Genomic DNA, 144179 nt, shown 5'->3' with positions numbered 1-144179 from the left:
TATAAACTTGGCTTAATGCCATTTAGAATCTAGAACATGTTTGGAGTTCCCGCTGTGGCTCAGGGGAAACTAATTTCACTAGTATCCATGAGGATGCAGGTTTGATCCCTGGCCTCACTCAGTGGGTTAAGGATCTAGCATTGCTGTGAGCTGTGGTATAGGTGGCAGATGTGGCTTGGATCCTGCATTGCTGTGGCTATGGGGTCGGCCAGAGGCTACAGCTCGGATTCTACTCCTAGCCTGTGAACCTCCATGTGATACGGATTTGGCCCTAAAAAGACACACACACACACACACACACACACACACACACACACACACACAAGAATCTAGAACGCATAACCCTTAATCACAATTACCTGAATAAAAAAACATTATATTTTAAAAAGTGATTTAACATAACATGCTTAATCTCAACAAGTTATATTAGCTTATCACTAATATAAGAAAATGGAGAAGTTGCTTCAGCGTAACATTTCTGTAATAGAGCTGAACTGAGAACTAAAATTGAGATAAGCTCTATTTAAAAATTAGAAAATCATTTACGCCTTTGTGTATCTTTGTTATCCTTTCCCACTAGATTCAATATGTAATTGGTGCAATAAAATACTAATGTGTCTAGGGACTTTCCTCTTTAAAGTTAATGCCTTGTCTGTTTCTCTTTCATCATATTCAATATCAGTATAATATGTTAAATCCTCAGATTCCCAGTTGTAAATTGGGGTGAAAAAGTAAAATAAGCATTTAATTTTGTATTATTAAGGCAGATTTATTTCCTTACTTGCTAAATGGAACACATTTATTGAAGTCATATCATGAGGCAGGCCCCTGTGCTAAGTACTGTATATATATAACTTATTCAATCCCTACAACCATCCTGTAAGAAAGACCATTTTACAGGTGGGGAAATTGGGGCATTCATTTAATCCCCCAAACCATGTGAGGTCGATAACATTTTAATCCCATATTATTGATGAGGAAACTGAGGCCTGGAGAGGTTTTGAAAATTACCCAAGTTCATAGAGCTAACTAGGGGGTAAAACTGGGATTTGAACCCAGGCAGTCTAGCTTTGTGCTTATGCTTATCATCACTCTTCAACATCTCCTCTACTTGCTTAATGGTTAGTATATAACCATACAACCTAAAAGTGATGGCAATTAAACTTCATCACAAAATATGTCTGGTCTTAGGATACCCTTGGTCAAATTCTCCTCTGTAGATCAAAAGTTACCATGATACATTTCCCACATTTTTCTCTATTTGGAGAAAAAGGTAGACATAACTAAAATAACTCTAATTTACCTTTCTCAAGTAATATCTCAAAAAGATAAATTTCACAATATTGCAGTAATTAAACATGTACCACTTAAACATGCTACGAAAAAAAAATTTCTCTTCCAACTTGTGCCAGTTCTTTATTTCCTGTTACAAGAAGAGAGAGATCTGCCCAGCAGGTCCTTTGAACCTACTACCTCCAGATGAAGTAGAGTAGAATTATGATGGCTTTTCTATAGCCAATCATTGATGCTCCAAGATAAAGTTCTTACTTCCTCTCCCTTTGAAGCAGATACCTGTTTGTGGGCAAAACCTTTTATGTGGGCCTGAATGCCTTTAACCATTGTGACACTAGAGAATTTGTTCAGAGCCCTTGTGTGACTGATAACACCATCTGGGATGACAATTGGTTTCAGGGAAGCCTCCTTAATGATTGATGAAAGCATTCCTGCCTTTTTGTGTCCTACACATATTTCTGCTAAGGGTGAAGTTTCAAGTTAGGAACGGTGTTGATCTCATATGGGGATGGCCTAAATTCAGAACATGTGAAGTAACAACAGTAACTAATTCATATTTTTTTAAACAAAACTGTAATTTCTTTCTTTTTCTTTTTATGGTCATACTGTGGCATGTGGAAGTTCCTGGACTAGGGGTGGAATCAGAGCTGCAGCTGCCAGCCTATGCCACAGCCACAGCATTGCTGGACCCAAGTTGCATCTGCAACCTATACCACAGCTTGTGGCAATGCTGGATCCTTAATCCACTGAGTGAGGCAACGGATCAAACCCACATTCTCATGGATTCTAGTGAGGTTCTTAACCCCCTGAGACACAATGGGAACTCTGAAACCATAGTGTTTTAAAGTATAAAATTTTTAAGATACATTTGATAAAATGGATAATAAAAATTATACATGATTTATTTTAAAGTTGGTATGCTTTATAAGCACACAAATATATATATATATATTTTTTATAATTTTTTTATTTTCCCACTGTACAGCAAGGGGGTCAGGTCATCCTTACATGCATACATTACAATTACATTTTTTTCCCCCACCATTTGTTCTGTTGTAACATGAGTATCTAAACAAAGTTCTCAATGCTATTCAGCAGGATCTCCTTGTAAATCTATTCTAAGTTGTGTCTGATAAGCCCAAGCTCCCGATCCCTCCCACTCCCTCCCCTTCCCATCAGGCAGCCACAAGTCTCTTCTCCAAGTCCATGATTTTCTTTTCTGAGGAGATGTTCATTTGTGCTGGATATTAGATTCCAGTTATAAGTGACATCATATGCTATTTGTCTTTGTCTTTCTGGCTCATTTCACTCAGTATGAGATTCTCTAGCTCCATCCATGTTGCTGCAAATGGCATTATGTCATTCTTTTTTATGGCTGAGTAGTATTCCATTGTGCATATATACCACATCTTCCGAATCCAGTCATCTGTTGATGGACATTTGGGTTGTTTCCATGTCCTGGCTATTGTGAATAGTGCTGCAATGAACATGCGGGTGCACGTGTCTCTTTTAAGTAGAGTTTTGTCCGGATAAATGCCCAAGAGTGGGATTGCAGGGTCATATGGAAGTTCTATGTATAGATTCTAAGGTATCTCCAAACTGTTCTCCATAGTGGCTGTACCAGTTTACATTCCCACCAACAGTGCAGCACACAAATATATTTTGAATAGCATATAAGCAGACCCAAATGTATAAGTAATATGATATATGCAAGGCATACCGAAAACATATTCCAATTTTAGTCAATCCTCACCTTATTTTAGTTTATAAAATATTTAGCATATTCTCTTTCTTATTAGCAAGAAATGAACTTATATAAGCTTATAATGAAAACTGTTCTTACTAAGTATGTGCAAGGGAGCACAGTTTTCAAAATTCTTATGTAATGTATACAACTACAAGGTCTGAAGCTCACTGCTCTGCAGAATAAAATCCCAGTTCCTTAGTATCGCTTTCAAAACCTCTCACAACCTGATTCCCAGCTGTCCAGTTTCGATCCTTGGCTATATCTTGGTGTAAGTTTTTAAGACCCACAAGTAAGATAATTTTAAAAAATCATAGGTAGACACAATGTGACTACAGAAGAGAAAGAGACGCTCTTAAAAGATGAAGAGAAAAAATATATTATCCTCAAAGGAATGAAAATTAGATTTCATCATAGAAATGGAAGTCCAAAAGTAGTAAAATAGTATCTTTAATGGGTCGAGAGGGAAAAAAAAAAAGCAAACCCTAAAATTGCATAGTCAGTAAAAATTCTCTCTTAAGAATTGAGAGTTTGCCAATTTTTTGAAGGAAATTCTAAAGCATGTACATGAAGCAAAAGTAGCAATTGCCAATGGAAGGTCTAAGATGCAAGAAGAGATGAACAAAAAAGGGGTAAATGTGTGAGTAAACATTAGTCTAAACCACATAAAACACATAATCAACAAGGGCCTCCTGTATAGCACAGGAAACTCTGCTTAATATTTGTAATAACCTATTTGGGAAAAGAATCTGGGAAAAGAATCTGAGAAAAGAATGTGTATATATATATATATATATATATATATATATATACACATTTTTATATATATATATATAAAACAGAATCAATTTGCTGCACACCTGAAACTAACACAACATTGTAAAGCAACTATACTCCAATATAAAATAAAAATTGAATTAAAAAAACTGCATGAAACAATAATAATACCTTGCTAGGTTAAAAATCCATATAGACTAAAAGCACTTAGACAATAGCATATAAGTCCAGGAGTGATTAGAAATAGAAGGTTCAAAGGTTCTTCTGTTACTGAAAGGAAAGTGAAAGGATTGATAAGTGTTAGACTTTGACAAATGAAGCTGTCAAGGACATCAGCTGGCAAGGCCAGCCAGAGAAAGACGCTCCTGGAAAGCCCAAGAGGGGGAGAAAGGCTCCAGTTGCCCAGGCATCTCAGCTGCACTGGGGCCACCTTGGATCTCATCCAGATTGCAGCTGGCCCAGCTGATATGGGAAAGAGTAAGACAACCGTCCCAACTGAGCCCCACCTCCAACCCACAGAATCATGAAAAATAATAAAATGCTTGTCAGTTGAAGCCATTGCGTTTGGGGGTTGTTTGTTATATGGTAATAAACACCTGATATGATACGAACAAAAAAACCTACAGCAATGACTGTATTTAACAGTGAACTACTGAAAACATTCTCTTTAAGATCAGGACAAGACTGGGGATGCCTCTATCAGAGCTCTATTTAACACTGTACAGGAGATTCTGACTAGAATAAGAAGATAGGAAGGAAATTAAAGTATAAAGATTGGAGAGAAGGAAACTAATCAGAGAATATTGCAAAGAATCTGTAGAAAAAATTAATAATTACTTAATAAGAGTGTTTAACAAGGCTGATGGTTAAAACATGGTATTACCATATACCAGCAACAGCTTGAAAATGTAAACTTTTTAAAGTTATCTTTCACAAGTGCATAAAAATAAAGTTCAAAGGAATAAATGTAAGAAAAGAAGTACATATTTAAAAGAAGTGCAAATATTTTAAAATTTATTTTTAAGTTACCGAAGTCATTAAGGATGTATACATGGAGAGATATTCCATTTTATGTTTTGGAAGTCTTAAATTTCACAAGCACGTAAGTTCTATCCAAATTGTTCTATAAATCAATGCAACTTCAATAAAAATTACAACTTCGATTTCTTTTTTTGGAATTTGTAAGCTAATTAAAAATATATATGCAAAACAAGAGTCCGAGAATAACTTGGAGAAAAGCAAGGTTGGAGGTGGGCTAGGGTAACTGCCTTATAAGGTACTGGGACTAAAGCATTGAGCTGTAAAATCAAGAGTATAGTGTTAGTTCAAGAAGAGCCAAAATGACCAATAAAACAGAATGATGAATCTATAATCAGACCCAGGCAGATGTTAAAAGTTGAATTAGGTCTGCATTGCCAGCACAGGACATGGGGAAAGGATCAACAAATGAGGAGTGGCCTTAGAAATGGCAAAAAGACAAAAAATAATAAATAAATAAATACATAAAAGTATAAGTCAAAAATATAAAATGTTTTGATAATAATGCAGGATAATATCTTCATGATCTCAGGGTAGGGAAGGATTTCTTGAATAAGATTTTTAAAACACTAGCCCAAAAGAGAATGGTTAATATATTTATCTGCATTAAAAAACAAACAGACCCTGGTCATCCAAGACAAGCTACAGACTTGGAGAAGGCATTTGAAAATGTAACTGACAAATAATTTATAGCCAGATATAAATGAACTCTCACAAAGCAAATAAGAAACACACAGCTTAATAGAAAAATGAGGAAAACATGTTTTAATGTTCACATCACAGAAGAAACATGGATGCTCAAAAAACATATAAAAAGATGTTCAACCTCATTAGTAATTAGTAATTAGGAAGTAATTGGTAATTAGGAAGATGTAAAATAAGATCGTACTTTGACACCACTGCATAACCAGATTGGCTAAAACTTAAAGATCTGATAATATCAAGTGTTGACAAGTATATTGAGCATTAAGAGAAAACTCTCATATGAAACTGATATGCATGTAAAATTGGTTCGATCATTTTTCAAAACTATTAGTATTACCCAGTAAAACTTAAGAGGCACATAGCCCATAAACAATCCCACTGATAGATAAATGCCTTAGAGGCACTTACATGGGTGCACCTGGAGACTCATACCAAGAATGATCAGTGTAGCATGATTTGCAAAACCCAAACCTGGGAAAAACCTAAATACATATTAATAATAAAGTGGTTAAATATATAGTGGCGTATTTCAAACAACACAATAACATAGTCGTTAAAGTTAATGAATCACAAATACGTTGATAAATCTTAGGAATATAATGTTTAGTAGGAGAGCAAGTGTCAGATTAATACCTACTGTTTGCTTCCACTTACATAAAGATCAAACATACAAAACTAAACAATACAGTGTTTAGGGCTAATGAACACGAGTGATATAACTATAAAGGAAAGCAAAGCAAAGGCATGCTGCTTGCAAAATCACAGCGCTTGCCTTTGAGAAGGAAGGGGAGGGGCTTGCGTAGGGAAGAAATCATAGGTTAATTTGGTTTTTTTTTTTTCTTTTTTTTTCTTTTTTGGCTCTTTTTGCTATTTCTTGGGCCGCTCCCGCGGCATATGGAGGTTCCCAGGCTAGGGGTCGAATCAGAGCTGTAGTCACCAGCCTACGCCAGAGCCACAGCAATGCGGGATCCAAGCCGCTTCTGCAACCTACACCACAGCTCACGGCAACGCCGGATCGTTAACCCACTGAGCAAGGGCAGGGACCGAACCCGCAACCTCATGGTTCCTAGTCGGATTCATTAACCACTGCGCCACGACGGGAACTCCCTAATTTGTTTTCTTAAACTGAAGATTAAGTACTTGACATATATCTATAATTTATTATTCTTTTCAATCTACTCAATACTTAGTAAAGATTTCATCAAGCGTGCAAAAACTCATGTTTCATCAGGGAGGCATGACTGGAATGCACTGTAACTAACAAAGCCTAAACTAACCAACTGTGGTGGACCTTGCAAAAAGAAGGCTTTGGAAAGGGAATGATCTGTTCATTTTCTCTAAAAGGAAGTAGAGAGCAAGAATGTGCCAGCGCCTGCCAAATCCGCCCCTCCTGCCCCCACATACACCTTTTCCTATTCCCTCCCTTTCCCCTCATTCTCTCACTTCTCCGTCACCGCTGTATTCCATACATATCCATTTGCACTCTCAGTATGTTTTACTTCTTCCCCTTTGAGCAGATCGCAGGCCCTTTCATCATTCCTTGTCCTGGGGATTTTTACCAGGCAAAATACATGAGGCAGCATGAAGTCAAAGGCTCCTCCTGGGTTTTGTAAAAATCTCCAATTCCTTGAAGAGAACATTTCAGGTGTCCTGGAGGGAAAGGGCAAGGACACGGTGGACCAGAGAGGAGGAGCCAGGAGGCCCTCAGCACCGTGGATTAGCTTCTGACTGTATATTTCAAAGCTCCTTTCTCACCTCCTCTCCACATAAGGTTCGATGCAGTAGGAGAGGTTTATATTGCAATGTGACTTCGGGCCCAGCACTTTCATGCCTCCTTGCTGGACTGGCTGGCTCAGCAAGCAGTTGAAGCATTCCTAGTAGCTGTTCTGACATTGAAAGCGGCAATGACTTAACAATTTACGGAAGGGATGGCAAGCCCCCAAATCCCAACGAAATGCATCCCCAACGCACCTCCTTTATCAGACCCCCAAAATGCTTGTGATCCCTCCAATGCCACACTACTCAAGGGGAAATGTATCAAGAGATGGAAGTCTAAACCGATTACATTAAAATTACCTACTTTTGCAAAATATACATAAAACTGTATGCACAAGTTAGGAAGGCCCCTCCCGTGGTCTTGAGAGGAGCCCTGGCAAGTGAGGGGCCACGAAACTTAGGCTTTAAGAGCTTCAGTATATCTTCTGGAGGGCTTGAGGAATGTTTGCTGAATGAGTAAATGACCAAATAGGAGAAACTTGCATTCTAGAAATCTCTTGTAGAGTAGGAATTTTCTATCTTATCTTATCTTATCAGGGCCTGGGTATGTTATCTTTTACTAATTCCATGCTCATCCAATCTTCCAATAAAAAATTTTTCCCCAGGAGTTCCCGTCGTGGGCTCAGTGGTTAATGAACCAGACTAGTATCCATGAGGATGCGGGTTCCATCCCTGGCCTTGCTCAGTGAATTAATGATCCGTCATTGCCATGAGCTGTGGTGTAGGTTGCAGATGTGGTTTGGATCTGGTGTGATTGCGGCTGTGGTGTAGGCTCCAATTGGACCCCTAGCCTGGGAACTTCCATTTGCCGCAGGTGTGGCCCTAAAAATAAAACAAAGCAAAACTTTTCCCCAGGTTCTTTGGACAGGGGAGGTGGTGTGTACACAGCAGACCTGAGTGAAAGTACATTTCCCAGGGCAAATAGACATGCTGTCAGTCTGGTTAGAATATCAGTCTCTTGGGAGTTCGATTTGTGTAGCTGGGTCCTGAGAACCTGACACCTCAGAGTGGCCTGAAGAAATACACTTTCAGGTGTTCCTGTCGTGGCACAGTGGAAATGAATCTGATTAGGAATCATGAGATTGTGGGTTCGATCCCTGGTCTTGCTCAGTGGGTTAAGGATCCAGCGTTGCTGTGAGCTGTGGTGTAGGTTGCAGACGAGGCTCAGATCTGGCATTGCTATGGCTGTGGCGTAGGCTGGCAGCTATAGGTCTGATTTGACCCCTAGTCTGGAAACCTCTATATGCCACAGGTATGGCCCTAAACGAGCAAAAAAAAAAAAAAAAAAAAAAAAAGGAATACAGTTTCAAAACATGGAAAGGTGGCACCCAGTGTACCCCCACTCGCCAACCTCACCACCAGGTTGACTTTTCTCAGAGAGAAGCACCTAACTCATCAAGCATACCTCAAAACTGTCACTCTGATGACTTATAATAACATTCAAATTGGGTGAGAAGTACAGATTAACTGGGTGTAACAGGAGAGATATGAAAAGGGGGGGAGGGATTGCCTTTTTCTGCTGCCTTTCCATACTGAAGAAAATCAATGCTATTTTCATAATAACTTAAAATGAGAAAGAAAAATGACTTGCCAGCATGTGGGATTAGGGAAGAATTTTTTTGCAGCTGTGCATCAAGCTGTTCTTAAAACCTATGGGACAAAGGCAGCAATGGGCAGAAACCCCTTAGTAGTTGCTCTAAAACTGTGCAGGGACACCTAAGGTATTGCTTCTAGTTGATGGTCAGATTTGTTTCACTCCTTTCAGTGCCAGGTGTTTTGAGGGGAAGAGGACAAGGACTGAGATGGCATTCACCATTTACCAAGGGATTCCATTCTTAGGGAATTTTTAGGGCTGGAAGCAGAGCTATCATTGTGCCCAGTCCCCTTATTACACGGATAGGAAACTCAGGACTGAGGGTGAATTACTCCTGCAAGGTTACACGGTGAGTGGTAGACCTGGGGACAGTGGCATATTATTTTTAGGCCTAAGAAATTCAGAATCGAGGGTCACCCAGGCTGTAAAGGAAGATATACAAGGAGCCAGCCACTGTCCCAGATGGTTTGCTGAAGGGGAGTCCGAGCCCCACCACTTCAGCCAAATTAACAGCTGGTCACAGTTGGCGGCAACTGTCAGTTCTTAGAATTTTCAGCTCGAAAAGTCTTGCCATGAATGACATTAGGGAAGAGTTGTTCCTCTTGGTGCCATCCATCATCCCTCAGAAGGTGACCGGGACCACCAGCTGTCACACGCACATGTCCTGCTAGCCAGAGCAGAAACTGGAGTTGGAAAGAGGAGGAAACCAACATCCACCCACGGGAAGGGGGCATTTTGAAGAAGGTCCCCAGGAAAGGCTGTCCTTGTCTTCTTTCAGAAGAGACAGGCAAGAAAGAGAGGAAAGCACAGCTGAACAAGAGCAAAAGTCCTAAATAGGTATCTCCAGGGGGGCAATGTGACAATAAAAGAAAATGATAATAGAAAGGCTCTGGAAAGATAAATAAAGACTGGATCATTGTCACAGGGGAGCCAGGTTCTGGGGATTTAGGTGTAGGGGAGACATTGTTTTCCACTGTATAACCTTTGATGTATTTAGCTTTTGGAACTGTGTGAATTTTTAACCTCTTTTTAAAAATATTGGATTTTTAAAAAGAAAATAACCAGGAAATCGTGCTTCAAATGAGATCAGTGTTCCATCAATCCCTGTGAAACAAGGATCTGAGCAGATCCGTAAAACCAGCCCTAATCGGGGCCCTTTGTGGCGCTGCAGAGTGCGCGACCCAGGGTGTGCTACCTCCAGCCTTCGGCAGGAGCAGCTGCCTCTGACGGTGGCATCACTTTCCAACATGAGGCCGATGCACGTTCCTCATGCCTTTCTAGTATTTCTTGCTGTAACTATTAAATACCTCCCTGAAACTAAATATTTCCTTTTTTGGAGAAGGATTAAGTATAGGCAGAATGCTATTTTAACAGTTATCATCAAGTTGTCTCGTTCAGTATAACAAAGATCCTGTCCTGGCCGAAAGCCCATACAAGCACAGTTTTGCTCATATTTGTTGGTATATATGGAGACAGCAGAAAGGATTTTACACACACACACACACACACACACACACACACACACAAGTGTACTATTTTTCTTTAAAACTTCTCTGTATACATAGATATACATATACATACATATATAACTTTTTAAGAAAAATATTTCATAGATGCCAAATTATAGGGCATCAGATTTATAGAGAATGCTGTCAAATAGGATATGAAGTAACCCACGTAGTGTGTAGGATGTAGCAACAGAGTTGGGTGTGCAGCATAAAAGAACAGAGTGTTTGAGAGGCAGCGTAGCATAGCAATTTAAAGCTTGGATTCCAGAGCCAGGCAACCTAGGAATCCAGCTCTACCACCCAATTAACAATGTAACTTTTAGCAAATTATTTTAGCAAAGTATTCACCCTCTTGTGACTCAGTGTTGCCGTCTGTAAAAGGAAACTAATAGCAAAAATCTCAAAGGTTCATTATGGAGATTGAATTAGTTCATAGATAAGATGCCTGGAATAGGATGGACCACGTGGTAAGCCCCGCATATAAGGATTAGTTACTGTGATTCTGCAAAGAACAAATTGGCAATGTGGACCCATGCTGGAGTCCTTCTGGCCCCTTGGTAGATATTGACACCCATGTGTCAGGACATATTTGATAAGGGTTGATCATGACCTGGGTGAAAAAGTCCTTAAGACAATCAACGTCTCTGAATTCCACGCTAAGCCAGCAATTGTCTTGATTCCTAATCCAGCTTTCCAGGTATCTGTCCTGAGGAAAGGGGGTTTGGCATTCTGAAGGAGATGAAGTTCATCTGTTTCCTGCCCCAAAGGGTCATCTCCATTTAAAAGCTGACACACTGGCATTCTGGGTTACACGTCCATCTCATGTAAGTACTTCACTGAGGGTGTATCTCTGGGAATACACTCAGAACGTCTAATTTGTGGACTTTCCCAGCTGAGGTCCAGAACCTGGACCGTTGTGTATTTACCAAGGACATATGACCCCAGAGGCCTCTTGGGGACCCGTCAGCTCTCTTCTCCCCCAGGTGAAACCCTTTGAAACCTCATTGCAGGAGTTCTCCCTGTGGCTCAGCAGAAGCACATCTGACTAGTATCCATGAGGGTGCAGGTTCGATCCCTGGCCTCACTCAGTGGGTTAAGGATCTGGCATTGCCATGAGGTGAGGTGTAGATCACAGGCACAGCTCCGATCTGGGGTTGCTGTGGCTGTGGTGTAGGCCAGTGGCTACAGATCCAATTGGACCCCTAGCCTGGAAACCTCCATATGCCAAGGCTGCAGCCCTAAAAATACAAAAACAAAAAAAATTCATTGCAGGTAGGAAGCAAACATTCCACACGATTGCAAAACACTGTGGTCACAGCAAAGTGTTACTTTTTTACACAGCATTTATGGATGGTAATTGTGTTTAAAAACCGGCAGATTTTTTTTACATACACGCGGCAAAACTAAACTGAGAAAGGAGTTGTTCATTCTATTTTCAAAGCTAAAGCAGAAACAGAAGGTATTGAACCTTTCTGTAGGAAAAGAAAAAAAAACAGGTAGAAAGCATATTCTGAAATAAATTTCTTTCTTTTCTCTTACAAGGTCCTGGGTGTTTATGGTTTATGTTACATTTTGGTAAATTATTTGGGGAAATTGCTAGTTTTTTGGTGAGAATCATTGGAATTGGGATGCTCAGATTCTAATGCCAGTCTCTGGTTGAGTTATAACAACACCACATTCTAATCCAGTCTTGTGAGAGGCCACCTGCATTAGTCAGTCTCCATTGAGAACAATAGGTTTTATTCTAGGATTCTGCTAAGAGGGTCACTGACAAACAGGAGTTTGTCCAAGGGAAGGCAACCATGAGAACGCATCTCACATGTATCAGTCAAGATATTTTTAGTCGCAAGTAACAAAACACTAGAATCAAACTGGCTTAAGCAAAAAAGAGACATTGACTCATGTAACGGAAACCACATAATTCTGGAAGGGATTTGCCTTCAGACAAGGCTTTGCTGGAGGTTCACATGATGCAACCAGGCCTCAGATTTTGTCACCACCTGCTTTTTGGATATTGGCATCATTTTCAAGTAGGCTTTGGGTCTAAGACAGACATCAACGATTCTCAAGGCTCCATGCATTCTCAACCAACCCTACACCTTAGAACCAATGTGCTAAAGTCCTGAGATTTATTCTAATTGAACTGACTTAAGTCAGGTGCCCACGCCTGCTGCCATCACTGTGGCCAGGAGAATGGAATGCTAGTCCTGGCCATGTCTTCCACCCTTGGATCAGGGAAGAAGTCAGCTTCTCTAGAACCACCATGTGGAGCCACACTTGGAAGTCAGGGCTGGTGGGAAAGGAAAGAGGAGATGGATGTTGCAGAAGTAACCAACAATGGTATGGACTTCATCATAGGAGGAACACTGAGAGGCGTAGAGGTCCTTAGCTTGAAGAAGACATAAAAAGAAGACAGTAGTTATCTCTGAAGATCTGAAAATGTTATTTGGAGGAACCATTAGATTTAGTCCATGTAATTCTAAAACTGATGAGTACATTTACAGAGAGGCATATTTTGACTAAATTTAAAGGATGAAATGTAAAAATCTCTCTCCTTTCTCTTCCCTTCTAGGCCACTACTTACCTGCCTCCATTTCTACTCTTCTGAGGCAACTGCTGTGAACTGTTGAATGAAAATCTTTCTTAAGATTAGAGCTACCCATGAAGACTTGACTGTGTCTTAAAGCATTGATGGTTCCATCACTTCGAGCCGGATATCTACTTTAGTGGGACATGGTCTAGCTACCTAGAAGGTAAAGCATTCTGGGTCTGAGGCAGCAGGATTTAAGGGTGATTTGGGGGTATTTATAAAAAGAAGATAAGAATTTAAAACATTCCAGAGTAACTGTTTTTTACTGATGAAACAAAAGAACTGTGAGCCCCCTTTCCATCAAAGGAGAGCAATGATGATGGAGTTAAGGAACGATTTGAGAAAGAGTGATGCAATTTAGATGAGTGGAGGTGAAGGTCAGTCCAATCAAAAAGCACCTTGGACCAGACTGTGGATTCAGGAATGAGCAAAACACACAGGGAGGCAAGAACTTTCACGCGGATGACCAAGGTGCCTCTGACTTGTAAAAGGACTGGTTTGACTGACTGTTCTTTGGGTCTTCCATTCACACATGAATAAACTTAGCCCTGGTCTGTTCTCGTCTACAATAGAAAGAACAGGAAAACACTGTTAACGTTCTTAATTTATTCCATAGCTTGTATCTGTTCTAATTTATTCCCGACCTATTCATGTAATAGTAGCTTTCATTTCACTAATATTTCTGGTGTGTCAGAATCACTAGCAAACAACACACGCTAACTTGGCTCTTTTATAGGATACAAGAGCAGTCAAAATAAGATTGTGTTTTATCCAGCCTCGTATTAACTGAACCTTAAAAATAAATACAGAAATACCACTCACTGAATGCCTCCTGATGAACACTTAACGCATCTCATTTAATACACAGTTCAGAACAACTCTCGGAAGTTATTCGTATTATCTCCATTTCACAGATTAAAAAGTGACGTCTGGAAAAGTTAAATAACTTGCTCAAAGTGACATAGCTAATAAGCAGGAGGATCAGAATGGGGGCCTGGTTCCTTCTCACCAAACCCATGCCCTTTCCCTACGATGATGCATTTATACTTGTCAGCATGCTGATGTGTATGAAGAGAGGGTAAGCTCATGACACCGTTTGGGTAAACGACACCCCTGTGTACAGAGCAATCTCAAAACACAAATTTTAAATCTCTTTACATTTCTGTTACACATAGAAACAAACACATATAGGGAGAGGAGAAATCCCTGTAAAGAAACAAAGGTGCTATCTGGATTTTCAGAGAAGCCTTTAAATTCTCTGGTGCTGAGGTATGTGAACTGCAAAACAGCCTTTTTTTTTTTTTTTTTTTTTCTCCTTTTGTTGTGGATTTGTTTTTGAATGAGTCGTAGAGCAATGACACATTTGATTGTTATTTCTTGGGCTTGTTTTGAACTGCGTATTGAAGCCTTGTGAACTTTGTAGTTCCTAGGGTCACACATTTTTTCTTAATGACTGCTAAATGATGTGTTTTTTCCAAAACTCCCAAGGGAGTATGACCTCCTTGAACCAGCAGTTCTTAATTTTCAAAAAAATTCCTTTATTTTTATCCTAAGCTAGACCTTCCTTTTTCTTTCAATTTAGCCAAGCTTCATGTGCTCAGCCTCTGTGAGAGATTCCTTAAGAGGACCTGGGTTGGGTACTTTTTCTATTATCAGCTCTTCGGACACCCTTCCCCACGCCTCCCCTCCCTACTCTCACATGAGGGCACCCTCTTCATGTCTTCTCACAATGGGTGATTGTGCCATTTATCTCCTTGTTTACTGATAGTCGTGCCCATAGGATATAAGCTCCAGAGGGTAGAGACCTAATTCTCTTTCTCATGGTTGTGACTCCAGCACCTTACAAGCTGCCTGGTTTTGGAATCAACACTTGTTGGCTGATTGAATGAATGAATGACTATTTCCAGAACCTGGCAGTGCCCATCATGTGCTAGGCGCTCCGTGATTCTTTCTTCATCACGAACAATTGAAATCGGTGGTGGTTAAGGAAGATGGCGGAGTTTGGTCTGGTCTTACAGTGGAACATTCAATATTTTGTCTGTTCAGAACAGACATTTTGGGGGGGAAATGCTCCTTAAAATCATGCGGGGGCTGCTAACTGTGATGTACTTCAGAGGAAAGGCATGTGGCCCCAGAGGAGTCAGGCACTGTTCTCCATCCTCCTGGGCACACAGATCTGTCCCTAGAGCTCAAGGTCCCCGCCACGTCAATCAGTGTCTCTTCACCAATATTTTTCAAACTTGAGCCAGAGAAAGATAGTCCTTTTTCTTCGGGTCAGAGAGCTGCAAGGATGTGGATCCAAGGCAGCTCTGGCTTCCACGCCTATGGATGAAGCTGGTCTGAGAGGATGATGCCAAGAGGCAGGGATTCAAAGGCAGGAGATGAGGTGAGAGCTCTGAGGGCCAAGATCCAGCTGACATGTCCTTTCTCAGGCTCAACTGTTCAGTGTCTAATCTGTGAGCCAACTCAGTGTTCTCTCATAAATCACCCCCCCGAAAACCAAAATGCTGGAGCAGCTAGATTGAGTCCAGGAATCCCAACTAACACAGACATGAGTAGGAAGGTGGGAGTAGGGAGGCGTTTCTGGTCAAAAGCAGAGAGATGAGGTTAAATATGATTTTTCAGGAAAGCTCAGAGCTAAACATTTAAAGGATAGAAATTTATGACCTTCGGCCAACGCATATTTCTGCTCTCTGTAGCATGATCCTCACTTATACAGTTAGCTTTGGCCATTAAAGAGGGAAACAAAATGTGATAACATGAGAAAATATCCAGGACATAAAATGAAGTATAAAAAGGCAGTTATAAATAAATACACAACAGAAGTTCAGCTGCAAAGCACAAAGATGGAGTGAAATTGCACAAACTTTCAAGTCCCCCACTTTGATTTGAATCCAGTTTCAGTTTACTAGGAATGTGATGTTGGGCTTAACATTTTTGAGCCTTGGGTTTTCTAAAATCAAATAATCGATTCTTTAGATTTTGATAAATCAGGGACAATAATCTCCTAGGGTTTTGACGGATGAAATTAAAAAATAGTAGCTATTTGCCTTTCTCTTTCTGACTTACTTCACTTAGTATGAGAATCTCTAGTTCCATCCATGTTGCTGCAAATGGCATTATTTTGTTCTTTTTTATGGCTGAGTAGTATTCCATTGTATATATGTACCACATCTTCTTAATCCATTCATCTGTCGATGGACATTTAGGTTTTTTCCATGTCTTGGCTATTGTAAATAGTGCTGCAATGAACATAGGGGTGCATGTGTCTTTTTTTGGGGGGAGTGGCTTTTTAGGGCCAGGCTAGGGGTCAAATCGGAGCTGCAGTTGCTGGCCTACATCATAGCCACAGCCATAGCCACATGGGATCTGGGCCACATCTGGGACCTACACAACAGCTCACAGCAACACTGGATCCTTAACCCACTGAACAAGGCCATGGACTGAACCCGTATCCTCATGGATACTAGTCAGGCTCATTACCACTGAGCCACAATGGGAACTTCCACATGTATCTTTTTCAATGAAAGTTTTGTTCAGATATATGCCCAGGAGTGGGACTGCTGGGTCATATGCTGTGCAGCACAGGGAACTATTGAATCACTTGTGATGGAACACAATGGAGGATAATGTGAGAAAAGGAATGTATATATACGTAAACTGAGTCACTTTGCTCTACAGCAGAAATTGACAGGACATTGTAAATCAACTATAATAAACATTTTTTTTTAAATAGTAAGGTAGACTATTTAGCTGAGTGCCTGGCATTTGATAAATGTTACTTATATTCTTTATGTTAAAAATTACAACACTCACTGCATTAAAAATGTAAAAACACTAGAAGCATCTAAGAGCTCAAAGTATTCGTGTTTGGATTTGTTGGTATTTTAACAAATATTTATTGGATGCTGATAATGCACAGAGACTAGATACAACAATGGGATACAACAGTGAACAAAATGAAAAAAGGACTTGCCTTGTGGAGCTCAAATTCCTGAGGGCTACAGACAACACACAAATAAATGTATCACATACTGGGTCACGTCCTAAAATGCTAGTCAGGGAAGGCTTGGTGCTTATGTGTGTGAAGGTGGTGGTGCAACAATTTTGAACCCAATATCCTGAAAAAACACACTGAGAAAGTAGTATTTGGGCAAAGACTTGGATGTGAAAAAGGATGGCAGGGCTACAGAAATTTTTTCTTTTTTTGCTTGTATTTCCTTTTTTGATTTGTTTGTTTGTTTGGCTCTACCCATGGCATATGGAAGTTGTTGGGCCAGGGATCAAATCTGAGCTACAACTGCGACCTATGCTACAGCTATGGCAAGCCAGATCCTTAACCCACTGTGCTGGGCCAGGGATTGAACCCATGCCACCACAGAGAAAATGCTGGATACTTCACCTTCTGTGCCACAGCAGGAACTCCTCCTTTTGTAATTAAAATGAATATTTGAAAACCGATTTTTTTTTTTCTTTTTAGGGCCACACCCATGGCATATGGAGGTTCCCACGATAGGGGTCTAATTGGAGCTACAGTTGCCAGGCTACATCACAGCCACGGCAACTCCAGATCCAAACCACACCTGCAACCTATACCACAGCTCATTGGCAACACCGGATCCTTAACCCACTGAGGGAGGCCAGGGATCAAACCTGTGTCCTCATGGTTCCTAGTCAGAATCATTTCCCCTGCATCACGACGGGAACTCCTGGGAACCCATTTTTAAACAAACAAAAAATTACATGGAAAGTAAAATCAGGATCTTGCTAAAAGTATTTATTATTATAACTTATCTATGGTGTTTTAGCTTTTAAAAATATTTTCCTTATCACTTATTCTCAAAACAACATGGCACGGCTGGAAGGCAAGTTATATTTTTCTCCCTGTTTTACAATTGAAAATGAACTTCCTCAAGGTCATACAGTTAGTAAGTGTTAGAATAGAGTCTTGAAATTCAGATTTTCATGCTCCAGATCTCGCATTTTCTAATGAATTCCTCTTTCTTTCAGCTCATATACACAGGATCATTTATCTTCTGAAATTTATCTATTTATCTATCTCTTCAGGGCACGGATCAATAAATTTCTAAGAACTCAACAGTTATTTATTACATTCACTGGAGTGGGAACTGCAACAATATAATAGTCCCTACACAGAGGAGAGTATACATACATTTTTGACTGGGTTTGTATTATCGACTAAGCCATATAGCAATGATCTAGGCGTTATTTAGCATGATGCTTTTCAAATAATGCTTATCTATTTTTTTTGCTCAATTGTTTTGCTTAGAAAAAAAATTGTCAATGATATATTGCTAACATCAATCAAGGTTGTACAATTTGCATCTAGCCCTTGTGCTCATTGGAAAAAGTGCCTTGAGCTAGTTAGGAGTAAGGGCAAGTCGAATATTCCCTTCTCCTAAGAGCCTGATTCCCAGTGAGTAGTTCTCATCCTGACCTTCTTTGCAACTTCCCTGCCCACTTCCGTGACAGTTTTAGCTCAACCCTAGCATTTGACTGCAATGCAGAATCAAAACATACAATTAAACTAAATACAGCAGTGACATTCTAATTAAAATGTATAGTTATAATAAAATATAGTTATTAAAATATTGGCTTAGAGTTTGATATAATTAACCTTAGAGTTTGATATAATTAACCTTATAACAAAAGCATACTTTTTCCATTTGATAGAATCCTGAAACATGTGTCTGAGTCTTAGAAGCAGCAGTATTAAAATAAAGAATGGCTTTCATTTCTGGAAGTGAAAAAAGAAAACAAAAAAAGGGAGTGAAGGAGAGAAAAAAATTACTTAGCTGAGAACCAAATTATTGACATTAAGAAGAGAAGCATGCATTCCTAATGTATGCAGATAATGGAGACAGGGGTGTAAGTTAAATGAGATAAAATGTGTAAAAACACTTAAAATAATACAAAGTAGATGAAAACCCGTTTGTTGCTTCTGCATCTGAATCTACGTCTGCACGGATGGCAGAAAATTTGTGAATGATGGGATTTGGTACCCATCGCTTCAGCCTTTGACAAAAATCTCTTTTGTGGCCATTTCCTCAATTATATTACCTCGTTGACTTAGGTATTAATATCAATAGACTATTTTTAAATTGAGCACCCAATGTATATTTCCAAAGCCTTGTATTAACGAGCATCCCTTTGAAGTCTCTCTTTTCCTCCCAAGCCTCAGAGAAGAGTCAGAGTTGGGCTGAAGGCTTTTCTGGGTCAGGACCTTTCCAGAAAAGGCATGGCGCGTTTAAACTGGTGTCACAGTCACAACTTGCACAAAAGTGTTCAAATACTTAAAACGCAAACTAGGTAGTTTGAAGGGCAGAGAGAAAATAGCTTTGATCCTTAATGATTTTACCGGGAGCCGCGTGCATATCCTCCTTTGCAGAGCCTGCACATCTATCTGCAGATCATAGAGCATTTTGTGAACACTAAAGCGGAAAGCTCCCCAGAGCGGATGATGAACACAGGTCCATCTTCCCCATCTAATAGGTCCAATTACAGCTCAGAACTACTCTGAGCTGTAATTCTTGTTTTATGCTTCTTAGACTTCATCCCTGGCAAGAATAGACTCTGCACTGCTGGAGGAAGGGATCTGAGAAGAGACAAGCAAATGCAGTGTGATCCAAGAGAGGCAGTTTCTAAGTCCCCTGTCGCCACAGCACTCAAATATCCAGCTGAAGGTGGCTGACCAGGAATACCGGCAGAAAATGAAAACTGCTATTTGGATTGGAATTCCTGCCTTCCCCTGTGGGAAATAGGGAAAACAAAACTATTTGCTCATTAATTTTAGGGTTCAAGGACCCCGCTCTTTAACTCCAGCGGAGTGATAGCAAGAGCGTACGTGTCAAGAAGAAGCATGGCAGGAAAAGTTGCAACTAAACGGGGGCTGCTCTTCTGCATTCCCACCTCTGCCCCTATGTGCCCCCATCCCAGCCCTCTAATAAAACGGAAAACATCAAACTTAAGTCCAGGGGCTTTGAAACAGATTGATCTTCAGTTGGTTCTTGGAATGAAGAACTGTTCTGGGTTATTTCTTAGTAGAGCAGATCTACTGAGGTAATTTCAAATACAGTTAACCATTGAACGATGTGGGGGTTGGACTACGCGTGGGGGCACTGACCCTCCTTGCAGTTAAAAATCTGCCTATAAGGCCCTCTGTATCCTCGATTCCAACTCCATGCGTTCAGCCAACTGTAGGTCATGTAGTGCTGTATAATATTTACTATAGAAAAAAAAATCCATGTGTAAGTGGACCCCCAGAGTTCAAACCCGAGTTGTTCATGGTCAACTGTACATGAGCAATTCAGGACTGTCCATGTCAGAGACTGTTTTTTTTGTTGTTGTTGTTGTTGTTTCTTTTTTCTTTTTTTTTTTTTTAACTCGTTTGAGTGGTAAAATATACACAGCATAAAATTTACTCTCAACATTACCGCATTTTTTTTTCTTGTCTTTTTTGGTCTTTTTGCCTTTTCTGGGGCCGCTCCCGCGGCACGTGGAGATTCCCAGGCTAGAAGTCTAATCGGAGCTGTAGCCGGCCTGCTCCAGAGCCACAGCAATGCGGGATCCGAGCCGAGTCTGCAACCTACACCACAGCTCACAGGAATGCCAGATCCTTAACCCACTGAGCAAGGCCAGGGACCGAACCTGCAACCTCATGTTTCCTAGTCGGATTCACTAACCACTGCGCCACAACAGGAACTCCAACATTACCACATTAATTATATTCATGAACACCTTCAATCATTCACTCAATAGATTTTAATTGAGTGCATGCTATGAAGCAGGCACTACTATCTGTGAACAAAATAAAGATCACTGCGGGGCAGGGGCGTTTCTTCATTTTAGCACAGAGGGGTAGAAAATGAACAGAAAACATAATAAATAAATAGACTCTGTGGTATGTTGGCCCGTGATAAGGGCTATGGCTAAATTCCAGGTCACAGTGCTCCCAGCATCTGAAGGCTTCTGTGTCCTCCAAACAGCCCAGAGACCTTTGCTCATCCACCTCTTCCCCCAACTAAGCCCCGCCTCCAATGACAGCTGGTGCTTTTGGAGAGTTCACTGGTTACCTGATTGGGTAATTAATAAAGAAGATGTGTTCAGCTGAACCAATCACTTACCAAATATACAACAAACTCAGTGAGGGCTATCCAAAAAAAAAAAAAAAAAAAAAAGAGGTAGAGATCTCTGCTACTTATAAATAATGTGCTTTTCCCAAGAAAACACCCTTCACTTTGGGAATAAGAGTCCAGGTGCAGAATTCAAACAGGAAAACAGTGCATTCCTTACTTGCAAGGTGAGGACTTTTTTTTTAAAGGTTGTATAGAAATATTTGCATTTTGAAAAGTCTTTCTCCTCAAAAACGTACAGTGGCCAAGAAGGGAAGGGGTGAGGAATAAAGTGGTTTCTTGTGACTTGTGCTGACAATGGAAAGGGGACCCCGAAATGCTTGCTTCTCTCAAGTGCAAGGATTCTGTCAGATGTTTCCTATCAAATGTTTAGCTTCTGCTCAGACTCTTTCAGATTGCAGGGTACACTTATATACCTTGTGATAGATGTTTATTTTAAAAATATATGGGGGGGTATAGTCATTAGACATTGTGGTCATCATTTCAAAATATATAGAGATATCTAGAATAGAAAAATATGGAGAACTATACTATGCTGTGTCCCAGGAACTGACATAGTGTGGTAAGCCAATCATGCTTCAAAAACAGACTCACAGAAAAAGTGGTCAGATGTGTGGTTACTAGAGGTGTGGGGCTGGGGATGCAATTGGACGAAGGCAGTCAACAGGTACAAACGTCCTGATGTAAGAGAAACAAGTACTAGCATGTAATGTACAACAGGGTAAAAAATAATTAACACTGATGTATAGGATATATGGAAGTTGTTAAGAGAGTAAATCCTAAGAGTTCTCATCATAAGGAAAGACGACATTTCTGTTTGTTTAATTTTGCATCTGTCTGAGATGAGGGATGTTATTTAAACTTACTGTGGTAATCATTTCATGATGTAGGTAAGTAAAATCCTTATGCTGTGCACCTAAAATGTATACAGTACTGTGTGTCAATTACATCGCAATAAAACTGGAAGGAAAAAAAAGCATATACAGGGAGGAAAGTAGTAAGCAGATGATTGTGAAAGTGGACCACACCTTGACCATGATCAAAACTGACAACTTGGGAGTTCCCGTCGTGGCTCAGTGGTTAACGAATCCGACTAGGAACCATGAGGTTGCGGGTTCGATCCCTGGCCTTCCTCAGTGGGTTAAGGATCTGGTGTTGCTGTGAGCTGTGGTGTAGGTTGTAGACGAGGCTCGGATCCCACTTTGCTGTGGCTCTAGTGTAGGCCAGCAGCTACAGCTCCGATTGGACACCTAGCCTGGGAACCTCCATATGCCGAGGGAGGCAGCCCTAGAAAAAAGGCGGACAAAAACAAAAACAAAAACAAACAAACAAAAAATTGACAACATGAGGCAAAGATACCTGTGTCTCCAACTGAGCTACTCCACAAGAATGCGGCATTGCTAATGAGGTACCCCAGCCGGAAATGCATAAGCTGGGAAAACATCAAGTAAAATCAAAGGAGGGAATATTCTACGAAATAACCGATTTCTTTAAAAAGGGTACTCAAAGACAAAGGCTGAGGAACGGTGACATATCAAAGGTGACTAAAGAGCAGGGCCACCAGTCATCCCTGTGTGCCTGGAAGTCAGCAGTTTCCCAGGATGCAGGCCTTTCAGGGCTAAAATCAGAAAAGTCCAGGCAAATAGGAAGGAATTAGTCACCCTTGCAAGGAGACATACCAATGAAATGCAATGTGTGGGACTTCCCATGGTGGCGCAGGGGTTAATGAATCCGACTAGGAACCATGAGGGTGCGGGTTCGATCCCTGGCCTTGCTCAGTGGGTTAAGGATCTGGCGTTGGCGTGAGCTGTGGTGTAGGTCACAGAGACGTGGCTCGGATCCCGAGTTGCTGTGGCTCTGGTGTAGGCGGGTGGCTACAGCTCCGATTGGACCCTTAGCCTGGGAACCTCCATGTGCTGCGGGAGCAGTCCTGGGAAAGGCAAAAAAAAAAAAAAAAAAAGACACACAAAAATGCAATGTGTGAAATGCATGATTCTGGACTGGAGTGAAAATGCTATAAAAGACATTGGGACAAGTCACAGACTTTGAAATTTTTTAAAAATTGAGGTAAAATGTAACATCAGATTTACCATTTTAACTGCTTTGAGGTGTATAGTTCAGCAGTCCTAAGTTCACAGCATTGAACAACCATCATCACTAACCATCTCTAGGATGTTTTCATCTTTCCAAACAGAAACTCCTGCACCCATTAAACAGCAGCTGCCCATGTTCCCTTCTCCCAGAGTCTGGTAACCACTATTCTACTTTCTGTCTCTGTTACATGCCTATTCTAGGCACCTTGTGTAAGCAGGATCGTACAACACTTGCTCTTTTGTGTCTGGCTTATTTCACAGCATGTCCTCAAAGTTGCAGCAAAAATCAGAATGCCATGCCTTTCTAAGGCTGAAAAATATTCCACAGTAGGCATACACCATATTTTGTCTTCCATTCATCTCTGGATGGACATTTGGTTTGTTTCTACCTTTTGGCCACTGTGAATAGCGCTGCAATGAACACTGGTGTAGAAACTTTTAAAGTATTAAGTCCATGTACAATTTCCCGAGTTCGATGCCTGTATTGCGGTTGCAGAAGAAAATATCTGTGTTCTAAGGCAATGCACCCTGAAGCAGTAAGAAGCAAAGGAAGATGACATATGCATCCTATTCTCAAATGCTGCAGGAAAAAAGACAAAGGAAATGTGGCAAAATGTTAAACATTGATGAATCTGGGTAAAGAGTATGTGGCTATATTATTCTTGCTACTTTTCCGTAACTTAAGAATTTCTTTTCTCTTTTTTTTGGCTTTTGTCTTTTGAGGACTGCACCTGCGGCATATGGAGGTTCCCAGGCTAGGGATCCATTCAGAGCTACACCTGCTGGCCTACGCCACAGCCATAGCAATGCTGGATCCGAGCTGCGCCTGCGACCTACACCACAGCTCAGGGCAGCGCCAGATCTTTAGCCCACTGAGCAAGGCCAGGGATCGAACCTGTGTCCTCATGGATACTAGTTGGGTTCATTAACCACTGAGCCACAATGGGAACTCCAAGGATTTCTTAAATACATAGGAAAGTAAGGAAGAGAGATATTTTATTTATGACAATCAGGCCTCATGAAGCAAGAGGAACCTATGAAAAGCCAGCCATCACAGAGCCTGAAATGTACTAAGAGACGTGATAGGTAACTCAGGATTCATCACAGCTTCACTGGGTATCTGGTCCCTGTGAGTGGAAGCGGGTCACAGAGTCCCTCTTTAGTGCTTCTGTGTTATGGTTTCTCAACTACTCTCTGCTTCTTCAACTGCACCTGTTCCTACCAACCAATTTCTGCATCCTGTCCCGTCCTCTCTTCCTCTTGCCTTCAGCTTGCTCACAGCTTCTGTTTCCTCCTGGTTTCTACTTCCTCTTTCTCTCTTTCTCTCTCTCTCTCTCTCTCTCTCTCTCTCTCTGTGTGTGTGTGTGTGTGTGTTGGTTCCCACTGCCAGCTTCCTCTGGTCCAGGCAGCTGTGATGGGGTCACGTGGTACAGAGCCTGACAATCTGCAGAGAAAAAACTGCAGCCATGACGTGGAAGCACATTGCTTGGCCGGTCCAGACTAGCTTAAGACACTATGCGTATAAGACTTGGTGTGGTTTACAGGGTTGGTATTGGGGACACAGTGAAGAGAAAAAGCAAACCATCATATCTCAACCCAGGCACTAATGATTCATGCTTAAATCATCCTGGAAATGTGTGGAAAATATAAACTAGGTATAGAAGTTCAAGAAAATCAAGGTGACAGGATCTCATCATGATTTTAGAGAAAATTAAAGTGACCAGAAAACCCTTTCTTTCTTTCCTTTCCCTCCCTCCCTTCCTTCCTTCCAAGAAAATTAATGATGCGATAGGTATTATAACAGATGCTTTGGGGAATACAAATTATGTAAGATATGGTCCCTGCCACCAGAAGTGTACCGTCTAGGACAACCTTTTTATTTTGCTTTTTAGGGCCGCACTTGTGGCATATGAAGGTTCCCAGGCTAGGGGTCTAACAGAGTTACAGCTCCCGGCCTACACTACAGCCACAGCAACACCAGATCTGAACCATGTCTGGACCTACACCACAACTGACGGCAACGCCGGATCCTCAACCCACTGAGCAAGGCCAGGGATCGAACACGCAATCTCATGGTTCCCAGTTGGATTTGTTTCCGCTGCGCCACGACAGGAACTCCTAGGACAACATGCTTTAAATTAAACGTTGCATCCTATTAATATACATCTGACCCGCATTTTTAAAAAATGGAATAAAAGGGAAAGTTATTAGAGCCCACCACACTTTGCAATGGTAAATACTGTTAAGTGAATTTTTACATGGGTGTCTATGTGTCCACAGGATTGTGCTATTAAACGTATTTTTGCTGTAGGCTATAGATAAACTGTCTGTAAGCCACTGATCTAGTGGACCTTAGGCCTACAGCTTCAGTAATCACTCCACCTCATTCTTCACACCCAAAGGCCAGGTGGCCTCCTTCCTCTCATCCTCCCTGGTGCTCCTGGGTTTAGGCCCTGTGCAATTTCTCACCTGGTTTCTTGCCATCCCTCGCTAAGTAGTCTTCTTGTCTCCAGTCTTATTTCCTGACTCACAAGTCTGTGTATCACACAGTTTCTCAGGTGAACTTCCAAAAGCGTGAATGTGATATTTGTGTTTCGGGTTGGAAACCCTTCCATGGTTCTCCGTTGCTTTCGGGTGAATAGCTAATCATGAGAGTCTTTCTTGATCTGTCTCTGCTGCTTTTTCAGCCTCAGTTGCTGATCCTCAGCCTCATGTCAGACTCTAGAGGTACCAGCTCACTGTGATTCCCCAACAGCCCAGCTGCTCTCATCTTTTAATGACTTTTACTCCTACCTCGAATCTCTTCCTTTATTTCTTCACCTGTATCTACCTCCTACTGATCTTTCTGGATACAGCTCTAGTGTCACCTGGTTTTGGCACCTGTTCTGACCATACTCCAAGGCTTCCCTAGCATCCCAGGCATGCCGCTGTCCCAGCACTGACCAATCCTTGTGGTCCTTGCTGTTGGGTTGTCTCAATTATGAGCTAGCTATCGGTAAGGATTCTGTTTTGCTTATCTCTGTAAAATAAGCAACAAGCTGAAAGCCTGACATGCCCAGTGCTGATCAGACCTTTGTTGAAAGAGAGAGTGAAGATGAAATCTCTTACTGGCTTACTCCTTGACTGTCATGAGCATACAAGGATAATGCTTGATAATTCTTGCAAATACTATAGTTCTCAAGAGTCATTAGAACTGGAGGATTACTGATTGGCCAGATGTGCTTTGTCTAATTCTGATTCTATCATTTCCTTTTCCATTCCCTCCCCCAACACCCCCCTCCCCTTCCCCATCTGGCTCCTTTAACGTGAGAATCAGAGAACAGGACCGTCTGCTAATGGGAAACCTGCAGGAATTCTCAATGTGGAGCCAGTTCAGTTTATCTTAGACCTTCTTTGTTTTTCTTACTGTCCATCTGTATTGCTTTTTAGGCTTTAGGGAGGCAGGCCAGATCCTTTTGTTGCTTATTTATTTCGTCTTTTTAGAGCTGCACCTGGAAGTTCCCAGTCTAGGGGTCAAATCGGAGTTGCAGCTGCCAGCCTACACCACAGCCACAGCCCCAGCAATGCCAGATCTAAGCCGCGTCTTCGACCTACACCACAGCTCATGGCAATGCCAGATCCTTAACCCAATGAGTGAGGCCAGGGATCGAACCCATATCCTCATGGGTATTAGTCAGGTTCCTTGCTGCTGAGCCACAATCAGAATTCCCTTTTGTTGCTTGTTTTGGATGAGAACCTGCTTAGCAGGGTGTCTGATACAGAGTAACTTCTGGAGAAACTTTCAGTTCAGAGTGCGGATGCAAGCACCCAGAGCTACCATATGAACTATGTCCCCACAGAACTATCCTGCTTTTCTCTCTATTCTAGGCACTGGAGATGTGGTGACAAAGAAGATGTGGCCCCTGTTTGGAGGAGGAGGAAGGGAAATTTTCTTCTTTGTTTCTCTGCATATTCTTGTGTGGTCTTAGTCTTTTGTTTTCTTGGATTTTGCTTGACAGAAGTGATATCTAGCCATTTCTAAGATAGTCAACTCTTCAGCAATTTTGTTTCAAAGGGTTCCACCTTTCTGTGACAAGGGAGAGCTATTCTTTTTCTTTTCTTTTTTCTTTTCCTCTTTTCTTTTCTTTTGGCTGCACCCATGGCATGTGAAAGTTCCCAGACCAGGGATCCAACCAGCATCACAGCATCACAGCAGCAACTTGAGCCACAGGAGTGACAACACAGGATCCTTAACCCACTGTGTTACCAGGGAACTCCAAAGAAAAGTGTTTTTTTTTTTTTTCTTTTTTGGCCATCTCATGGGATCAGATCTGAGCTGCAGCTGTGGCAGCTGTGCAGGGCTGGGGACTGAATCTGTGTCGCAGCACAGCAGAGATGCCACTGATCCCATTGCGCCACAGTTCCAAGGCAGATCTATTCTTTTTTTATTCTTCTCAATATTTTTTTTTAAGGGCTGCAAGTGCAGCATATGGAGGTTCTCAGGTTGGGGGTCGAATCAGAGCTATAGCTGCTGGCCTACACCACAGTCACAGCAACGCCAGATCGGAGCCATGACTGCAACCTACAGGGCAACGTGGGATTTTTAACCCACTGATTGAGGCCAGGGATCAAATCCGAATCCTCATGGATCCTACCACTGAGCCACAAGGGGAACTCTGGGATTTTTTTTTTTTTTTAATGCAATTACAGGCTTGTGAATAAAGTAAATTCTGAAGCATCTTTACAGCCTCACTTTGCTGCTACATAATGTGCTTTTCTCATTTTTGAGGGGAGATCGAAGTCAGGCAACTATATAACACATTTTACCATCTAATTAGTTACTCAATCTGAATAGAAAAATGACTAGGTCCTTTGGGTTTTGCTGTACTTATCTAGGTCGTTTCCAGCTTTTTTCTCACAGTAAATCAATTCTCTACCACTGTTGCACAACATCTGGAAAAAATATGATTTCTCAAAAGGTCAGTGGGTGCATCTTTGGAGCAAAGCCACAACGTATTACTTTGAATCATACCAATGTTTTGAGTTATAGCAAAACCAGGGAAAGATTCACTTGAAATTCTGTTGTGGTCCTTTTTCAGTCATTAAAAACCTGACATTTTCCCAACGATACCCTCAATGTGTTTTCAGAAGGGCCCTCATTCCCATGCCTTCACACAAGATCCAATGGTTCCTGGATTCTATGGCAACATTGAATTGCCCCCTGACCACTGAGTAATGTGAGGTCCTCTTGCCTGCGCCCATTCTCAGATTCTGCTGTGACCTCCAAGTTTCTGAGATGTCCCAGGAGCAAAAGGGCTTCTTGAGATTCTTACTCCAGCTCTAGGGGAAATCTTGCAGAGCCCTGTGTCTTTTCCCAGGGCTCTGCCTGAGCCTTGTACTGGTGGCAGAACTCTCCTTTATTTCGTTTCCCTTACTCCATGATGCTACATTTGTCACTGACCCCTTGCCACCTCCCTGGAAGAAGTCACATTTCCATCAAACAGCTCCTCTGTGACATTGAGCCTTTGCACTGGTCTGACCTCTCATACTTACTCAACCTCAGTCTCTTTTCATGTCCATCATTTGCTCTCTGTCTCTATCAGGTCAGCTTCTTTTCCTTGCCCCACAAATACTGTGGCCATGTCTGGGCTTTACCTGTGCTCTTCCCCACTTGTTATCCCTTTCTTCGTCTTCTCTTTCTCCTCCTCCTCCTTCTTCTTTGTTTTCATTTTTGGCCGCCATATGGCACATGGAGCTCCTGGGCCAGGGATCAGATCCGAGCTGCAGCAGAGACCTAAGCTGCCGCTGCATGAAGCAATGTCAGATCCTTAACCCACTGTACTGGGGCCGGGGGCCCGGGGGATTGAACCTGCTTCCCATCACTCCCAAGATGCTGCTGATCCTGCTGCCCCACAGTGGAAACTCCATGCCCTTTCTTCTTTTTTTTTTTCACCCATCCAAGTCCTTTTAGCCCTTTGAAGCCCAAAGAGAATCTTTTTTTAAGTATTCTAATGACCATTATTCTTCTGGTTTCCCAAACTCCTTTGCTGTTAATAATTGATATTCCTTTACCATCCATTAATTCATTCTTGCAGCAAAGATTTACTGAGACCCACTATGAGTTATCACCATCCTAAGCTCAAGATATCATGGGACAAGTGTTTGCTCTATTGGAACTTTTATTCTAATGTGGAAGACAGACAACAAGCAAGTAAAACAAGTGAGTGTGTAGCTTTAGATTGAGAAAAGTGCCATGAGAAAAAATTAAAAGGCAAGATAAAGGCCAGAATGTGACCGTGGGAGTGAGGCTGTTTTTCATACAGTGGTTAGGGAAGGCTTCTTTGAGAAGACATTTGATATTTCAGCAGAGACTTGAATTACGAGAAGGAATCAGCCATGAACGAACCCAAGAGTAGAGTGCTCCAGGTAAAGGGAACAGGAAGTGAAGTCCTGGAGAGAGGAGTATTCCAGAAAGATGAGGAATGTTCTAGAACAGCAAGAAAGCTAATGTGAGGCACAGTGTAGCAGGAAATGAGGAGAGGAAGGATGCAAAGGTGAGAAATTATAGGGCTTTTAGAGAGAGAAGTATCAAGGGTGACTTTAAAAAATTAGTCTACTTTTTGAATTAAGTTATTTATTTATGGCTGTGCCCACAGTGTGCAGAAGTTCCTGGGCCAGGGATCAAATATGAGCCACAGCAGGGACAACGCAAGATCCTTAATCTGGTGACCCCCAAGGGTGACTTCTTAATGTTAGTCTGAGTACCTGGAATGGAAAGCCCAGGGGAGGAAGTGAACATAGATCTGGTGGACAGGAGAGATGTTGGATTTGGAAACAAGAGTTCTCTTTTAATATTAAGTGTGAGATCCCTTTAGGCATCCAAGTGTAGACGCTGGGCAGACAGTGGGCTACCTACAAGTCTGAAATCCAACGAGAAGTAGGCTAGAGGTACAAAAAGACAGAGTGTAGACCTCACCTAGGAAGATGGTGTAGACTGCGAAGAGGCCAGATCCCTGGGGCCTACCAGCATTTTGAGGTCATGGAGGAGGCCCAAGAAAGGAACCTCCACTTGTGGCCATTGAGGCCTCCCACCTGTTCAAATGCATCTGTGGTGTTGTGCCGCGTGCTTATAGTTTCATGTGTGCCAGACCTGTCATGACAACCAAGACTGCAAACTTCTTGTGATCACTCTCCATAAGAGGGTCAGTAAAGAAAGAGCCAAAGTGTGTTATTGGTGCCTACAGTGTTGGCATGATCTTTGTTTACTATGTATTTCTTACTCTTCCAAACACAGTGCAGAGTGAATGCTGCCAGGCTATTGGGGGAAATGTAGCTACTTCCTTTCTCAAGGACTGGCTCTGTGAGTTAGTGAAGAATTCACAAGCTTATTTTACTGGCAGTAAACTGATGCACAGAGAGATTAACTAATTTATGCACAGCCCACACGGAGTCAATAGCTAGCCTGAGGCCACACGGCAGTGTTCAGTACAGTGTGTGCCGATTGCCAGCGTCACCTGGCCTGCTGGCTTTTTTTTCTTTTTTTTAAATTCTAACACACATGGGTGATCCACTCAGCGCTTTACTGATGGTCACTCTTAATCCTCACAACACCTCCATGCAAGGGCAACATTGTTCCCATTTTACAGATGAGGAGATGGAGACAAGAAGGAATTTCATAGGATAAAGAGGAAGATGAGTCTGACTCTTAAACCATGCTCCTTTTTTTTTTGTCTTTTTGCCTTTTCTAGGGCTGCTCCTGCGGCATATGGAGGTTTCCAGGCTAGGGGTCTAATTGGAGCTGTAGCCACTGGCCTATACCGCAGCCACAGCAACGTGGGATCCGAGCTTCGTCTGCAACCTACACCACAGCTCACAGCAATGCTGGATCGTTAACCTACTGAGCAAGGCCAGGGACCGAACCCGCAACCTCATGGTTCCTAGTTGGATTCGTTAACCACTGAGCCACGACGGGAACTCCCTAAGCCATGCTCTTAACCACAATGCTACATACCTGCTGAAACAGAATCTGAGAATAGGACATAAGAGGAATCTGTATTTGGAAGAATCTCTGGAACATTGTTATATATATAAAGTGTGAGAATCCAAGCTTCATGACATCTCAAGTTTGTTCTTTGAAACGCACAGACATCCTAAAATTTGCTCTGCTAAGCTGTTTATTGTTAATATCTCAGTATCCATATTTAATTTATTAGAGTCTCACAGACTATTCTAATAGCATTTTGTTAAACACAGGTAGCAGCTTGCAGCCTAGTTTATCATTTCCAGAGAGATAGAGCACATGAGTGTACAATGAACGGGCTTGCATTGTCTGATAGATTGACAATCATTACCTAACAATGTAAAGCCTCATGCCAGGGACATTGACGTAGCCTACTCTCAACAAGAATAATGTGGCCTTTCCGTCTGTGCTTATGATTCTGCACATGCACCTGCTCAGACCCATAAACAATAATGAAACAAATCATAGAGTCAGCACAATAGCATGAATGACTCCGTGCTGCTGGCTGAGAGAAGGTGGTCATGGATTACGCTCAGTTCTGCACTCCCCAGGCTCCTAAAGAGAAAGCCTCTTGAGGCAGGGGAGGGCCCGGAGCCCTCAGAAAGTTCCATCCATGGAGTATTCTCTGACCGCCTCTGCCAATGGTCTCAAGAGCTTATGGGATGAGACATTCCCACTGTGGCACAGCAGGATCGGTGGCGTCTCTGGAGCACAGGGACGCAGGTTTAATCCCGGCCTCGCACAGTGGGGTAAGGATCAGCTGTTGCCACAGCTGTGACAACACAGGTTCTGATCCCTTGCCTATGAACTCCATATGCTGTCGGGTGGCCAAAAAAGAAAAAAAGAAAAAAAAGAGAAAAGGTTTAAAAAAAAAAAAAAAAAAAGAGCTTATGGGATAAAAGGGAAATGGAGTTAGAGAACTATTAAAAAAAAAAAAAAAAGTAAATGAATCCAGGTCTCAGTTGCAAAAAAGAAACATGCTGAATATATAAGACCTTTAGATCATAGGTGATAACATCTCGTAAACTCCTTTCTGTTGACAGGCAATTGTGTTTTACTGTCACAGCTCTCCACCCAGACTGACCCTCTGCATCATTTGCACAGTGAGACTGGTTTCACCTGTTTGCAACTGTTAAACTCTTAGTCATCACTTCAGTTGTGTAAGCCAATTTTCCCAGCAGATTGTCCTATACACATTTTTAAATCGACAGCAGGAAAGAAAAAAAAAAAAAAACAACCAAACATAAATCGACAGCAGAAATCAGCCAAGGGTGTACACCTGTTGTATATTGTCAAAAGGGGAAAAATAAAAACAGTTGGGAGTAGAAATGAGGCCATTACACCAGGGAGAACTGCAATCTGAGCTTTTCATCTAAAAGATGCCAAGAAAGAGAAACGTAGGTGGGCTGGAGGAGGAAGAAGAGGGAGGTTAACGGTGGAAGGGGTGGGAATTGAGATGAATGTCTAAGGCTTACATCTTGGGTATAAAGTTGTCAGATTTAGAAAAAAAGAAAAGAGAGAGAGAAGAAAAGAAAAGAAAGAAAGAAGAAAAATGTAAGATGCTAAAATAAATCTGAATTTCCGATCAATAGCATGTAGTTTTTTAGTATAAGTCTGTTTCATGTAATATCTGAAACATACTTATACTAAAAATTATTTGCTGTTTAACCTAAATTCAAATGTAGCTGAGTGTTCTGTATTTGATCTGGCAACCTTACTTGAGTAGCGCCTTTTAATCTCAGTTTGAAAAAAATCCTTTTAGAAAACAGATGTCTTCAGGAAACCGGGTCATGGATTCAACAACAGAAATACTTGCTAATTATGCTGCACAGTGTGATGAGATTATATACTTATTTAATATAAATAAACTAGCAAGTGTAATGACGGAAACTTAGCTACTTCGATTTGAAAAACTATCCTCTTTATTTGGTAGGAGGAGAAATAAACTAAAAATGGACAACTCTGATTTTAAGACTTATGGCAAGAAAACATCCATCCATTTACTCATTCTCTGCCTACTTTTTATCTGTACAAAGTCTTGCTGGTGGAGATGTTTTATTAAATTTTATTTTAGTGATCAAAAGAATTACTACATATGGACTCCCCAATCCAGTTTCTTAAATAATTCTGCGTGGTAATAATAGACGATTGACCCAGCCAAAGACAAAACAAAGCCCCCAATAAAGGGCCAACTTACCACCACCACTTACCACAACCTGTCCCATTCCAGTTTGTCCAGGGTGGCAATACACTAGCATGCAAACACAGAGACTGAAACAGCATAGGCTTAGAGTTGGGTGCTAAGATTGCAGTGGAGGAAAGAGGGGGGAGAAATAGCATGAAAGAAATAAAGTCTAAGAAGTCCAAATGAGCCAGATGCTGAGGTTGAAAGAGGGTAGGGCAAGGATGGGGGCAAGAGAAGAGAAGAAGGTCTGACCAGAGCTTGGTGGGAAAACGGGAGGGTGGCAGAGAGAGGGAGGGTGAGCCGGTGCGAGGCTGAGTGTTTGTAGATGGGCCAATATTGGAGGGGCTGTCAGATGAAAGGGAACTTTATTTTATCTAGCTCCAGAGAACGAAACCAAGGCCAAGAAATAGACACCGCAGGAAAACAGATGTTGACACCATTTAGGCAAGAGCTTTCTAAGCCTGAAGAGCTGATGCGGACAGAATGGCCATCCCTGGAGGGGTATGAAGCCAAGGCTGGCAGACTGGTGGTCAGGACTCCGGGGGAAGACAAATCCTGTCTTGGGTGAGGCGTGTACAAGACAGATGTTCTCCAACCTGCAGTGTGTGTTTCAATCTGGCGGGGGCCTTATGCCTTTTATCAATTGCTCTGGCCTCAGTGCGTAGAACAGTACTTGGTGCACAGGAGAGTCTCAGGACATCTGGAAGGTCACAGGGGAAGTGCTTTGCGGAGAAGGTGGTGCTCTTTGGGGCCTTGGCCTTGAGATGATAGGGAAAAGGAAATGAGCGGGAGTCCAACCCATACGCAGTGAGCATCTGCATTTGGAGGAGGATGGATTACGGCTCTATTTTGTGAGAGCTGCAAGTACGGAATGCATGTTTCCCAGTCCGTACCAGCCTGGTGAGGAAAAAGAGAAAAAAACTCATCTAATAGCAAAAACAACACTTCCTGGGTCCCGCCATTCTCGCCTGCCTATGGAATTTGCGGTCCCTCTCGATTTCTCACCAGCGGGCTCTAGGAGCACTGGGGGCTGGCCCTCATGCCTTCGGAACTCAGGGCCATAAGAGGGTGTTTGCTTTGATTACATTTCTGTCCTCTGACTTGCTTTGTCTCCTGCTTTGCCAGACTATGGTGATGTCGCTACATGCCTATTGGCTCTGATGATGCCACAGCGCCTCTATACCTGGCCAAGGCACCAAAGCTGCCCTGGCACCTGCCAACATGCCCACCACCACCAGTGACACTGCCCTCAAAGCATATGGGCTGGGGAGTGAATGAAGTTTTAAGACAGAAGATGTGGCGTCAGCGAGCAGGAGCAAGAGCAGGTGATAGGGAGTCACTGACCCATCACACAGTGAAGCTCCCCGTGACCTTTTGGGGGAAAACAACCAGGAGAGCAGCCGCCCTGCACAGAGAGAAAGAATATGGAGCCAGAGCAGCTGGGATGTGGTGCTTGACCACTCTCTGCCTCAGTTTCTCCCACGTGAAGCAGGAACAAGGATGGTGCTTCTTCTGAGGCTGTTGTAAAGACGAAACGAGGGAGCACAGACAGAGCCTGGGGCTGCTTGTGGCCCAAGGAAAAGCTGTCAGTCTGTGAGCCCCTTTGTGAACGGTGCTGTCCCAATGTTCTGAAGGCACCCAGTTCCCCTTGGGGCGGGGGGGGGGGGGAGGTGTCCTGTGTTCCTGGTTGTACTATAGCCTTACAATAACCCTAAAACTGAGTGGGTCTCTGCTGCCTGCAACAAAAGGAGCCTGACAACCACTACAGATCTGACTTCTCAGGGGATATATCAACTCCGGTTCTCAAGTTGGAATTTCCACCACTGTCCTCTGAGAAGCAGCAGAAAATCCAGTACCCATACTGGTTAACCATGCCCATACAGAGTTACCTTTCTCTTGAGGAAACAAGGCAAAAAAACACTAAGTGACAATGAAATGTTTGAATATCTGTTTGTGTCTTCAGCAGGAGAGATGATGCTTAGTCCCAAATGTAGAGATTGTGGAAGCAAACTGCTTTCTTGCAGTTATAGGTTGTTCAGCCATTAGTAATCTTTTCTTTTTTCTTTTTCTTTTCTTTTTGGTCTTTCTAGGTCCAAAACCAAGGCATATGGAGGTTTCCAGGCTAGGGGTCAAATTGGGGCTGTAGCCGCCAGCCTACACCACAGTCATAGCCAGAGCAATGACAGATCTGAGCCACATCTGGGATCTACATCACAGCTCACAGCAACGCCAGATCCTTAACCCACTGAGCGAGGCCAGGGATCGAACCTTCATCCTCCCAGATGCTAGTCGGATTCATTTCCACCGAGCCATGATGGGAATCCCCCCTCCCATTTTTTTTTAATTTATGAGAAATTTAAACAAATTTTTCTTTACCTTGCATGGCGTCCCTAGCTTTTTGTTACCTAAGCAGGCCTCAACGAGTGGCCTGTAATTTCAAATGTCTTCGGAGGAAATAACTTTTCATTATTATATTTTGAAACTATTTTGAAAGGATCTGGAGAACATCAAGGGAGAAATGTCTGTTGGCTGATGGAAATTTAACCCTCACATTCAAGAGAAAGGTTGGGGCTACAGATATATGGGCTTGGAAAGCATTAGTATATAGGTCATAATTAAAACTCTAGGATAAAGTAAGCAGGGAAGGGGATTGTATGAAATGACCACAGAAAGGGACGAATGACTGTTTGGTGCCTTTTTCTAAAAATCCACGGTCATCAGCTTCACATGTGGGGCCTGCTGTTCCTGGGCCCTGCCCCGAACCCCTTAAACCTAATGAAGTCTGTGCTTTTTGGTGCCCTTCACCTCCTCTCCTCCACCCCCAACCACCAATCTGTTCTCTGTATCTGTAAGTTCAGGTTTTGTTTTATTTTTTTAGATTGCACATAGAAGTGAGATCATATGCTGTTTTGTCTTTGTCTGTCTGACTTATTTCACTTAGCATAACGCCCTCAAGGTCTGTCCAGTGTCCTCAAGGTCCATCCCATGCAAACAAAAGTCTGAGCCCCGAAGAATCAAAGGGAGGGTATATTTGTATCAGGCACAGAAAAGACGCGGTGGCAGATGCTACGTAAAGTAAAAGGCAGAAGTGGTAAATTGTCACTAAGACTCTGTGCTCAGCCTGGCCTTCATATTACCAGGCGTGCAGTTCCCTGCGTGTCCCACTGGGTGAGGAAGCCTCACTGGCACAGGCCAGAGCCCATGCACTGGGAGAGACTGGGGGCGCCAGCAGCCCACAGGCCTCAGATCCCAACACTGCTTTTTCAGGGGAAAGGGTTTACAATGGCCATCAGGGTCAACTGGAAGCCCCAGAGGGCAGCCCTTGGTGCCTGGTAGGGGCTGGTGAGGCATCCCCGGAGAGTTTAAGTGAAGAGGGAACCTGTGTGCCATCCGACAGAGTCATGCTCAGGCGCAAGAGCTGCAGCCTGCTTTGCACACACATAGAGGCGAGAGTGGACCCAACCCAGTTCTGATGGAGTCGCTTAAACCACTTCCAGGTGATGCTCTGCAGTTAATCATGTAAGATACTTTTTTTTTTTTTTCGGTCTTTTTAGGGCCTCACTTGAGGCCTGTGGAAGTTTCCAGGCTAGGGGTCAAATCAGAGCGGTAGCTGCCCGCCTATACCACAGCCACAGCCACGCCAGACCCGAGCCCCATCTGTGACCTACACCACAGCTCATGGCAACACCAGATGCTTAGCCCACTGAGCGAGGCCAGGGATCAAACCCGAATCCTCATGGATGCTAGTCAGATTCATTTCTGCTGAGCCACACTGGGAACACCGATACTTTGATTTTTAACTCACGACTATTTCGTAAGGCGCTGTTTCTATAATACATAGCATTTTAACCAAAGCAGTTCCATCTTTCCCTAGGGACGAAGCTGAAAGAGTGACCTTTACAGAAGACGTGGCCCAGGAGTGACACATTGCCAACGCACAGGAACAGGGGGACTCCTTGACACAGCGCATGTTTCTGTAGGAAAGTGACTTGTGGGTTGGCTATAAAGGTCCTGGAATTGCTATAAATGTATAGGGGATCATTTTGGAATAAAAATGTTTCTAGCTCGATCCTGGCATGGAACAATTGGGGTTGTGAAATCTAAGCATACATCACTGAAAGAGAATTACGTTAAATAATACAGATGTAGGTCAAATCCAGCCATACATCCCTGGGACAGAATGCGTGCGCTTATCTCTGCTACCTCCCTGAAGGAGCAAACGTAAATCTTGCTTGGAGTACAACTTACATTTTGCCTTTAGGAGAGGGAGGTAGGCCTGGGCAGCTTTAATACAACATTTACGACAGCGATTTTATGTATCGTGGGGGTTAGCTTCTTAAAATTGTTTTGCCTTCACAGAGAAAAGCACCAGAGCAATGATGAAGCAAGAAACAGGGGAGGGTGTGTTTATTAATATGTTAAACACACATGTTTATGTTTATTTGCCCTGGTTCTCTGTACTCAAGGGAAAAATTTCTAAGATCGCAGGAATATAATCTCATCCTCTATAGACAAGCAGGGTTAACCGCTTAAAGAGCCTTGAAATTGTAGATACACCATCACATGGATGATGAAGCCGCCGCTGTCCATAAAAGGAAAGGGAACACACAAATCCTGGGAAAACACATTCCCCGTGAGAGGGATGAGATAAACGCTTGTAACGGGCTGTATTAACCATCCTCAGAGACAAGATGCAAACAGTCTCAAGCAACAAGCGAGCCAGGGCGTGACTGCCGTGGGGAGCTAGACGTCGTCCCTGCATGCAAACCAGAAGCCAAGAGATTTACCGAGCTCCCCGACGCAGGCGCATCTGTCCCTTCCTTAAATCCGATTTTCTTACCATCTGTTCCTTTACTCCATCCTTGGCTGTAAACAAAGTTTATGCACAGGGATGCACTGTGTTGCCAGGCAGCCCTCCTTGCTCTTCTCAAACAACGTCAGTTCTGGCCGGAAAGACTGTGGGTCCCCTTATTATCCATTCTCCCCCAACAATATAAATTGTGAGCACGTCGAGAGTAGTTTTAGAAATGGCATTTTTTAGAACTTCATTGGGTCAATGTGATGTGAGGTGATGTAACTATCCGGTTTTGAAAATTCTGTAAGAAAAACAACATTTAATATGTTGGGATGATTTAGTTTGCAGAAGAGGCTTTCCCCTGCCTGGCAGAACAGTCAGAACATTGTTGGGGCAGTTGCTACCGGACGAGGTAAAGGGATCGAAGAGAAACGAGGCAGCAGCTGCGCGGGAGAAAACTCACCGCCTCCAAGGTTACAGTTTGCCATGGGGGCAGGGGAGGAGAGGTGGGAGGAGGTGAAGAGGACTTAAAAGATGTGTATCTAGGATGTGAGGCTGTGTCTCTGAGAATGTACTAGAAGAGCCAACCATCTGGCAGCTGTGGGGAGGGATCAGTGGACTTTTGGTCTCCAGCTCTAGTTTTTCCCAGCTATATAATATTTATAATACACTCTTCCTGGGAGAAGCTTGGAGCCCTGCGCAGCTTTGAATGGACTGGGTTAATCCTTTTACTGTCCCATGAGTCATGAGAGACAGAGAGAGGTGCAACCAGGAAAAAAAAAAAAAATTCCTCATTGAAAGTGGTCACTGCCATTGCAAAGAAGAAAATAACACTGGCTCTGCTAAGCAACCGCAGGAGTAGTCAACCTTGTGATTCTTCTCCATGGAGTCTCAGAGTCCAGGCAGAGGCAGAAACGGTCAGAATTCACTCAGAGGGAGTTCCTGTCGTGGTGCAGTGGTTAACGAATCCGACTAGGAACCATGAGGTTGTGGGTTTGATCTCTGCCCTTGCTCAGTGGGTTAACGATCTGGCGTTGCCGTGAGCTGTGGTGTAGGTTGCAGACGAGGCTCGGATCCCGTGTTGCTGTGGCTCTGGCGTAGGCCGGTGGCTACAGCTCCGATTCAACCCCTAGCCTGGGAACCTCCATATGCCACGGGAGCGGCCCAAGAAATAGCAACAACAACAACAACAAGAAGACAAAAGACAAAAAAAAAAAGAATTCACTCAGAGAGGGTAAATGCTGATCACGCAAGTCATTGTTGATTAAAAGTTCTTCCAATGCAGAGGAAGGGACTTGCCTGTTTTGGGGGACCCACAGTCAGAGGACGAACTTTTGGCCAGTATCGATGGGTGACTGGTGACGTATAGGGACGACCACACTAGAAAGTAAGTGCGTTCAGAGTTTCTTGCTGTCGGAAGAGAATTACAAATATGGAAAAGAAAGAGCCATGAAGGGAACTCCAGAGCTGATTTTCTGATCTTGATGATTGTACTGTGTAAGAAAATGTCCTTGTTTATAGGAAATACATAGAAACATATTGAAGGATCAAGGAGTAAGGGGTATCATGTTTACAACTTTTTCTGAAAGAGTTCAGGAAAGAGTTTAATTTGTGTGTGTGTATAGAGAATAAGGCAGATGGGATAAATGATAACAGCTGGTAAATTAAGTGAAAGGTATAGCGGAGCTACAAGTACTACTTTAACTATTTTTACAACTTTTCTATAAATTTAAAATTTCAAAATTAAAAATATGACAACAGAAAAAAAGCCTACTATGGGTCTCTATGTACATAGAGTATAGTGAATCAAACTGAGCAGGTCATTGTACAGCAAAGAAATCATAATCAAAATGAAAAGACAAACTAGGGACTGGGAGAAAATATTTGCAAATAATGTGACTGACAAGGACTTAATTCCCAAAATCCACAAACAACTCATGCAAATCAATAACAAAAACAAACAAATAACCCAATCAAAAAACAGGCAGAAGACTTAAATAGGCATTTCTCCAAAAGAGACATACAGATAGCCAATAGGCACATGAAAAGATTCTCAACATTACTAATTATTAGAGAAAAACAAGTCAAAAGTACAATGAGGTACCACTTCACACTGGTCAGAATGGCCATCATTAAAAAGTTTCAAATAGGGAGTTCCTATTGTGGTACTAGTAACCATGAGGTTGTGGGTTTGATCTCTGGCCTTGCTCAGTGGGTTAAGGATCTGGCGTTGCCATGACCTTGGTGTAGGTCTCAGACATGGCTTGGATCTGGTATTGCTGTGGCTGTGGCGGAGCAACACAGCCTGGGAACCTCCATATGCCTCGGGTGTGGCCTTAGAAAGGACAAGAGACAAAAGAAAGACCAAAAAAAAAAAAAAAAAAAAAAGTTTAAAATAGCAAATGCTGGAGAGGGTGTAGAAAAAAAGGTAACCCTCCTACACTGTTGGTGGAAATGGAAATTGGTATAGTCATTAAGAAAAACAATACGGAGAGTCTTTAAAAGGCTAAAAATAGAACTACCATATGACCCAGCCATCTCACTCCTGGGCATATATCCAGACAAAACTATAATTTGAAAAGATACATACACCGCAATATTCGTTGCAATACCATTTACAATAGCCAAGACATTGAAACGACCTAAATATCCATCAACAGATGAGTGGATAAAGATGTGGTACATAAATACAATGGAATACTATTCAGTCATAAAAAAGAATGAAATAATGTCATTTGCAGCAACATGGATGGACCTAGAGATTATCATACTAGCTAAGTAAGTCAGACAGAGAAAGGCAAATACCATATGATGTCACATATGTGTGGAATTGGAATATGACACAAATTGGTGTTCCTGTTGTGGTTCAGTGGGTTAAGAACCTGACTAGCATCCATGAGGTTTGATCCCTGGCCTCACTCAGTGGGTTAAGGATCTGGTGTTGCCACATGCTGTGATATATTCTGCAGATGTAGCTTGGATCTTGTGTTGCTGTGGCTGTGGTGTAGGCTGCAGCTCCAATTCAACCCCTGGCCTGGGAATTTCCATATGCTGCAGGTGTGGCCCTAAAAAGAAAAAAAAAAAAAAGATAATATCTGAGGGCAGAATCCTCATAAAACATAAAGATAAAATAATGACACAAACGAACTTATCTATGAAACAGAAACAAACTCATAGACACAGAGAACAGACTTTGGTCACCAAGGTGGGGTGGTGGGAGAGGGATGGAGTGGGTGTTTGGAATTAGCAGATGCAAACTATTATACATAGGGTAGATAAACAAGTTCCTACTGAATAGCATAGGAAACCACATGCAATATCCTGTGATCAATCATCATGGAAAAGACTATGAAACGAGTGTATATGTGTGTACAATAGAAATTAACACAACATTGTAAAGCAACTATACTTCCACAAAATCAATTTTTAAAAAACCGAGCGGGTCAATTTAAATGGAATAACAGTGAAGCATAAAGCACTGCACTCTCCCACTGAGTCCTTGCCCTCAGGTGGCTCACCAGAGGGGTTTAGGGGTTCATTGAAATGAGTGGGGTAGGAAAGAGGATAGGAGTGAAAGATAAATGACACAAAAGTCAGCAGCGATAGGAATTCAAAGAAGCCCAAAGGCTCCACAGAGGTGCTGTGTGAGGAGGCAGAAGAATTGGGCCAAGAGATTGGTGGTCCTGCTTAGCATGTAGTCACCGAAATTAGGGACTTCTGAGGACCCTGTTTTCTTTGTCATCACCATGCAGGCTGGTCCGCTCCTCACCTCCACTCCCTTGCTCCTACTGCTGCTACTCCCTGAAATGTGGCCCGTTTATGAGCTTAGAGGATCCACTGCATCCATTTATTTTCAACATTTAACTCCCTTCCCTTCCTTCGATTTTTTTTTTTTTTTTTTTTTTTTTTTGCTATTTCTTGGGCCGCTGCCGTGGCATATGGAGGTTCCCAGGCTAGGGGTCGAATCGGAGCTGTAGCTGCCAGCCTATGCCAGAGCCACAGCAACGCAGGATCCGAGCTGTGTCTGCAACCTACACCACAGCTCACGGCAACGCCGGATCGTTAACCCACTGAGCAAGGGCAGGGACCAAACCCGCAACCTCATGGTTCCTAGTCGGATTCGTTAACCACTGCGCCACAACGGGAACTCCCCTTCCTTCGATTTTTTTCTGACTGACTTGCTCCCCTCCAGACCAAAAAGTCCTTTTCTCTCTTGTGCCTCTATTGTTCTTAATCCATGTGACACTGAATCCATGTGTCACTTTCAATCAGCTGTGGCTCTTTATGGCACCTGCCAATCCGTCCGTCCATCCCCCTCAGCCTGAATCTCCGTGATGGCTTCATATCTTTTATCCCCAAGTCCAGCCATAGTGGGGGGCTCAGGAATTGTTCAAATAATCAAATTAACTTGAGACTCCCCCAAACCGTGTTTCTTCCTCTCCTTTCTATTTTCACTCCTGGGCCAACTAAAGACTTTATTCAGTGAAAACACACCCCGGGCTTTTAGACATCATGTAGTGTGAATCCACATTCGAGGGAAAATACTTTCTTTTCTACCCCGAGAACATCAGCGAAGACAGAGGGAGAGAACGACCAGATGTTAGTAAAAGCAACAAGCTCCACCCATCCGTGGCTTCAATTCTTGATGAATGATTCAGGGACTAATCCACATAGAAATATGCGAACTACTCCTTGGGGTTATGTTAGGGGAGGCACCCTAATGACCACAGCTGATTGAAAGGGCCAACCAAAATTATGGTAACCACCGATGCTTGGACGCGTCTCACATCAAAGTATTATATAAGCTGCTCTCTGCTAAAGGCCAACAGACCTTCTTGCCGCAGTGTTATTATAACGATAATTAGTAATCACCAACATTCCTATAAGCACTCTTCATTCAGACACCCCCATAAGCAGCCAACAAATGTCACAAATTCTGTGCACCCAGGCGTCATCCGACCCATCCATCTATGGAATGAGGCAGCGCCGTGGAGCAGAAAACAGCTGTTACCTCTGAGACAGCCATGCTTGAGTTATGTCACCGAGGCGCTTATTGCAAAGTCCACTTCTCCTCCCCTTCTCCATGGTAATTGCAGTTTGAGGTTAGAAAGCACATCTTTTGTGAGTCAATTTATGGTCCCCCTCTTACCATATACCATGTATGAGACTGCTTCGGAGCAGTAAATCATCAATCTGCTGCAGAATGCTGAGGGGGTTCTAAGTGTGGGGGGGGGAATCTCTCCTTGCTGTGGCTAATGCATAAGTGCTAGAGCTTTCCACTGTCTGCTGTCTTCACCCGTTTTAAACATTTGTTTGCACCAAGGGCTGTTTCACCCTTGAGGGAGCAGCCTCCTCACCTCCAAGGCAAGCTGGCAGCTGTTGGGAGAGTTTTCAAAACCAGATTATTTTAAGGCATCTACACAGTGGGTGAAAGCTAACTCTAGTGAAAACCTGTTTTTAAAAAACCAAACTTTTAGAAATAAATCAGAAGAACGTCCAAGCCCTGCAGAACAGCTGGCTCCTCAAACACCGAGAATGTTACTTGGTGCCCAGCAGTGTTTGCAAGATTCTAGCCTGACAACTGTGTCAGGGGGCATCCTTAACAAAGAATCCTATGAATCTCCTGTTTTCACATACTATTCATCAAGGCGACACAGGACCAAAATGAGTGCTGTAATTACGGTTTCTGGTTTCAGCAATTTCACACTAAAATGGCAAAACAAACAAACAAAAAAGCTCATTGGCATATGTTATATAATTTTTAAATGTATATCAAGTAGTAAATATCAGCTTGGTTTCCTAGCTTGTTGATATGGCCTTAAAAGCAAATTAAAAAAACAAAACAGGAATTCCCATTATGGCTCAGGGGAAACGAATCTGACTAGCATCCTTGAGGATGTAGGTTTGATCCCTGGCCTTGCTCAGTGGGTTAAAGGATCCGGCGTTGCTGTGAGCTGTGGTGTAGGTTGCAGACGTGGCTTGGATGTGGGATTGCTGTGGCTGGGGTGTAGGCCATCGGCTACAGCTCGGATTTGACCCCTAACTTGGGAACTTCCATATGCTGTGGGTGCAGCTCCAAAAAGACAAAACAACAACAACAAAAAACAAAACAGTTTGATTCTTAAACATAACATGGCTCATTTCTCTGTCTTTTCATATCATACACCAGCACAGCTTAACGTGATTGAGCCAAAGTAAATGGAGAAGCTTACAAGCTATTACTACTGTATTTGCAAGGTAGTCCCCAATCAGCCCAGCACCACAGTGCCCAGAGGAGGAGGGCAGGACCATGACCCTCTTTTTTTGCTTTGTTTTAGGGCTGCGCCCACGGCATATGGAAGTTCCCAGGATAGGGGCTGAATTAGAGTTACTGCTGCCAGCTACCCCACAGCCACAGCAACGAAGGATCCAAGCCTGCGACCTACACCACAGCTCATGGCAATGCTGGATCCTTAACCCACTGAGCAAGGCCAGGGATTGAACCCACATCCTCATGGATACTAGTCGGGTTCATTACTGCTGAGCCAGGACAGGAACTCCAACTCTGTTTACAGATGAAGAGATGAGGGCCCAGAGAAGATACATGGCAGCCAGTCCTAGAGCCTGGTTCTCATGGTCCTAAATTTAGCCCATAAAGTCATGACATCTCTCCTGGTTGGGGATTATGGTTTTAAAAATGATGGCTCCTGCAGCGATTCCTTATTATAAATAATCTAATAATTCATGATGAAGAAACTAGAAAACCAGGGCTAGCAACAAGTGTGTGACAGCTTGAATTTTCACCAGCTGTATTCTTTGGCTGCAAGCCCAGACACCATCTGACCTTCAAGCTCTCGCCAAACACGTGGGTATTTCTTATCAGCACCCAGAACCAAAAACTCGCTGTGATATTTTAGAGATCCAGCATTTCGTTAGGGAGGGAAAAGGGTGAAGATAATAAAGATGCGGCTTATGTCGAGATGGACTTGTTCTTTCTTCTTGGTTACGGTTCTGAGAGGGAAAAGCATCAGTGCTATGAATCAAGTGTTTGTTGAGCCCTTACGTGTGGGTCGAGCTCTGCACACAGATTCTGTGGAGAATAAGAAAAGCTTAAGATATCATTTTAGGGAGTTCCCATCGTGGCGCAGTGGTTAACGAATCCGACTAGGAACCATGAGGTCGCAGGTTCGGTCCCTGCCCTTGCTCTGTGGGTTAACGATCCGGCGTTGCCGTGAGCTGTGGTGTAGGTTGCAGACACGGCTCTGATCCCGCGTTGCTGTGGCTCTGGCGTAGGCCGGTGGCTACAGCTCCGATTGGACCCCTAGCCTGGGAACCTCCATATAGCAAAAAAGACAAAAAAAAAAAAAAAAAAGTTATCATTTTAGGATCACTGGTTTCCTATTTATTATGGAGACCAGACACACGTAAGATGCTGTTGGTGGAGCGCTGGCAAACTTTGGCCCGTAGGTCAAGCCCAGCCTGCTGCCTGTTTTTGTACAGTATGGGAGCTAGGAGTGGTTTTCACAATTTTAAATGGTGGAAAAACATTCAAAGAGGAATACCATTTGGTGGCCTAGGAAAATGATTTGAAATTAAAATTTCCACATCCATCCATCAGATTTTACTGGAACGTGGTCACACGCCTTGTCCAGGAGGGCTTTTGCGCTACAGTGGGCAGCAGAGTTGAGTAGGTGTGACAGATACCATCTGGGCCACAAACCTAAAATATTTACTATCTGGTAAATAGTAGATACTCTGACCCTGAGGTAGATAACACTTGATTGGCGCTAAGTGACATGGTTTCGAATCTGTTGCAGAACCAGAGGACTTCCACAAGGGGGTGAGGTAATTTTGGGTGGGAATAACGTTTCAAGGAGAAAGTGCCTCCAAGCAGGGCTTGAAGGAGACAGACATTGAGTGTTGTGGTTGAGGGAAGAGCCAGCCAGATGCTGCTGTCAAATTGGCTCCACCATTGACAAACACATGACCTTGGTAAATTCTTTAACTTCTATACATCGGTTTCCTCGGCTGTTACACAGAAGTAATGATACCCACCTTCTGGGACTGTGGAAGAACCTACCAGAAGACGTTATTGACACAGTCAGCGCATTGCCTGGTATAGAGGCAGGTGTCGCATAGATGTTAACTCTTAGTATGACTGCCATGAGCTCTCACGCTTGGACATCCATTAATAAAATAAGGCAACATGTCACCTAAAAATTAAGCCCATCAGAGGTTATTAGTGAATAAGCTTTCAACATCTTAGAAGATGGGCGTTCCCGTTGTGGTGCAACGGAAATGAATCTGACTAGTACCCATGAGCAAGTGGGTTCAATCCTTGGCCTCACTCAGTGGGTCAGGGTTGCAGCGTTGCCGGGAGCTGTGGTGTAGGTCACAGATGCCACTTGGATCCCATGTTGCTGTGGCTGTAGTGGAGGCCGACAGCTGTAGCTCTGATTGGACCCCTAGCCTGGGAAATTCCATATGCTACAGGTATGGCCCTAAAAAGAAAGCAAACAAACAAACGCCTTAGAAGATGAATTCTAGTAACTGAATCCTATGAAGTTGTTAAAAAGATTTCATAAAAGAATTATAGCACGGGAAAATACGTTTCACACACCCAGAAATTCTATTTTACCAGTGGAACAAGATTGGAAACTCTCTATAAGAGCCTAGTGAAAGCTATTGACCCCTCTCCTTGACAGATGCACATGGCACATATACACAAGCTTTTGCATACAATCTTAGGGCTTAATGGATCCTTGAAGCCCCATCCCTGGTTTCCAAGTTAAGAACTCATCCTCTAGCTGCTCACTCATACTTATAAAACCCGCAAGATATTGATATGTGAACCAGAATGCTAAATTACTAATTCATGAAGAAGAAATAATGTCAAGCGGACTAAAATCCTTGCATTGGCCGATCAGCTCATTATCGTGCTATACAAAAGCTACATGAAAAGCCAAAGCACAATTAAAACTGAGAATGGAATCACAGCAAAGGGAATTAGAGAATGGTCTTAATAGCTCTTGTCGCCAAGCTTCGATAGTCTGAAGCATCCATTTCCTCTGTAGAAATACCCCTGCCAAGGATGCTGGAATACCAGCATCAGCAAGGTCAGTCCAGGCCCTCTCCTGCGGCCAGTTCTCGAGGTCTGTACCCCTGCCTGCAGACACAGTGGAGGCTAATGTCCGCTGTTATCACTCTTGCTAAATAAGGATACAGTACAAGGAGTTCCTGTGGTGGCTCAGTGGGTTAAAAACCCAACTAGTATCCATGAGGATGTGGGTTCGATCCCTGGCCTCACTCAGTGGCTTAAGGACCTGGTGTTGTCTGGACTGTGGTGTAGACCACCAGCTGCACCTCTGATTTGACCCCTAGCCTGGGAACTTCCCTATGATGCAGGCATGCTCCCCCCACAAAAAAGATACAGTACAAGCAATTAGACCCCCACATGCACACATATGGGTTTGCTTACACCTTACCTAGTCTTTCTACTGATGTAGAATATTTATATGTCTGTCTGTCTGACTATCTATCTCTCCCCATATGACTGCCAATTTAGAGTTTTTTTTGTGTTAATTTTTTATAATTTCCTTTACAGAGGGATCTTTGTTCAAAGTTAGGAGGTACCTTTCTGTCCCCTACCTCGTCCCTACTTCCAATCCAAGCTGACTGCGGAAGAAAAGGATCCATTGTTTCCTTTCTCCTTTCTTATTCTTTTTTTTTTTTAATACAATCTTAATTTTTTTCCATTATAGCTGGTTTACAGTGTTCTGTCAATTTTCTACTGTACAGCATGGTGACCCAGTCACACGTACATGTATACATTCTTTTTTCTCACATTATCATGCTCCATCATAAGTGACCAGACAGAGTTCCCAGGGCTACACAGCAGGATCTCACTGCTAATCCCTTTTCCTTTCTTCTTTCTTGCCTCTTTTCCTTTTTCCCTCCATCCCTCCTTCCCTCCGTCCCTCTCTCCCTTCCTCCTTCCCTCCCTCCTCTCCTTCTTTCCTTCTTTCCATCCTTCCTGCCTAACTTCCTCTCTCTTTATTAAATAAACTTTAATTTGGGGAGTTTCCACTGAGGCTCAGCAGTAATAAACTCAACAAGGATCCATGAGGATATGGGTTCAACACCTGGCCTCACTCAGTGCGTTGAGGATCCAGTGCTGCCATGAGCTGCGGTGTAGGTTGCAGATGCAGCTTGGATCTGGCATTGCTGTGGCCGTGGTGGAAGCTGGCAGCTGCAGCTCCAATTTGATCCCTAGCCTGGGAACTTCCATATGCCGCAGGGATAGCACTAAAAGTAAAAAACAAAACAAAACCAAAAAAACCTTTCATTTTGAAAAAGTTTAAAATGTTATGTACAAGAAATTTCAGAAGTAGTACATAGATTTCCCATGTACCTTTCACCCAACTTCTCCCAGTGAAAATACCTTACATAACCACAGTACAGGTCAAACCCAGGGGACCTGAATTGGTACAATATTATTAATTCAGGTACAGACCTTACTCAGATTTCACTAGTTTTTACACGCATTCTTTGTGTGTGTGTGTGTGTGTGTGTGTGTGTGTGTGTGTGGTTCCATGATATTTTGCCACATTTGTAGACTGAGAAGCCAACACCACAATCAGGATACTACAAAGAAACTCCCTCATGTCACGCTTCAGCAGTCAATGATTTTCTTTTTCTCAGTGTTAGAAATTTTAGTCCAGCAAACTTTTTCTATTTCAGGCACCTGAAGTTCTCACGCAAATGACCTTGAGGGACAACAGTTGTGACCTCACCAACCCTTTCCCTGGGGGGACTAAACACATTCAGTATTACCAAGGCCTCAATGGCAATGCTTAAACTCAAATGAACTTGAGTTTCCTTTCTGAAACTCTGAATTATTTTCTGTCATTGAGCAAATATTTTGAAGGTATATTTCTGCTAGGGTGCAAAAACAGTCTAGCAGGAGTTTTGAAAACGAGGATTTTTGACCATTATTCCTTTGACTATAGTTGCACCATAAAAGATTTCTTGAACCGGTGAGATGTGTTGGGGTCCACCTTCATGCAAACCCAAACTTGTTTCCTCTGGGCCCTGAGGATTCCTATACTTTTGTTCTTCATGTTGGCTTTTGCCTGGAGGAGTTGCATGTGGACACATTGAAGGCCAAATGGTCTTACAGAAAATACCCCCTGAGGTTTCACTCCTCTGAAATCTACTTTCAGGGAGTTGGGTTTCCCAGTGGATTTTCTGAGCAGTACACTGTTGTCTGCCCCAGAGTTTGCAGAAGTACATTGCACGGCCATCCCCTGAGACAGTCAAAAACTAAATGGTTATTGGAGGCAGCCCAATGAACTAAGTGTTTTAAATAAATAAATAATGACACATGTGCATACTGAGCAGAACCGTCATAACGGTCTCTTTAAGGTCGTTACAGAGAACAAAGCATAATTCAGCCCAGGAGAGGTGAGCTGAAACCTTCTCCAGGACCTAATGAATTCTTAGAGTTAAAAAAAAAAAAAAACCTAGGAGTTGATCAAAGAAAGATGAAAAGATGCTTGGAGTCCCTTTGTGGCTCAGCGGTTAACAAACCTGACTAGGATTCATGAGGACGCGAGTTCGATCCCTGGCTTTGCTCATGAGTTAAGGATCTGGCGTTGCCCTGAGCTGTAGTGTAAGTCGCAGACGTGGCTCAGATTTGGTGTTGCTGTGGCTGTGGTGTAGGCTGGCAACTGCAGCTCAGATTCGACCCCTAGCTTGGGAACTTCCATATGCCACGGGTGCAGGCCTAAAAAGCAAAGTAAAATAAAATAAATAAAAAATAAAAATAAAAGAAATAGAAGATACTCGTCCCATGACTTGGAGAGCATAAAGGAACCTATACTTGCTGGTGGGCATGCAAAATGGTAAAGTCACTTTGGAAAACAGCTCGCCCGTTTACAGTTAAAAGTTAGACATACAACTACTTAGACATTCCACTCCTACCAAAGAGAAATGAAAACATACATCTATACGAAGACTCACATGCAAATGTTCACAGCTGAATTATTCATAAGCGCCCAAAGCTGGAAACAACCTACCTACCTGTCGGTCAAGCAGTGAAGGGATACATAAAATGCCATGTTTCTGTACAATGGCACACGACTCAGAAATAAAAAAGGAGTACGCTACTGACATATGCTACATCGTGGATGAATTTCAAAAACATCATGTTCAGTGAAGTAAGTTAGACACCAGAGACCACATCTTATGTGATTCCATTTGCATGAAATGTCCAGAAAAGGCACACTTAAAGAGACAGAACGTATTGATTGCCTGGGGCTGCGGCTGGGAATGGGAGGAGGGCATAAGGGCTCTTGTTGGGGAAATGTTTTAAGCTGTTTTATAATGAAGGTTTACACCGCTGGGTAATGTTACTAAAAATAATTGCATAGCACACTTGAGATACATACATTTTCTTTTTTTCTTTTTTTTTTTTTGCTATTTCTTTGGGCCGCTCCCGCGACATATGGAGGTTCCAGGCTAGGGGTCCAATTGGAGCTGTAGCCACTGGCCTACGCCAGAGCCACAGCAATGCTGGATCCGAGCCGCGTCTGCAACCTATACCACAGCTCATGGCAACGCCGGATCCTTAACCCACTGAGCAAGGGCAGGGACCGAACCCGCAACCTCATGGTTCCTAGTCGGATTCATTAACCACTGCGCCACGACAGGAACTCCCCATACATTTTCTAATGCGTAAAATAAAATATACCTTGACAATGCCGTTTTTTTAAAAAAAGATCCTTCTTGTCTTCCACGTTTTTCTGGAAGACAAGAAGGATCGGCCATGGGCCAAAGCCTAGGTTGCCAAGCCCTCTCCAGGGCTCAGCGAATCCTCTCCTCTCGTGAGAAGGTCTTCTCCTCTTGTTTCTAGTTGGGACTAGAAAACATTTGCAGTTCTGGTTGGTACTTGAGTGGAAGGGCCAGCCCTTTGGTTGCCTCTTGTACCCTCTGCTTCTCTGAAGGTGAAAGGCCAGTTCTGCAGACTCTTGATCAAAAATCTCAGTGGGAGCAAGAAAAGCTCCCCTGTCAGCCCCGTGTGGGTAAATCTGGCCGGAGGAAATGGGGAAGGGAGGGCAGAGGCCTGAAGAGAGACACAGGGAGAAAAGAGGCCGGTCAGGGAGAAGCCCTGGGGGTGTGGGGGGGGGCACCCAGGCTTGGAGAGAAGCCACCCCTCTGGGGAACCTCATGCTGCGATGAGAAGCTGCTCATCTTCCAGAGACTTTTGCTGTTCTCAATCGTCCCTGTGTCACCCACGTCATACGTGAGACAGCACAGGCAGAGGATGCAGAGGTGACCAGAGCGTCGGCGAGCGTGGTGCTGAACGGGAGAGGGGCCAGGGAAGGGAAGACACAGGCATGATGCCATCCAGAGCCCAGGAGAGGTTAGCCCGGGCTTGGAAGTTTGAGAGTTTGAGTACAGTTATAAAGGTTGCATTCACATCTATCATTTATTAGCTCTGGGTTCTTTAGCAAATTACCTAACCTCTATCAACAATCTCTTTCTATGTATATCTTATAGTATACTATTCTATTCTATTATTATATAATTATAATTTGCCTAGGGCGGCTGCGTTCAGCTGCAGGGTCAGCTGGGGGCTAAGCTCAGCTGAGATGCTGAACCAGTTGTGCCTCCCTTACCATGTGGTTCTTTTTTTTTCCTGACTTTGGTCTGGGAGTCCTCTTTTTTTTTTTTTTTTTTTTTTTTGTCTTTTTGTCTTTTTGCCTTTTCTAGGGCCGCTTCCCACGGCATATGGAGGTTCCCAGGCTAGGGGTCGAATTGGAGCTGTAGCCACCGGCCTACGCCAGAGCCACAGCAACGCGGGATCTGAGCCACGTCTGTGACCTACACCACAGCTCACAGCAACGCTGGATCCTTAACCCACTGAGCAAGGCCAGGGATCGAACCCACAACGTCATGGTTCCTAGTCGGATTTGTAAACCACTGTGCCACGACGGGAACTCCCAGTCTGATAGTCTTAAATGGAGGCTAGGTTCCAACAAGATGAGCTCCAAAGTGCAAGAATTTACCAGTAAGTCATGTTTGCTGATGGGTCAATGGCCAAAGCAAAGCCCCTGGCTCAGTGGGGAATCAGTGTGGGAGGGGGACTCTGTGAGGCTGGGAACCTGGGAGGTCTGATTCATGGGGGACCCCCAGTACCACCCTCTCTAAGCTGCAGTTTCTTCATCTCTAAAATGATGATAATAACATCTCATGTGGCTTCTCATGCAGAATAAATACGATTATGTATGAAAAGCACCTATTCAAACATTTAGCCCTTAGGAAGGCACCAGTGACTATGGGCTTTTATCATCATCACTAACATGGCCATAATTATTACTGCTATTGTCCTTTCCCCTCGGATTTATCAGAATATAGGGAGAGGTGAGAGGGAAAAACCAGGAGGGCCTGACCTAATCTAGGAAGTCAGGAAAGATTTTCTTGAGAAAATGATGTTTCCACGGAGGTCTGATAGTTAAATTCAAAGTTTCCTGGGCTAAAGGGGTCCATGGAGAAGAGCATTCCAGGAGAGGGAACCATGTGTGCAAAGGCCCTGAGGTTGGGGGAATGTGTGGCAACTACGACCGTCATGAAAACAGATGATTATACAATGTTAGCACTGCAAACCTAGAGATTTTCTCAGGCTGTTATGAACAGGCCCACGTCTGACACTCACAGGGCCCAGGGCAAGAGTATAAAGACAGGCCCATAGACTATATATCTAAGCATTTAAAATTATACGCCTTGGAGTTCCCATCATGGCTCAGCGGAAATGAATTCGACTAGGAACCATGAGGTTGTGGGTTCGATCCCTGGCCTTGCTCAGTGGGTTAAGGATCCGGCATTGCCTTGAGTTGTGGTGTAGGTTGCAGACGCGGCTTGGATCCTGCATTGCTGTGGCTCTGGCATAGGCCGGCAGCTGTAGCTCCTATTGGACTCCTAGCCTGGGAACCTCCATATGCCGTGGGAGCGGCCCTAAAAAGAGAAAAGACAAAAAAAAAAAAAAAAAAAAAAAAATCAGACACCTAACATATGACTAGGGCACAGCCAAAAAAAAAAAAGAACCAAAAAAACAAAAAAACGATTTATAGAGCTAGCTAATGAGCTATCAACACAGTATGTTCTGTCCTCCCATCTTATCAGACAGCCCTGGATCACCCGCTTTGGCTTCCCAGCACCAGCTCCATCCTTTATCACGAGGGTCAAGTGCACATACATGTGGACCCCTCAGATTGAAGATCCAAGGTTCTCCCCAGCAGCAAATAGCCATTGCCCAGCCACCTCACAGCATCCAGCAGGGTGTATTTGACAACTGTGGGTCCAGTTTCAGGATGGACCTAGGCTGGAGGGCCATAGGCATTACGGAGAACATTCTGGGATCGTGGGTCCCCAAAGTTCAGGAGGGAAGGCATAGTCTTTGCGTGGGTACACCCCCTTGGGGCATGGATAGTTTTTCCCATAAAGAAGGATCAGTCAAAAGGAGGGTCAGAGGGGAGCCCCTAAACACAAGGCCCAGGTCCAGGCCCCTCCCATCTAGAATAATACTGGTTATGGAAACCCAAGGAGAATAACCGAGGCCATGGGAAGGGAAGGCTTCCTGGAGGAGGAAATGCTCAAGCCCAGGATTTTCCAGTGGAGGAGGCATTTGCTACAAACCGGAGTACACGGCAGCACACACCTACCGTGCCTTGAAATTGAGGGTGAAATGTTACAACAGGTGGCTGGTGGTTTGGCCTGGGTTAAGGTATTCCTCTTTTAAGTCTTTAATTTGTTAAGACCAACTGTGATTTCAGTGGAGAAGGCTTCCTCTGCTAGGCTCAAATGTGACTTAGGAGAGAGCAGAGAGGGGTCTGTGCACTCACTTCTAAGTCATTATTATTGGGGTGAGAAAGATTTTCTTCATTGACGGGCTTAACTACAAACACTTTTTAGTGACTCATACCGTGAGATGTAAATGCAGCCCTTTGCATGAAACAGCCATTTGCTAAGAGTGGGGAGGGGGAAAACAGATTGAGTGAACCCCAGCCAACCGACTGGCATGCAGAAACACCTTCTCCCTTTGAAGGAAGTGCTGACTGAGGGCGGGCATTCACCCACGCCTCTCTCATCCCCACAACAGCTACCCTTGATATTGAAGCCCTAGAATATTTGATAGATGGAATATTTGATAAATGAAAAGAAATGATATTTATGTATGTACATACTTTACTGTGAAAATGAAAATTACGCCTTTGTGGAAGCCCCAGCGTGGCAGGATTAAATGTACTAAAGAGCCAAGAAAGCTTACATTTTAAAATATAACAAACTCAGTCATTTGGCCCCAGGGGGAAATAGCAATGTCAGGAATGAACTAATTACCAACAACATCCCAGAAGAGAGGCGGGAGAGTTCTTGTTGAAACAGGCTTGGGGGCAAAGGCGTGTGACCCATCAGCTGAGTCTCCTTACAGCAGCCTAGTCCCAAGAAACTTTGCAAGAACAAGGCAGCGTCCCAGGGGGGGTTGTTCCTAATTCTTGCTTCATGCAAATTCCACTAAGAAAGGAGTAATATAAAGAGAGATGAGGCCAGAATATCTGTAATTGGAAGACAAGGGGAGGGGGTGAACCCCAAAGCTATCATTTTGGAAAACTGGGAGAAAAGACAAAACCATACACAGATATTCGACTTAGTGGGAGTTTATCATTAGTAGTGTTATGTTACCAAGAGTGAATTTTTATTGAGTGCTCACCACATGCTTGGCAGTGCTAAAGTTTACAAAATATTGGTTCAGTGAAGGATACACACATCCTATGAAGAAAGTTCTGTTGTTATCCCGTTTTATTTTGTTTGTTTGTTTATTTATTTGTCTTTTTGCCTTTTCTAGGGCCGCATCTGCGGCACATGGAGGTTCCCAGGCTAGGGGTCTAATCAGAGCTGTTGCTGTCGGCCTATGCCAGAGCCACAGCAACGCAGGATCCGACCCGCATCTGCAACCTACACCACAGCTCACAGCAACGCCTGATCCTTAACCCAATGAGTAATGCCAGGGATCAAACCCTCAACCTCATGGTTCCTAGTCGGATTCGTTGACCACTGAGCCACAACGGGAACTCTGTTATCCTGTTTTATAGATGAAGACAAAGAGGCTTAAAGAGGTTGGATCCAGGATGGTAGGGAAGATGGTGGATTCACTTTGGATACAGTGGATCAGTTCTATAAAGGCATCCTTAGCACCGTCAAAAATCAGAAATCGAACCTGGAGGATGGAGGTGGGGCAGGAAGGGGAAGAAGCATCCGTAGATCTCCAATGTATACTTTTTTCTTTTTTTCTTACATCTTGACTTCTGAAGCAAATGAATATGCTCTCTGTTCAATAAAGATGTAAAAAAATCAGAAGTTGTAGTTAGGAAAGGTCAGGACTGAAAAAGTAGCTTTGAGAGTCAGGTCGCGTTGAAGACAAGGGTGTGGATGTAAGTGGAAAACCTTCAGTGATAGCTCAGTAGCAATCAGTAAACCAAGAATGGGAGAGATTTTTGTCTGTTTGCTCTTTCTAATCAGCCAAGCAGAAGCAAACTTAATACGCTCTCGGGTCCCAGCCTAAGGACGCTTAATAGACAAGAGTTAACTCTGGGCGTGTAGAAGCATTTAGAAGACTTTAGGAGAGGTTCTCACCACCTGAGTAACTCAGGAAACATTTATCCTGGAGAAAAGGCTAAGGTAAACTTTCCTATAGGTGGTAATAGAAACTCCCAGGAATGATTCACAGCCCCATTCTTCCTAGAAGCAACTGGCTCAAGTATTTCAGTAAGAGGCCAAGGCAGATAAGCCACTGCGTGGAACTTAATTATGCATCACTTGATTTCTTTGATGTTTCCTGAGCTAAGTAGGATTATTAAATGTTTTATGTTTAATCTGTACCTATTACACACAGAGGTTGGGTCTAAACGCCCAGGAGAACCATTTCTCCAAAGTTCCAGCACTTCTAGCTCCCCGGCCAGCCCTTTGTCAGCTGGAAATAAATGATGAATGAACTGGGAGAGGGGAGGTGCCCTTTCTGAGAAAGGCTTGTCCTCTATAGGAAAGACAAATGGGAGCCACAGAACATTAGCTAACACTAAGCCAACAGGGGCCTTGCAGATGACTAAGGCAATGGTTCTCGCACCTGAGCACACATCAGGACTTCAAGGAGGACTTGTTAATACACGGGCGCCATCACCAGAGTTTCTAATTTAGGTCTAGGACGAGACTTGAGAATTTGCGTTTCTAACAGCTTTGCAGATGATGCTATTTTATTTTACCACACGTTGAGGACCACTGAACCAGGGCAATCTCTTCATTTTATAAACAGGAAACCAAAGTCCAGAGGGTGTGAGGAACTTGTCCTAGGTCCCCTCGTTAATGGCAGAACTCAGATTAGCATCTTAATCGCTCTTTCTCTCTCATCTATAAGTGTTTTAGCAGGTATTTCCTAAAAGTAAAAAATGTCTCTTTCCTAACCAGAATACAATGACCATATCAAGAAATCAACATTAAAACAGTATAAATTAACCTACAGACTTTATTCGAATGTTGTCAATTGTCCCTTTATTATACCAGGATCCAATCCAGTGTCACACAAATTTACTTGGGATGTCTCTTCAGTGTGATTTACTCTGGAACAATTCCTCAGTCTGTCTTTGTTTTTAGGACCTTGATACTGTGGAAGGGTACAGGCCAGTTACGTTCAAGAATGTCTCTAGATTTGGGTTTGTTGGAGGTTTGTTCGTGATGAAATTCAAGTTCTGCAGTTTGGGCACAAACAGCACAGCAGTGACCTAGCATCCTTCTCAGGACAGGAGCCACACGAGGTCCGTTTTTCCATTTCTCATGATAGGAGTGTTGACCCCTTGGTCAAGATGGTGTCTGCTGGTTTTCACCAAGATAAAGTTACCATTTTGTCCCTTTGTAATTAACAAGTATCTTGCGAGGAGAAACCATGAGACTATGTTTCTCATCATATTTCACCCACTGATGTTATCATCCATGAGTAATTTTTACCTGAAGCAAGTCTTAATGTGATGGTTGCCAGGTGATGATTCTCCAATTCAATCCTTTCTCCTCCATTTATTAGTTGGAATCCATCTATGAGGAGAAGTTCCCCCTTCTCCCTCGTACATTCATTCATCCCTCCATCATTCATATCAGTATGGACTCACTCATGGATTCTTTTTTATTCTAGAATCCACATCTCTTGCCCCCTAGTCCATTCTCTTTGCACTATATGGAAAGAGATGATGCTTATAACAGCATTATTTCAGAGATGACGTGGTTTATCACATTGGTTCAAAACCCCAAGTGAAATTTTTTTTCAGGCCATAAACTTTGACGGATCTCTTCTTTCTTGGCAGGGCAGGTTCCAAGCTAGAGATCAGGAACATGAGCAGCCTTAAGGGTACTAGAGCAACTACTCTGGGTCCTATTTTCCAGGGTTTTAATAACAGTTTAAAATTATTTTCTTTGTAGAAGACCTAAATAGACATTTCTTCAAAGAAGACATATAGATGACCAAAAAACACATGAAAAGTTCCTCAACATCGCTAATTACTAGAGAAAAGCAAATCAAAACTACAGTGAGGTTCCACTTCATGTCAGTCAGAATGGCCATTATTAAAGAGTCTACAAAAGTTCCTGTCATGGCTCAGTGGTTAATGAACCCAACTAGTAACCATGAGGTTGTGGGTTCAATCCCTGGCCTTGCTCAGTGGGTTAAGGATCCGGTGTTGCTGTGGCTGTGGTGTAGGCTGCCAGCTTAGTTCTGATTAGACCCCTAGCCTGGGAACCTCCATATGCCATGGGTGCAGCCCTAAAAAGACAAGACAAAACAAACAAAACAAAACAAAAATAAATAAATAAATAAAGAGTCTACAAATAACAAATGTTAGAGAGGGTATGGAGAAAAGGGAACCCTCATACACTGTTGATGGAAATTTAATTGGTACAGCTACTGTGGAAAACAGCATGAAGGTTCCTCAAAAAATTAAAAATAGAGTTATCACATGATCCAACAATCCCATTCCTGGGCATATATCTGGAGAAAACTATAATCTGAAAAGATACATGCACCCCTATGTTCATAGCAGCACTATTCACCATAGCCAAGACTTGGAAGCAATTGAAATATCCAATGACAGATAATAAGATGTGCTACATGTATACAATGGATTATTACTCAGCCATAAAAAGAATGAAATAATGCCATTTGCAGCAACATAGATAGACTGAGAGGTTTTCATACTAATCAAAGCAAGTCAGAGAAAGATAAATACCATGTGAAATCACTTAGAGGTGGAATCTAAAATATAACACAAAGGGCGTATCTATGAAACAGAAACACTCACAGACACAGAGAACAGACTTGTGGGGAAGGGGTGGGGGAGGGAAGGACTGGGAGTTTGAGATGAGCAGAGGCAAACTACTATACACAGGATGGATAATCAAGAGTGTCCTACTGTATAGCACAGGGAGTGGTAGTCAACATCCTATGATAAAGCATAATGGAAAAGAATACGAAAAAGAATACATATATGTATAACAGAATCACTTTGCTGTACAGCAGGAATTAACACAACATTGTAAATCAATTATACTCAATAAATTTTTAAATGAAAAAAATAAAGGTTTTTGTTGTTGGTGTTGCCTTAAAGCAAGGCCTTCACGATTTCCTATCCACCTTACTTCCTCTTAGACCATGTGCGTAACGAGTCTAATCATGCTCATATTATGGTCCTTGAGCTAAAGGAAGATCCCATTTAGATAATGACAGAGGGGTAGGCAGATCTGGTCATGGCCAAACCTAGGTTTCTATGAAGGAAAAAGCTGCTTTAGTTGACAAGGTCTTTCTTTCCTGGTCCCCCCACTCCATTGTCCCTGGGGTACCTGAGGGCAGGACATTTGACTTGCATTTGTACTTGGTTGTATGAGTCAAAGGAGAATGCCAACTCAGAAATCAATATTTGCCATTTTTGACTACTAATACCATGATTAAAAAAAAAAAAACCCACAAAAACAAGCATTTACCACATCCTTGTCTTTGTGCAAGAAAAATAAGTCAGCTGTTTAGCAGAAGCAAGATGTGACTTTAAAAAAATCTAAATAATTTTTGTGTTTAGAAACAAATATAGCTGACTCAGAATCATAAAGAAATGAAAATTTCCTTTGGGGCTACACATACCTCTGTCCTCTAAACTATACTCCCAGGGAAAGTCCTCTCAGGATTTAGCTGCTTATAACCCATATTAGAATTCTTTGGGAATAAGATGTCACACTGAACTAGGTTGAGTTGGAATGTCTAATGCAGTGGTTCTCAGACTGTGGTGATACTGCCCCCTGAGGGGCGTTTGGTAGACAGTGAAGGCCTTTTCAGGGCTGTCACAATCAGTAAGATGGGGGTGCTACTGGCATTTAATGAGCAGGGTCAACATCTCACCACGCCAAGGACAGTTCCAAACAGCATGAATGGCCCTGCCCCAAATGCCAATAACTTTCCAGGGAGAAACAATTTTGGAGTTTTCCCAGGAATTTGGAATTAGACTAAGTTTCCAACTCAGTACAACTGTTCTCCTGAATCAAGCAGTTGTAACCCTAGGAACTGCTGGCTGTGGGCACTGTTTATGGAGTGGACTGGGGAGCAGAGAGAGCTGTCTACAATGAGAGAGGACTAACACGGATATGTAGAAAGAAATGGGGGGAAGCGACAGAGATTCCTGCCCACACTCTTATTCAAGCCTGTGGCTCTCATTACATTTCAGGTCCATTGTAATCCTGTGGTTGGTTTCTGTGACATCCCATTGCTTTCAAACAAGAGTGTGAACTTGGGAGAGGCTAATGCCATTTCTCCAACATGATTGAGCACCAGGGAAAGCTGGTATGTTGGGGGAAAGAGGGGAGCAGAAACAGATGCACCAGTGGGTACTGCCTGAGGGCCTTAAGTTTCCTGGTCAGTGTCTGAGGCCCAGCGGCCTCTGGCCCAACCAAATGTGGCCTGAGAGGTGGATGCTAGGAGATGGATCTCTCCAGGAACTGCGTTGTTGGCTGGAGAGGGCGGCGCAGGTCCAGAAGAGGAGGAAGTGCTCAGCAGCAAATTGCACCAGGGTCCCCTGGACCCGCAGTAGGAAGTCAGCCCAGCCTGAGACTGGAACTTCTGAAATCCCTTCCTTGGAAAGGATCAGCCTAAGTTTGAATTAGGTGGAGCTGTTTAGTGCAGACCGGACTGCCAGGGGTTGCATCTGCGGATTAGAAGTCAGTTAAGAAAATACCACCGAGCTGAAAATAAGGGAGTCACTTTCTTTAAAAGGAAGACAGAACCCCATCACACTCAAAGGAAAACAAACACCTATCACACTCTTAAAACAGTAGCCTTGGTTTTTTTAATTAGCTTTCTGTCTGCTCCAGTAGGATACTCGAGATTGTGTTGAAAATGGCAGGTTTCATCTCTATTACTATTGGTACTCCATGAGATAGAGAGGGAAGTGGTGGTTTCAGGGTGTATTTTGTAGGCTGGTGCTTAATTGCCCGGCTACAGCTCCTTTCGTTTTTTTAAAAGGAGGATTAGAGAGGGAGAGTATAATGCCAAGAACTTTGGGGTTTGCTAGTCTATAAAGCATTTGGCAGTGATGAAGGAATGGCTTCGGAAGGGGTAGGTGTCATTTTCACCTGCCATTTCCAGGCAGCGAGTGTAGACAGATGAGGGAAATGGCGTGGGTGACACCATGACATGGCTTAAGGGATGAGGCCTGAGTTTTTTCCCAGCAAGTCTTCCATCCCCATCTTGCTTTTCTTGGATTTCAAAGATGATGCTGAGATGCCCATGATTGATCACCAACACTTTTTACCCTTGGGATGTCCCCACCTAGCATCCCCTTAACAGAGTTGTCACCTTCTTCCAGCTGTCAACATAGAATTCGTTTCAGAACTGGTTCCTTTAAAACATGCATCCTTCCAAACAAAAAACAAACCAAAACAAATAAACTGTATTTCACTTTTAGGAATGGAAACAGTTTCAAAAACAAGGTAAAAATAAAATCTTGGAGTTCCCATCATGGCTCAGCAGAAAAAAATCTGACTAGTATCCATGAGGACACAGGTACCATCCCTGGTCTCGCTCAGTGGGTTAAGGATCCAGCGTGGCCGTGAGCTGTGGTGTAGGTCACAGACAAGGATCTGGATCTGGCATTGCTGTGCCCATGGTGTAGGCTGGCAGCCGTAGCTCCAATCGACCCCTAGCCTGGGAACCTCCATATGCCTCTGGTGCAGTCCTAAAAAGACAAAAAAAATCTTGTGAAATACTCATCTGATTAAACCCCTACAGGCCATTTCTAAAGGAAGTATTTCTGAGGTTAACATATGCTCAGCAGCAGAATTTCACCAGTGTGGTCTTTCTTGTCATTCAACCCTACCAAGCCTGAAAAGCTCTAGACTCATAGCTAGAAAATATACCAGACCCATAGTGGGCAATCAGTAAATGCTAGGTGAACTGAATTGAAACCAAGCCTGAGTTCTAATCCCATTTGTTCCATCAGTTATCAGGGTGAGCCGGGGACTTGTTTTTTGTATTTGTCGTAGGGGAAGATTGAAGGATTATCTCATCAGCAAGATCTCTTGAAACTCTAAAATCTATGAGCAACCAAGTGTTTTGTAGTGCAGTTAGTATTCTGAGCCATTTCTCAAGGCTTATATCTAACTTTTTGAGTCAGTTACATTGTTGACCCCTATGCCCTCCTCTTGGTTTGCTTATTAATATGCCCAGTGGCTTTCTCTCTGATTCATGAATAGGCCAAGCTCTGCTGCTGCTGAGAAATTGCTCTTGCTGTTCTCTCAGTCTGGGATGCTTTCCTCCCACATTCTGAAAGCCTGGCTGCTTCTCATCACTCAGGCCCCAGCTGAAATGTTATCTTCTAAGAAGTCTTTCCCGATGACTTCTCTCGAGCATCTCGCCAAGTCTGACACTCTCCATTATACCATCCAAGTTATTTCTATGCCGTGCATATTATAATTTATCATTATCTTATGTGTTTACGAGCCTCCCCCTAGACTTCAATCTTCACAGGCACAGGAAATTGTCTACATTCTTTTTTGCTATATCTTCAGAACCAGGCTTCCAGGAGCCCATATACATACAATTCTCATATACAGCCTCTTCCTCGGAGAAGACCCAGCCCCTTCCTGGGCACCTGGCTTGGTGAGCTAGGTGTGGGCTACATTTCAGCCCTTCATAGTCTCTTGGTCAGGTACCCTTGTTCAATGAACAACCTATTCAACTCTATGCACTCTCTCTGCCCAGCACTGTGCAAAATGCCTACAGAAAATAGAAACATAATATTGATTGGATGAATAACTCAACTTTGTTGAGGTTTAATTTACTTACAACAGAATGCATCATTTTAAGTGTTCTGTTCAATGAATTTTGGCAAAAGCATGTCCATAGGTAACTACTCCCACAATCAAGATAGAGAAATTCCATTACCCGCCAAAAGTTCCCATGTTTTATTTGTTGTTGTTGTTTTGTTTGTTCGTTTGTTTTTGTCTTTTTAGGGCTGCACCTGTGGCACATGGAAGTTCCCAGGCTAGGAGTCGAATCGGAGCTGTAGCTGCTGGACTATACCACAGCCACAGCAAAGCCAGACCCAAGTGGGGTCTGCGACCTACACTGCAGCTCATGGCAATTCCGGATCCTTAACCCACTGAGTGAAGCCAGGGATCAACCCCTTGTCCTTACGGATACTAGCTGGGTTTGTTGCCATTAAGCCACAACGGGAACTCCCTTTACATATTTTTGTAGTTGTCTCCCCTCTCACAGTCCACTCCCAACCCCCCCCAACTTCAAGTAATCACTGAATCTTTTAATTTATTTATATCTCACCTCTTTGCAAGAGAATTTTAAAATGAACTTAAAAGGGAATAAACACATTAAAATCAATAAAAGAGGGGGAATAAAGAGGAGAAAGCAAGATTAAAAGGCACAAGGCAGATGTCCCAACCATACAGGTGGGTAAAGCATTGTCTGTGATGGAGCTTGAAGGCTGAGGCTTCCTTATAGCCAAGACTCAGAGGGTTAAGTGGTACTTCAATTATTATCTGAGAGGGAGAAGCCCTGCCTTCATCTCAGGGGAGGCAAACTTTCCCTAGCACAAAGATCTGAGATATTTGTCTCGGGTTATCACATAGAAGTTGTTGGAGGATGCTCTGAAGTGTATCATCAATGAGAGTTTCATAGAAAGTGCAGTTGGAAGAGTCACTTGTCTATTTCATTCAGTTAATCTTCCAGAAACATTCCTATAGCAAATACTAAAGTATCTGCCCTAAATAAAATGATCTCACTGGGTTTTTCAGAAAAGTGGGATAGCAAACAATTCAAAATCATCTTCTCTAGTGAGATCTGAAAATCAGGAATCCCTCACTGTCCTTATGAGCAACGTATTTGCTTTGAAACCCAGGTGGGCAAGTGGGAGAGTTCATGCTCAGTCGTGAAACTTTAAAGGGCTTGGGCAGGATCCCTGTTTGGATCAAAGGCTTCCCCATCCCTGCCTGGAGCTGCGCTGTAAGTGGGGGATATGCCTGAAAAGAAGCCAGGATTTTCTGAAGGAATATGTTTTGGAGCTGGGCCAACATGAGCCAGAGCTCCTCTGCTGAGATGCCAAACGTCTATGTAGCAAAATGTTCAAACACTTGAACATGAAAGATATTGTGGGCAAGTGTCGACAGCTTCTCACTGCAGCCATAGAAATTGTTCTGTAATGTCCTTGGAAGACTGCGTTCTAAGCCACCGCATCCTTGGCTGTTGATGGGTTAGAGAGCCCTGAAGTTAATATCCTCTTTCCTGCTGGGTTGTGAATCCAATGAGAGATGAGACAAAGACGTAAAGCAGCTGTGAGTGAAAGTAATGTGTTTTGGGGAAATGTAGCTGGTGTCAGTGGGCAAGTGAGCTTCCCAGATCTGAACCCCAGAATCAGGCAGCCTTTCCATCACAGGCAGTACCCAGCCAGTGCTGGCTTCTGTAAGAAGTGGGACAAGGAAAAACTGAAAGCATGTGGTCCCTAATGGAAACTTACTGCCAACAGAGGGAGGGAGAGAGAGGAAGGGGCTAGGCACCAACCCCTCCATTCGTCCTCCAAACTCACCAGCCAGGAGCATTGCTCTCTGTCTCTGGGCTACCAACTCATTTGTCTCCCGGAACAAATGAGACATAAAGTATCCCAGAAGGGTTTGAAGGCGTGTTGTGAACTTGCTTGATATCAACCATTTAAATGTTGGGGGCTGACTGCTCAAGACAGCAGTCTTTGTATAACACCTTTGCTGGTTGAGGTTAAACCGTTCTTTCTGAAAATGGACAGATAATTGCACTATTTTCTTTCTACTTTCTGATAAGAAGACTATACCAGCAGTTAAATTGGGCCGGGGTGTGTGTCTCTGTTACCTAAAAGTGGTATTACCCATTAAGATCTATACTTGGAGTTCCCTGGTGGCTTAGCAGGTTAGGGATCTTGTGTGGTCACTGCTATGGCAAAGGTTCAATCCCTGTCCTGGGACATTTTGCCTGCCATGAGTGAGGCCAAAGGAAAAAAACCCCAAACACAAGGTCTATACTAAAAGAAAGAGGAAGAGGGGGACCCCAATGCACCCTCTTTTAATACTACTTCTCACTTGGTCTTTCAAGGTCATTTTTGCTACTCCTGGATCCAGGGGCTAGTATTAAAAACAGGATTTTGCTAAAGCATTAAGAATAGTGATCCTGATATGCGCGTGTTGCCAGATCTGCAGTTGGTTCTGCTCAGTGGAGTGCTGGTAAATGCAAAAATAAAAATAAAAATAAATAAATAAAAATAAAAAAATTTAAAAAGATCCCTAAAATAAAGAAATTCTGATATACAGCATTTTCTATTTTCCACTTTCTGTCGGGTAAATACTCCCTCCATGGCTGGTTTCAAGCTACTGACACCATCATCACCCAACACGGAGGAGGGAAGAGGGACATGGCAGCATTTATGGTTTTTCCACCAAATCGATACAATAGATCTAATTAATCTTGAGAGAAAATTCTATATTGGTTTTAAACTAATTAGAAAGTGATACATTTTGAATATTTGTTACATTTGTTTTTAATATAATTTATTTAATTGTACATTTTTTATACTTAATCTCTAGTAATGGTTGCTTTTAACAAATCAGCTCAAAGAATTCCTGAAATATAAGAATCGCCTCTTGTGAGCCGGTACAAGTCAGCTCCAGTACATCCCTGGCTCTGAGGAACATAATTAAAAGCCAAGAAAAGATCAGCATCACTACAAGGGGAAAAAGTACCAATCAATGGTCCATTGTGAAGAGTCTAGTTGAACAGGTCCCCACCCCGGACATTTGTTAGGAAAAGATTTTAATGCTTTGATGGGCTACCCAGCAGCTTCAGTGGGCCTGCAGTTTTGAGAGAACAGAGAGGATCTGTCCTTTGAAAAACATGGGCTAATTTCCACTGTCAGTCAACCTGGTGGGAGGAACAATTCAACAAGGGTTAGAGCCATCTGTTGGAAATCATTGACAGTTATGACGACAAATGGTTTGACATCTGACGTCAACTTGAGTCTTGAGCTTTCTTCAGTCTGCAGGGTTTCAGGAGAGGTGTGGCTGATGGGGCTGAGGATCTAATGGGCCACCCAGGGGGAGGCAAGAAGGGCCGAGGGAGGTGGGAGGGAGAGCAGGAGGAAAGGCGGGGGCAGAGCCGGAAGGGACCCTCTTCTACCTCAGGCCAGAGGCCAAAGGCAGAGAGCATCAGTAATCTCCCCATTAATAAAAATCTGGAAATGTTTCTATCTCATTTTAAAGTGACCTTTTTACACTCAAGAGAGCCAGCAAATGGAGGTGATGGTGTCAGAACAGCAAACGAAAACTGATTTCTTCTTTAAAAAAAAAAAAACAACATTATTTTATACCCACATGCAGAGTGGAAAGAGAAGTGTTTGGAGTCAGCACACCTCTGAGCAGTTTTGCCACGTCGGACAAATCATCAACCTCTGTTCCCTCCTCTGCAAAATCAGGCCGGGCGGGCTCAACAGCATCCTGTGTTAGTGTCAGGGCAGCTGAGAGGGTGTGAGTGAAAGCACCTCACACCCTTGAAGGCACTAGCAACCCTTTAAAACCAGGATGCTGCCTTTGCACGTAGATTAAAAACATTTTTTTTCCTTATCTTTTTAACATTTTTTCTTGCTGGAGTGTATTGGACTGTGAAACGAGAAACCTGCCTTGCAGCCCCTACCCTGTCAGCTCACTGCCCGCCCTGCAGAGACCAGCCAAGGTGCAGTTTCCTCATCTCCAAAATGGGAGGAGGATCTGTTAACATTCTAACACCGCCTTCCGCCTTGCCTTCAGCTCCTCTTACTAAAAAGCTTTATTTATGCTTTGACTTAAAAGCTAACCTCGAATTCTTTCCGCATCTGTGAAACCCCATGGCTTCTAAGAAGCCATCTTCGCAGGAGTAACATTCTATCTTTGTTTCCAGACCTTGACGGAGGCCAGAGAGGGTGATTCTGTTTTTCCCAGGTTGCCAAGTCAAACCAAGGAAAACAAACACAGCCGATCCCAAATCACAGTGGGTCGTGTATCCCTTGATATGGTAAAGACCCTGACAAGTGGCTCGGGGTTCTTCCATCAATTTGGTCTGTTTGCTGAGTTCAAGGTCATTGTGAGTTCAGCAGAATGTCCTGCTGTTTTTCCAGCCTTTGGACAGCAAGAGAATGCAAAGCACATTTTGTAGTTAGGTTTGACACACGTAGGGTTCCAAGATAAATTCAATACATACGTTCTGATTCATTCACACTTTACCCACTAAATAACTATTTGATATCTAAGAAGGCTTCAGAATGTTAATGAAAAATCTCTTCAAAATATTCTTTCCTTTTGAACCCAGCAGGCATATTTTCCCAAGAATAAGAGTGAAAAATGGCCAGAAGAGTTTGTGGGTGTGTGAAACACTCCCCAAATATGTCTTTTCTCAACTTTAGGGTTCCTTTGAAATGTACAATGTACATAATAATAATTTTTTAAAAATCTGTACACTGTATCCACCATTTGGGTACAGTATCTGCTAGGAATTATGCTAAGCCCTTTACATACATTGTCACTAATATGTATAACAATATTTGAAGGTAGGTATTACTTCTCTCATTTATAGGCAGAGAAGTTGAGGCTCAGAAGCTTTTATGGCTTGCCCAAGGCCAGCGCTGACAAGCCACCATGCCAAGATTCTATTGAACTCTCTCTGTTTGAATCTTCTTAGTTAATTTTGTTCAATTCAGCAAATATTTATCAAGTGTCTCTATGTGCCAGGTGCTGTCCCAAGCCTGAGGAGAAAAACAAGGAAAGACCTTGGGATGCTCTAGTGAAGGGCTTCTTATTTTTATCCATCAGCATGTGATTGAAGATAGAAGGTTATTGGGGGGGATGGGGTGGTGTGAATTAGTATGTGTCTGATTGTGCATAATAGTAAACCCGATTCAAACTGCCTTAAACAATAAGGAAGACACACAGGGGCTGAGAAGGCTAGTTACCTCCTAATATCTACCCCTTACCAGAAGAGTTCCCAATTTTCAGCCAGGCATACGCCCTCCTGGAATAAAAACATTTCTCAGCCAAACCCAAGCTAGGTGTGGCCATATAACTAAGTCTGACATATACAATGTTAGGTGTGTCCTCTGGGAAGTGACTTTCCCTTTTCTCCTTCTTGCTGATGGACTCAGATGTGATGGCAGTAGCTGGAGCAGCCATCTTGGACTACAGGGGAATACATTATGTGTTAAGATAGCAAAGCCACTGGTTGGAAGGTATATTATCCCTGAACTACCTGCTTAGACTTTTTTTTTTAACCTTGGGGGCAGGGGAGCGAAAGAGCCCTTTAACTTGTTTATGCCACTGTTACTGGGGTTTTCAGTTACTTGCAATTGAACCTAATCCTAACTCATATATTCCCATAGCTAGAAGTTCAGAGGTAGGGTGGGCTCACTGTTCATTTGACTCAACAGCTCCATGATGCTATCAAAGAATCAGTTTTGCTCTAGGTCTTTGTTTTACCTTCGCTGTCAGTTTCATCCTGTGGCTGGCTCTCCTTTATGGGGCAAGATCACCGCTAACAAAAGATGGATATATGCTTCCTTATCAATTTTCAGAGAGAAACAGTGACATCCAAATGCATCCCCATAAAAACAATGAAGTTCCTTTCCCAGAAACCTTCTGATATCTTCTAGCTTTTCACTGCCCTTAATTAGGTCAGATGCAGCCAGAGAAATGCCATAAACTGATTGACTTAGTTCTGATAAAACCAATCACTACGGCAAGGGAGTTGGGCTTACACTAATTGACTTGAACAAATCAGGGTCCACCACCAGAGGCGGGGTATTTTTTTCTTTCAAAATTCAGGATAGCATAATGACTTAGGGTCAGTACAGTCAATTCTTGGCTCTGATGAATTTAACCTTCACAGTCCGTACTGTCCTTGAAGGGACCCAGTGGTCCACTGCGTAAGGGGAAGCATAACATCTTCTTTGTGTGATTGCTAACAGGAGTCAATGAAATATGCAGCTCCTCTATTTCAGGAAATAGAGGCTGGTTGGCTAGAGGGAGTCCAAACAGTGGATCCATGGAGTTCCCAGATTAATCCCTTGGAAGTGTACATGGCTTGTCAGTCCTAACCTCTCCCAGGGTGCTTGGACACCATCGCGGCTTGGGGAAGGCTGCTCCCTGAGAACTTCTCTTTCACCCCCCACTCCTCCTCTGATGCTTCCTGAATTCCCAGAAGTTCTAGATTAAAATATATTTCCGAAAAGTCCTCAGTACCTTAGGGGGAGTGACACATTAAACTTCAACACAAATATACCGATTAATGAAAAGCCCATCCCCCAACCCCCAGCACCACCACTACCTCCTCTTATACCAGGGACACTCAGCCAAGTGGACAATTGGGATGTTGTCATAGGAAAGAAAAAGTTCCCAGGTTCTGGGCACATCAGAGAGGGCAGGGTGGGATCTCGAAATGGGGGTCCTGAGTCCCTGGCCAGGATAGGGATAAAAAGAGTGATCAGGAAGTGGAGATGGTGGAGAAACATCAAAGTCAATTTCAATGACTTAATAATTTAGCCCAGGGCGAGCCCTATGCAATCTATTCTGGATGACAAAATCCCTATCATTTCGTTTGTGGCTGTTAAGAGACCACAGCTCTATTACTTTCCATCCTGGATGCACCCGTGGTTGCCAGAATCTTTGAAGCTTTGTTTCAGCCTCAGCCATCTGGTCTGTGGCATGCCCACATGGCTTGGTACACAGCCTTGTTAAAATGACAGGACTCTATTATTCTCCCCAAAATGGAAAGGAAGACATTCATTCAGTACAGAAAACACGTCAGAGAAGGAATGAAGCCAGAAACACTGGCCCAAAATAGGATGAGAGGGCGCTGAGGTATCCTGGAAAAACCAAGACCTTTTCTATGATTTTCAACCACCTCTAAGAGCAATTCTATAATAAACAGGTTTTTTTCTGTAGTGAACTCATTTGAATAATATCTTCCAAGAGACCATCAGTTCATGAGCTTATTTAAGCTTATCACTTAAAGTAATTAGCTATGTGATAATCCAAATATGGGACCTACCTTATGCTTCCAAAGGGCCATTTCTGAAGTTCTTCTGAAGTGTTTTATTTGACCCTTACATTAGGTATTTCTCTAAATGTCATCCCTGGACCATTCATACAGAAATCACTCGGCAGGGCAAGGGAGACAGTGATGGTGTCGGGGGATAAAAGGCAGATCTCTAAGCTCCACCCAGAATCTACTAAACTAGACTCTCCCTGGGAGCAGGACCTAGAAATGAACATCTTAAACCCATGAGTCTTGTGACTATAATACACTCCAGGGTTTCAGCACACTGACTCCTAGAGAGTGCCTCTCATGCTACTTTACAATTTATGGTGCTCTATGCTTTACAAAGACTTTGGCGTAGTATCTCATTTGAGCCTCACCACAAGCCTCAGGGAAGAATGTCAGAGCAGGTATTATCACTGCCACTTTAGGGAAGGAGAGCCCACAGCTCTCTATGGTCAAGTAGCTGCCTGAGGTCACCTGCTCCGAAGTGGGGTAACTCACAGCTCAAACCTTAACAGCACCAAGCTCAGTGCTCCTGCCATCACCCCAATGGTAACCACATTCCACCTGACTTCACCTTCGGGCACCGCCTAAAGGGAAGTAGTCTGAGCAGCCACAGGAAGGAGCATCATTTGTGAAAAGGGAAAATAAAACTATAAAAACTTGGAAGCTGACTCAAAATCATTAATGGTCTAATCGTAATGTTGACGTTGCTCAAACTACAAGGACAAGAATTATTTTTATTACATATTGAGATTGGGCTTGGTTGACTCTATAACTGGTTTGAGCAGGAAGGATCACCTTTTTACAGTAGTGAACCACGTGATCAGAAATTCAAGTAAGTTACATTCATTTCTTTTTTTTTTTTTTTCTCTCTTTGGCTGCACCTACAGTATGTGGACGTTCTTGGGCCAGGCATCGAACCCACACCACAGCAGTCACCCGAGCTGCAGTAGTGACAATGCCAGATCCTTAACCCGTGGAGCCACCAGGAAATTCCACCTTCATTTACTTTTAGGGATAACAGCATTGAATGAAAATCCATATGATTCAAATCCGAGTCAAGAACATACGTGCAATTATTCTTGTCTATTTTCCTTTTGACAGCAATCCATGATGTCCGGGTTTCATTCAGAAATTTCAGTGGAATTAAAATGGGAGGAGTCCCAAAACTTTTATCATGAAGTTTGGTTCAATTACAATTATTAGCCAATCCAAGCCTGCCCATGAGACACACGTGGGCCATTAGTTTCACAACCGTAGTGTCACACAGATAAGTGGTCCCTGCTGAAACCCTACAGATGTGTGTGATGGTTAATTTTATGTTCCAACCTGACTGGGCCACGGGGCACCCAGGTATCTAGTTAAATGTTATTTGGGGTGTATCTGTGAGAGTGTCTCCAGAAGAGAGGAGTGTTTGGATCAGCAGACTGAGTAGAGCAGATTGCCTGCTCATTGCGTTGAAGGTCTGAACAGAGCGAGCAAAAAGCTGGAGGAAGGGACATTTGCTCTCTGCCCTGATCCTGTGTGTCAGGACACTGATATTCTCCTGCATTCAGACTGGGGCTTAACACCCCTGCCCCGCCCCCTGGTTCTCAGGCTTGCAGGCTTGCAGGCTTGGACTGGAACTGCATCTGATTTCCTGGGTCCCCGACGTGCAGAGAGATTTGGGGATGTCTCAGCCTCCGTAATTACACGAGCTAAGATCTTATAATCTCAAAATATCTCTAGACAGAGAGAGAGAAGAGAGAGAGAACTCTTTGTTCTATTCTTTAGAGAATCTTAATAGCTTTTTTCACCTGACGTCTCAGGGGCCACATTGTGGGGTCATTTATCCTTGATCCCCTGGGTCATTGGATTTACAACATGATGCTAAGGCTACCTGGGTTCAGGTTGGAGCAGTATGGAACTGCTGGCTTGGCTTTTTTCCATGGCCTGAGGCTCGGCTCTAATTTACAGGCAGGCATCATGTGGTGTAAGAGCACAAGTGGCTGGTTCATAAGGGTTGGACAGCCCAGACCCCGTTCCAGCTCTGCTTCAGAAAGCATCCTCTGGTGAGATGCTGCATAAATTGAATAAGCCCCCTGTGAATGCTTAGGTCACAACTGGTGAAAAATGCAGATTACCCTACAGGGCTTACACTACTATAATTAAAACATTTTGCTAATAGTTATTTATGGATCACCTATAGTCAATCCTGTGTTAGAATAAATCCAGGCTATTTTGGGGCAATCTGAGTGTACTATGTGATTGTATTTTTCTAAGTGCCGATCAGGCTGTATATTTTTCCATGACCCTTCTGTGCAATCTTCTGTTTTTTATTTATTTTATTTTTATTTTATTTTATTTTATTTTATTTTTTGTCTTTTTGCCTTTTCTAGGGCCGCTCCAGCGGCATATGGAGGTTCCCAGGCTAGGGATCGAACTGGAGCTGTAGCTGCTAGCCTACGCCTCAGCCACAGCAACTCGGGATCTGAGCCGCATCTGCAACCTACACCACAGCTCACAGCAACACCGGATCCTTAACCCACTGAGCAAGGCCAGGGATCGAACCTGCCACCTCATGGTTCCTAGTCGGATTCATTAACCACTGCGCCACGAAGGGAACTCCTGTTTTTTATTTTTGTAATCCCAGAAATGTATGTCTTCTCCCATGGGATAAACATACTGGCATATTTTCCAATGTTCAAAATAATTTGTGGTGATTGTTTCATTATTTTTTGAACCATCTGGATTTATCAAATGTAGGATGCATTACTAGGAATCACTGTTCCACGACACTTGAGTTGCAAGAAATATCTCTCCATTTTTCTAGCTCAGGATTTACTCCCTGAGCCCAGCCATACTTATTTAGGACAGGGGGTCCTCGCTCTCCCTTGCCTCTCCCTGAGTTGTACCAGGCCCTCAGGGCTCACTCAGTCTAGAAGGATGGGGAGGGAGGCCTCTGTCATGAATCCATTTGGTCACTGAGAAGATGCTCCTTGCCCAAGTGTGCACGGACCTCTGGCCACTGGCAGGCCCTGTAGTTGAACTCTCTCCTCACCAGGCCGGACCGCATGGCAGCTGCTCCCCAGCTGAGAGGCTTGCGGACAGGCCTTGACAACATCCCTGCAGCCATCCCCCACTCCAGGTCCCGAGACTTCCTGGGTACTGCAGCTTCTCCTCTCCTTGGGGACCTCCAACCAGAGAACCAAGCACCCTCAGCCTGGCATCAAGCTGCTGCCCAACTCCAGACACCTCAGGGCCCCCACTCCCAGCCTCCACCCACCTGGGAACCGGAGCTCCCACAGGAAGGCTTGATCCTAAACACAAAATGTGTCCCTTGAGAGCTGGGAATACAGAAACACAAAGGCTGGCTGCCTCCTCTGAGAGGGGTGAGGGGAAAATCCCCTTCAGTCTCTGCTGATGAGTCCATAGTAGAAAAAAAAGTTTCCACAAAACCATAAACCACAAAAAAAAAAAAAAAAAGGCAAGACACCAGATACTTTCTCAATAATTCACTCTAAGTATGACATATGTATGACATATACATAATTACTCCTGTTTTTCCTACAATTTTGCTTAAATTATGTTTCTTCTATCATTATATTGCTTATACTCCCTTCCCTCCCCCAATGTATTTTGTCCCTAACACTACTGAATTTATTTCTGGAATATCTATTTTATTCAATTATTGACTTTTTTTTTTTTTTTTTTTTTCCTTTTTAGGGCTGTACCCAAGGCATATGAGGTTCCCAGGCTAGGGGTCTAATTGGAACTGTAGCCTCTGGCTTACGCCACAGTCACAGCAGCTTGGGATCCGAGCTGCATCTGTGACCCACACCACAGCGCACAGCAACACCAGATCCTTAACCCACTGAGCGAGGCCAGGAGTTGAACCCGCAACCTCATGGTTCCTAGTCGGATTGTTTCCGCTCTGCCACAACGGGAACTCCAAGATTTAGTTGTTATATGCTTCAAAATCTAATGGCATCCTTCAATAAATTTTAAAACAGATTTTGTTATTCTTGAATTCTCTTTCTTCGGGACTAATTTCACATGATTTTTCAAGCCATATAAATTGTCTTTGGGGAACTTTGCACGAAATTCACATACTAACTTAAGATGTATCATCTTCACCGGATTCTCTTCTTAACCAGAAGCAAGGAACTTTGGCCACTTTTTGTCTCCCTTTCCTTCTCCTATTATGGTGTTTTACATTGCTTTCAAAAAGATAACTTTATTTTATTCCAAGTTGAGTCAATTCTCAAGAATGTATGGTTTTTGTTACTCTCACAGAATGAAATCTCTTTTTTCTATGTGTCCCACTGCTATAAAGAATAACATCACATTTTGAGCATTTGTCTTAGACTCCACAGCTCTTTGGCACCTCTTAACTCCAGGGATTTATAAGTATGTCATATCATCTCTCAAAAAGACTTTAATTATTCCTTTCCCGTGTCGATGCCTCAGCTTCTTGCCCTTCTTAGAATGTTGTTGTCAGCATTTCTGTATCATCCTGAGTGCCATGGTGGCAGAGGGCACACTGGCTCTGATTCTGCTTTGAAGAGCTTCTCCGTTTTCTATACTATTGGCTTGTAGTTTGGGTTTAAGAAACTTTAATACAGAAACCCTCTTTGTGAAAATATTTAGAGTTTTCCAAAGAAATGTTGATTTGACGTGACTTCTTTCTTGGCCTCTATTGAGAGGATGAAGTCATTTTACAAATTTTTCCCATTCGCATGATGATTTAAAACCTATCCCCCAAATGGATATGTGGGCAATACAGTAATATCTGGATGCGGCTCATACCTCAAAGCTAAAAAACAAAGAACAAGCAAGTAAACAAACCAACCCTGTAGCTCAAAAAGGCTTGCGCTTCTTTATGAAAGAAACACAGATTATTTGGGAGGGATCAGTCCCAGGAAGTCCATCACTGGCAGTCTTTGGAAGGTGCTCAGCTGATACCCAGACCACTTTTTAGCCCCTCCTGTTCATCCCTGCATTTAGGTGTCCTAAGGATTGTGGTCAGGCCTTGGCCTGGCCCTGAGAAGGCCCCTCTTTGTGAGTCTTCAACTAAGCTTTGCAACCACGGTGCATTCTTTTTGGTTATTCAGCCACAGGGTTGAAACTATTAGTTACTTTCTCATACTGTGAACCACAGCAATTTTATGTCATAAGATGAACTTTATGGCCTATGATAAATAGGGTATGGGCTTTTATTACTAGATGTACACTAACTATGAACAATAAATGATAGCTTTTGTTTGTTTGTTCGTTAAGGGCCTTTAAGAGCTGCGTCTGTGGCATATGGAAGTTCCCAGCCTAGGGGTCAAATCGGAGGTGCAGCGGCAGGTCTACACCACAGCTCACAGCAACACTGGTTCCTTAACAGCTGAGCAAGGCCAGGGACCAATTCTTTTTTTTTTTTTGCCACATCCAAGGCATGCAGAAGTTCCTGGGCCAGGGATCAAACCTGCACCACAGCAGTGACCCAAGCCACAGCAGTGACAATGCCAAATCCTTAACTGATAGGCTACTGAGGAATTCCTATAAAAGAATTCTTTTTAAAAAGTATGGAGTTCCTGGATGGCTCAGGAGATTAAGGATCTGGCATCATTACTGCTGTACTTTGGGTCACTGCTGTGTCTCAGGTTTGATCCCTGGTCCTGGGAACTACACATGTCATGTGTGTGACCAAAAAAACCAAACAAAACAAAACCCAAACACCTATTAAGTTGGCACTTATTGAAAAAAATCTAACCCATAGGAAGTGCAGGTGAAGGTATTTGCCAATATCAATGAAAATTATAAATACACGTGCCTTATTAATTCCAATGTTAGGTAGGTATTGCTTATATGCAATTAAATCTGAGTGTGCTATGTATAAGGATGTAAACATAGTGTATTTATAATTCGTAATATCAAAAAATCCGGAAATGTCTTAAATATATCTAAAAAAGGATTGATTAAATAAGTTCAATGGAATCCCATGCAACTGCCAAAGAATGAGATAGATCTATGGGTCCTGATATAAAAATATGACCAAGGCATATTAAGTGAAAAACAAGTATATGCAATAAGTATACCCTTATCTGTGTTTTTAAAAAATAAAATTAGCTTCAACATGTACAGAAAAATTCTAAAAGAATACAATTTGACTATTTTACCATGAGAATATATAACTGTTATAATTAAAAGTTCTTGTTTTCCCTTAAAGGTAATACAATGCTATTGCAGAAATTTTAGAAGATACAGAAGGATAGAATGATAAAAATAAGAGTTACCCAGATAAAATTAAGAATTACCCAAAACCAACTTGATGTTTTCCTTTTCCGTATTTTTTTTCAATTCATTTTTAAACTTAAAAAATTGGCACCAAATGCACATATGCTTTTATACTCAACTTTTCTCCACCAATCGGTATCATGTCATGAGCATTTTTTCATATCATTAGTTAATAATGAAAATATTTCTTCCTGAATTAGGCATTCTCTTTCTCTCATAAAGCAAGGCAGTTTTTGTTTGACCTGTCCATTGCTGGGAAGTCTGGAACAAGAGATGGAGGACAGACTTTAGAATTTGAAGATCTGCATTCAAGCCAGGCTTCTGGTTAGTTGTGTGATCCTGGGCACATTGCATAACTGAACTGAACCCCATTTTTCTCTTCAGTAACGTGGGTAAAAGGAAAGCCAGCCATACCTACATTGTGATGATATTGGGAGGGTTCGATGAGCTGTCACAAGCAAAGTGCTCTTTGAAGTCTGGTAAGAATCTACCTGCTACTCTAACCTAGACCCGCAATGCCTCTCCCCCAGGTCTGCTCACACTGCCTTCTCCTTACTTAACAGATTGAGGTCCTCTGGAAGGCGCCCTCCTCCTGAGCTGGGAAGCCGAGACCCACGGAGAGGGAGTTCCTTGATCCCAGGCAGCTTTCCAATCCAGGGTCTCCATTGATGGAGAGGCCCAGCTGCCCCCCAGCAGCTTGGGGCTCCATGAAGCTACCTTATATAAATAAATCTCTCCTTTCTGCTTAAGGAAGACAGATACCTAAATCACCATAAAAGAATGTGGATGTTCAGGAGTTCCCATCGTGGCGCAGTGGTTGATGAATCCAACTAGGAACCATGAGGTTGCAGGTTCGATCCCTGGCCTCTCTCAGTGGGTTAAGGATCTGGTGTTGCCGTGAGCTGTGGTGTAGGTTGCAGACGGGGCTCAGATCCCGAGTTGCTATGGCTCTGGCATAGGCTGGCGGCTATAGCTCTGATGGGACCCCTCGCCTGGGAACCTCCATATGCCGCGGGAGCGGCCCTAGAAAAGGCAAAAAGACAGAAAAAAAAAAAAAAAAAGAACGTGAATGTTGAATAACAGAGATACATCCAAGGTTGTAGGGAGCACTGTGGGGTGAGGAAAGATGCCCAAGTGAGTAGCCAGGACCGGCTTCCTGTAGGAGGTGATGCTGGACCAGTAGGGAGGGTGTTTTGGGCCTGAGCGGCATGAGCCACGGTGTGGTGGTGGGAGCCATAAGCCGTTCAGGGTTGCTGGAAGGTGAAGGCATGGAGAGGCAGGTGTGAGGCTGGCTAGAGAGGGGGCCAGGGGCCCAGTCGAGAGAGGTCTTGGGTGCCACGGGAAGGAGGAGGTTGGACTCCATCCTTGGAAGTCAGTGGTTCTCCATCCTGGCAGAGTTTCGTAGGGAATTTCAAAATGAAATATGGATACTTCTCCTAGCCTGTCAATTAAATCAGAATCTCTGGGGGTGGAAGGTGGGCACTGGCTTTTTTTTGTTTGTTTTAAGTTGCCCGGGTGATTCTAATGTGCAGACAGCATAGAGAATCTGACAGGACACCTTGCCGGATTTTAAGCTAGATAGACGTGGATTTAGAAAAATGGTCTTGGAGGGCCCGTCGTGGCATAGCGGCGACAAATCTGACTAGGAGCCATGAGGTTGTGGGTTCGATCCCTGGCCTCGCTCTGTGGGTTGAGCATCTGGTGTTGCTGTGGCTCTCGCGAAGGCTGGCAGCTACAGCTCCGATTAGACCCCTCACCTGGGAACCTCCATGTGCCACGGGTGTGGCCCTAAAAAAGGTGAAAGACAAAAAAAAAAAAAAGTCTTGTAGTTGGACTTAGAGTATGAAAAGGCAGGTGGGGAGCCTGCTGGCAACTGTCACAGTGAGCAGGTGAGGGCTGAAGTGGACGTGATGGAGGACAAAGCTGTGGGAATGGAGACAAATTTATGAATAGCTGCTTAGGAGATAAAACACTTTGAACTTGAAGATTTAGTTGATTGGAGAGGAAGGGAATGTAGCCCCCGGGGGGACCTGAGGGTCCCAGCTTGGGAAGCTGGAAATGCCTCAGACAGGAGGAGAGGGTCTGGGGGGAGGTGGTGAGTCCCACTTCGGCCATGTGGGTTGTGAGGTGGGACCTGGGTGTCCAGGAGGAAATCAGGCCTCTGGACAGACCCGTCTAAAGGTAGGGGCTGGGCCAGCTGCAAAGAATGTGCAGTCTGCTAGCTGATGGAGGATGGGTTTTTCTTTTTACCATAGAGTAAAAGAGCAGCCTCCTCCAAAGGCACTTTTCTAGCTCACCAAGGTGTTGTGGGTGTGAGAGGCAAGGGGGGGGCCCCCCACCCCAGATCAGCTCCTGAGATAGGCTGTGGTGTGGATCTTGGTGCCTTGATGTCAGGTGGCTTCTCAGTCTTCTAAAATTAGCAGAGCAGCTGTGCTCGGTGGGTGGCGATGCTGGGGCTCACTCAGCCGGGTCACTGGGCCTTCCTGCCGTGGATGCTTTGTGCGAGCAGGTCAGGGATCAAGCAAGAATCTGTTTCTTTGAAGCCTTCCCCGAGGGGCCGCGTGCCATGCCAGTGGGCTCCAAGGGAACAGAAGATGTCTTCTGTTGCCAGGGGAAAGGGAAAGACAGGGAGGGGTAGGCTAGAAGGAAGCTCGCAGGAGAGGGACTTTTCAAGAAAGTGCACTGTAGCAATGACACCCTCGAAGGCAGGTGAGGAGGTAGTTTGCATTAGAAGAGTCAGAATTAGCTCTGAAACTGAAAACGTGCTGCAGGGCTCTGTGCTTTGCACAGACGAGTGCTGTGCAAATGCTTCTTGGCTGTGACTTTTTGGCTCTCTAGAGTGGTTCAGCCTGGCCTCTGGATTAGGGTTCTGCTGCCAACCCCACCAACCAAAGGGTCTGGGGATGGGGGTGGAGGTGGGGGCAGCAGGTGTGTGTGTGTGTGCTCGCAGGTGTGTGTGTGCCCACACAGACACAGGAGTTCCCATCGTGGCTTAGGAGAAACAAATCTGTCTAGTATCCATGAGGACGCAGCAGGTTTGATCCCTGGCCTCGGTCAGTGGGTTAAGGATCCAGCATTACCGCAAGCTGCAGTGTAGGTTGCAGATACAGCTCAGGCCTGGCACTGCTGTGGATGTGGTCTCGGCCAGCAGCTGCAGCTCCGATTTTTTTTTTTTTTTTTTTGTCTTTTTGCCTTTTATAAGGCCACTCCCATGGCACATGGAGGTTCCCAGGCTAGGGGTCGAATCAGAGCTGCAGCTGCCGGCCTACGCCAGAGCCACAGCAATGTGGGATTCGAGCTGTGTCTGTGACCTACACCACAGCTCACGGCAACCCAGATCCTCAACCCACTGAGTAAGGCCAGGGATTGAACCCGCAACCTCATGGTTCCCAGTCGGATTCGTTAACCACTGAGCCACGACGGGAGCTCCTGCAGCTCCGATTTGACCCCTCACCTGGGAACTTCCATATACCGTGGGTGCAGCCATACAAAAGGAAAAAAAACAAACAAACAAAAAAAAAAAAAAAACGGAAATAAACTCACTGATTTTTTTGCTTTTTGTTTTTTAGGGCCACACCTGTGGCGGCATATGGAAGTTCCCAGGCGAGGGGTCAAATCAGAGCCTACACCACAGCCAGAGCAATGCAAGATCTTTAATCCACTGAGTGAGGCCAGGGATCGAACCTGCAACCTCATGGATCCTAATCATGTTCGTTAGCCTCTGAGCCACGAAGGGAACGCCACAAAATCACAGATTTCAAAACCAGCCTCTTTATACTTTTGATCTTTGTCTTTCTTAATTTCGTTGAATAGTCAACATTTAGTTCCTTTACTTTTTATAGCTGGCAAAGGCCTTTGTAATTCTCCTCCAGGGGCCAAAAGATACCGCTGGGCCAGTGCACTCTGTATCACTCCCTCACATCCAGTGAAATAGGACAGGGCAACCCCCCACTCCAGACCCCAGGCCCTGGACCAGGTATCTCCCTGACTTCTCAGCTTCCCCTCCTCCTGCTCCTGACCTGGGATCCTGGCGACTTCTCTTTGCCTTTCTTCAGTCCCCTACCCTTATAGCCAGACTTCGGGGTGTGGAGCATGTGCAGTGGCTGCTTACACTGCAAAGTGACTCTGGACAGCTTGAGCCAACCCTGGGCTACTTGCCAGGCAAAGGGGAAACTTCCAAACATGCAGCTGATTCTGTGGATCACCTTCATAGATGAATAAGGGAGCTGTATATTGGGGGGGGGGTGCTGTGGGGCTCCACAGAGAACCCATGGCCCTCCTTTATCTGTGCTCAATTTTCATTCACTCAGATGCAGAGGCTAAACCAGGAGACCCCAGAAAACATAAGATCAAAAAGTGGGTATGGCAGCGTTTCTGCATATATTATATACGATGTTCCTTTTACCTGAACCAACTGAGAGCAAATCTGCCCTCATCTGAGGGCACAAGAATAGCATAGGCAATACATCTCTGTTGTGGCACTTGAAGCTCAATTTGTCAAACTTCTCAGAATGGTGGAGCAGGATATTTTGGTGATAACTTAGCTAACGGGGCACCTGATGTGACGACAGTGAAGGCTGATGATCCAGACTCAGGGACTTCTTTCCCTTCTCATCTCTATTTGGCTGACCGTATGGAGATGCTCTCAGGATCTCCCTGTTTCTCCGAAAGTATTAAAGAAAACCAACAGTTACTGAGCAACTGGCTCTATGCATGGGGCTAAATAGATACATCTACGTAATTTAATTCTTAAAACAATTCTGTGAGGTAGGCATCTGTGGTCCCATGTTACAGATGAGAATTCTACGAGTCACTGCAAGGTGAAGTAACTTGACAGAAGTCTGAGGGCTCGTAAGTGGTGGATTTGGGATCCTAATCCAGCTCATCTAGTATCAAAGTCCATGTACTTTCTTTTCTTTTTTCTTTTTTCTTTCTTTCTTTTTTTTTTTTTTTTTTTGTCTTTTGTCTTTTTTTAGGGCTGCCCTAGCGGCATATGAAAGTTCCCAGACTAGGGGTCGAATCGGAGCTATAGCTGCCAGCCACAGCCACAGCCACAGCAACTCAGGATCTGAGCTATGTCTGCCACCTACACCACAGCTCATGGCAATGCCGGATCCTTAACCCACTGAGAGAGGCCAGGGATCGAACCTTCGTCCTCACGGATGCTAGTTGGGTTCATTAACCATTGAGCCACGACGGGAACTCCCGTGTATTTTCTTTATGCCACAATGCCTCCCAGGAAAGATCCAAATCCCTCTTTTTTTTTTTTTAACCAGGTTTGAAAACCTAGTAAGTAACTGTAGGAAAAAGTTTTGATAACTACAAATCGAAGTATCTCTAAGTCTTAGATTCTTAAGTATGATGCAAAGAAAATTGAAAGGGATCAGTTAAGGTTTCCCCAATTCAAAATGCATTGCTGAAGAATCCTCAAAATCAGAAATTGCACCAAGAAGGACCTACTCTCTGGTACAGGGAACTCTACTCAATGTTCTGTAATAAAAGAATATTCTTTTATGGGAAAAGAATCTGAAGAAGAATGGATATATGTGTATGTATAACAGATTCACTTTGGTACACCTGAAACTCATACAACATTGGAAAGCAACTATAGTCCAGTAAAATAAAAAAAGAAATTGCAAGTAAAAATAAAGATCTGAGCCTTTTGGTTCAGAGGTGAGAAGCTACAGAGGCTCAGTTTTACTGCAGATTCCAAAAGAGTTAATGGGTATGTACATGCTGATAGAGCAACTTTCTAAGCTGAAAGAGTGCTTGGTCACTGAAAAATGAAGGGTTCGTGATGACCACAATTTTAAAATGATTATTAGCACAAGAAATATAGACTTCTGATGGATTAAAACAGATTCTTGTTAAAAATCTGCTTTACAAAGTGCTTATGTAGTGGATAAAGACAGAAACATTAATTTCCATTTTCTGCAAGGAAAGGTTTATCCCATTTAATTCAAATCAACCCAACAATCCTCAGGCTTTAGAGACATTAGCTCATTCTCCAGATTTGACCCAGGCCAATGTACCAAAGGTACAGGCTTCAGACTTCTGAAGAAAGGCACATCATTCCAGAGGAAATGTGAACATCTTCCAGAGGCTCTGTGGATAATCCATGACTTCAATTGTTTTGCAAAGAAAGCCAGACTCAGGAGTGGCTTTTGAATTGTGACACTCCTCCTAGCACTGCAAGAACTTATTTCAAACCAACCTAGGTCCTCTGGGGGGGCTGGCTACAGTGCATTTGGTTCTGAAGTGCTCTAAACAAAGACGTATTTTCCCTTCTACTCTAAAAAGACATCTGGTCTACCAGCAGAGTCCAATGAAGGTAGATGCCACCAAAACTGAGAAAACTCAAATGTTTTCTTTTCACAGTCTAACTCTATTGGAGAGATGATTTTTCCTGTTGAATATATTTTTCATGTTTAACTCCAGTTAAAGAATATGTCAGAGTCCATGTAGGCACTTGGCTGAGAGTCTTGGAAGTTGGGGTTATAAACAGAATGTGTAGCCCTTTTCTGGGGGAGCGAGAGGGGTTATTCACAGAATCTGAGTACCGGGAGGGGTTTTGGAGAATGTGTGGTAGGCAGCCTCTAAAATCATTCCCAACAAGTCCTGCCTCTCAGGATTCAGCCCCTTGTGTACTCCCCTCCCTTGGGTGTGGGGCTGGATTCAATGTGAGTCAATTCCATGGGACAGCACATGGCAAAAGTGACAGGAGGTCACAAAGGCTCTGACTTTCATTTTGCTTGTTCTTTCTTGCTCACACTAAGGAAAGCCAGTTGCCATGTTATGAGCTGCCCAATGGGAAGACCCGTGTAGCAAAAGACTAAGGGAGGTCTCCAGCCAATGGTCAGTGAGGAACCGAGGTTCCATTCCAACTGAGACTCTTATTCTAGAATTCAGAGAGGGTCTGAATGCCAACAACATCCTGGGTGAGCTAGAAAGCAGACCATCTCTGTGTTGAACCTGGAGATGACTGCAGCCCCAACTGACACCTTAACTGCAGCCACGTCAGAGGACTTGGCCTGGATTCCTGACCCCACAGAATCTGTGAAGCAATAAGTTTGCTGTATGCCACTAAGGCGTGGGTTGATTAGTGTCATCTTAGATAACTAATACTTCATCCAATCCAACTTCTGTATTCTCAGTGAGCTGATGGAGACCCAGAGAGGTTTGGTACTCTGGCTGAGCTCTCAAAGACTCAGACATGACCAGAAGCCAGGCCCCCAACTCCCAGACCAAATTCTCTCTCACCAATTTACAATGCCCTTCTGCAATTTGACATTATGGAAATTCACCTGCCATAGCCTTATTGAAACCCTCTTTAAATGAGCCCGTGCTTTTTCCTAATAGGATAACTCTGTTGCCGGATGGACAGGAAGAGGAGGGGGCAGTGTCTGGATGCCTGATCTTGAAGCCCCATCTGTCTTTCCCATGGCCCCTGGGGCAGGGCTCTCCACTCCCAGCCAAACCCTATTCCAGGCACCGGGCTTTCTCTTCTACAATTGGACCTCTGTATCTGCAGGTTCCACACCCATGGATTTAATCAAGCTCATATAAAAAGTGTTTGACAGGACACAAGATTAGCATACAGAAATGGGTTGCATTTCTTCACATTAACAATGAAATATCAGAAAGGTAATGTTAAAAAAAAAAAGATGTCTTTTAAAATCACACCTCTCAAAATAAAATACTTAGGAATAAACCTGACCAAGAAAGCAAAAAACGTATACACTGAGAACTATAAAACATTAATAATGGAATTGAAAGTGATTTAAATAAATGGAAAGATATCCTATGCTCTTGGATTGGAAGAATTTTTTTTTTTTTGTCTTTTTGCCTTTTCTAGGGCCACTCTCATGGCATATGGAGGTTCCCAGCCTAGGGGTCTAATCAGAGCTGTTGCTGCCAGCCTACGCCATAGCCACAGCAATGCGGGATTTGAGCTGCGTCTGCAGCCTACACCACAGCTTACGGCAACGCCAGATCCTTAACCCACTGGGCAAGGCCAGGGATCGAACCTGCAACCTCATAGTTCCTAGTCGGATTCATTTCCACCGTACCACGACAGGAACTCCAGGATTAGAAGAATTAATGTGTTAAGTGGCCATATTACCCAAAGCTAGCTACAGATTTAATGTGATCCCTATCAAATTATTCATGACATTTTTCACAGAACTAGAACAAATAATCCTAAAATTTATATGAAACCATGAAAGACCCAGAATTGCCATGCAATCCTGAAGGAAAAGAACAAAGCAGGAGGCATAACCCTCCCAGACTTCAGACAATGCTGCAAAGCTACAGGAATGAAAACAGCATGGTACTGGCACAGAAACAATGGAACAGAATAGAAAACTCAGAAATAAACCCACACACCTATGATCAATTACTCTTTAACAAAGAAGGCAAGAATATACAATGGGAAAAAGACAGTTTCTCCAGCAAGTGGTGTTGGGAAAACTGGACAGCTGCATGTAAATTATCATACACAAAAATAAACTCAAAATTGCTTAAAGACTTAAACATAAAATATGACATCATAAAACTCCTAGAAGAGGTCACAGGCAAAAAACATTCTCTGACAAATCATACCAATGTTTTCTTAGGTCAGTCTTCCAAGGCAACAGAAATAAAAACAGAAATAAACAAGTGGGACCTAATCAAACTTACAAGTTTTGTACAGCAAAGGATACCATGAACAAAATGAAAAGACAACCTACAGAATGAGAAAAAATATTGGCAAATGATGTGACTGACAAGAGCTTAATTTCCAAAACATACCAACAGCTCACACAACTCAATAACTAAAAAACAAACAATGCAATTGAAAAATGGACAAAAGACCTAAACAGACATTTCTCCAAAGAAGAAATACAAATGGCCAATAGGCACATGAAAAAAAATGTTCAATATTGCTAATTATTAAAGAAATGCAAATCAAAACTACAGTGAATTGCTACCTCCCACCAGTCAGCATGGCCATCATTAAAAAGTCTACAAACAAATGCTAGAGAGGGTGTGGAGAAAAGGGAACTCTCCTACGCTTTTGGTGGGAATGTAAATTGGTACAGTCCCTATGGAAAACAGTATGGAAGTTCTTTTAAAAAGTAAAAATAGGAGTTCCTGCTGTGGCTCAATGGGATCAGTGGCATCTCTGCAGTGTCAGGACGCAGGTTCCATCCCTAGACTGGCACAGTGATTTAAAGGATCCAGCAATGCCACAGCTGCGGCATAGGTCACAACTGAGGCTCAGCTCTGACCTCTAGCCCAGGAATTCCATGTGCCACGGTGGGGGTGGGGTGGGGGGTGGGAGGGCAAAAATGGGGAAAAAACACTAAAAATAAAATTGCCATATGATCTAGCCATCGCTCTCCTAGCATATATCTGGACAAAACTATAATTCAAAAAGATGCATGTGTCCTTATGCTCACAGCAGCACTAGTTACAATAGCCAAGACATGGCAACAACCTAAATGGCCGTGGACAGATGGATCAAGAAGATGTGGTGCATGTATACCATGGGCTACTCCTCAGCCATAAAAATGAACAAAATAATGCCACTCATAGCCATATGGATGCAGCCAGAGATTAGCATAAAGTGAAGTAAGTCAGAAAGAGAAAGATGAATACCATATGATATCACATATGTGGAATCTAAAATATGACACAAATGGGCCTATCTATGAAACAGAAACAGACTCACGGACTAGGAGAGCAGAATTATGGTTGCCAAGGGGGAGAGAAATGGGAGAGCAATGGAGTGGGAATTTGGGGTTAGCGGACGTAAACTATTATACTCAAGGTCCTACTGTACAGCACAGGAAATTAGATTCAATGTCTATGATAAACCATAAGGAAAAGAATTTTTTTTAGAAAAAATGCTTTTTTAAAAAAAGAGGAGGTATAACTGAATCTCTTTGCTGCACAGCAAACATCAACATATTGTAAACCAACTATACATCAATAAAAGAGCTTTTAAAATTTTATTTATTTATTTATTTATGTTGCTTTTTAGGGCCGCACCCATGGCCTATAGTGATTCCCAGGCTAGGGGTCCAATCTGAGCTGCAGCTGCTAGCCTACGCCACAGCCACAGCAATGCAGGATCTGAGTTGTGTCTGCGACCTACACCACAGCTCATGGCCATGCCCGATCCTTAACCCACTGAGCAAGGTCAGGGATTGAACCTGCATCCTCATGGATGCTAGTCAAATTTGTTAGCAGCTGAGCCATGATGGGAACTCCAGATTTTTTTTTTTTTAATATTTGGGAGAAGAATTCCCAAAAGTTCCAAAAAGCAGCACTTAAATTTGCTGCGTGTTGGAAGCTATTTACATATCATTTACACTTATGTACAACTATTTACATAAATTACATTGTATTGGGTGTTATAGGCAATATAGAGATGATTTAAAGTATACGACAGGAGGAATATGCAGAGGTTATATGCAAATGCTATACCATTTTATGCAAGAGACCTGAGCATCCTTGGATTTGGGGGTGCTGGGGTGGGGGTCCTGAAACCAATCTTCAGCAGAAACCAAGGGGTAACTGTACTCTGAAAAACCTTAAAATTCCCTAACCTCTCTAGATCACAGATTCCAGGATTTGACAGCCTTTCTCTCTCCTGCTACAATTTAGAGCCATCTTGTCCTGTTAATTCTTAGTGAAATGAGATATCTCTCCCCATGCCATTGTCAAGTCACAGATTTATGTGGTGTGCTCCCGCCAAAGGCCCTGGGCTAAACCTGGACCTTCTGAGGAGGAGGAGATGAGGTGACACCGGGAGAGACAGGACAGTCCCAGCAGCACAGCTCTGAGTGTCTGGATGGAGGACAGAGGGGATGGGGTCGGGGAGCCTGGTGCAGCTGGGAGCAGAAGGTGGGGCTGGGCCAGGGGAGTCTCGGCCAAGGCAGAGGTGGAGACAGATAGAGTCTTTGCTGGGTGAGGGGCCCAGCCGGGGTTGTGAGCTATGGGCAGGAACAACAGTATAAGGGTCAAAACCAGACTGAGAGGCAGGAGGAGCTCACAGCTTGGGAGGCAGGACATCTAAGAGCCGAAAAAGAGCCAGACCAGGCAGGGGATCAGGAACTCAGGCCTCAAACACTGGTATCAGCATCAAGTCGGCCCAATGATGCTCAATACCAGACTTTGACTTGAAAGCAGCTGTCTGGCCAGGTGGCCTGTTTGCTCCCAGTTATGGCAGGAACCAACCCCCACGCATGGATATTCTTCATCTTCAGCAACTTTCCACCTCACACTCAGAGAAAGGAAGAAGTAGGCCAGGGCTGTTTGCCCTCCACGCCCCACAATCTGGCTCCCTGGTGGCCCTGGGGCTGAGGGTGGGGTGCCTGGTAGGGATGAGTAGGCTGTGTGTTTCCACGTTTTCTGGAATATCTGTGTCTCCTCAGTGTTTGGCTGCTTTAAGATTTGGGGAGGAGTGGATGGTGGGGCCAAGAGGACAGCAGCTTTTTTTTTCTTTTTTTTTTAGGGCCACACCTGCAGCATATGGAAGTTCCAGGGCTAGGAGTGGAACCTGCCTATGCCACAGCCCCACAGCATCGTGGGCCCTGAGCTGCATCTGTGAACTACACCGAAGCTCATGGCAATGCCAGATCTTTAACCCCCTGAGCAAGGCCAGGGATCAAACCCACATCCTATATTGGGTTCTTAACCTGCTGAGCCACAATGGGAACTCCCAGGACAGCTGCTTTTTACGATTCCAGATGTATCCACAGAAATCTTCAACTCTGGAGGGATTGCCAAGCAGGAGAGATGAGCTACCTCTTCCCGCCAGCTGGTGGATACTCCAGTGAATTTATGGACCATTTCTCAGCTTTTTGTTCCTGAAATGACCTTTGCATGGAATGGAGCAGGGATCATGAAATGGCAGCCCACTGGGTCCTACCCTCTGACAAATTTTATTTGATTCAGCTGAGTATTAAGAAATATATACAGAGACAGCTGCTTAAAAATCAGGGTACTTGGAGTTCCCATCATGACTCAGCAGAAACGAATTGGACTAGTATCCATGAGGACGCAGGTTCAATCCCTGGCCTCACTCAGTGGGTTAAGGACCTGGCGTTGCCGTAAGCTGTGGTGTAGGTCACTGAGGCGGCTCAGATCCCGTGCTGCTGTGGCTTTGGAATAAGCTGGCAGCTTCGGCTCCAATTCAACTCCTAGCCTGGGAACCTCCATATGATGCAGATATGGCCCTAAAAAGACAAAAATTTTTTAAAAAATTAAGGTACTTGACTCAAGTCCAGATTTCTGGCTTCTCTGGCCAGGTCAGGCCCCCTTCCCCTGCAGTTTCGTGGTGCAGAGGCAGGCAGCCTTTCCCACAGGGAGCCAGCACGCTCTTGGGTCCAGGCCTCTTTGGCACACACTCGCATGACCCAGGCCCAAGTGCTGGAACCCCGTCTCTTTTCCTCATCTATCTTATCTTCCTGGCCCATCCCCACCTGAGATTTTACTTCATGAAACTGAAGGATCAACCTGGCCCAGGAGGGGCTACTAGCATCATAACACAAAGATCAAACTTCCTATATTTCCTGTACATTTGTGATACCTGGGAAAGGATTTACATAATCTCCCTAATTACACGTCTGCTCCATTTTATTCTTTCCTTTGTCTTGTACTTTAAAGAGCTCTCATAATAGAAATTGTCTGCAAGAGCCAACTGCATTGATATCATTAGCATGATAATACTGGTCAAAGATAAATTAGTTCTGCACAAACACAAGCCAAATAGATGGAACCAGTACTCATTAACCCAAAGAGGTGTAGATTATATCCAGAGATGCTAGTTTGGTCAAAAGTCATCTGCGCTGATTAAATAAAGTAGCTGAATTAGAATAACAGGGCAGCTGCTAACCTCATTGTTGATTTCATCAGGAGACAAGGGACTGGGGAACCCTGAGGATGATTCCTGAGTCTCATCCAAAAAGAGGCACAGGAGAGTGATTTTCCCATCTAGTGGCACATTATTAGCTAGCAAATGAGTATTCCTACTGAAGTTCAAGAGATAAATTGGATTATTTGCTTCTGCTCCAGTTGTTTTTAATGTGCATCTTACATGATCACACTTAACTACCACTACACAAAACAAGTCCCCCACCCAGCTGTTCAATACGTTCCAATTTCATGTGAAATGTGCTTCTCGGAAAGATCACCCAGAACCAGTGGATTCTAGATTCTAGTTTGGCTTAATCGCTATCTTGCACTATAATATTGAACAAGTGATTTTTTTTTCTGCACCCCCTCCCCCATTTTCCATGTCTCCCATTCTGGGAATCATGGGCGTGAGTTCTAGGTCTGTAACAAAGGCCATTTTTTATTAAAAAAAAATTTTTTTTTTGTCTTTTTGCCATTCCCGCAGCATATGGAGGTTCCCAGGCTAGGGGTTGAATTGGAGTTGTAACTGCCGGCCTACTCCAGAGCCACAGCAACATGGGATCCAAGCCGCGTCTGCGACCTACACCACAGCTCACGGCAACACCGGATCCTTAACCCACTGAGCAAGGCCAGGGATCGAACCCTCAACCTCATGGTTCCTCGTTGGACTTGTTAACCACTGAGTCACGATGGGAACTCCAACAAAGGCCATTTGTATTAAGACTGAGGAATAGGAAGAGAGACAGTGAGAGTGTGTGACCTGGAGTGCCCTCCGGAAGGACTGAACTATCAATGGTCACTTCTGTCCTTAGAATGGTCTCTCCTGGATATCACAAGGGGTTGCGGTTTTGGAGGCTCACACGAGGAAAGGTAGCTAACTTTAAAAAGTAGGAGATAAAGTTAAAAAAACTACCTATATCAAAGTATAAGGAAACATACTACTATATACAGAATCAATAAGTAACAAGGACCTGCTGTATAGCACAGGGAAATCTACTCAATACTCTGTGATAGTTGATATGGGAAAAGAATCTGAAAAAGAATGGCTATACATACATATATATCATACATATGTGTATATACATCATATATGTATATATGCATATGTATATCATAAATGCATGTATTGTATATACATGATATACATGTATATGTGTGTATATATATTATATATGTATGTGTGTGTATATATATATATATATATATATATATATATATATATGACTCACTTTGCTGTATACCTGAAACTAACACAACACTAAGCCAACTATACTTCAATAAATTAAAAAAAAAAAAAACAGAACATAGATCAACACAGTGTTTCTAATTAGATGAGGAACTAGGTCTACAAAGGATTTAACTAAGAAACTAGGACTTCTTTTGTTACTCAAACATATACCCTCTGGCAGTCTCTGCGGGCAGGCAGCTGGTTCTATGGCATGATTAAGGGGAACCCGCAAATGACTGTCCCTAAAGAAAGGAATCAAATCCACTTCCACTTGCTGTTCTGATGTCCTGTGTTGATTTAACCGAGAGATGTGTACTGAGCCTGCCCAGTGCAGAGACCTGCCTAATAAATACCGATAAACTCAACAATGCCCCACTCTCAACTTGAAGGTTCCTCTATTTAATGTCTTGCCTACCTGCCTCCCATCGGGATTGAAATCTTATTAAGGAGGCATGTCAAGCTGTACATGTGCGTGAGAAGGACAAGCACATGGAAAATAAGACATCTATCTGTGTGAGGACCACCAACATGCTACAGTACCATGGTGTACACACAGGCAAACCTCACCCTCTCATCTTGCGGGTACGCAATAATTTAAATTTTCGCTCTAATCTCGCCTCAAACATCTGATTTTTAAATTTGGGTTTTTTTTTTAATTTTTAAATGATTTTTATTTTTTTCCATTAGAGTTGGCTTACAGAGTTCTGTTAATTTCAACTGTACAGCAAAATGACCCAGTCACACACATATCTATATACAGACATTCTTTTTTCTTACATTATCCTCCATCATGCTCCATCATAAGTGACTAGATATAGTTCCCTGTGCTATACGGCAGGATCTCATTGCTTATCCACTCCAAATACAACCCTTTGCGTCTTTGTTTTGTTTTTAATGTGATGTGAACTTAAGACTCTTTCCCTCTCCTCCAGAAGCTCTCCAGGGAATACATGCCTCGTGGAGGATGGAGAGATTAAAATCCCACTGTTTTGTTTGTCCCTGCGATGCCTATTATTTTCTCCCATTCCAAGTAGGAGTATTTACCTCCAACTAAGCCGAAGTTGAAATGCTCAGTTCTTTGTTTTTGTTTTGTTTTGTTTTGTTTTTAAATAATTCATACTTGGTGAAATGTGCAGTTTTGGGGGAAAAAAGAGAACTCAGAACAAACAAGGAGAAGACTAACTCTTTAGAGACTTATTAGTGTGGGACACCTGTGCTGGTGGGACAACCGAGGTGCTGAGGGGACTCCCCAGACCCCCACACAATGTCCATTAGCCTGCCCCCCACCCCTGGTCCCCCCTGCCGGGGAGCTGAGTGCAAATGCCCATCTTGGCTGCAGCAAAAAGGGATGCTTCTTCTTCCTCTTCCTTCTTTCCTCCTTCAAATAACATTTTCCTGCCGTTCTCTTGTGGCTCTGTAGGTTAAGGATCTGGCGTTGGCACTGCAGCAGGTACCACTATGGTTTGGGTTGGATCCCTCACCTGGGAACTTCAACTTGCCGTGTGTGCGTGTGACAAAAACAAAAACAAAACAACCTTTTCCTGACCAAAGACTCAGGGTAGGACACGTTTTCTCTCTTCTAGTTAAAAAAACACACGCTCTGCACCTCCAGTTTCTTCTTCCTGGTCCATCACAGCCTCCCCTTTCTGCTTTGCTAGAGAGAGCCATTCAACGTCAGAGCCCCCCAGCCCAGCCTAGTTCAGCTCCTAGCCCACCCAGCCCCCGCCCCAGGCCTCTGCAGGGAACCTTGCTCCCTTGAAGGCAGGGAATCTTGAACTTTGCTGAGCCCCCGGGACTGGCTCTTGATCACTCTGGGGGCATTTTCTTTGAATGCAATCCAGTTTCTCCGATTCCCACGTCCCAAGAAGCTGCTCTCTGTCCAATGGAACATTCAGCTGCTGTGTGCTGTGTAGCAGTCTTATTTTGTTCTTTTCATTAGGGAATGTTCCCGTCAGGGGCCTGCGTGTTGAAAAGGCTCCATGCTCACAAAGAGGGTGGCTTTGTCCCTCCTCCTTCCATGACCTCTGTCAGGAGTTCTTTGAGGCTCCAGACAAGGCCCTGATAAAATTTTGAGCTTTGCAAAGAAACTACTAGCCAGGCTGCCTGGATATATTAAAATGTCATCTCTATATTTTGGACGTGAGTGGCTTGTTTAGTTAATGCTAGAGGGGGGAAATAGCGTTTGCTCTCAAGGGAGGGAAGCAGAAGGAGAAAACAGGCATACGAACAGCTGACAGCGTTCCAGCCACTTTGTCCCAAAGAGTCAAATCTACCATTAGATCGAAAAATCATCAGCTAATTCTAGTCCCCTGGGAATGGTGCTGGGGCTCCAACAGAGGTGTTGAAAGGCTCCTCAACGTGGAGGCAGAAGGTAAATTCTACTTTATTAAATCAGATTCTTAAAAAGGGAAGCAGAGCTCCTTAACATTTGTTATTAATTATGTGCCAGGCACTGGGCTTGGTGCTTTTATGTAAGTTACTTAATTTAACACTCATAGCAACTTGGAAACTAGGTATTATTACTCCTGAGCACCTCTGGATTTGCTTTATTTTTATTTACATTCTTATCATTCACATCCCTGCTTGGTCAGGTCAAATACCTCCTTTTTTTGTTGTTGCACCTGTGGCATATGGAAGTTCCCAGGCCAGGGACTGAACCCAAGCCACAGCAGTGACAACACCAGATCCTCAACCCTTCAAGCCACACAGGAACTCCTCAAATATCTCCTTGCACAAGCCTTTCCTGAGCCCCGAGTCCATAACCACAGCATCTGTCATTCCCTACCTTATTCAAATGACTCTCTTGAGGTTATTACCTTCTGGGTGAATCCCTCCCAATTCCAATATGTTAATTCTCTTCTCAGCTACATTTAGTTTAGAATTTATCCTATGGAATTAAAAAATTTCAATGGAACATTGTAAACCGATTGCACTTTAATACAAAATAAATTAATTAAAAAATGACAATCATTCGAAAATACAATAGGAGTTCCTGTTGTGGCTCAGGGGTAACAAACCCAACTAGTGTTTCATGAGTCTGTGGGTTTGATCCCTGGCTTTGCTCAGTGGGTTAAGGACCCGGCATTGCCGTGAGCTGTGGTGTAGGTTGCAGATGCAGCTTGGATCTGGCACTGTTGTGGCATAAGCCAGCAGCTGCAGCTCCGATTCAACCCTTAGGCTGAGAATTTCCACATGCTGTGGGTGCAGTCCTAAAGAGACCAAAAAAAAAAAGAGAAAGAAAGAAAAAAAGAAAAGACAATAAAACATAGAGAATGATTTTTAAAAAGTTTCAATGATTATAATTTCTTTCTTTCTTTTTTTTTTTTTTTTTTTTTTCTGGTCTTTTTAGGGCCAGTGGTCTTATCAGAGCTGTAGCTGTCAGCCTACATCACAGCCACAGCCATGCCAGATCTGAGCCATGTCTACGACCTACACCACAGCTCACAACAACACAGGATGCTTAACCCACCGACCGAGGCCAGGGATCATACCTGCATCCTCATGGGTGCTAGTAAGATTTATTTCCACTGAGCCATGATGGGAACTCCTAATTTCTTAATTTCTAATTTCATATCCACCTGTGTTTCATTTCTGCCTATTTTTGTAATGCCTTCATGTATCTCTTCGAGGATTCTAAATGAATGTATTTTTCAGAATTTTTATATTATTTTGCTTTTTTTCTAGAAAAACTCATATTCCAAGTGTTGACTTTATGCGTTGTCTTTCTTGGTGTAAGATTTCTTCAGGCATTTTCAAATTGGGTTTACAGGATCAGTATGTTCAACGTCTTCCCCCTGCTTTCTTTCTCTCCATACCTCTGCCTTTCTGGGCTTGAGCTTGAGCCTGGCTCTCCAGACACTAAGCTACCCCCCCACCACCGGGTACACAGCCTGGGCTATGGTGCACAGCCTGTCTTCCGGGCTCACTTCACTGGCCAGCGAAGCCCTGCCCCGAATTCTGGTTGTGAGCTCTGAGCCTGTCTCTAGTTCCCATGTCTCCCATGGAGCCCTTCTCCCTGAGGTGTACCTGCAGAAGCCAGACTCACAGCGCCTACTACGTACTTTCCGATCCAGAGGCTGGCAGGCCCTCAGATCAGCCTGGACGCATCACTTTGCATTTCAATTCTGTTCCAGGACCATGGACACATGCAACTTATTTTTGAGTGTGGTTATGACTTTTAAAATCCTCTGTTAGGTGTTCTCTAGCATTGCCATGTGTTGCAGCAGAGGGAGCTTCAAAGCATGGGCTTACAAAGCCACTGAACCTGGTGACTGGGAATACGAACTGGGGAAAATATCAATAGTGGGAGAGAACAGGGAGGTGAAAAATGGGCAGTCATGTGCAAGTCGGAAGAGTAAAGAACTTAAAAAATGACGAGTCCAGATATCACTGGTGAGTTGATGTGCGGGAAGCCCAGTTATTAAAATGGGAAGAGGAATTCCTGTCATGGCTTCAGAGTCCCATCATGGTGCAGTGGAAACAAATCTGACCAGCATCCATGAGGACATAGGTTCAATCCCGCAGCTTGCTCAGTGGGGAAGGATCCAGCGTTGCCATGAGCCCTGGTGTAGGCTGAAGAAGACTCGACTTGGATCTGGCGTTGCTGTGGCTGTGGTGTAGGCTGGCAGCTACAGCTCCAATTCCACCCCTAGCCTGGGAACGTCCATATGCTGCCGGTGTGGCCCTAAACAGACCAAAAAAAAAAAAAAAAAAAAAAAAAAAAAGGGAGGAAAAGCCGTACAATTTAGAATGGGGTTGAATGGTCTTGACTTTCCAAGGCCTCCCTCCCTCTGCCTCCTTCCTCTCAAACCTCCTCTCTCTCACCCCCTTTCATGTCGGTATAACCTCTAGGATGATTGGCCACTTTGGTTTGCCTAGGACTGTCCTGCTTCCTTGGAAGGCCTCGGTCCTCAGCAATCTGGGATGGTCGGTCTCCTGAACCCCCATCCTTCTCCTTGTGAGCCCTAACAAAGGACTTCCCCTAGCAACACTGACTTCACTGAGGGTGACTTCAGGGGACAATAATGGTAGCAGGGAGGCAACAGGAGCAGGCAATAGGCTGCCGCCGTCTCTGTTCGGGTGGAGGAAGCCACAGCCCAAGAAATACCTTTCACTTTGACCTGCGTAGAAATGTAGATGAGAAAGGGCTCTTTGAAGTATATGATTCTCAGAATTTTACTTACTTGGAGAAATTTGAATAACTACTGCCAAGGGTGTTTATCCTTCCTTATGTATTGGGTTCTGATACTACTTTCTTTGGGAAAGAAAGATTCTACAAACATGAGTTAATTTCTCTGTGGTCTTCTCAAGTTCAATGCCACACTGTCATTCTTTAAGGATATAGTATTAGATAATACTCAGTTCCACTGACTTCAGGTTCATTATCAGTGTCAAAATCATATGTCCTTTCACTACGTTCAAAGTACCTTTATCTTAGGAAAACAACGGTCAGTTTTACAGCGGTCATCACCACAGCCAAAAATATGCTGCTAAGGTTGCCCTTGACTGTCAGCAGTCATGGCTAACACAACACTGATTTTGTCTGTTTGATGGTGGAGGGTGCAGCCACAATGTACCTTGACTCCGGGAATAAATTAAGATTGATAAATTCAATTCAGTCCCGGCTGTAGTGTTTCTCTTTGAAAAATACTTTCTCTTCCTCCCTTGCTGCTAAGAGTGACATGTTACCAACTGGGACCAATGAGATATAAAATAAAAGTTGGCTGGGAGTTTTCCAGGAAATGCTTTGCTTTTCTGATACAAGGGACAGACTTGAAGGAAAGCTTATCACCATCCCTTTTCCTCTTCTTCCTATCTGGAAGACAGATGTGATGCCTGGACAAAGTCAGCCACATTAAATCCATGAGACAATGAGCATAATGATGAAAAACAATATGCCTAATAAGTCAGGGTGAGAAAGAGAAAGAGTCTGCGCCCTTTTTTCCCCCACATCTGTGGCATGCAGAAGTTCCCGGGGCCAGGGATTGAACCGGTGCCACAGCAATGACAATGCTGGATCCTTAACCATTAGGCCACCAGGGAACTCTGAGCCTAAGCCTTTGATAACACAGTTGAGCTCTCAGACCAGCCCTGAGACCATACCTCTAGATACTGTCATACTAAAATTTTTCTATACATATTAGAAATACAGTCTCATCTGGACTATATTGTATGGGGGCAAAAGGAAATAGGTTGAGAACTGGCAGATCTTCCAGGGCAGTGTTTTTGCTGGGGGTCTGGATTAAATCCACTGCGAGAGTAAGACAACTGCCTTTAGTGGGCTGGGAGTTGTACCTAAGCACCTGTTCCCATCTATAGGATTAAAGAGGCTTCAGCCAGCACTCAAGTGGACAATGAGCCCAACCCAAGGCAGTCCAAGGAGCCTCTCTGTTGGTGGGAGGATAGAGTAAAGAGGTCGAGGATGGGTAAAAAGGTCAAAAATGAATTAAGTGGGGAAATGTAGTAGAATAAGGTAAGAGGAACATCACTGCAAAGACTCAGAGGAAGAACTTGCTTCTGAAAATGGTTTATTGCAGGAACCATACTTGGGGAAATGCATGACATCCCTAATAGAAAAAGGTAGGGAGGAAGAAAAAAAAAGAGAAAAAAAAAAAAAGCTAATAGAAATCCAAAAAAATAAATACGTTAAGAATGAACCACAGGACTTTTTAAAATCAATCCCCCCCCCCTTTTTTTTTTTTGCCTTTTGCTTTTTAGGGCTGCATGGGCAGCATGTAGAAGTTTCTAGGCTAGGGGTCGAATGGGAGATGCAGCTACCTGCCTACACCACAGCCACAGCAACACTGGGTCCGAGCCACATCTGCAATCTACACCACAGCTCATGGCAATGCGGGATCCTTAACCCACTGAGCAAGGCCAGGGATCAAACCCGCATCTTCATAGACACTGCCAGGTTCTTAACCCTCTGAGCCACAACAGGAACTCCAACCATAGGACTTTTGAATACCATTAACCTCTACAATCTACTGTGGACCAGCACTGCACTAGGAGCTGGGGCTCAGAGGTGGTATAAGCATGGCCCTCAGCCATCAAGGGCTCATAGTGCAGTGACCCCATTCCAACCAAATAACTTATTCAGAATTGAACTGTAACAGTGAACTACGATACCATGAGATCCTACTGTACTTAAAAGTGTTATTTTCTGGACACAGTCACTCTATATGGGAAAGAAATCATATTACTATCTCCTAAGTAAGTAAATATAGCAGGGAGGCACAGAGAAATGGAAACCACTGAATGTTGTATTGAGCATTGGTTGGTTCATGCAAGGCACTCTAAGAAAATCCACTGTTCTTCAGAAGATATATATTTCTCCTCGTTCAACAAGGAAGTGGTGGATGGTACCCAGGAAGAGAGGCCGGGGAAGGAGAATAATAAAAGCTGTTGCCTCTATGCAATCAGGATTCAGCCCTCGAGCTGAGCTGTAAGCTCTCTGAGATCTCAGATGACTCTGTATCAGCACAGGGACACAGTGGGGAAGCTCAGCCACTGCTTCTGCTATTGACAATTGTTGATCCAATCCTGGTCACCCCTCTACCCCCAGCCTTCCTCTGAAAACAGAAATTAAGCCAAGGCACTCAGAACTTCCTATCCTCTCTTCCTTACCTCTGAGGAAATACCAGTTCATAGCAGACAAGTATGCGGGACAAGGGGGGAGGTAGGAGAGGACAATTATTTCTCAATTCATTGTTTAAGCTCTTCTCACCAGGACCCTGCCTCCTGGGTCCCCTTGATGGACCTACGGGCGGGAGCAGGCCACAAACTGGGCCAGTTATAGAGCACATCAGGCCCTGGGCACTGTGGCTGGATAAGGGATAGACAGCAGACCAATGGGCCAACTGGAGTGTACCATTGGAATTTATGACCACAAAGCACTGTGCCCACTTTCTCTCTGTGATGGAAACTAGAAACTCTGAGCTCATCAAGTGGAGGGATCCAGCCTGAGGTAGATGGAATGATACCAGCACCTGGAGATGCAGTATGACAGGTATTTCCAGCTATTCCCAAGGTACAGCCATCCTGCAGTCATATTAGTCTTCCAGATACATCTTCCTTTGAGTCTAAATGAGTTTAAACTGGGTTTTTACATTTACAACCAAAAAAAAATAATAATAATAATAAAATAAAACCCCAAACAAAAAACCAAGACACTGATTGTTGTACCTTTTACACATTTTGGCTTTCCAAAGAAAATTTATTCCTGATTATAAAAATGAGACACCAATGGGACCTAACCAAACTTATAAGCTTTTGCACAGCAAAGGAAACCATTAAAAAAAAAAAAAACAAACCTATGGAACGGGAGGAAATAGTTTCAAATGATGCAAATGACAAGGGCTTAATCTCTAAAATATACAAAAAAACTTATACAACTCAATAGCAAAAAACAAAACAAAACAAAAAAACCCAACAACTCAATTGAAAAATGGGCAGAAGATCTGAATAGACATTTCTCCAAAGAAGACATACAGATGATCAACAGGCACATGAAAAAATACTCAACATCACTAATTATTAGAGAAATGCAAATCAAAACTACAACCTCACACTGGTCAGAATGGCTATGACTAACAAATCAGCAATAACAAATGCTGGAGAGGGTATGGAGAAAAGGATACCCTCCTTCACTAATGGTGGGAGTGTAAACTGGTAAAACCATTATGGAAAACAGCACAGAGGTACCTCAGAAAACTAAAGACAGAACCTGCCATATGACCCAGAAATCCCACTCCTGGGCATATATCCTGACAAAGCTTTCATGGAAAAAGATACATGAACCCCTACATATCTTTACTGCAGCACTTTCACAATAGCCAAAACATGAAACCACCTAAATGTCCATCCACAGATGAATGGATTAAGAAAATGTGGCACATATACATAATTGAATATACTACTCAGCTATAAAAAGAACAAAATGATGCAGCAACATGGATGGAACTAGAGAGTCTCATACTAAGTGAAGTAAGTCAGAAAGAAAAAGACAAATACCATATGATGTCACTTATGTCTGGAATCTAATATATGGCACACAAGAACTTATCTACAGAGAAGAAACAAACTCATGGACATGGAGAACAGACTTGTGGTTGCCAAAGGGGAAGGGGAGGGACTGAGGGTTTGGGGTTAGTAGATGCAAACTATTGCATTTGGAGTGGATAAGCAATGAGATCCTGCTGTATAGCACAGGGAACTATATCTAGTCACTTGTGGCGGAACAGGATGGAGGATAATGTGAGAAAAGGAATGTATCTATATATGTATGACTGGGTTGTTTTGCTGTACAGCAGAAATTGACAGAACATTGCAAATCGACTATAACAAAAAAATTTTAAATGACATAAAAATTTTCAAATAATATTGAAAAGTATAATACACTTTAAAAATTACTATAATTCCACCATCCAGATATGTCTTTTCGTATTCATAAGGCACTTCTTTCTTTTGGAAGATAAACAGATAACTTTACAAAAGTACCATTTCATAGTATACCCTTTCACCTAAAATACATTTTTGTGGGAGTTCCCATTGTGGTGCAGCAGAAATAAATCCAACTAGTATCAGTGAGGATGCGGGTTCGATCCCTGGCCTCACTGAGTGGGTTGGGGATTTGGCTTTGCCATGAGCTGTTGGTGTAGGTCACAGATGCAGCTCAGATCTCATGTTGCTGTGGCTGTGGCTGTGGCTGTGGCCAGCAAACGGCAGCTTCGATTTGACCCCAGTAGTCTGGGAACTTCCATATGCCTCTGGTGCAGCCCTAAAGAGCCCTAAAAAGCAAAATGTGTGTGTGTGTGTGTGTGTGTGTGTGTGTGTGTGTATTTGTCACTTTTATACAGTCTACATTTTAAAAATGGGTGCACAGCATTTTATTACATTACATCACCTTAATGAATGTATCTAGTCCCTTGTGTTGGACATGTAGGTTGTTTTGAAAGCTCCACTATTATAAAGACAACGAACATCTTTGTATGCACATTTGGGGACCCTTGATTACCACTTAAGGATACATTTCTCCCTTCTCAAATTCTAATGCTGTTATTTGTCTTTTGGAACTCAATCAATTTTGGCAACTCTTCCTGTGGCCTGGCCTATCAGTATCATATATGTCCTCTTGATTCATTCCTCATTCATTCATTCACACTGTCAGTAAATATTTACTGAGCATATATTGTGGTGCCAGACACAGTATTAGATTTAGGAAAACAAATGTGGATAAATTTGGGGGTTTATCCTTAAAAGGAAGGAAAAATGTGCATCTATTGAAATCTCTGTGCCAAACACTGTACAAGATTCTTTATCTCATTTACTCTTCATTAAAAAAAAAAAAAAAAAAGAAGAAACAAAACATCAACTCTCTGCAATGGTTAGTATTCTTTCTCTTGTGTAAACAAAGAAAAGGAAGGAGAGCAATGCTGAGCAACTTGTCCAAGATCCTACTGTTATTAAGGCCAAAGCTGAAATTCAAACCCAGTTCTGTCTGGTCTCTTTTTGTCACACCTAGTTTAAGGAGAGAGATGTGAAAACAAATGACAAAAGCAAGCTGTAAGAGCTTTGTAAAATCTGAACAAAAGGATGTATTTAGGTCTATCAACCATGATGACAGCAGAAGCAGACCTCAAACAAGTCTTGCAGGCAGCCTTTTTTTTTTTTTGGTCTTTAGGGCCGCACCCATGGCATCTGGAGGTTCCTAGGCTAGGGGTCAAATCACAGCTGCAGCTCCCGACCCACACCACGGCCTCAGCAATGTCAGATCCAAGCCACATCTGCGACCTCCACCACAGCTCACGGCAACGCCGGATCCTTAACTCACTGGGTGAGGCCAGTGATGAAACCCTCAACCTTATGGTTCCTAGTTGGATTTGTTTCTGCTGCTCCACGATGGGAAGTCCTTTTATTTATTTATTTATTTATTTATTTATTTATTTATTTATTTTAGGCAGCTTTTTAATAGTCTAGGTTAAAGGGTCAAAACCCAACTTTAAAATGATCTTCCCAAGGCCACACAGCTTGGTAAGCCAGCGTATTTGTCAAGTGGGAAGCTGGGGAGAGTAGGAGGCTGTTTATAAACAGCTCCTGTTTAGAGAAGCTGAAACCAGCAGGTGTAATGCAGTGTTCCTGGGAAGATGAGAACAGCAATGAGAGCAGATGTCATATGAAAGAAGAGCTCAGAGGAAAGGGACCAAGTGTTGGGAGGTCTTAGGGTTCAGGTGATGGAGGTGACACCTTGAGTGGCCCCATCCCATGAATAGCTGATGCCCCAGCACCAGCCAACCCTCAGGATAAGCATGTGTTTCACTGGAGGCTGGGCATGGACGAGCCTGCAAGCACTGCTTACCAGGCATGAGATGGCAACAGCAGATGAAGCTTGGATAGTGTGTGACTCAGAGTCTGCTGAGAGCTTAGATTTGTCTGGACAAGATCCACAAAGCTGACCAGGCAGCATCCCAGGATACAAGGCCAGGAGGTACTTCCCTGCACTGCCAGTCTTCAGCCCTTCCTTTCCTTCCCTACAACAAGACCTGAAGGGCCAAGCATGTGCACGCAGCTATAATCTCTCCCTCCCTTCCTCGTACATGTTCCATGTGGATCCTTGCCCTGTGGCTGAGCCCCCACTGGAGCCATCACAGCAGAATGCCGTGAATTCTCAACCTATTTTTCAACCTTCTTTTTTTTACAAACCAATCCTGAACGGAACACCCAGTAGACAGAGCAAATCAAATTGGACCTGCTCCCATCTGAGTGGGGCTTAGGAATATGCCAGGACGCCCTTCTTCTCCAAGGATGCTGCTCTGTTGGGTACACAGTTTAAAAACCACTGTCATAGCTGGAAGAGCCCTGAATTTAAAGTTAGAACACCTAGCTTCTAACCCAAGCTCTGCCATGCAGAAAGAGTGTGGCTTTCCAGAAGTCTTTTAAGCTCTCTTAGACCCTGTGTTTTTCATTTGAGAAATGAAGATAATTAATTCTTGGCCATTTCAGAGATTGCTGAGAGCATGAGGGGCAATCACGTGGGTCAGAGCAGCCGTAAAATGCCACACAAGTGTGAAATGTTTCTTGCTTGGCTTCCTCCACACAGGCGTAGCCCATGGCTCCTCCCACGTCCTTGGATGAGGGGCAAAGACACACCACTTGGGGCTCAATGTGATCTACTCCCCGTTACGGTTTCCAAAGAGAAATGGCCATTTTGAAGCCATGTTTCCTGGGTTTTCCTCCCTCCGGGTTGTTATTCTTGGACTTCCCTTTTCACTTTTCTCAGACAGTCCTACTTCTGTGCCTCTGTCCTCACACCAGGAGACCCAAACCTGTTGCCCTCGGGGGCTCTCACCTGAATCACAGGGTCTTCCATAGCAGGTGCTGCACTCTTGTCACTCGGATTTGTGACTCTCTGGGAAATCCCTTTTAGCAGGGGACAACCAGGCCATCTCCTCTCCTATCAGCGTAGTCCAGGTCCGTACAAAGCAAGAACCTGAGTCTCTTCTCCGAGTTGTGCCAGAGAAACCACTACGTCTGGGGGCTCTCCCACCACTCCGTACTGTCTGTGGCATCACTACCTGTGAAAGGCAGGCTGAGATGGTGATAACACACCCCTTCAGGCCCTCCCACCAGCAAAGCCAGAGATTAGAGGAATAAAGGGGCTGGTGGGAACAGAGGTTTATCAGGGAGGTTCCTCAGAGGGGACCACGCCCACTCCTCAAAGTCAAGGACTGACTTAAATCCTGGGCTTGATTTGATTTGGAGGGAGGATTAATAAAGGATGGTGCCCACTTCTACTGCGGGACACTCCCGGGGTGGGTGACCTGAGTTGTAACTCCACGTTCCCACAGAGTCACCAGCTATACACCAAAGGTACATGTGTGCTTGCTGTATTAAATTGGGTAGACTTTGCTTTCTGGGTAGGATCTCAGCCAGTGGTGTGGATTGTACTAGCAGAGTGGTTTCTGGCCCATGGCATCAACAGTCACCTCTGTTGAGAGGGCACATCCAGAAGGGCCAGTGGTTGGGATGGCCCACTAGGGGCAGGGTAGGAACTGGATTGCAAATGAGGGCAATAATTCTACCCCACATCCCATAGACGAATAGAGCTTAAGGCAGCAGTTACTTACTCAGAAGAGACTTCCTCATTTTGCACCTGTTTTGACATTTCCTATAGTTTCATAGCCCATGTGACTCGAGTGGAGCCACAGAGACCCTTTCTGGAACGTCACAGCCCATCTTTGCATTTTTTTCCCTTCCTTTTTTTTTTTTTTTTTTCTTTCTTTAAATGTTGACCCTTCATTTTAATTTTTAAATTTTTCTTTTTTAAGTATAGTTGATGTACTATATAAATTACACATGTACAATAGCGTGCTTTACTTTTTTTTTTAAAGGTTATACCTGATTTATAGTTATCACACAATATTGGCTATATGCCCATGTTGTATGATTTATTCTTACAGCTTATTTTACATGTAATAGTTTGTATCTCTTAATCCCCTACCCCTATCTCTCTCCTCCATCCTTCCCTCTCCCCACTAGTAAGCACTAGTGTGTTGTACCTGCGAGTCTGCTTCTTTTTTGCTATATTCACAAGTTTGTTCTAGTTTTTAGATTCCACATATAAATGATGTCAGGCAGTATTTGCCTTTCTCTGACTTCTCTCACCAAGCATTGCATTTTCTTTTAAGTGACATAATCCAGGGAAGAGGAAAAATAAATAAAGTGAAAGGAGTGAGGCCACTAGCAGAGAATTCCAGCTCTGAGATTCCTGGCAGCAAGACCCACTCTTCTTGCCAGAGGCGCAATTGATGCTTTCATGTTCAGCCTCTTCCCGGTACTCAGATCTGCTCCTGGATGTGCCTTTAAAATGTGGCCATCCTTCGGGCTCCACATCAGGAGTCTGGGGTCTCCCAGAGCATGACAGAGGACGAGGCAATGACACTGAAGGGATGTCTTTGCCTCCTGCACTCCCTCCACTCCCACAGGCCACCCCTATGTCTCTCCATGGTGTCCAGGAGACATCAGATATACTCTCCAAAACTGCCTCCCCTCCACCCCTTCCCCTGTCTTCACAGGCAGGGCTTCCTGTCATGCAACCTGCAGGTGGGTTATGGGTGTGGTGTCATCTGGTGGCCCGGGTCCCAGGGGGGCATCCTGATGCCTGGGCTCACCAACGTTCAAGCCAAAGAACAGAGAACCCATCGGTGAATGAGAGTAAGATGGGTTTGGTGCCTACATGGACCTTGAACTCTAAGCACCATAAAGGGATCAAAGACTGTCTGGGATAACTGACATCTCCATTGGTTAATTGTTTTGGGGGGTTTTTTTTTTTTTTTTTGGTTTTTGTTGTTGTTGTTGTTGTTTTTGTCTTTTTGCCATTTCTTGGGCTGCTCCCGCGGCATATGGAGGTTCCCAGGCTAGGGGTCGAATCAGAGCTGTAGCTGCCAGCCTACACCACAGCCATAGCAATACGGGATCCGAGCCGCATCTGTGACCTATACCACAGCTCACGGTAACGCCAGATCGTTAACCCACTGAGCAAGGCCAGGGATCGAACCCGCAACCTCACGGTTCCTAGTCAGATTCGTTAACCACTGTGCCACGACGGGAACTCCTGGTTAATTGGTTTTAAATTCCTTCCCCACCAGACCTTTGACCAGAGCTATTAATTTTCCCATTTTTTTCCTTTCATCTTCTCTGTCCAACCTCTGCTTAGGGAGCTCATCAGCCATGTCAGGAACGAAAGGACAGCAGCCAGAGGAAGGGGAAAATAGGAGCCTGGACCCTGTGCCATGGGCTCCTGTACAGATCGCATCCCATCACACAGGGCCAGGTTGGCCTGATGCTTCTCCCTGCTTATAACTTGGGGCGCAGACCTCCCCCGTAAGGCCCCTCCCCTCCATGGGGCCCGCCCGCCAGGACAGAAGGGTAGAAAGAATGGTTTTGCTTCTCGGGTGCCAAGGGTGGAAGGAGTTGACTGTTGCCAAGGGGACAGGGAGTCTGGTGTGCATCTAGGACATTCTTGCCCTCAGAACTGGCTGGTGAGCTGAGACATGCAAATGCCACAGGTGTGGGTTATAAAAGAGAAGTGGCTCAGGGTGAGGCTGGTGGGGCAGCTGGTGACCCACTTTGCATATGCTCTTAGAAGGCTAAAGTTGGGTTCTGGCTCACAGCAGGTGGCGGGGCCACACGCAGCTCTTCCCCACCGCCAAGCTGGGGGCTTGCTGTGCTTTGGCTATGACGGGGTCTGGCTTGTTCTTTCAGAGTCACAGATCGGGCTCTAGGCCATCACTGTGTTAAGGGAAAGTCAGGAGGAAAAAAAAAAAATCACAACTACATTCTCCCTTTCCCCCAAGTCTGAACATGACAGATTTAAAATCTGGCTGGAATGGACTGAAGAATTGTCAAGTCTTGCCTAGTCATTCGAACACCAGCACATCCATCTCCCTCTTCACTCCACCCCAGACTGGAAACATCACCAGATCCCACCAGAGAGGCCCCAGCCCGGCATTACTCCTGGACTCCCCTGAGCCATCTCCACTATCCTGTTTCCTATAACATACTTGCTGTGCTGCCAGCCTCTGACCCCATGACAGACCTTCCTTTCTGTGTTCCGGCCTCATCCCCTGAAACTCAAAGCTCAGCTTCTCTGGCTTTCAAGTTTGCTTCCTTCCTTAACCCTGATTTGCATTTCTTTGGCAGTGAGCTGCCGTGAGCCATGCCCCAGGCTGTGCAAGACCCCGGCAGGGAGGGGTGTCAACCAGAGAGTCCACTGGGAGAGGGAGGCTGTGTGTGCCTAGTGGAGATGCCTGTGCCCCCTCGGTCTGGTCAATGCCCTGCACAGCTCCAGCCTCCTCTCTGCTGGGGGAGCTGAGCACACCCCTAAAACCCAGGCCAGGAAACAAGGGTTTGCCATACTCCATGTTGTGCTAATGGCATGATGCTCCCACTGTGTCTTTGAAAGATATTATACAAAGGGGTTTTTTGGGGTTTTTTTTTTTTAAAGGGGTGGGGGAGGGGAGGAGAGGGTGGTGGTTTTAGGCAGGAAGTGAAGCATCCAATCAGCTGCCTTGCATCAGAGATGTCAGGGCTGCATACAGTCCTGCCCACAGCGGTCTTTATGATGCTGGGGGAGCCCCATGAGGAGGAGGCCAGGCAGGATAAAGCCTGAGGAGGGCTCAGAAGCCCTGCCCCTCTCTGCCTCAGGCAGCCTGCCAGGCCCAGGGAGTGAGGCACACTCTCTTCTATGGCCCTTGAGAAGAAGGGCTGTTCTCTTGTCAGGAGACTGCTGTTGAATCTAAGGTTCCACCAACCAAGAGACTGGTCCTGACTAAATTTTGATCATGAGACCAACAGGCGAGCAAGTGGAGGAGCCGAGGATGGGGGGAGATGTTCAGGAAAATATCCCCCATGACCCCACCTGGCCTGTCTTTTAACAGGGTCTTTTCTCGTAGCTCGCGGACAGGGTGGGCACCCCAGAGCAGGCCACCAGGCTGAGCATGCTGGGTGGAGCACCAGTGACAGCAGATGACACAGAAGGCTCTGTTCACAAGGAGGTAAATACCTGTTGGGGGAGGTGAGATAGCACCTAGATGATATGCATGTCGTTTAGAGTCTCATTCAAATGGAAAGAATTTCCATCAGGGACCAGGATCTGTATGAACAAATGTAGGAATTACACAGGAATTGATAGCGACGGGGCAGACACTCCCCAGCAGTTATTACAGGCACATAGACAAACACAACTACAGGGGCCCTGAAATCAGCCTTGGAGATGGATCCAGATGCCTTGGAGCAGTTTGAAGCTCTCAAATATTGTTTCGGTGTTTTATTCTGGAAGAGAGACCGGCTCCTCTGGGACTCCCTCCACAGCACAGTCCTTCTAGGGACCAGCTACGAACATCAGGGACCAGGGGCAAAGCAAAGTCACTCTGTGTGGATGGGGAGCCAGGACCTGAGAGAGGAGGCCCAGGAATAAGACTGCCTTAAAATTGCTAAATGACCGAACCATCAAACATCCACGATTAAATCAAGCCAGTCACGAAATGGACCTCACACCTAAGGGATTGTTTTGCTTGTCTTTCTCCTGCCTGGAGGAAGCAGGTGCCAAGAAAGGTAGGTCATCAAGAGAATGACTGGAGTTCCTGTCGTGACTCAGGGGTAATGAACCTGACTAGGATCCATGAGGATGCAGGGTCGATCCCTGGCCTCACTCTGTGGGTTAAGGATCCAGCATTGCCGTGAGCTGTGGTGTAGGTCGCAGACATGGCTTGGATCTGATGTTGCAGTGACTGTGGTGTAGGCCGGCAGCTGCAGCTCCAATTTGACCCCCTAGCCTGGGAATGTCCATATGCCGAGGGTGCAGCCCTAAAGAGCAAAAAATAAAAAAAAATAAATAAAAATAAAAATTTTTAAAAAAGAAAAGAACACAACCGCCTTATCATAACTGGAAATAAGCAGAGAGAAGACTTCCTTCCTATGGAAGAAAAGCTGCAGAGAGCAGATCCAGGGGCTCTCAACCCCAGCGCCACTGGCTTCCTGGCCAGGGGAGCTCTTTGCTCTGGGGACTGTCCTGTGCATTGTCAGAGGTTCAGCAGCATCCCTGGTCTCTGCTGACCAGGCCCCACCTCCCACTGTCCAGCTGGCTCCTGACACCATCAAACATCCCCTGGAAGCAAACCCACCTGCCCTAGAGAGTCACCGAGACAGATGAAGGGGTTGCAGTCCCAGGCTGCACCAGGAACACCCCCTGCACTTAATCTGGCAAGGGCTTGGCTTCCACAATGAAAACAGGATCACGGGAGGCTCAGTACAGGTCACGGGGGTTCCGCACCGCTCAAGTTCAAATGGCGTGTGGTGCCGTCTCCAGCAAAAAACCTTTGAGGATTTCCAGTGTTGGTGTACTTTACTTTTATAAGATTGGTAGTTAAATATGCGCAAATATGAAAGCCGGGCATACATCCCACAGGCCTGCACCTTCTACAACCACCAAACTCAAAGCAGCTTCACGACTTGAACAAAGAGCAAACCAATCAACCTTCAGTTAACAGTGAATTGAAGGAGACAGATGGCACGGTTTTGTGGAGTCCATTGCCCTCCCCGACCCCCGCTTCGCCAGTGGGTGCCACGCCACTCTGGGGGCTAGGCATGGTCCCCTGACTCCCATCTCCCATCTTACTCCATGGTCACTTCAAACACCTGGGAACGTGCTGGTTGTGAGCCTTGCCACGAGGTCGCTTGGCAAACTCAGACTCTACCCATGAAGGTCACCTGTGCCTTCATCTCACTGGCCTGAGATAATTCAAAGAGCACGTCTGGGCCCCGGCAGGCTCACAGTCACAGAGGGATGCTGGCACAGTCGGCTCTAAGGGAGACACACAGAGGACCCAGACGCTGTGTGTGCCCTTTAGAGTCTCATTAAAATGGAAAGAATTTCTTATTGAAAAAAAAAAAAATTAAAGTTCCCACAGGGAACGCCCAAGAATACACCAGGAGACTCCCAGAGGAGTTCAAATCGGGTCTGATCGTCTTTACAGATGAGAACTAAAGCCCAGAGAACTGCCCAGGGAAACGGCTGCGGAGGGTCAGAGCTGGCTGGGAAGGGGCCTCTGCCCTGGCGGCCAGTGCCCTTCCCTCTCCTCGGGCTGTCTCTCCAGCACTGCATTAGAGAATTCTCACCCAAATCACACCTAAGAGGCTGAAATGTTCATTCCACTGAATGTGTTCATTTTTTAAAGGAACTGCATTGAACGAGGGCATGTCTTTTCTCAAATCTCCATCTTCGAGTATGTAATAGTTGGTGCACGCATGCGCCCATGTGTGTGTGAAATAAAACACTTTAAAAATGCATGAATCATTAATATCCAGTTTCATGAATAACGTTAAAGTGAAAACCTATGAAACCACAGCCAGGTCAAGAAATAAAACATGTCCAGTGCTCAGAAATCTTGAGTATTCTTTGTGGTCACCACCCTGCCTTTCCGCTAAAAGTAACACTATCCTAACCTAATCATCCTAAAATCATGGTTTTCTTGCTTTTCCTTGTAGTTTTGCTCTATATGCATCCCTAAACATGGACTGAGTTTCACCTGTTTGTGAGCTGTTTTTTTCCCCTTCCTTTTTCAGGGCCACACCCACGGCAGGTGGAAGTTCCCACGCTGGGTGTTAAATTAGAGCTGTAGCTGCTGCCACAGCCACAGCCACAGCCACAGCAATGCGGGATCCAAGCTGCATCTGCAACCTACACCACCGCTCACAGCAGTGCTGATCCCCAACCCACTGAGCAAGGCCAGGGATCAAACCTGCGTCCTCATGAATGCTGGTCAGATTTGTTTCCACTGTGTCACAAGGGGAACTCCTGTTTACGAGCTTTCCAAGCACTATGTCGCTTCTTTGGCTCACCATCACGTCTGTGAACTCCATCTCTGCTGTGGCAAGGGGCTCGAGTTCTTACTCACCCTTTCTATGTTACACAGACATTTGGGTTGTTTCCAGCTTGGGACTGTTACGAGCAGTGCTTCTCTAAACATTTTTGTATATATCCTGGTCCACAGGATACAGAGACACCACCTCCAGGGCATGTTCCCACAGTGGCATTTCTTCACTTGTCAACAGGGTGTGTGACCTCAGTAGACAATGGCAACTATTCTCCAAAATCTTTGCTTTGGTTCAAAGTCCCACTAGCAGGAGTTCCCACTATTCTCTGTCCTCATTAGCACTTTTATTGCCAAACTTTAAATATTTAACTAGTCAGGTTGGTGTATGGGCTACCTTGTTATGGGCTTAATTTGAGTTTCCCTGATTTACTCAAAAAAAAAAAAAAAAAAGACAGCCCTTGCCACAGTTATCAACCACATGCATTTCCTCCCATGTGATATGCCTGCTCAAATCTTTTGCCATCTTTCTATTGTCAAATTTAAAATTTCTTAAAAACAATTGTATCTTCGTTAAAATCTCATTTGCCACAAAAGTGTGCCCGTCGTCCAAGGTCCCCTCCTCACCTGAGGATTGTATACAGTTATAGGCAAAATGTCTAATACCTGTAAGCTTAGAAATGATTTTTTTTCTACTCTAAATCATTAAAAAGATAACAAGAGAGGTTCACAGAAAAATACCTACCCAGATGTTTTGTTCTTGTCTCCATTTTCCAAATCCTTTCGTTTTTCTGTTTATGGCTGAACTTACTAACTAGTTCTCAGTCTAGGGGCTGAATCAGAGCTGCAGCTGCTGGCCTAGCCACAGCCACAGCAATACTCAGATCCAAGCCATAGCTCAAGGCATCGCCAGATCCTTAACCCACGGATCGAGGCTGGGGATCAAACCTGTGTCCTCACAGACAGTATGTCAGGTTCTTAACCGGCTGAGACACAATAGGAACTCCCAAATCTAGCATCCTTTTACTGAATTCACTCCTTCTTGTTTCTGTATGTTTTCACTGAGAACAAACATGCCTTTACATATCACAGTCCTTTGTTAAAACCACCAAGTATAGAGAAGATCATTTATTTTTCGATTCTTCATTTCTCAGTGCTGTGTGTTGTAGGCATTGTTGTGAGTTAGCTAAACATTATGAACAAAGTGGTGCCTTGATAGTATATATGGCAATGCAGCTGACGTATTATTAAGTAAAAGATGTATATATAATTTAATAGTTATGCGTATCTAGTAAAAAATAAATAAACAGCACACCCAAGCCTGCATCTACCTTTCACTTACCTTATCTCCTTTAGACATTTGCGTAGGAGCTCACTGGCAAAGAGCGAAGCCCATATAATCTACCATTAAATAAATTATTCAGTAATCTGTGATGTCCTTGTAACATGAGAATCCCCCATTAAAAAAATAAATAGCTGCACTGCTTACGGAGGCATGTGCCTACTATATATAGTCTTTATAGAAGGTGCTTTGCTGGTGAGCCCAAGTGGAACTCCCTGGCAATCTACAGAAGTGATGTTGGTGGCAGGGTTTGTACACTAAGCCATTCATTGCATGCATAGGTATGAATGCATGATGCATCCACACACACACCTAGCGGAGAAAGCCTAGGCAGCAGTGAGTTATTTGTTGAGTTGTCTCTTTCTCCCCTTATACTTTGGACTCTCAAATTGGGAAAAAGGACCTATCGGTCACGTGCAGATTCAACCACATGCATTCCCGACTGTACCTAGACAACTAGATCTCTGCTTTATTTTTATTTATTTACTTATTTTTTGTCTTTTTGCCTTTTCTAGGGCCGCACCCACAGCATATAGAGGTTCCCAGGCTAGGGGTCAAATCAGAGCTGTAGCTGCCAGCCTACACCACAGCCACAGCAACCCGGGATCCAAGCCGCATCTGGGACCTACACCACGGCTCCCGGCAATGCTGGATCCTTAACCCCCTGAGCAAGGCCAGGAATTGAACCCACAACCTCATGGTTCCTAGTTGGATTCATTAATCACTGTGCCACGACGGGAACCCCCTGGGTCTCTACATTTTGTCAAAGTAAACATTTAAGTTGTCCGCTAAAAACACTGATTTCCCTCCCAGACAGATTAAAAACCCAGACACTAAGCTTCCCCTCTTACCTCTCCTTCCCCCCCGCAGGGGTGAGTGTGATGCCAGGAAGCCAGAGTGGGACCTGAGCTGCACGGAGTTGAGGAATCAAGGAGGCAGGATGCAGATCAGAGCTGGGCAGAGAGCCTAAAAGACCTCTCATTCTGGAAGGGATGCAAAAGAAATTGTGAGGTGTCTATTTTTCCTAGTTTAACCTTTCGATGAGAAAAAAAATGTGTATGAATATAGACATGTAACTGGCATGTGGGCAAAGCAATTCCCTCCATAACAGCACCATGAAGGCCAGAATGGCCCATTAACTACATTATTCATGCAGTGTACATCACATTGGGTCCTGAGTTGACCATGACTGACTAGGTGTCAACATTGTGTTTCATCTTGTCTCATAAGTAGGCGTTGATAGGAGTTCCTGTTGTGGCGCAGTAGAAATGAATCCGATTAGGAACCATGAGGTTGCGGGTTCAATCCCTGGCCTTGCTCAGCCAGTTAAGGATCCGGCATTGCCGTGAGCTGTGGCGTAGCTCACAGACGCAGCTCAGATCTAGCGTTGCTGTGGCTCTGGCGTAGGCTGGTGGCTACAGCTCTGATTCAACCCCTAGCCTGGGAATCTCCATATGCCGTGGGTATGGCCCTAATAAGACAAAAAGACCAAAAGAAAAAAAAAAAAAGTGCGGACATTGATATAATTCTCAGCATATTGAAAAAAGGGTGGGCTGAAGAATGAAATGGAATAGTGTTAATACTAGCAGAAATTTGGTGGAAAATTTGAATCTTTCTAACACTTTACACAGTTGTTTAACAGTGAAGAAGCTTCTGAAGAACAATACATGAGACAGAGAAAAACAAATACTGTATGACATTACTTATATGTGGAATCTAAAAAAAATGCAACAGCCAGTTCTCATCTGGCTCAGCAGAAAGGAACCTGACTAGTATCCATGAGAACACAGGTTCCAGCCCTGGCCTTGCTCAGCAGGTTAAGAATTCGGCATTGCCGTGTAGGTTACAGACATGGCTCAGATCCTGCATTGCTGTGGCTGTGGCATAGATCAGCAGCTGTAGCTCTGATTCAACCCCTAGCCTGGGAACCTCCACAGGCCACGGGTGTGGCCCAAAAAAGACAAACAACAACAACAACAAAACCCAACAAACCAATGAATATAACAAAAAAGAAGCAGACCCACAGATACAGAGAACAAGCTAGTGGTTGCCAGTGGGGAGAGGGAAGTGGGGAGGGGCAATATAGCAGTAGGGGAGAAAGAGGTACAAACTGCCTTGTATAAAATAAATAAGCTACATGGATATACCATATAACGTGGGAAATATAGCCAAATTCTACATTACCTTTAAATGGAGTATACATTTAAAATTTAAATCATTGTATTATACACCTGTCTTAAATAATATCGTCAGTAAACATAATTCAATTTTAAAAAGTAAAATAATAATAATAATAATGTAGTAGAAAAAAACAATACATGAAAGATACATACATGAGTTTACAATTAAAAGCTGATATACCAAAACAGATCTAGAAGTTCCCGCCGTGGCACAGTGGGTTAAGAATCTGACTGCAGCAGCTCAGGTTGATGCAGAGGCACGGGTTCAATCCCCAACCTGGTGCAGTGCGTTAAAGGATCTGGTGTTGCTGCAGCTGTGGCTCAGATTCAGTCCCTGGCCTGGGAACTTCCATATGCCATGGGTGCAATCATTTAAAAAATAAAAATAAAATAAAAATAGATTTAAAAAAACTAAATTACCACAGTGAAATTTTAATACATACCTATTAGAATGACAAAAATAAGAAGTAGTGATAATATCAAATGCTGGCAAGGATGTACAGAAACAGAATCACTCATTTACTGCTGGTGGAGAACATTTTGGTAGTTTCTCATAAAACTAACCATGCAATTACTACATGATCCAGTAAATGCACTCTTTTTTTTTTTTTTTAATTTTTTTATTTTTTTGCCTTTTTGTCTTTTGTTGTTGTTGTTGTTGTTGCTATTTCTTGGGCCGCTCCCGCGGCACATGGAGGTTCCCAGGCTAGGGGTCGAATCGGAGCTGTAGCCACCGGCCTACGCCAGAGCCACAGCAACACAGGATCCGAGCCGCGTCTGCAACCTACACCACAGCTCACGGCAACGCCGGATCGTTAACCCACTGAGCAAGGGCAGGGACCGAACCCGCAACCTCATGGTTCCTAGTCGGATTCGTTAACCACTGCGCCACGACGGGAACTCCAGTAAATGCACTCTTGGACAATTATCCCAGAGAATAGAAACTTATGTTTTATTTTTACACAAAAACCTGTTTATGAACATTCATAGCACCTTTATTCATAACAGCCCCAAACTGAAAACAACCAGAGGTCCTTCAGCGGGGAAATGGTGAAACTAACTATGGTACATCCAACCTTAGAATAAAACCCAGCATAAAAAGGAACAACTTTTTGACACATGCAAAAACTTGGATGGCTATCAAGGGAACTGGGCTGAATTTTAAAAAATCAATCCCCAAAGGTTACATAGGCTACAGCTTCATTTATATAACATTCTGGAAACAACAAAAATATAGCAATAGAGAACAGGTTGCCAGGGGTGGGCTGGTGGGGGAGGAGCAAGAGGGAGATAGGTGGGGTTATTCGAAGGCAACACAAGAGATAGCGAGTGATACACAAACCTTCACACGTGATAAAATAGCGTAGAAACACACACACACACACGAAAAAGGAAATATAAATAAGATCTGGGAATTAGACCAACGTCAATATCCTGACTCTGATATTGTACCAAGTTTTGCAAGATGCCACCACTGGGAAACTGGGTAAAGAGCTCGTGATATCTCTGTTATTTCTCACCATTGCATGTGAATCTATAACTACCTCAAAATAAAGTGTTCAATTAAATTTTAAATATTAAATGTAATCTGGTATTTTCATACCAGCTACTTTAACCTTGGTGTAGGGAGAAAGAGCTCAGGTGTGAAGCCACAGAAAGAACAGTGTGGGAGCCTGGAAAAAGTTGAAAGCAGAGGACAAAAGCAAAGGCTGGAGTTATTTCTGCACGTGTGTGTGTGTGTGTGTGTGTGTGTGTGTGTGAAGGGAAGGTATGACCAGGGGTTATTTTGGGGTGCCAGGACAGGGTGGGGAGGGATCTCTTAGCAGTGGATATGCCCTGTGTGCTAGTAAGGAGGCTTCTAGATGCAAAGAAGGCAAACAGATGGCAGCTCCTTATGGAGCCCAAATTCCAACCATGAGGTTTTTTTAAGTTCAATAACTCAAACAGACACCATTAGATAGAGTTAGAATCACTCCAGCGCTGGAACCCAATCTTTGTGTGTGTAACGGCTCCAAACCATAGAGAACAATGGATTATCTTCAGGTGGCTAAGAATGGGGCTGTTATAGTCACCACAACTTCAACTGTGCTTCTGTTGGTTATCAAACTGCAATGGCCTTCATCCCCTCAGACCTTGGGTGGGCTCCTGAAGACTGGGTTTCCTCTGGGCCTCACCCCATCCCAGAGCCAGATGGGCACAGAAGGGACAAACAACAGCACACTGACTGGTTGGAGCAGGGCTAGGAGTCCAAGAGGTTAGTGAGGAAAAACAAAACAACTTTAGGACTTTAGGTTCTGTTCAAGGCTGCAACCTTCAATACTGATTTCTTAATAGCAATGCACGGCCTCTACCTTACTGGTCCCTTAACCCCACTTTGGAAAGCAAGTTCTACTGCATGTGTTTCCTAATAGCTCTAGTTCTGATTATCTGTCATCTTGGTTCATTCGCTGTCCTTCCAGCACTCACTGTGGTCCTGTATTTCAAAGGCACTTGATGCCCTTTATTTAGATGTCTTAATGAACCTCTAACCAGGCATTTCAGCTTGAACAATGAGATCTATTTTGTTCCCTTTCCAGATGGCCCACCAGAGTAAAATAGATGGCTTGGGGTAAATATGGAAAAAAGATGAGTTTTGGGGCCAGATATATCTGTGCTTGCCAACTCTGTGATTTCATCAAGCTTGTCTCTGAATCTGCATGGCAAAAGGGTTAAAAGAACAGGCTTTAGGATCGGATCACTTGATTTGAATCCCAGGACCACCGCACACAGCCGAGGTGTCCTTGGATCAATTAGTGAATATCTTTAAACCTCTGTTTTTTCACCTGTCAAAGAGTTATCTTCACAGCTAACCATCCTCCTTCCTTACTAATAAACCCTTAGTTTTCAGCTGTGCACATGGCCTTCTAAATCAAGACTCTATCTTTTCAACCTCCTCTGAGCTGGGTGTGGCCATGTGGCCATGTGACCATGTTCTGAAACACCATGTGCCGTTTCTGGGAAGTGTACTTAAAGGAAGGGTGTATGCTCGTCTTCACCTCTTCCTTCATCTTGTTTCCTGGAATGCAGGAGCTAAGCAGTTATCTCAGACTCTTAACATGAAGGCCACACTCTAGGGCTGGCAGAGCTGAAAGCGAAAAGAAGCCGCTGTCTCTGAACAGTTCCAACTTTTACTTTTTTTTTTTTTTTTTTTTTGTCTTTTTGTCTTTTCTGGGGCTGCTCCCGAGGCATATGGAGGTTCCCAGGCTAGGGGTCTAATCAGAGCTCAGCAAGGTCAGGGATCGAATCCGCAACCTCACGGTTCCCAGTCGCATTCATTAACCGCTGAGCCACGATGGGAACTCCAGTTCCAACTTACTTTTAACTTAATGTGAGACAATACAACGTGTGTATTTAAGCCACTGTTACTTGGGGTCTTTGGTCACATGTAGACAGACCTAATCCTAACTGCTATAATAAGGATCAAAAGAGCTACCAAGGGGCATGAGTCAAAGGAACCTTCAAAAACTCCTCCATGAAAGCAACGTGGTCAGAATCGACATTTTTTCAAAACTCTGAAAATTAACAAAAGGCTTTTTGGTGAGCCTGTTTACTCAATCTACAGGTATTCATTCAAGAAAAACCACTGGATCTCCGTAAGAATAGCAAACTTTGTGGCATTTTAACACCATCTCTCCCCAGCTCCGCGGTGGCCTTGAAAATCAAAAGCTTCCAATCATGGTGAAAACTAGAAACATGCCAACCCCCCTGGAAGGGGCAAAACAGGATTGACGTGCCTTTAAAACCTCATTCCAAGAGAACTGTCATTATTTGACTTCTCTGGTGATTTTCTCAAAGACCGCCCTGGCAAGCGTATCTTTATTTGACCTACCTTGGAACTCAGTGTGAAAAGCCTTTTACCTTAGTATGTTTGTTAACAATTAGAGGCAATTTTTAAACTTTACAGCTGCCTAAAGTGGTGGGTAACAGTTGCACAAACAATAATCTACCCAAAAAGCTTAAAAGGAAAAACTGTAAAATGAAATGTTTATAAAGCTTTGACAAACCCTGACACATTATTGGTAATCCACAAGGTGATATGTATATGTAGGGCTGTGGGCATGTTCAGGAAAGACCTGAGAGGGTCACCTCTGGCTGACCTTGAGGCTCTGAAAAAGGAAGAAGTAAAGGCTAAGACAGAGCTGTCAATTACCTGGCTTTGTGTTGAAGGCAATTCAACACTCACAGAGAGTCCTCAGCAAAGACTGGGAGATTTATTAGTTCAAAGCATTTAAAGAAATCTCTGTGCAATCATTAGCTGACCACTAAGATAATCAAGCAGAAACTTCAGTGGCCAACCTAACAAAGAAAAGAGACTTAGTTCAGAAAAGCCACGAAACAAACTAACAATAACAAATAGCAAAACAAACGTGAGAAGGGTAGAAAATCTGATTCCAGTTGTCACATATATTATTTAGAATGTCTAGTGTTCAACAAAATATTGCCAGACAAGTAAATAAGCAAGAAAATACAGTTCATACACAGGAAAAAAAAAAAAAAATCCCCGAAGAAGTCCAGACACTGGATTTACTAGATGAAGACCTTAAATCAGGTATTTTAAATATAAAGACCTAAAAGAACTCACATCTAAAGAACTAAAGTATTAGAATTATATACCACCAGATAGAGCATATTAATAAAGAGATAGAAATTTCATAAATGCATATATACACAGAATCAAATTCTGATGTTGATATGGAAAATGCACTACGGGAGGGAGCTCAGAAGCAGATGTGAGCAGGCAGAGGAAAGAATTAGCAAACCTGACAGGTCAATTGAAACTATCCAGTCTCAAGAACAGAAAGAAGAAAGAATGAGGAAAAAATGGATAGAGCCTCAAAGGCTTGTATGGGATGCCATCAAGTGTACCAACATATGCATAAATGGAGTTTCAGAAGGAAAAGAAAAAGGGCTACAAATTATGTTTTATAATATATATTATATTGGATGATATAGTAAATGCAAAACATAAGCATGCAGTATGTACTCCATCAATGTTCATTTCTTTCCTGTTTTCCTATGAATGAGCATAACAGAATCATCACCATTTATCAATTTGGTTTCCTTCTTTTATGTATAGTTAATCTCCATTATTTGTGAGTTGTGTAGCTGTAAATTCACCTACTTACTAAAATGTATTTGTAACCCCAAAATCAATACACATGAGGCTTGCATGTTTATTCATGGAAATGTGCAGAGTGGTAAAAAACTTGAGTAGTCTGACACACATGTTCCCAGCCAAGATAAAACAAGCCTTCTTGTTTCAGCTCTATAGTATAAACATGTATTCTTTGGTTGTGGGGGGGGGGGTTATTTAGTGATCTTTTTTCTCACACTTTTGTGCCTTTTGTTGATGATTTTGCTGTTTAAATGATTCCCAAGCGTAATGCTGAAGTTCTGTCTAGTGTTCTAAGCACATGAGACTGTGATGTGCCTTATGGAGGAAATACATGTGTTAGATAAGCTTCATTCAGGCATGAGTTATAGTGCTATTAGCCATGAGTTCACTGTTAATGAGTATATATTAAATGTTAATGAGTATATATTAAACAAGGTGTCTTTAAATAGGTACACACATAAAACAATGTTATTATTGATCGGTTGATAAAAATGTATCCAGAGGCTCATAGGAACTTAACCTTCTATTTCCTCTAGGAACCATGGTTCAATATTTTCTATTTGCAATGTGACTTTATAGAACACAGCTACTGTAAATAACAGGAATCAACTGTTCATGTATCCTGCTGTAATAGATTAAAACACATGACTACAATATTTGCAACTCTTTCCATCAATAAACTATTTTCCGGAGTTCCCGTTGTGGCGCAGTGATTAACAAATCTGACTAGGAACCATGAAGTTGCAGGTTCCATCCCTGGCCTTGCTCAGTGGGTTAAGGATCTGGTGCTGCCGTGAGCTGTGGTATATAGGTCACAGACACGGCTTGGACTCTGCATTTCTATGACTGTGGTGTAGGCCAGCCGCTACAGCTCCTATTAGACCCCTAGCCTGGGAACATCCATATGCCATGGGAGCAGCCCTAGAAAAGGCAAAAAAAAAAAAAAAAAAGAAGAAAGAAAGAAAGAGAGAGAGACTATTTTCCCAAACTTTGAATCTGGGCTGGCCTTGTTATTGGCCTTAACCATTAGAATGTGGCAGATGTGTAAGTTGTGAAGCCTGGATTCAAGAAATCTTGCAGCTCCTGCTTTTGTCCTCATGGGCCACTATCCTGAGAGACTATGACATAAGGCAGTCAGCTGAGTCTACTGGAGGATGAGAAGCCACGTGAAGAACCAAGGCACCCTGAGCCAACAGTGTGCACTAATGGCCATAATGATTAGTCCAAATGTATCCAAAATTTGTCCTTACCCCTGTCCTATCTCACATGTGAATCCATCCTCTGTCTCTATGTGTGATGCCAGAGATAAGCCCATGTCTACTTTCCCAGTGAGGATCTTCCCTGTTTATTAATACAGCTCCACCTTGTTAAGCTAAGGGTGTTCTGTGCAGAAGCCTGCCAAATGCTTGTCTCAGTCCATTCAGCTGCTATAGCAAAATGCTATAGACTGGGTGGCATATAAACCACAGAAATTCATTTCTCACAGTTCTGGAGAGAAAAAGCCTGAGATCAAGGTGCCAGCATGATCCAGGGAGGACTCCCTGCCAAGTCAGATTTTTTGTATTCTCACATGGAAGAAAGGGCTAGGTTATTACTCTGGGGCCTCTTTTATTAAAAGGGCACTAATCCTGGAGAAAACACTTATGGTTGCCAAGGGGGAGGGGGAGGGAGTTGGATGGCCTGGGAGCCTGGGGTTAGTAGATGCTAACTACTGCACTTGGAGTGGATAAGCAATGAGATCCTGCTGTATAGCACAAGGAACTATATCTAGTCACTGGTGATGGAACAGGATGGAGGATAATGTGAGAAAAAGAATGTGTATATATGTATGACTGGGTCACTTTGCTGTACAGCAGGAATTGACAGAACATTGCAATCAACCAATAAATTAAAAAACAGGGCACTAATCCTATTATGAGGGCTCTGACCTTCTAACCTAATCACCTCCCAAAGACCCCCCCCCACCTTCTAATACAATCATACTGGGCTTTAGGATTTAACATATGAATTTCAAGAAAGGCAAACATTCAGACCACAGCAGTGCAAACCTAACTAGTGTCCGCCTGCACGCAGAGCCGGGCCTATAGAGATAACTAGAGGCTTTGGTGTGTATTTTTTAAAATAAAGATGCAGATATTTATCCATAGTCACATATATAGTACATTAACATATCAATGACGGGGAAGGTGACCAGGTCTTAAATGATCATATCTATTTTTAAACCAGCATTTTTTATCAGCCATTTAGATTTCAGGGCACATTTTACCTCTCATTTCACTTGACACATGAGAAAATTGTTGCAAGCTAGTTGAGCTGTAAGGTGAACTTGACTATGATAATGGGACACAGCTCAGCAAAGACAGCAAGGTCAGTTGACCAGCGTTCTGTTCTCAGAACAGAAGATCAATCTGGGCCTTTCTTCAGTTCTGAACTCTGGGGCAGGTCATGGTGGCACCACAAGGCTCCCTCAACCAGCCAGGAAACATTGGCCCAGACCTCCCCTGAACTCAAGGCAAGAGGCTGCCAGTGTGGTCTTGGGTTGATCCCTAATGGCCACATGGATCTGTAACCGACTTTCTTGGTGAGTCAAAGAAATTATGTTACTAAGAACATAAGCACCTGCCAGAAGCTGAGACGCTGTCCCTGGAGATAGAAGTTCTTGTGAAAATCAAGAATAAAGGGAATAGGAACAAGGGAAAATGAGGCCAGCAATAGAAAATACGTGGAACTAGAAGACAGTTTCTTGTTTGATCTGACTTCAGACTGGTTGTTTGGGCCTTGGGGGAAAAAAAATCACTCAGTGTTTGTTTTTGAACCTCGCTTCCTCCACTGTAAAATCAGAGGTGCCCTTCCAACCTCGTGGGGGTTATTAGAAGCTAAAATGAGACCATGTGTAAGAAAGGGTGTTAAGGGAATGAAAGGCTTAGCAGTGAAACAAACAAGCCGACCTGCCTTTCTTTTCAGCCTCAACGCAGAACAGACTCCAGGCTATAGTCAGACCAGCTTTTCCCATGCAAGTTGTTGTGGTTCCTGACGTGTTGATACTTGTGCAGAGCTTATGCATTGTTTCAAAAGAAAGCTCCTTTTATTGTGAAATTGTGAAATCGTTGCCCTAGCAAACGATTATAGCTAAAAGCGTACGATTCCTGATCTGAACACCAAAATTTCCCTAAGAGCGTGCCAAGGAGGGCTTATTTCAAGGGACAGATGAGCTCGAAGGAACAAATGGGGTTGGGGCCAGAAATGGAGAGATTCTTGCTAGAAACAGAGTTGGAACCAAGCCCAAGAAGGCCTGAGAAAGAAGCCAGAGTGTCTCAAGAGGGATGGTGGGTGGGGCTGCAGGAAGAGGGGGAATACACTGAGAAGAGGCACATCAGAGTTTTAAAGGGCTTGTGCATCCATCATTTCACTGACTTCTCACAAGAACCCTACGTTGCATGTATCATGTTGACCCTCATGAACCTGCCATACCAGCTCAGAGAGGTTAAGCAGCTTTCACAAGGCCACACAGTTAAGCAGCAGAGCGTGGCAGAGAAATGAAGTGAGGTAGTTTGGGAAGTGAGCACATTTGAACTTTTTCCCGCACAACTTCTCCAGGCCTTTGCTTTTCACTGTCATATGTTGCTAAGGACCCACGCCAGCCTCAAGAGAGGAGTGAGTTGTAAATGGCATTTGAAGGTCTAGCAGGGCCAGAGTTTCAATGGACAGGCACACACATGCAAAAAAACCTGCCTTTAAAAAAAAATCCTTAACTCCTTGTTTATCACCAAACCAAACTCCGTTTGTGGGTCTCCTAGGGCTGCTCGGCCCCACCTGTGCTCCAGCTTCAGCAGCTGCTTCTAATAATCCTGGGTGAACACGGGGCCTCTGCCTGCTTTTCAGGTGCCTGATGCCAGGACCAATCTGGATAAGTGAAATGTGGGGCTCAGGATCCAGCTTCCCCAGGGGACTGCTTGGAGGAGACAGGCCACACAGTCAGAGCTGTGGGGGCATGAGCACGCCATGGAGAGAACCGTGACCCAGGAAAGGCAGGAGATAGAAAAGCACCAGGAGATCAAGTCCTTTTTCTTCCTCTCCATCTCCGAACCGTGATGGAGCCTCGCTGCCTGTCTGGAAGACATCCTGCGGGGACCACACTAAAGGCTGCAGCTGGGAGTTCCTATCGTGGCTTAGCAGTTAACGAACCCGACTAGCATCCATGAGGACACAGGTTCGATTCCTGGCCTCGTTCAGTGGGTTAAGGATCTAGCGTTGCTGTGAGCTGTGGTGTCGGTCGCAGACACGTCTCAGATCTGGCATGGCTGTGGCTGTGGCATAGGCCGGCGGCTACAGCTCTGATGGGACCCCTAGCCTGGGAACCTCCGTATGCCGCAGGTGTGGCCCTAAAAAGACAGAAAAGCAAAAAAATAAAATAAAAGAGGCTGCATGTGTTGGGGAAGCTGCCTCTCACTGGGTAACATCTCCTTCTTTTCCTGCCTCCACTGTTGCTTTCACCCCCTCTCGCTGCCTTAACACTGCACCTCCCAGTTAAGCCTCAACACACCATACTTTTCTCTGGGGAGTTAAGATAACCCCTCTGACCCCAACCCCCATTTCCTACCTCAGCTGCGGAAGGATCCCGCAATCTCCATGAAGTCTGTGGACTGACGGCACAGGGCTCCTTGGTGAAGCCTGTTTCCAGGGGCAGGATCAGCAGTGTAGACGAGGCCGCCCATTCTGGGCAGAGCCCCAGACCAGGTGCTTTGGAGGAACACAAAGCCAGCAGCAGGGGAAACTCTCAGGTGAGGTGCTCTGGGTATAACGGTTTCCCAAGGCCCGCGGGGAACACCCACAAAGAAGGGCCTTCGTTACTACGAAAAGGGCCAACTCTGCAAGAGAAAAGCAGCTTCAAGTGAGAATCTCTAAAATTAAGGAGCCATTTCTATCTAGAAATGAAGCATGTCTATAAAGTGAGAGAAATACTCCCCCTACTTAATAGTGAATAGACGAAGAAGAAAAATAATTTACACTTTTATGTGACAGTCCATCATGTACATTAAAAAGAAAAATGTCCCAGGGTCACAAAGCCCCCTGGAGTCGAGGTATTTTTAAATCCCCCAGAAGAGGAGGTTCTGGAAATGGCAGGTGCAGCCATTGTCACCAAGTGGGCTTGGGGCATAAAAGACAAGCCTTTGGGATCAGCTCTGGTTTCCACTCTGTCCTCCTCCCAGAATCTGTCACACTTGGCATTTGGTAACTCTATCAGGCAGGGCCATGGAGAGGCCGCGTTTGAGGCCAGGGCACAGCTGTAACCTGAGCGTTCCCAGGCAGTGGCCCTGGCTTGTCCCTGGGGGACAGCCGCCGTCAGGGGAGCGGAGCCAGCTGGAACCAGAAGGAGGAGATGCAGCCCAGATGCCCGCCCTGGGTATGTAAGAGCCACACGCCCTGCTGGAAAAGCAGGTGCTGGCCTGGATGCAAACCAGGGAGCCAGACCTCCTCCAATCAGAGCCCACTCTGTCCCTGGAGTGTGTCTCCTCCCCTTCCTCTCTCTGCTGGTGCCTTTGCCTGATGGGCCCAGGCACCTTTCAGGCACATGCAAGCTCCACACTCACCTCCCCACCTCCAGCTTGGCTTCCCTCTCATCCAGGTCTACCAGACAATGCTTTGGCATCATGGGGGTGGGGATGAGAGTGGGACATGTACCTGAGGGTAAAATGCAGATTCCTAAGCCCTGCCCCGGCCTAGTGAATGGCACTTTCCAGGTAGGGTCCAGGAGTTTGTATTTTTTTCTTAAGATTTTTAATTTTTTTGGCCACGCCTGGGCCAGGGATCAGACGGGTGCCACAGCAGTGATAATGCCAAATCCTTAATGACTAGGCCACTGGGGAACTCCCAGGAGTCATATTTTAACAAGTGTTCTGGAAGATTCTGCAGCAGGCTCAATCCTCCTGATCTTGGCTGCCAGTCTAATTGTATTTAAACACAGATTTGCTCATTGCACCTCCTTGGTTTAGGCACTGGAGTAGGGGATGGGATGGGATAGGTGTGTCTAGAAATGCCAGGTGACCTGGTGGGACTGGCCCACCTACAGTCTCCTTACCTGAGGGACCGAGGTGCTGCCTGGCCCCAGAAAGAACTCTTAAGAAAAGAGGAAAAGTACGGTGACCAGGTGAGGAGGGCCAGCCCCCGTGAAGGCTGAGACACCAAATCCATGCCTGGCCCCAAAGCACGGACCAGCGCCTAAGGAGACAGGGAGCTGAAAGCAGAAGCTGCACTAAACTTTAATCCACACACCCCCTCACTTAATTGTCACCCACTGCTAGGGTTTGGCTGCAACTTCTGCGGTAGGTTAGGCAACTGGTGATGGAGGAACTGAAACCCTTATCAGAAAAACCCAGAGCTGGGGGTTGGGTCGAGAGAAAGCTATAAAAACCTTTGTAAGTACTTAGCATTCACTACAATAAGATAACAGGATGTCACACAGAATAACGACCATATCTGTGATATTTTTGCTCATCTTTATGAATTTCCATTAGAATTTGTAGGAAAATGTCAGGATCTCCTTTCCGTATATTTTAAAGGAAATTCTCATGAATTAATTCTGCTTTGCCCCCTATGCTATACACACTAAGGTACTTTGCTTTTTTGTTTCTTTAAATATGATCCTGGTTGTTTTTTGTTTGCTTTTTAGGGCCGCACCTGTGGCACATGGAGGTGCCCAGGCTAGGGGTCGAATTGGAGCTACAGCTGCCGGCCTATACCACAGCCACAGCAACGTGGGATCCGAGCTCCTTCTGTGACCTACACCACAGCTCAGGGCAATGCTGCATCCTTAACCCACTGAGCGAGGCCAGCAATCGAACTCGCCACCTCAGCATTCCTAGGCAGCATTTGTTTCCGCTGAGCCACAATGGAAACGCCAATCCTGTGTTTTTGTTAAAACTCAGAACTGTTAGCTGTCAACTGTGGGACTGTTCACAGGTCCCCCAGCTGCAGGGTCACCTGAGGAAATAAGTAACTTGGATGTTTTGACAGAAAACATGCAGCTGTCCTCTTGCCAGGGGTGCAGAGTCCTTCCTCTCCACTTGAGATCTTTGGGCCAAAGCTCAGACATCTCTGCTTTCCTCCTCTGGGATCCCACCCACGTTCAAGGCCCAGGTCCATCTTCCCCTCTTTTTGCCCTTCACTGGCCATGTGCTTTCCGTCTCTCATCTCCATGTGAGGGTTAGAACGCCTTCAGCGAAAAGCGCTGGAGTCAAAGGGATTGCTGCCCATCCCTCTCTCAGCCCCTCATCACCCTCTCTGGCTCCTCCAAGGGGCCGAGGCTGTAGCTCAACACCAAAGAAAGAGTCCGCCCTTCGAACTTCCACAGAAACAGCCCCCAGGGCCGGCTCCAGGCCCCTGCGGGGTCACAGACCCACTCTTGCACGCACCTCCCGGGAAGAAAATGATTGGTTGCTCTCCGCCCCGCCCCCTTACTCTCAGCGTCCTATCACCCAGGCTCCCGAGGAATCTTCAACAAATGGAAATCGATCTTGTCACTTCCCTGCTTGAGATCCTCCAATCACGTCCTGTGCCACCTAGACGTGAACCCAAAAGTTTGGCGGTGGCCTAGCCCACCCCGAGATCTGCCTCTGTGACTCTCTGCCCTCGTCTCCTGCCTTCCCCCGCCCCCTACAGTTCAGCTACATGGGCACCTTCTTGCTCAACCATCATGTACAACCAACTCCTTCCTGTCTGAAGTGCTCTCCCTCTGGAGCCTCCCATGGCTGGCTCCTTCCCTGCTAAGATGTCACAACCTCAGGCAGGCCTGCCCTAACCCCCTATGTTCCTCCAACGTACTCAATCCCCTTAATTGGCTTTGATTTCGGCACAGCACAAGTTGCCATCTGCATCTCTCACCATTATTTATCTACTGGTTTTACGATCGTCTCCTCTGGCCTCAGCTCTAGAGACCAGGGCCCCATTCTCCTGTTCACGAGTGTGATCCAGTCTAGCACCAGCGCATAACTACTGCTCAACAAAACGTTCACTGTGAACCAATGAATCCAGACCTTGAGGTAAGGCAGCTTAGGAAGGCTGGGCAGTGGCAGGCAGGCGCCTGGATCCAGGAGATAACCAGACCTGCAGCCTCCATAACCCGGCAGCATTTCCTGGGGAGGGTGGGGGTGTCAGCCACCAATAGTAGGTGTTCTCCTCTGCCGACTTTTCCAATCTCTTTGTCCCCTTCCAGTTTTCATCTGATTCCCATTCTCTGTGCCTCTCAGAATCCTCATTCAAACCTGTTTTCCTACTTTTTTGGCTTTTACATAGATAGATTAGAATATTAGAATATACCAGTGTTTTATTTACAGTTGAGAAAGTTGCTACAGGTGTCTTGATGCAAAAAAATAGTCTCTGCACAATATTTGGTAATAAAAAACCCAGTCATGAGTAAGTAAGGTATGAGACCCCCGTTTATCACAGCCTCTTTTTTCTTTTTTTTTTTTAGAGCCCCACCTGTGGCATATGGAGGTTCCCAGGCTAGGGGTCCAATCAGAGCTACAGCTGCCAGCCCACGCCACAGTCAGAGCAATGTAGGATCCTAGCTGCGTCTGTGACCTATACCACAGCTCACAGCAACGCCAGATCCCTGACCCACTGATCGAGGAGAGGGATCAAACCCGCGTCCTCATGGAATTCTAGTCGGGTTCGTTAACCACTGAGCCACGACGCGAACTCCTTAACACCCCCCCCCCCCCACTAATACACAGATGTAGTTTCCTTAGCTAGTGTTAAAAGCTAGAAGCACTTTTTTTTTTTTTTTTGGCTCTTGAGGAGCCTAGTACAGTTTACCAGTTAGACGAATTTGTCATTAAAAAAAAAATCTTATAAAATGATACAACATAATGATATCATTCCTTTATTAAGCAGCCCTCAAACCGTGTAAAGTGAGAGGGTCCAAGGAAAATGAGCCGACCCTCAGATATGTAACCCAGTAGCTTTTGCATGTGAATGTGTGTTTGTCTGCAATATTATGAACTTCACAAAATTGGCCTTCAAAGTACCGGATTCTTCATTAAATGAACACCGCCGCTGCAGTTGTCTGATTAAGTAAAATGAGCATTTCCATATGAATTAGAAATGCCAACTTGCAGACAGCTTCCCTGAGGTTTTGTTACAAAATCATCTCTGTTTCTGTCATTGTTCAGGCACAATATGCAGCACGTTCCAATCTGGAAATAAGCGTGTTCTTCAGGCAGTCGGGTCCCACGTGCCGACCGGATATTCCTTAAGACAGTTTTCCCCGGAGTTCCCCATGGCGCAGTGGTTAACAAATCTGACTAGGAACCATGAGGTTGCAGGTTCGAGTCCTGGCTTCACTCAATGGTTAAGGATCCGGCATTGCTGTGGCTGTGGCGTAGTCTGGCGGCTACAGCTTGAATTAGACCCCTAGCCTGGAAACCTCTATATGCCATGGGTATGGCCTTAGAAAAGGCCAAAAAAAAAAAAAAAAAAAAAAAAGAAAAGAAAAGAAAAAGACAGTTTTCCCCTCATTCCTATCTAATCCATGAAAACAGTTAATTGGTTAGAAAAAAACCTCTTATTGTTTTACTTTAGTGAAACCCACCAAATTCAGATCAGTTGTAAATCAAAGCTGCAAAGAAAATTTAACAACTTTTTTTTTTTTTTTTTAAAAAAAAACACTACAGGGAGTTCCCATTGTGGCTCAGCAGTGACAAACCCGACTGGTATCCATGAGGTTGTGGGTTCACTCCCTGGCCTTGCTCAGTGGATTAAGGATCTAGTGTTGCTATGAGCTGTGGTGTAGGTTGCCGATGCAACTCGGATCCTCCGTTGCTATAGGCTGGCAGCTGTAACTCCGATTCTACCTCTAGCCTGGGAACCTCCATTGGTCATGGGAGCAGCCCTAAAAAGATGAAGAAAAAAAAAAAAGAGCTGATTTCCCTTGGCCACACCTATAGCAGATGGAAGTTCCTGGACCAAGGATCAAAGCTAAGCCACAGCTACAACCTGAGCCACAGCAGGTGCAATACCAAATCCTTTAAGCCACTGCTCCGGGCCACGGATCAAACTCATGCCTCTGCAGTGACCAGAACCACTGCAGTCAGACTTTAACCCACTGCACCATAGTGGGAATTCCCAGAACTGGTTTCTTAATTAAACTTAACCTTCCCTTTGCACTCTTGTTTGTCCTCTGAATTTTCTTAGTAAATCTTTGAATTAGTGCAGAAGAAAATGTCCGTCCAGCCTGACCATGAACGGATACACATTTTCAGTTAGAGGCATCTAAGCGAATGAAGTGATGCTGAGTTTTAAATCAATAGGGCAAGATACAGAACCGCCGCTATAAATGACGCATATTTGTTTTTAAGATAGAACTAGCCTTGGTCTTTAGTCTCAGTTCAAGGTCAATCGCCCTTCTCTCCTACCCACCACCTTTGCCTTAAACTCCCTTGTTCAACATTCTTTCCATCCTGGAAGAGAGGCTTTGAATTCATTATGGGGACCTGCCATTTCCACGTGGTTTTGGGTAACTTATTTATTTAGAAAGTCCCCATAGGTTGCTTTTTAAGCTTAGCTAGGTGTTTCATTATTTTGGTGACTTGGTTCTTAGCTCCAGATAGGTGACAGCAGCGGCAAGATGGGGGCTAAACAGAGCTTTAGGGACTGAGCTGGCCAGGACACGTCCAGGCAGCCTTGAATGCCCATGGGGTCTAGACCAGATCCAATGGAAGCCCAGAGTCATGAAGCTAGAGACCTCTCCTCATGCTTCCCACCCCAAGCAGGTGACCGCTGCCCATAAAGTGCCCCTATCTCACTGCCTTTTAAGTTCCTCAGAGCAACACGAGGCTGGGAAAGCCAGTTCAAATGAAGAATATCTGGCCTCCTTGGAACTCGGTGTTAGAACACGGCAGCACAGGGAGACGGCTCTGGCACTGCCTTTTCTTCCCACCAGGCTCTGATGCCATGGAAGCTCTCACATGGGGCTTTGGGACACACAGCTCTGAATGCAAACAGGCCCCCTGTACCCCTTGGCCACTCCAGGGACAGGCAACATGAACCATCCAGGACAGACAGAACTGAAAGTGCGCCTATGTGGCCCTGTGTACCTGGAGAATATTCTAGAAGGGAGGATGTAGGCTTAGCCCCTGAAAGTGCTAAGTGCAGATGCCTCTTGCCCGGATCCAAGGGCAGTGCTTACGAGGCGTCATCACTCTTTTCCTTAGGGAGGCAGTGCCTGACCCCAAAGGGGGTACTGGAGAAAGGAGTTTAGTCAAATAAAAGAGTGTACTGTTGGGAATATTCTGGTGTATTCTGCCCATTACAAAACTTGAGATGAGGTTCAAGAAGAGAAAGAGCTAAAGGGCTTCGATGCTAGTATTGCTACAAGCACCTCCCTGGGCTACACCCACAGCATATGGAGGTTCCCAGGCTAAGGGTCGAAGCAGAGCTGGAGTTGCCGACCTACACCACAGCCACAGCAACTCGGGATCCAAGCTGTGGCTATGACCTACACCATGGCTCATGGCAATGCTGGATCCTTAACCCACTGAACAAGGCCAGGGATCGAATCTGCGTCTGTCCTCCTGGTTACTAGTAAGGTTCTTAACCCACAGGGCCACAATAGGAACTCCTATTATATTCTTTATCAGAATGTATGATGGCCTATTGGCTTCATGTTGTCATCTGTTACAGCATGTATTTTCTTGAATATTTTTTCTCTTGAAGTTTTTGTCTGGAAAACCTCAGTTTTCTGCCTGCCTCATTTCTGCGTGGCCCTCAAAACAGAGACAACTCCCTAAAAACTGCCACTCTGACTCCTTGCCTTCAGAGCATGTGCTTAAATGGATTCTAAAATGTTTAGAGGAACTGTGCCACATTTGAGGGACAAGAGCTTCAGAAGCAAAACATTTTGTCTGACACTCTTTTTGCTTTGGATTGTGTCTACGTGACACAGGCATGTGACTCCTGGCCACCCAAGTTTGGCCCCGAGTCATTTGCTAGGTGTGACGACAAGTAACAAATCCGAGTGGGAACATTTCCGCTTTCTCTGTCTCCAAAATGCCATTCTGGAATGGTCTGGTGTAACTTAAGAAATAAATCTCAAGGCTCCATGTAGCTGTCCTGTAGGTACCTGTCTTTCCAGGGGCCAGGGCTCATCCTCTGTTACGTTCATATTTATTTTTTTTTATTTTTTTGTTTTTTCTAGGGCCGCCCCCACGGCATATGGAGGTTCCCAGGCAACGGGTCTAATCAGAGCTGTAGCCGCCAGCCTACGCCAGAGCCACAGCAACGCAGGATCCGAGCCACATCTGCAACCTACACCACAGCTCATGGCAACACTGGATTCTTAACCCACTGAGCGAGGCCAGGGATCGAACCTGCAACATCATGGTTCCTAGTTGGATTCGTTAACCACTGAGCCGTGATGGGAACTCCACATTCATATTTATAACTAAAGACTTTATTCTTTGGTTTAGGGTGTGAATTGATGATCAGCTTACGCAGCTCCAGAATTAAAGCAGAGAAGACAGGAACACGGATTTCTAAGCTGAAGATCATTGTCCTGGCTTTTTGATGATGTGGAAAGAACTTGGACTGTGAATCACAACTACAGGGCCTGATCCCTGAGCTCCTCTTCTGTCCCTCACTGCATATGCACTTACTGAAGCCCTTGATGTCCTGGGCACCTGGGAGACCCAGTGGGCAGCACCACATTCAGCAGGGGGTTGTGACTCAGTGTCAGGCTGTTAGCCTCCTTTGGGCTCGCCCTCCTCCTCTATAAACAGGCAATGACATGAACCCTTCTCAGGGAGAAGGGGGAAATGGAAGAAGTGGAAACAGGAGTTCCCGTCGTGGCTCAGCAGAAACGAATCTGACTAGCGTCCTTGAGGACGCAGGTTCAATCCCAGGCCTCGCTCAGCAGGTTAAGGATCTAGCATTGCTGTGAGCTGCAGGGTAGATTGCAGGCATGGCTTGGATCCCATATGGCTGTGGCTGTGGTGTAGGCCAGCAGCTACAGCTCCAATTCGACCCCTAGGCTGGGAACCCCCATATGCCACAGGTACAGCCCTAAAAAAAAAAGAGAAAAAAAAAAGTGGAAGTGTACAGGTGGCACTTAGGTGATTAAAATAAATCTTGCGGTCAGTGTCCTGGAGCCCCATGGCTGCCTGGAGGATAAGGGTTTGGTCCTGGGGACCTGGGCGCTGTCGCTGCAGCACAGCAAGTTCTCCGAGGGTAGCAAATAAAGCTGGACTGCTGTTTCTGTAGCTACAACAGAGAAGATACCCACAAGCTTGGCATCTTTCCACCCAACAAGGAAATGAATTATCTCTTGAAATGCCACTAAATACTTGGAAAACACATTCCTAAAGTCCGCCTCAAAGTATAATTTTTAGAAAGTGACAAACATTTGAGAAAAATGAAATGTTTTGGTTCTCGATGCATCTGGAGCTCAGTTATGACCCGTCCCCCAAGGTCTCTGGTCTCACCAAGAACCCATCTGCCCTCACAGAGCTGAGGGAAGGATCCTTTTCCTGAACTTGCACGGTTTCTCTCTGGATCTGGCTCCATGTCACTGGGCAGCCAGTGCCCCAGGGCTACAAAGTCAGAGAAAACTCCGCGCAAGGCCCTGTATTGGCCGGGAAGGTAGAGAGACCATTTTGCACTTCTCATGTCTTTGCTCAAAGTTTAGAGAGGCCGGGCCTGTCTGGCCTAGTTACGGCTTTCTGTCTCTGCAACCCTCCCGGCGCCAGCCCTCGGCTTCCTCCTTATTCATGGTCTGTGAAGAGCCCCTCCCGTGCTGTGTATCCATCCAATAGGATTATCAGGGGGCAACACAGCAGGGAAAGGGTTGTGGACTCACTCTCATAAATAACATCCCTCAGCACGATCAGAGCAACCTCAAAATTACTGCTCTTAAAAATGCAACCATAAAATACCCAACCTTGAGGTCTCTCTATATAATTTATTTGTCTGCCAACTTCCTATTTTTATGATAGAAGGTTAAGCCACGAGGGGAAATAAACCCCAGAGAAGCCTAATTACTATACGTTCTTCCAGGAGCTAAAGACACAGACATTTCCTAATTTTTGTTTAAAAAAAAAATTGGGGGGGGGGGCTCTACTTTCATAAGGAATACAAAGAATTAAAGAAATTGGGGTGTTCTTTTGTGATGCAGTGGGTTAAGGATCCAGCAGTGTCACTGCAGTGGCAGAGGTTCCATCCCTGGCCTGGGAACTTCCATAGGCCATGGACACAGCCAAAAACAGAAAAGAACTTGTGATTGACAGAGCAAATATGTGGAGTTCACAGGGCTCGGAGGAATGGGGATGGGAGGGTGGGCATGGCAGGGGTAGTTTAGGCTCAACTCAGAACTAAAGAAATGAACATGGAGTGGTTCTGGAATGTAGGTTCTATAAGAATGGCTAGGGAGTTCCCATTGTGGTGCAGTGGTTAACAAATCCGACAAGGAACCATGAGGTTGAGGGTTCAATCCCTGGCCTTGCTCCATGGGTTAAGGATCCGGCGTTGCCGTGAGCTGTGGTGTGGGTCACAGACGCGGCTCGGATCCCGTGTTGCTGTGGCTCTGGCATCTGGCATAGGCCAGTGGCTATGGCTCCGATTAGACCCCTAGCCTGGGAACCTCCACAGGCTGTGGGATCATCTCAAGAAAAGGCAAAAAGAAAAAAAAAAAAAAAAGAATGGCTAGAAAACGAAAATGTCGTCTCTCACAGAATTTATCCAATGCTGCACACCTGTTTGAGGCGTCTTAAAAGTCCAGGTTGACGCGAATCAAGAGCTTTCCTTCTGAAAGAATGGGGTTCAATATTCCAGTGAGGTCAGGAAAAAGAAAAATAAGAAGGAGGAGCCGAACCTGAAGCCACACCAAGCCAGAGGTGATGCTCAGAAAGGGAGAAGGATCTCTGGACTCCAAACTTCTCCTATTGCAACAGCAGTATGCAAAAGCTTTGGCTGGTATTTCTCCAAGCGTGGCCTACCCATCATGCCTCAGAATCTCTTGGGGGGGGGGTGAGGGGGGTGTAAAAATGTAGATTCCTAGGCTCCATCCTCATCTTCCTGAATTGGAATCTTTACAAATGAGAAGGTGGAGTTCCCACTGTGGCACAGTGGGTGAAGGACCTGGCATTGCTGCAGCTGTGGCGTAGGTCCCAGCTGTGGCTCATACTCGATCCCTAGCCGAGGAACTTTCAGACACCTTGGGGGTGGCAGAAAAAGGGGGAAAAAAAGGAGACAGTGGAATCTACATTTTGCACAAAGAGCCCAGGAGCAACTTACTGTGCTGTGGCTCTCCAGCTGTTTCTTACAGAGACACAAACACCAGGTCCCTGCTGTGCGTGGAGAAACACATCAGGTGTGGAGTCGATGTGCTGCCAAAGAAGCAGAAGGTTTTGTGCCCTCAGATGTACACGCAAGGTGCCCATAAATCCTCGGGTGCCTGTTCTGGGCCCCCTTCCTGATTTCGCCTGACAGTGTTCCCAGAAAAGTCCAGGGCTTTCCACCTCACCTGTTTCTCTTCTCCCAAATGTGAATCGGGCACATGGGGCACTGCCCACACATGGAAGAAGGGTCAAGTCACAAGGAGAGAAGAGCTCAGTGGGCCCCTCCTGCCACGGTACCTGGTCCCACATCTCCCCCTCTCCCACAGAGTCTCTCACCTCCACCCCAGCATCTGCACAAAAACCCCAAGACAGAACGCAGCAGGTTGGTCAACTATCAAACCCAAGAAGGCTGACCACAGATCTGGCCTTGACCCCTGATCACCTTGTGCCTCCCGCTTCACTCTGCAAGAGCCCCCTTCCCCCTCTCCACCCCCACTTGCTTACCCTCATTCCATCTGTGGCCAAGCCCGTGGCCTTGGATTGGAACCTGTTCCCTGATTTGCGAATCTCCAAGGAGAAACATTTCTGGAAAGCAAATTTCTGGAAAGCAAAGGGAAGGCCTTTGTCGGAAGGAACCGGAGCTGGGGTGAGACCACAGGGGACCTCCCAGGTCGAAGCTGCGACCTGGGAGGTTCCTCTGTCGCAGATGGGGGGGTTCCTCCTCCCCCTCCCTACTCTGTCCCTGGAGGTCAGTCCCCAGCCTAGGCGCTCCAGACAGACTGTTGCTCCTGCGCCTCCCAGTGGGCACCTCGGGAACTGCATCCCACGACCCTGGCTCCCTCCTGGCCCTCGCGCAGGACACCAAGACAATTAAGAAGAATGCCTGGCGCCAAGTAATGTTCGGTGTAAGGTTGCTATCATTCCTGTGCCAGGAGCGAATCTGCTTTTAGCAAGAGAAGAAACCGGAATGATAGTAATATCAACAGAGCGGACGAAGACAGTAACATCTACTGCGGTGCTTGAAATTCCCGCCAGTGTCACGTTCTGGGCCAGTGGAAGGACTGTTTCATAGCCCATGGCTGAAGTCAGAGGTCTGCGGGGCTATTACCAGTCTGTGTTTGGGGGCCCCAGGTTAAACATGCCTTAGTAGCATCCATTTACTCACTGTTCTTTAACCATCAGCCCCTGAAATCCAAGGGAAGCTACCCAAAGAAACAGCACCTTCTCCTGCAGCCCGGGCAGCTCTCTTTCCGCCTTGGAAATGCAAAGGGATATTTTCCACCCATAACTTCCTCTACCGTGGGGGTTGAGAAAGGCTTGGGGGGATGGGATGGGGCTGGAGGCTTCCAAGGAGGAGGGGGCATTATGCCTTTCCATCATCCTGCCCTGAGGGTGCTGCTTCAAGACCTGAATCCGCCAGGCTTGTTCTCTGCCCACCGGCCCTTGACACTGCTCTCCGGCTGATGTGGGGATGGGAAGGTGGTACTTGGCCACCAGAGCAGAACCACTCCCGCTAATCAGGTCTGCATCCCACACCTGAGGCTGCCTCCCTGCAGGGAGCCTCACTGAGCACCCCGTGTAGAAAACCGGGTCATTGTGAAGACATATCTGTATACATGTCTGTATGCATGCTTCTTCACACGGGGTATTTGCACGGCTTCCCCAGTACTTATTCAGCTGTGCCCACAGGTCACTTCCTTAAAGAAATTTCCCTTGCAGCCCCTGATTCCACTCCTGTACTAGGGCATTATTCTAGGCAGCGGAGACAAGGATGAAGAAGGGACCACGTGAGCCAAGGGAGAGGGGGGAGTGGGAGGAGAGGAGGCATGAGGGGTGGCCAGGGGCCAGAACAGGTGGGGTGTTGTCAGCCATAGTAAGGAGTGTGACTTACGTTCTGAGTCTGCAAAGGGGGGATACGGTCCCCACCTCTGCAGGTGTGACATCTGCAAATGTTTGCTTGGGGCACGTCCCGTGTGGAATGGGGGAGGATGTGCCCACATGCAGTCTTGTGCTTTCTCATTCATCTCTAGGTGATGTTATGAACCTGGGTATCCTGTAAGTTTAAAGACAAGATGGAATTCCCTGGCGGCTCAGCAGGTTAAGGACCTGGCATTGCCACTGCTGTGGTCCAGGTTCAGCCCAGGAACTTACACATGCTTCCAGTGTGGCTTTTTTTTTTTTCTTTGCCATTTCTTGGGCCACTCCTGCTGCATATGGAGGTTCCCAGGCTAGGGGTCGAATCAGAGCTGTAGCCACTGGCCTACGCCAGAGTCGCAGCAACAAAGGATCCGAGCCGAGTCTGCAACCTACACCACAGCTCACAGCAACGCCGGATCCTTAATCCACTGAGCAAGGCCAGGGATGGAACCCGCAACCTCATGGTTCCTAGTTGGATTCGTTAACCTCTGAGCCACAAAGGGAACTCCCCAGTGTGGCCATTAAATAAATGATAAGGAAATACTGTTCATGGGTACTAGCTACTGTTGATTTGTTTGGGCTGCTCAGCTGCCTCTTTGGAGGGAATCTGCTGTGTGTCTGGGCAGCAGGAGGCAGGATCCATCAGGCCCTCTAGGAGTTGAAAGCCCAGGTGTCCCCTTCTCCTCCTGTCCCCCAGAGCTTGCAGGCTCAGCATCCTGGCCCCTACAACCAGGGGCTCTAACTTGGGGTGGGAAAGATGCAAGGAGAGCAGAGAGCTTATCTGTGGAGACGGCATGTAGTGAGGGCAGAACTCCCTGTGGCGGCCGGCCCAGCAGTGGTGTCCTAACCAGAGCGTGGCCTCAGCTCAGCCTGCTGCCTTGGGACATTTCCCCAGCATGGTTCTCCAGCCTCCCCACTGATGACGTCTGTGTCCCCACATCCACTCAGTACGTCCCTTCTCAGTAAGTCCCAGCTGTGTACCCATCACTGCAGACTCCCGCCGCAGGAGCTGTGCTGGAGCTTTCAGCTGCTGGCTTGAACTGCCTGCAATAAGGGTGTTTGGGGGTTCTTCTCCCAGCCCCTGAAGTTAGGATCGCTGGCCCATCACAGCGTTGCTGTGCGACTCCTGCCAGATCCCCAGCGGTGCCCCCATGCTGGTGCCCAGCAAGGAGGGGGCTTCTCTCCCAGCAAAGCCTCTGCAGATGAGCGTTGGTGGGCAGCCAGCCCCCATCACAGAGGTTTTTGACTACAACCTCACGTCCCAGGGAAAATCCTTGGATTTTTTTTTTTTTCATGGCTCTAGATGAGATTTGACCAGTCATCAAACCTCCTAGTCTCATATCCCTGAAATTTTTTTTTCTGACTTCATAAGTTCACCTCACGAGGAAGACTGTGAGCCTGCAAGCCAGAGACAGGGCTGGGAGGCTCCCAGCTTCTCTGGGCAGGGCCTGGGCAATGGCTAGGTGATGGCTGGGCCAGGGTGGAGATATCACAGCTATTCCAAAGGCAGTGGGTGCCTGCAGGGTCCTGGGTGTCATGCTGGAACGTCCCATTCCTTTCGAGAAGGAAGGAAAACCAGCAGCTCGTGACTCACGACAGGGTCCTCCCGCAGTCAGCATGCAGCTGAGCTGTCGTGTTGCAGTGACTGTGTGCCAGCCGCACAGCTCATGCAAGGCCACTGCCCCATCCACGGGCTGGGCAGAGCTTCCCTGGTGCACGTTGCTCATGGCCCTGGGGTTGTTGAGATTCCAAGCCTCTTCCATCCTGGGAGGTAAACAGCTGCTGCTCTGAGCCCCCAACCCCAGCCCTATTGTGACCTGCCCATCATTACCTTGGTCCTTCCAGGTAGGACCAGGCAGACCTCCCTACAATTTAGCGACTGGAGAAACACACTGCCATAGGCAGCACTTCCAGGCTCTGGAGGGTCAGGGCCGGTAGTTACATGGCTGGGGTGTCACCCCTGCCCGTGAGGGCTCTCAGAGCCCTTTCCCTCCTGACTTGTCCCCGTCACCATGCATGCAGCCACCCAGTCCCACCACATCTCACCCCCAAACTAAGACCCTGCCTGTCCTCCTTCCCTGCTTCACCCCCACCTCCTCCAGGAAACTGTTCTTTCTGGAAGCGTCCCCTGGGTGTGTGCCCTCCCACCCACATCACGCTGCCTTCCTCCAGTCTCATGTGACCCCTCCTTCGCCAAAGCTGTCTCGCTCGAAGCTCCTTGAGCGTCTTCAATTCATCATCACCCAGTTGATTGGAAGCAGATCCCTGCCTAATTGTTATCTGGCATCAGGTAAGTGATGACAGGACCCTTCGGGCCAGAGCCAGAGGGGAAGGTCCCAGGACATAGCTGGCAGGGCTGCCTGAGAAGGGACCTTCCTGAAAGAGGTCAAGCCAGGGGGACTCCTGGGCTACAAGCCATGAGCAATGCTGAGCTGGCCAGTGGTCAGAGCAGGGACACACAGGTGGGGTTGACACACAGGAAGGCTCAAAGGCGGGGGCAGGGGGGTGTCACACCCAGAGCAGAATGAGACTGAGCAGAAGGGGGGTGTGGTCGGTCAGCTTAGTCACAACCTCTGCGTGGGGGTGAGGCCTCCCCTCTGGGCCAAGATGAGCCTGTGAGTGACAAGCTCCTGCTGGACCAGAAAGGAGGCCAAGCAGCACCCACACAGACTGAAGAGACACCCCAGCCACCTCCTCCTTGCTCTGTGCCACGGCGAGTACCTGGGAATGGAATTTTGGAAACTCAAATCCCATTTTCCCGTTAGGTGCCACGATAGTTTAGAAAGTGCCCTCCTTGGCCACCAGGGATTGGTGGCTCCTGACATGTTGACTTTAATTCTCTCTGTTCCCTGTCAACTGGCCAGTTTAGCTTTCTACTGCGGCGCTGATAAAAGTCACCATCAGCGCCAGAGCCAGATGCCGTGGGAGGGATTTCATTGCCGTGGAGATGGAACCTGGGCTTGGCACTGTCCGCTCAGCTGCTGGGTGTTCCTGGGTGTTCCCGGGGTTGACTCCCAGCCCAGCACGCAGCAGGAGGTCTTCCTGAGACCCCAAGGCTTTGCTTCCCCAACTGGATCCAGACCACAACTTCTGCGGGCCAGCTGTTGACCCTCGGTACTTCCTCTGTGCTGCTAAAACCTGCAGCCCGGGAGCCCACAGCCAAGCCTGCGGGAGCCGACCTCTGGCCTCCTTGGATCCCAGCCGCACCCCAGAGCCCCAGAGAGGAGTGACTCAGGTTGGACACGGTGGCTCCAAATGACCTCAAGTGACTCACAGCAAACAGGATGAAGGTGACACCCAGTGTTTCACTTACCAACTCACTTTGTCATTCCTCCGGCAGAGGCAGCCACAGGTCTCAGCTTTTTTACGGAGCTTTTTCCACTAAAATCCCAGCTTTGCCTGTTCCGACGCCAAGAGTCTCAATCTGGCTGCCTGTCAGGGTCGGGCACCTGGGGGAGATTGGCAATCACCGAAGCTGAGGGCCTCCTGCAGAGATTTAATTGGTCAAGGGTGGAATCCTGGGCATCTGTGTGTTTCCAGAGCTTTCCAGGTGATTCGAGTGGGGAAGCCAGGGTTGAAACCCATGGCTCCAACATCTGATCCTGTTGGGGAGAAGGATTCCAACAGACCCACTATTTCCCTTCCCACTGTGGTCGTGAGCACATCTGCAGCCTGGCTCGTGACCTTGGCTGCTGGGCCTCTGGTATGAACTTAGCTGTGCTCATTTCTTTTTTTCGCCTTTTTGCCATTTCTTGGGCTGCTCCCGCAGCATATGGAGGTTCCCAGGCTAGGGATCAAATTGGAGCTGTAGACGCCGGCCTACACCAGAGCCACAGCATCTCGGGATCCAAACCACGTCTGCGACCTACACCCCAGCTCACAGCAACGCCAAATCCTGAACTCACTGAGCAAGGCCAGGGATCGAACCCGAAACCTCATGGTTCCTAGTCGAATTCGTTAACCACTGAGCCATGGCGGGAACTCCGCTGTGCTCATTTCTGACCCATAATTATTTCTGTCTCTAATTCTTTCTCCTTGAGTTTTCATGACTTTGAAATGTCAGCTCCGTCCTTTGAACTATGAGTCGAGAGTTGCCTTCTATAGAACATCTGTAAAGGCAGAGTACAAAGAAATTACCTTACCAAAAATCTAGCTATGGGAAAACAGCTTGAGAAGGGAAATAAGAAAGGCCATCTTACTGTTCTTACCTGGTTTGGGATCCTTTGCCTAAACTGTTTGGACTCTATGTTGGTTTTTCTTACATCCACACTTTGTTATAAATCTTTTGTTTGCTTTAGCTTAACTTTAGAGACTTTCGAACATACGTATACAAAAGTAGGCAGAATACCATCACGAATGACCATACACCTACCAACACCCACCCCTGTGAATAGCCAGAGGGGCCCCAGAGCCCACACTCATCAATGTAGCCCATCTTCCATAATTTTGAAGCAAATCCCAGACATGATACTATTTCATCTGTCCAAGTTTTAGTAAATCACTCAAAAAGAACTCTTTGTATCACAATCAGTAATTCCTGGTGCTCAGATTTCCCCATTGTCTCCATGTTGTCAAAAATGGATTTTTTTTTTTTAAGTTTGAATCAGTTCAAATGAGGTTCACATGTTGAAATTGGTGGTTGTAACTTTTGACTGTTTTAATCTATAGATGACTCCTCCATCTTTTTTTTTTTTTCCTTTGCAATTTGTTGAAGATGCTGGGTTGTTTATTCTATAGATCTGTCCACAATCTAGATTTTGCTGGTATCCTTCCTATGGCCCCCTGTCCCTATTTTTCCTGTTTAGCGGTACTCTGAGCTAGAGCTTAATTGGATTCAGCTTGGCTTTAGGGGTGGGATATTCTTCCAACAGGAGGCACATGGCATCTGTTGGTCTCCATCTGTGATATTAGATGCTGCAGTTGATCGATGCCTAAGCCTTTTGAAATACCACTGTTTCAAAGTGGTGATATCTGCTTCCATCATTTTCTCCGTCATAGAAGTGTTCTAGCTTACAAACTAAGGAGGAATGATAGAATCAGATATCATTATTTATCTACCGTTTGACACCCAGAATAATGGCTTGATTTCCTCCCTTTATTTACCATTTTCAAAATGATGGATTGCTTTTCTAGCATCCTCCAACAGGGAGCAGAGTTTAGCTTTTAGTATAACTATGAATTCATGGGTTTTTAACACATGTGATGTGTTTCAATTCGCTGCTGTTAATATTCTGACTGATGCTTACGTGGCCCTGTTTGGACCAGCAGGAGTCTCTCCCCGTTGGTTCCTGAATCCCTTAAACCTGACCTGAGAAGTTAGTACATTTTAAACATGCTGCTTCATCTTGCATATCTTCTACCCAGACCTAGCATCAGCCATTTCTCCCCAAGCCCTGATGCCTTTAGGTAGGAAATGGTATTTAGACACCTCACTTTGGATGTCCTGAGTTTAGATAGTCGTCTTTTTTTTTTTTTTTTTTTTTTTTGCTTTGCTTTTTAGGGCCACACCCTTGGCACATGAAAGTTCCCAGGCTGGGGTTGAATCAGAGCTGCAGCTGCTGGCCTACACCACAGCCACAGCAACATGGGATCTGAGCTTTGTCTGCGACCTACACCACAGCTCATGGCCACTCTGGATCCTTAACCCACTGAGCAAGGCCAGGGATCGAACCCACATCCTCATGGTTACTAGTGGGGTTCCTTTCTGCTGAACCACAAAAGGAACTCCCAGAGTTTACGTGGTCTTTTATCTGCCTCAAGTGTCCCCAGATTTTAGTCTCTCTATCCTGGTCTTAGAGTAGGAATGGGCTTTAGTGTTGAGGCCATGACACTGAACCCACAAATATTAAGGAGCACTAGGTGGGGAGACAAAAAGACAGTCTTTTTTTTTTTCTTTTTACAGCCATACCTGTGACATATGGAAATTCCAAGGCTAGGGCCTGAATCAGAGCTGGAGCTGCCGGCCTACACCACAGCCACAGTAGCACCAGATCTGAGCCACATCTTCGACCCAGTAAGGCCAGATCCTTAACCCACTGAGTGGGGCCATGGCTCAAACCCCGAATCCTCATGAAGACTATGTCAGGGCCTTAACCTACTGAGCCACAACGGGAACTCTGACAAAGGCCATCTTAAGGTGAACCTGGGGAGGGGTGGGAGAAGGCTTCTAGAGCAGTATTTCTCAAACCTGAATCCGCATTCGAATTACCAGGTGCTCCTGTTGAAAGGCAGAGTCCGAATTAGCAGGCCTGTGGGGGGGGGCACCTAAGATGCTGCACATCTAACAAACGCCCAGCTGATGCAAGGGCCCTGGACCAGAGCGGCACTCTGTCCAGGCTCTGCAGTAATAAGCAGTAAGCAGGGCATGAGCACTAAATGCTTAAGGAGCTCAGCGTGGGGTGAGGGAAACTTCATAGAGTAGGTGGATTTTTTGCTGTGACTTTTTTTTTTTAAATCGGGATTCATAGCAACAGAGCAGTGGCATCATCACTTTTCAATTTTAAAGAAATCTTTAAGGTATAACGTTCATAGATCAAAGGAAACAAGTTACAAGTGCACAGCTCGATCCAGGTTTTTGTTGTTTTTGTCGTTGTTGTCTTTTTAGGGCCTCACCTGCAGCATATGGAAGTTCTTAGGCTAGGGGTTGATTCAGAGCTGTAGCAGCCCGCCTAGACCACAGCCACAGCAACACAGGATCTGAGCCGCATCTGTGACCTACAGCTCACAGCAATACCAGATCCTTAACCCACTGAATGAGGCCAGGGATTGAACCTGCGTCCTCATGGATACTAGTCAGGTTCATTTCCGCTGAGCCACAACGGGACCTCCTGAGCCAGGATTTAAGATCACACAATGTAAAATTCACACCTTAAAAGGATATCTTTCACTCATCTTTCATACAGGCACAGAGGTGTGTAACCATTGCCACCATCTAATTCCAGAACATTCTCATCACTCCCCCCCTCAAAATCCCATATCCATTAGCAGTCATTCCCCACTTCCCTCTCCCCCAGCCCCTGGCAATCACTAATCTATTTTCCATCTCTGTGTATTGCCTATTCTGGATTTTCCTATAAAGAAAACCATACTATCTGCAGTCTTTTGCGACTGGCTTCTTTCACCGAGCATAATATTTTCCAGGTCCAGTCATGTCATAGCCTGTATCAGTATGTCATTCCTTTTCATGGTTGAGTAATATTCCACAGTATGGACAGATCCCATTTAGTTTATCATTCATCATTGGCTGATGGACACTTGGGTTATTTCCACTTTTTAGCTATCATGAAGAAGTTGCTATAGATATTCACACACACATTTTTGTGTGGCATATAGTCTTGATTTTTGGGGTATGTACCTAGGAGTGGAATAACTGGATCATAACGGTAACTCCACATCAAATTTTTGAGGAGCTGCTAAACTGTTTTCCAAAGCAGGTGCATATCTAACAGTTGCCATTTAATGAATAAATCTTTACACATTGCGCACACCCATAGCACTACCCCCCAGAGCAGGAAATAGGATGTTGGGAGTTCCCTGGTGGACTAGGGATTAGGATTTGGTGCTTGCACTCTTGTGGCCCAAATTAAGTCTATGGTCTAGGAACTGAAATCCCACATCAAGGTGGTACACACTGCAGCCAAAAAGGAAAGAAAGAGAGTTTTATCAGCACCTTAGAACCCTCCCCTGAACCTCTCCCCGTCATCCTCCCACCCTCTGGATAACCACTAGTTTGACTTCTGTCACCATCATGGCTGGGGCTTTGAGAGGTAGAGCTGGGGGGGACCGTCCCTTGTGGTAAGAACAGCATTAGCAATCCCACTCCTGGGCATCTATCCAGAGGAAACCATGACTTGAAAAGACACATGTACTGCAATGTTCATTGCAGCACTATTTGCAATAGCCAAGACATGGAAACAACCTCAATGTCCATTGACAGAGGAGTGGCTCAAGAAGATGTGGTGCTTATACACAATGGAATATTACTCAGCCATTAAAAGGAACGAAATCCCAGCATTTTTAGCAACATGGATGGACCAAGAAATTACCATGCTAAGTGAAGTCAGTCAGACAATGAGACACCTACATCAAATGCTTTCACTGACAGGTGGAATCTGAAAAAAGGACAGACTGAACTTCTTTGCAGAACAGATGCTGACTCACAGACTTTGAAAAACTTATGGTTTCCAAAGGAGACAGTTTGAGGGGGTGGGGGGATGAGCTGGTATTGTGGGATGGAAATCCTACAAAATTAGATTGTGATGAGCATTGTACAACTATAAATGTAATAAATTCATTGAGTAATAATAATTAAAAAAAAAAAGAACAACAACAACAAAAGAACAGCATTAGCAAAGGCACAATGAACCAGGCAGGGTTTTAAATCCTTCTTTGTGGACAGATATCCAGCTTTTCCTGTTGTACCAAGGCCTGGTGAACAAACTGGTTTCCTCCCTACTCACCCTACTTCCTGTGCAGCCAGGGGACCTTTCAGAGGAATAGCAAGTGGGAGGCTTGGGATCCTCGGGGAGACTGGCAGGGCTGAGGGGGTGTGGGGGGGAAGGCAGATAAAGAAGGGAAGCAATGTGCCCGA

The 144179-nt window shown here is 44.6% G+C and overlaps 2 long non-coding RNA genes across 4 annotated transcripts; one reads left to right on the top strand and one right to left on the bottom strand.

The window, feature by feature from the left end:
- Nucleotides 1–21249: 21249 nt before the first annotated feature.
- LOC146400156 (uncharacterized) lies at nt 21250–37524 on the top strand. The gene is made up of 2 exons (XR_014816323.1): nt 21250–21345; nt 34581–37524. It is a non-coding gene; the product is annotated as an uncharacterized LOC146400156 (long non-coding RNA).
- A 19264-nt stretch (nt 37525–56788) lies between these two features.
- Nucleotides 56789–139019, bottom strand: LOC110255517 (uncharacterized). Of its 3 annotated transcripts, XR_014816320.1 has the most exons (7): nt 138903–139019; nt 134177–134272; nt 133629–133720; nt 122947–123214; nt 111863–111994; nt 106861–106950; nt 76045–78769 (listed from the first exon to the last, which is right to left on the bottom strand). It is a non-coding gene; the product is annotated as an uncharacterized LOC110255517 (long non-coding RNA). The 3 variants fall into 3 exon arrangements; XR_014816321.1 differs by lacking the exons at nt 76045–78769; nt 106861–106950 and adding an exon at nt 56789–57648; XR_014816322.1 differs by lacking the exons at nt 76045–78769; nt 138903–139019 and having other exon boundaries at nt 104618–107541; nt 111699–111994; nt 134177–134338.
- Nucleotides 139020–144179: the final 5160 nt, after the last annotated feature.

The sequence above is a fragment of the Sus scrofa genome, chromosome 9 (genome assembly GCF_054392235.1).
Source record: "Sus scrofa isolate SSC_HxYL_T2T_F1_AM1 chromosome 9, Sscrofa_HxYL_maternal_Yorkshire_Landrace_v2.0, whole genome shotgun sequence".
NCBI lineage: Eukaryota > Metazoa > Chordata > Mammalia > Artiodactyla > Suidae > Sus > Sus scrofa.
The sequence above is the reverse complement of the archived record's forward strand: the minus strand, read 5'-3'. Positions and strand labels throughout refer to the sequence as shown.